Source organism: Lutjanus erythropterus, chromosome 7 (assembly GCF_056507025.1).
Source record: "Lutjanus erythropterus isolate fLutEry1 chromosome 7, fLutEry1.hap2, whole genome shotgun sequence".
NCBI lineage: Eukaryota > Metazoa > Chordata > Actinopteri > Lutjaniformes > Lutjanidae > Lutjanus > Lutjanus erythropterus.
Window position 1 is genome coordinate 10,860,897 of NC_139323.1, and position 119,690 is coordinate 10,980,586.

At 38.3% G+C, this 119,690-nt stretch overlaps 6 protein-coding genes and 1 long non-coding RNA gene across 10 annotated transcripts; 4 read left to right on the plus strand and 3 right to left on the minus strand.

Annotated features, from left to right (window-relative positions):
- Window positions 1-12,898: 12,898 nt before the first annotated feature.
- On the plus strand, window positions 12,899-44,510 carry LOC146323613 (uncharacterized). The gene is made up of 5 exons (XR_014771202.1): window positions 12,899-13,013; window positions 33,795-33,878; window positions 34,922-35,084; window positions 35,857-35,938; window positions 43,951-44,510. It is a non-coding gene; the product is annotated as an uncharacterized LOC146323613 (long non-coding RNA).
- On the minus strand, window positions 16,597-22,814 carry dpt (dermatopontin). Its single transcript, XM_084722153.1, has 4 exons — window positions 22,464-22,814; window positions 18,876-19,001; window positions 17,559-17,666; window positions 16,597-17,301 (listed from the first exon to the last, which is right to left on the minus strand). The coding sequence occupies exons 1-4, from the start codon at window positions 22,736-22,738 to the stop codon at window positions 17,235-17,237; spliced, it is 576 nt and encodes a 191-aa protein (XP_084578279.1). The 5' UTR covers window positions 22,739-22,814; the 3' UTR covers window positions 16,597-17,234.
- A 2,662-nt stretch (window positions 44,511-47,172) lies between the features above and the next one.
- On the plus strand, window positions 47,173-59,141 carry atp1b1a (ATPase Na+/K+ transporting subunit beta 1a). Its single transcript, XM_084722655.1, has 6 exons — window positions 47,173-47,427; window positions 52,356-52,484; window positions 53,971-54,126; window positions 55,041-55,225; window positions 56,890-56,973; window positions 57,782-59,141. Exons 1-6 carry the CDS (start codon window positions 47,334-47,336, stop codon window positions 58,037-58,039), a joined length of 906 nt encoding a protein of 301 aa, XP_084578781.1. The 5' UTR covers window positions 47,173-47,333; the 3' UTR covers window positions 58,040-59,141.
- Window positions 59,079-84,618, minus strand: nme7 (NME/NM23 family member 7; the record flags this gene model as incomplete). The annotated part of the gene is made up of 11 exons (XM_084722654.1): window positions 59,079-59,225; window positions 60,929-61,036; window positions 72,209-72,310; window positions 73,562-73,630; window positions 74,188-74,252; window positions 78,822-78,927; window positions 79,047-79,254; window positions 79,458-79,508; window positions 81,451-81,561; window positions 83,235-83,401; window positions 84,511-84,618. Coding segments are annotated over 11 exons (1,128 nt in total), but the record flags the coding sequence as incomplete, so codon positions are not given.
- Window positions 84,619-87,749: 3,131 nt separating this feature from the next.
- On the plus strand, window positions 87,750-92,730 carry LOC146323617 (betaine-homocysteine S-methyltransferase). Its single transcript, XM_084722653.1, has 8 exons — window positions 87,750-87,976; window positions 89,231-89,298; window positions 89,479-89,651; window positions 89,756-89,859; window positions 91,248-91,409; window positions 91,494-91,699; window positions 92,384-92,463; window positions 92,545-92,730. The coding sequence occupies exons 1-8, from the start codon at window positions 87,872-87,874 to the stop codon at window positions 92,631-92,633; spliced, it is 987 nt and encodes a 328-aa protein (XP_084578779.1). The 5' UTR covers window positions 87,750-87,871; the 3' UTR covers window positions 92,634-92,730.
- A 2,720-nt stretch (window positions 92,731-95,450) lies between these two features.
- LOC146323618 (basic immunoglobulin-like variable motif-containing protein) lies at window positions 95,451-103,031 on the minus strand. 4 transcript variants are annotated; one of them, XM_084722656.1, is made up of 10 exons: window positions 102,769-103,031; window positions 100,182-100,745; window positions 98,313-98,442; window positions 98,115-98,210; window positions 97,918-98,022; window positions 97,733-97,827; window positions 97,526-97,658; window positions 96,169-96,252; window positions 95,989-96,085; window positions 95,451-95,894 (listed from the first exon to the last, which is right to left on the minus strand). In XM_084722656.1, the coding sequence occupies exons 2-10, from the start codon at window positions 100,669-100,671 to the stop codon at window positions 95,592-95,594; spliced, it is 1,533 nt and encodes a 510-aa protein (XP_084578782.1). In that variant the 5' UTR covers window positions 100,672-100,745; window positions 102,769-103,031; the 3' UTR covers window positions 95,451-95,591. The 4 variants fall into 4 exon arrangements, with proteins under 4 accessions (XP_084578782.1, XP_084578783.1, XP_084578784.1 ...); XM_084722657.1 differs by having other exon boundaries at window positions 102,669-103,031; XM_084722658.1 differs by lacking the exon at window positions 102,769-103,031 and adding an exon at window positions 102,577-102,684.
- Window positions 103,032-103,135: 104 nt separating this feature from the next.
- Window positions 103,136-108,363, plus strand: LOC146323619 (inosine-uridine preferring nucleoside hydrolase). Its single transcript, XM_084722661.1, has 6 exons — window positions 103,136-103,236; window positions 104,514-104,702; window positions 105,244-105,426; window positions 105,510-105,621; window positions 107,308-107,444; window positions 107,524-108,363. The coding sequence occupies exons 2-6, from the start codon at window positions 104,520-104,522 to the stop codon at window positions 107,887-107,889; spliced, it is 981 nt and encodes a 326-aa protein (XP_084578787.1). The 5' UTR covers window positions 103,136-103,236; window positions 104,514-104,519; the 3' UTR covers window positions 107,890-108,363.
- Window positions 108,364-119,690: the final 11,327 nt, after the last annotated feature.

Here is a 119,690-nt window from a genome sequence, read left to right on the forward strand (position 1 = left end):
TTCACAACTGAATTTCAAGGCACAAACGTTTAATTTTCTTTGCTGCAGTTTCATGCTGCAGAAAGTCACGTTTTATATCAGCCAATGACGAGATACTGACCAACTCCCATCTCTCTGCTTCAACAGGCAGCTCCTTAAATGAAGCCTTTTATAATGTGACAACCTGCAAGCCCATCCTTGCCTTACTTCATGACATCATGTGAGAATCCTTCTTGACAGGCTTCAAGTTATCTGTTTGTGTCTGCACCAAAAGTGTTGCCTGAGACTACTGACAGTTATGGGTGTGGTTTTAGGTGGGACAACGGCGAGAAGTGTCCATGGAAGCAACTTATCTTGAACAAACAACGGTGGCTCCTGAAGAGAATAGCGTAGATACTATGATAGCACCAGTTACATCAGAACTGGAGAGTATGTCTTCATTGAAAGAAGAGCAAAGAACAACACTGAAAGCTTTATTCAATTGAAAAGATGTTTTTACTCTTCTCTTTCCCAGCTTCGGCAAAAATTTGATTTGAATTAGATTTGGAATATTAAATCATCTATCCGTGTTCACCTTTCTTAGCCTCAGGTGTGCATACACTGCAGCATTTATTCCCAACCTGTGGTCTTTTGATAATCGGCCTTCAGAAGCAGGTAATTATTAATTATCGGTAACAGCTGAAAAAAAAATCCATATTGCCATATTCCTCTCTAAGAGGACACAACCTTTTGTTTTCTTGTGATAAAGGGTTGATTATCTCATCATTTGGAGATAATAAAATCATTAACTTGTGATCTCAAGATAACAGCATTTAAAAAAATAGCTGCAAGGCTTCTGTAGAAGCATAAATGTCTGTATCAAATTTCATGGCAGTCTATTCAACATGTAAAATACCTAAGTCTGGACCACAGTTGTGGCTCGACATTCCCATCTTTGGAGCAACTAGCATGGCCACTAGCATGGGTAGCAAGGTCTCAGAGCCCAAGGTGACCTCTTCAGTTTGCTCGTTTTGTCTGTCCACTGGACTAAAAACCCAAACATACTTGGGTTATGATGATAAAGAACAGGAAAAATCAGATCAGTGAGTCTGGCTTGGTCCCCTAAATAAGCCATGAGAAAACAGGCCTTTCAGGCTTCGAGCAAACCTCCACTGCATGTTTCAAATTGCTTTTTTACCAACGAAATTAAGGAAATAAGTGTGAATCATCCACAGCATATCCATCTCTTAATCACACCCAGATGTCACAGATGGACTGAAAGAAACACTGCATTTTATATCATCTGTTCTAGCACCCTCAGAATTGCACTGACTGGCCTGAGTGTGGTGCTACAATCCCTGTGTAACTGTCTGTGCATCACACACATCAGTTTAAATACCACTGCTCTGTTTTTTCTGAATTACTCGGACCTGGAGGGGAGGGGCAACACATCATTTGTTGCTCATCCATGTGTCACATACCAAACCTGACATCAAACACTGGTCAGTAATGTGTCCTATCACCACTGCATTCCTGATTCACACTGACTGGACCAATGGCAAACTGCAGCTACAGCTCAAAATTAAGTTATGAATTTGTTACTGCTACTTCACTGTCACCCGGTAAAATTCACAGAGCTTTGAAATATGTGGAAATACACTGCCTGGTGTATCAGAAACATTTCCACTTGTCGTCTCTCACGTCTTTTCAGCCAGAGTCCCCTCCTGCTCTTTTCAGCTGCTTCAGAATCTGCCTTTGTGTACCACAAATCCCTGACTCACTGAGTAAACTGGTGGCTGCCGCAGGGGTGAAGCTTTAACTCACGTTTTGCTCTCAGCTGCTGCACAACCGAGTCTAAGCCTCTTCATCCCACATACAAAGACAAAAAACATGTTGGACTATTAGATTATTTCAGGTCTTTTGTCTTGTTTAACTTCCCATACAGAGTCAATTTGATGTTTTTGGTTCCCCCTCCTATGAGGCAGAGATTTAATATGTTTATTCTCAGTTGCTGTTGGCACGCTCCTCAACACGTGTCACTGTGTGTTTGTATGAACGCTGGGAAAGAGTTTATTTACATCTTGTCAGTGTGTCTCTGTGTCAGAGGACATTTATTTGCACCGTCCAGTCACCAGCCACTTTAATAGCACATCACAGGTTACTTGAATGTTAAATGTAATCAAAGCCACCTCTGTTAAGTGTCTCGGTTTAATCCTCCTCCCAGTTCCCACTCGGCCTGATAGCTGCTCTGCACATCTTGTCACTTCCTCCTCACGAGGTATTTGCTCCACTGTTCATTTCCTCTTCTCTTGGGGTATTGTTTGGTTTGATGTGGGTTTTCTGTTACAAAGACGAGGACATTCGTGACTCAAAACAGGAAGGCCACACGGTGTATGTTTCAGGCAGGTAAAAAACGACACGCTCTTGGCACAGAAAGGCGCGCTTCTGAGTCACAGGTTTCATGTGTATGCAAAGTGGAGGGAAATCCAAGGTGCTCAGAGTTCAGCTGTAATTAAAGCTGAATGCTTAAAGGGATAGTTAGGATTTTTTGTAAGCGGGTTTGTAGGAGGTACTTATCCAAATGTTCCTACATCTTTCACAAAGTCAAACTCAAGCAGATTTAAAGCATTCTAAGGTGCATTTTCAGGCTTTTCCAGCACCTTGCAGCTGTGGTTTTTATATGCTTTATATATGCTCAAAATGATTAGGCCCTATTTCATTTTTTCTTTATATTAAATCATATGTTATTATGCTGTAAACAGCCACAATTGTGTTTTTTGATAGAATTCTACGAAACGATGACAAATTAAAGGAAAGCACAGTAAAGTTTCAAGTTTCAAAATCTGTCAAAAAAAATCTTTTTTTTTTATTTAAGCAATTTCCCGGCATGTTCTCTGTTAGCCTCCCACTTACTGTTCCATCAGAGGACACATCAACACAGACTGACAGATCACACTAAGCGTAGCCACACATGCACAGTAGCAAGCAAAGCTCAACCGGAATTGTTTTCATCTTGTGTGAAAGGTGAAAGCAGTTAGGCTGTCCCTGATTTATTTTATTTCTTTATCAAAGAAGTAACACACATTGATTATGGAAAAATACCTCTAAAAACCCACTTTAAATTAATCCAAACTATAACTATTCCCTTAAAGGGATAATTTGCTGTTTTTGGAAACATATTGTGTATTTTCTTTCTTGCTGGTTTTAGATTAAAAAAAAAAAGTGGGTTACTTATAAGTTACTTGTAGGCTCCACAGATTTAACATTTTTCTCTGGGTGCACCTTACACACCAAAGCCTGTTCTCCTTACTTCTCTTTATCTGTGTTTGTGTTTTATCTTCCTGCGGTTCTGTGATAAAGCTGGAATTAGCTTTCTGTCAGTGTTTTGTCTGAAAGCTTCCTCTTGACAAGATAAATGTTTCTTGATTTGCACATGTTTGATTTCCCATCCATCCCTGGAAAGTTCATATTTTTATACATTTCTTTTTTATCCTGGATGCATTTGTATTCATAGCTGCCACATAATCTTTAAATGGCGTTATGGGCTGCCCTCTCTCTCAATTCAGTACACACTTAGTAATAGTGAATGACTGAGAGGAAATTCTCCCAAAGAAGCCTTCATATGCTCTCAGCACAAGCTGTATAACCACAGTCACTGCCACGATCACTTGTTTCATGATTTGATCAAAGATGCACTTGGCCACAGATACAGAGATACATTTGAATGCATGCTTGTGTAGTTTGTTCCTCTATAATCCACCTCACGTGACATACGCCAGCCCAAATGGCTCACATTAATGTTTTCCTCGTTCTCTAACCTTGAAATGAGAGAGTAAACATAGCCTCTGGCATTGTAGAGAAGAGAAATAGTACTGATCAGTGCCCCTATTACCCGCATGGTTGGCCATTTGACGTTTGGTTTTATATTTGCTGTTGAATCTTTTTCCACTCTCAGTTGAAGCAGGCCAGTATTGACAGTGAACACAAAAGTTTCCAAGAATTAAGACATTAAATGATCTTCTTTTCATCCTAAAGCCATTTTGACCTTGATATAAAATGATCCGAGGCATTGCAAATTTGACATTATCTTACTCTTTTGGAATAAAAGGCCTCTAAGTGTAGTACTTTTATATTTGCCCTTGACTAGGAATATCAGGCCTGGAATAATTAGTTATTTTTAGGGCAAGGCCACTTTGGTCTTTGACAAATACAAATTTATTAGGGCACCAGGGCCAAAAGAAATGGTGCAGTAACAATACAAGATAATTACATTGTATGAAGACAAATCATTATTACTACAATTAGCTGATAATTAACCTTATCAGCCCCTATCACTAATCAATACAAACACACATTATTAGACTATAAACTATGAATCAAACCAATAAATAACCACAGTCATTGTCAGACCAAACTTACTTTAGCAGCTACTGAATGTTTCTACAGTGGTGACAAAACATTAACAGTATTAGCAGTTTGAATTATTACTTTATAATTTATCAAAATAGTGACTGAGATAAGTAAGTTATTACTTGAAAAAAAAAATCATTATAATGACTATTAGGATCTTATTTTTTAAAATCACATTGGTGGCAATAGGCTTTCATAAAGTTTGACTAAATCTCTCTGTGCTTTCTGGGGAAAATATTACAACAAACTCCCTTTAAGAACTATGACATTAACAATTCCTTGTGTGAAACTCTAGAAACACTAAATACTGCCTTTCATCTGATTTTTTTTTCATATCTGTGACATATTCTACAGATATAGACATTGAAGCTGTACTGGAAGATGTCATGTTGCTGGTTTGATCTCGACATGATTACAAAGAGATCATTTTCACTGTGTAAGAATCACACACGTCATGCAGAAAAATTGAAAGGACACATAATCTCTAGATGAAGCTATGCTGCAGCCGCACCTCAGAAGATCCTGACAGTGCTTCTCATTAGATTTAGTGATAGTTTAATAGATTCATGTGCTGATCTCAACAAAATTTGTGGTGATGACGGTAAAGAGCTCCACCGACGCGGTTATCATCACAGCCCTAATGGAAACACAAAATCATATGTTTCTGGTAGACTGGTAGACACTCGAGGTTGTTGTTGCAGATGGCTTAAAATCAAACTCCCAGACAGTTGATAAAGATATTGTGCAAGGATCAATTCTCACTGCTGTTCACTCATATTGATTTTCCAGTACTAAAATGTCCATGCTGATGATGCCATCTTATGCTGTCAGCTCTACAGCAAAGCCAGGTTTTCTCCGGGTTACAGCCTACTTTTGACAAACTCTGGACCCTTTTTAACAAATCTGAAGATTTTTTTAATGGAATTTGGTTAACCACAAGATTGTTCTTTGTTTCAAAATAAGAAATTAAAATTGGACTTACATACCTTGTTAACAGGGCTTGTTTTTCCATTTAAATATGAAAAATATGATACAATCCTATACTGTTTATCTATAATAATATCATGTATGCATGCTGCTCAAACTACACTTAAACCACAACTCAAAGGCATTTACCACCATGCCATTCATCACTCAAGCCTTTAGGTGGTAAATGGAATCACAATAAGCAACTTCCTGTTTCAGCTGGTCCCACATTAACATATGATGCACATTATGTATGGAAGAGTTGAGCAAACCATTTAAAGGGTATTATGGGTCTGAGGTCTACAGTGGATTTGTAATCTTGATTTGAGGTCTATGAGGTCTAGATTTGTAACCTACTATCTGCCCCGTTACACTAATGGTTCTGAACTGGAGCTTAAAGGCAGTCAGTTAGATCTTGTGCCTGACCCAGACTCCTGGGCAAGATAAAGGTGTCTGACTGTCAAAGGACAAACACAGCTGGGGAACTGAGCAAGTGGAGACATCCTTATCTTTCATTGTCTTGCTCTTGCTGTGTCCAAGGCCAGACATAGTAATAGAGGGTTTGCTATGGCTCTCTTGGCACTGGAGTATTTTTCCATTACACACTGCCTGAGGAGAATCTCTGTGCCAGCTGTAAATATGCCAGAGACAGGCAGGGAAGATGCAGGTGCACCTGTGAGTAGGAAACTCAGTTTCTTCCACAAACTAACCAAAGTGAGAGAAACCTTTGCATCATAATTGTGTGTGTTTTCTTAAACCCTTTCTCAGTGGTGTGATTCAAGTACTGAGGGGGAAAGTCCAACATGGAGGACACTGGCAATCAGCACAGTTTGTCAAGGAAACTGAGCTTTGCCATGAATGGAGGATGATGATGTAAGAGCTCTCAGTGACGGCTCTGCTTATGTCACCGCTTTTGCTTATCCTTCAGTGCTTTGTTGTCTGGCTGGCTTAGAGCGAATGACATTTTATGGGTATTTACAGCAAATTGGCTGCAATAGAGCCGGTGAGCTTGTTCTCGTCAATCCTTAAAACATCCTGTGCTCTTTGGGTGCTGGGAGAACACAACAAAGACTGTTTTGAGCAGACAGTAAGAAGGTAGTTTAGTTTATACAATGAATTATATCTTTCAAAATTCATGATTTGTGCAATAGAATTGACATATAACACAATTACTTGTTAAAGGCAGCATGCTCATCAAACAAACCAATAATAGTAGATGCACATACACACATACCCACACAAACAAACAAAGCATTCAATCCTTGTAAAGTTTGCTTAACAGTGACAACTCTGGCAAACCCAAGTGACAATTACTGACGTCAGTAAACTGACTTTAACAGCAGCATCTGAACTTTTCTAGCATTAGTCACCATAAACTTCTGGCCAGACCAGACCAAGTAAGCCACCAAAATGTACTGAATTGAGCAAGAGCGTGTGCATTAAATATGGAACAAGAGCCAGTAGATGATTCACTTAGCTTAGCATATTTATTAGCATGTAATGTGTTAATTAATGAACATTGAGGTGCTGGCAGGCAGATTTCTGAACTGCAGACAGGTTCCCCCTGCTTCCAGTTTTTATGTTATGCTAAGCTAATCGCCTCCTGACTGTTGCTCTGTACTTAATACACAATGATAAGACTGGTATTGATCCTCTAATCTAATTCTTGGCTCTCCTTTAAATAGGACTGGACAATTAATCAAAATTTTATCAAAATCACAATATGGTTCTCTGCAATTTTCAGTGTACAGTGTGTCATAAAATGTACCATTTAAGCAGTTGTTGTACTTTAAGTATTACACAAAAGAATTGATGAAGCAGAAGGCAAAATATCTGTAATTTTGCGATAGAATTATGCTTTTTTTTGGCTGCATGTGAGCCAATTTGCATGGGGCCAGTCCAATAAATTTTCTTTTGTCTTTTTCTTTTTGACTTGAATGCAGTAGATTGGTTTTGTTTTTGGCTCCATACTGGACCAGCCTCCTGTCAGGAATTGAATCAACCGCTCAGCTGTTTGATGTGCAGACCACAGAGAACTTAATCTGTCTATCTTCGGAGAAATGTAATTGCAGCTTTTATTAATATGCTCAAAAAATATATATATCTTACACTTCCCATAACGCAATTCAGTGGCACCTTTCCTTAGGTGTTTCGTGTTTGGTAAATGCTCATGTATTCGCATCCCACGACTTTGGTCTGTTTTGCTTTCCATAAAATTTGTAGTCTCCAGGCTTAAGCCAAGATATCCCTGATGGGATACATCTTTTTTGTTATTTCCCAGACATTACACAACTGTTTTCACAGGCTGAACAGCAGGCCTATGTCATTTTGATTTGCAGATTTGACTCTATTAGCATTCACAGAATAAGAATGTGCAGTTATTGGGGAAACATGAGAAAAATTGCCACATCAGGCATGTCACCATGTCATGTCAGTGAACACTGTTCTGTACTTTGTGATGTATTTTCTATACCCTGAGAAACCCCGGGAGTGTACCTACACTCTGAGTCACTGTTGGGCTCCACACAGCTAAGACACGAGCATGTGCTTGATGGTGTGAGAAGAGCCTGTTTTGTGTAACACAATGCTGTCCGAGTCCTGCTCTTCTCTCTGCCTGGGCCTCTTGCCAACAGACCGATTAACACGCTGACAAGCCTCAGTACATCTTTTACACTCACCACCTTGACCTTTCACCTGCAGGGAGATCAAGTACAATCACAGAAGAAGGTCTGACACCTTTTAAAAACAAAGACGTTGCTCTCTGTGGGACCTTTTGTTTTATTGTTAGGCTTCCAAGAAATGCAGCCACAAGCTCATCATGGCTAATGAGAGGGACAAAACCGCCATTGGAAATATTGTCATGAAACATTTCCCGCAAAGAGTCTGAATGACTGGAAACACCCGATGCTGGCTTAACCATCATGGATCCATTCAACTCTCTCCATCACAGGCCATAAACTGTCTAATTTATTCTGTGCTGTTTCACTACCAAGAATTCACCAGTGAAGAATCCAAGTGCAATAATGATGCTTTTGTCTGGAGGTGCGCTGCAAGCAAAGAAAGTGAGAAAACCAAAGGGAAGGCTGGGAACCAGTAGGTCACTGAGCTCACCTTACACCTCTTGTTCCCACAGTGCCTTGGCTGCCTTCCCAAATCAAATCCCGAACTTTTTGCTCCACAGACCCAGAGGGGAAAAAGTGAGTAAGCTGTTGTTCTTAACTTTAAATCTCAACCAGCTTCTAATATCTGACACCATCATTCTGTGATCACAGGATGAACACGAGTTGACTGTGTAAACACAAGTGCGGAGCTCCCTCCTGAGTCCTCAATGCAAAGAATCTTTCCCAAGAGCCAACGACTGGGAACTGTAACACTAGGGGAAAAAGAGCGTTTGGTTCAAGTTTTTTCCCACAAAATTATTATTTACAGATGCATCAAGGAATCCACTGTTGTGGAATAATCAGTCTGTTGTTATTCAGAGTGCACCAGCTGAAGAGTTTCCTCTGAATGGTGCAGAGCATGAATAGATGTGAATAGATTGAGCTCTTATTAGATATCCCAGAGTGCTGCCTGAGACTCCGGCAGCACCATGAAAGCGAGGATCTCAGATGAACACTCAAAAAATCATGTCCTCATTTGTGAGTAAATACGCCTTCATCTACAGGAGTAGAGCAACATCGTGTAAGAGCACACACCCCACACTATTAACCTTTGTCGTGCCCAACAAGCCACAGGTTGCCACATGTTTCTCTCTTTTGTCTTCAACCCTCTCTTGGTCAACAACCTTTGTTTCATAGAGATCTATATTGTACTGCACATGCAGCCACATGTGTGTCAGGTCAGACTGAGGTTAGGGAAATGAAATCCATGTTGGAGGTTATCCTACAGCAGACATTCAAGTGACATTATGTATGTTTTGAAAGAAGAAATAACACAATCATCCTTTTAAAAAAATGAAAAGCTGAATTCACAATCATGAGCAATACAAAGTTCTCTTGCTCAGTTCAGTACACTCAGGGGTTTTGCTGCTACAGCCTGACTTGGTCTTGTATGAGTTATGGTATGAGTTTATTGTGGCTCATGTTAGCAAAGTGTGTAACTGACATTACTGAGGTAGTTTTTTTGACCTTACTCAACACTACATTTATAATACTACAGAAAAAAATTAACCAGAAGACATGTTTGTTTTCTCCTTCTTGTGGTCCCGATCCACTGGGTCACATTCCTAAATGATGAGTTAAAGGAACCAACACAGAGGAATCTTGCAAAATGGAGAGAAGTCACTTTGCCGTTATCCTGTGACATTATAGTTTTTCAGCAAAACTTTCAAGGTCTTAATTTAATGTGAACCAAACCAATTAAATCTTGAGAAAAGCCCAAAACCAGTCTGTAAGGGATTGGTTAACCAAAAAATGCAATGCAAATGTTCTTATGTAGCCATAATGGTAACTAGTCATGCAGACGTGATAGTTGTGGTCAAAAGTTTTAACTTAAATTCCAGAAGAAATAGTCTCTATTAAAATCCCTGAAAAAGAGGTCTGTACATTATCCAGAGTAACAAGGACATTATTTTTGGAAAACAGATGTTGCTTTTGAATTTTTGCAAATGAATATATTTTTTTTTTATTCTATAACCACTGCACAAAAAAATCCATTCATCTCACTTGTGGAAAAGGAACAGATAGTTGGACTGAATGAAACCTTTCAATTGCTTCCACCAGTTTCATGTTCTCTGTTGTGCACATACTCACCATTTTAATCTGCCAGGTTCTTAGAAAACTGGTATGCTACAGTTCTGTGGTAAAGAGCTGGTCAAACTGAGTTGTGGTGGGTCTTCCCTGCACTGTGCCTCTTGTTGTCTGACATGAAACGAGGCAGCTGTTTTTGTCCTCAAGTGAGAGCAGTGAGAGCGGCCAGAGGCTCCCTAAAATAAACAGGCTATCTGTGCAGCCCCAGGGCTGGGTCAGGGTCACACTCCATGGTGCTCACTCGCTTGGGCTCTCCCTGCCCACATCCAAACACGGTGCCTCACTTCTCCACTGGCTGAGAACAGAGCATTTCGCTTGAATTAAAACAGTATGTTAGGAAAATAACCAGCTGCAAGGTTTGAAAAATTGTCATTGAATAGCGTGCTGAAAATAACCTCACATGAGCTGCATTTCCTCCTGATCAGATACTTTATATGCGGGGTAAATACTTTGATATATTAATATGATTTAATATAACCACTGAACTGGATGTAACTGTCAAGAATAGTTAGAAAACACATATAATATTGAATGTTAAGCCACTAATGCTGGCTTTCCAGTCAGTGTAAGTACTGTATTATTCTCTTGCTCCAGGATATCTCTACTGTAGCATCACCCAGTGGGTCAGTCAGTGTCATAAGGTTAGTTAATCCTAAAATGTATGAAAATACACATTAACATGAATCCAATGCATAATTAGCAAAGATAAATCGGTCTACCTGTAAAATAAAAAGGTGTACTGTTTAACATGTTAACCATCTTAGTTTAGCATGTTAGCGTACTAACCTTTCCTGATTAGCACAAAACTCGAAGAACAGGTGGGGCTGATGGGAATCAGTTTGTTTGCTCGTAGAAGTCGAAAGTGTAATTTTTATAAAGTTAAACATTGTGAGTATATAACAGACTACTACTACTCCCACAAAACGGCAGGAGCATGGAAACTTACCTCGTAAATTATAGGCTGCATCCAAAATTTAATACTAACATGCTATTAAGCACGCTAAAACATCACATGAGATTTTTTTAGTATGTCTGAAACCTTAATATGAAACCAATAGTTGCAAGGTGCATACTACCTCTGGAGAAATATTACACTATGCAAAAACTGGACAATACAGAAACATAATATATCCCACAATGCAATGCAGTAGTGATGACAACAACAACATAACAAAGACAGACAGAAACCAAGGCTGCTCTGGTGTGATGTCAGTAACAGTTCCATTTAAATGTAATTAAGTTTTCACTTTGACAAGTATAATGTTTTTTAAATGTATGTTTTTGGTCTTTTATGCCTTTAATTTATAGGAGAGATGAAGCTATGACAGGAAAGGGGAAGAGACACACAGCAAGGCGAGAGTCAAACCCACAACCGCTGCAGGAGGAAGCCGCACCCTCAGTACACTCTACCAACTGAGCTAGCAGGCCACCTCCATAATATATATTTTAATTTAGTTAGTAGCATCATTTTCAATTGTTAACACGTTATCGTGTCTCCAGCTGGCGAGTAGGCTCTTGGGAAATGACGTGATATGCTCTGAGCACTGCATCTGAAAAGATACATACTACTATTTATAGTATATTAAATAATAGTACACATTTTGGGTATATAGTGCATTTGAGTTATTTCAGATGCAGCAATACTCATAAATTTGTTTTATTTATATCTAATATTCACAGACACCCTACTCTGAAATCATTTTCTCCACTTTGTAATTTCTCTTGTGTAGAAAAGTCTTCTCTGTCCTGCTGTTTTTACAGACATGTCTGACCTAACCACGGCCTTTCAACTCAGCATGTGGATTTGATCTTGGCCTTATGGGAAATAGTATGTATGAAAGTCGGCGAAACATAAACATTCAACAAAACGCCATCTTTATTAAAGAATTACTTTCCTTATCTAAACATATTGAGTAAACCATTTGGCAGACTACTAAGAAAGGCTCTGTTCCCAGGCTGGATTTGTAGTTATTTTTGTTATTTCAAAATGTCAATGGGACTTTGAATAATGTTTTCTTACTTCTGGAGCAGAACCTGGAAGTTGTCAACCCAGCCAATATTTACCGAGATATTTCAGTCCGGTCCAAGGTTGTGGACTGCAAATTATATTACCACTGCATTCCATTGTGGGATACAATAATAACATTAAAACTGGATTGTCAGTAGACAGGAAAAGTACAGGTGTAACTAATAACACATATAATGGCTCTGTTTTCAGCTTTTAATTCATGTTATTAATTATACCTGTCCTTAACCTGTCAACTGTCTGCAGCTATACATGTTGGATGTAAAGAAGTTTAATGTCTAGTTTGGCTTGTTTTGGTGAATTTAAAAAAAACATTTTAAGTATAATATGTTGATATTCAGTTATATAAAGTAGTGATATAGAAACAGAGGTATCGGTCTGGTATTAAGAGGCTAGATTTGAGTAAATGTTGGCCAAGCTCTGCACTCTGAGCGGTAAACAAACTTGTTTTGGAGCAGTAAAATTAATTTTAGAAAGGATTTTCAGCATGAGTCCAGTAGCCTCTTATTGTGAGAAGCTGTTATTTGTCTCATTCTTAGCTCTGGCAGCACAGAAGCCTCAATGCTTGCAGCTAATGAACTGAAGCATTAACTGCACCAGCTTGCTTTGGCTTCTGAGTGGAGAGAAAGACGTGCTTGAGGATTGGCTATGACCACAAAAACATCACATGCTCTATTTTTTATTATTGGTACTTGATCAAAAAGGCATTATGGTTTGTGTTCTTGTTAATTATTTTCAAGTTCTACAATTGATTATAAGTGCTTTTCGTTATTTTATCTCTTACAGAGTCCTGTGACAACCACCATGTACCAAATAATAATTTGGTACAGACATTCGTCTTCCCCTCAAGATGTAACGTAACAACCTTGGTGATACCTTCAGTTTTCATCGTGTACCATCATCAGGTAAGTCAGTTTAGACCAATAACCTTCAGAAGTGATGTAGTTAATAGTATTGGGGGCTGCCCATTGTTCCAATAGCCCAGCAGTACAAAAAATGTCCCACTGGACCAAAAGTCCATTTGTCCAACAGCCTGTTATCCTGCAAAACAAAAGCCCACTGCTCAGAAGGCTCATTGCTCTGAAAATACACAGAAATGTCAAGTACTTGGTTAAGTTTAGGCAACAAAAATACTTGGTTAGGTTTGGGAAGTATGGATTAAAATAAGTACTTTAGTTACATCATTTAATTTAGGTGTGTATGTTTGAAACGTGGGAAAACGGGCTGTCAAACAAATGGACTTTCATCCAATAGGACATTTTCCAGGCTGTTGGGGTTTTGAAATAATGACCTGTCGAACGGAATAGCATGGCACCATAATAATAACAGCATCAGCTGTGTTTCGTGTTTAATGCTAATTAGCAAATGTTTGCCGGCTAACATTCTAAACCAAGATGGTGAACATGGTAAACATTATACCTGCTAAACATCAACATGTTAGCTTTGACATTGTGAGAATTTTAGCAAGTTGACATGATTTCAGTATTTGGCTCAAAGCAGTGCAAATTCTAAGCACAGACTCTCAGGCAGACTTGTGAACCCTGTGTGAAAAAAACTGTAGCCCCATTCATTTTACTGAAGCCAGTCTGATGGCTACAGCAAAACAAGACAGGGTTGTCCTGCTCAAAAATGTTTATTACTTTCTAATGTAACACCATACTCCTACTGTTAACTTGACAAAAGATAAAATAGTTATAAAAGTTATGAAATAATGTTTGTGAGTATTGCAAACTGTTGCACAGTGTTTTGGCCTCTGACAAGTCTTTAAATGCATCATTCTGTGAAACTGGACATTCTTGATTGTATTTCATTTTCTCACTTAAACAACACACCCATACCAACCCAGCCATTTGTGTTTGTCATTTTAGAGATTTTTTTTCAACCTGTAGAAACTATGAGGCTAGTTTATTCCTTTATATGTGCTGTACTGTTTTCATTTATATTCATTTTTCATTTGTTTGCATTTTCATCATATTCAACATTGGAAATTTTGTGAAATGTCTCTGTGGTGTTACTGAGTCATCCATCAGATGATTGCTTATAAGTTTAATGCAACATCCTGGAGTAATCTGGTGCATGCCCACAGTGAAACTTGATTCACAACCAATAGTGTTTCTTTTATAACACAAGCATGTTATAGGATCAGTACAAGTAATCCAGGCATATATCTCATACATTCTGCTCAAAGCAGAAGCAGGATTTTATCAGAAGTTAAATCTTTCTTTTTCTCTGGAGCTTTGTTGTCATAAATGTATTCTTAGCTCTTGATTATATGGTGGCTAACAACGGATTCCAAAAGTGATTGCAGTAAGGAGACTTTAATAGCTTTGTGGCTCCTCCTAAAAACTCTAATTAAAGTCGGTGTGAATATTGTTTTGAAAGGATAGTTTTTCATCCAGCTGTAATGAAACGTGTTGGAGAGAGGTGGGGATAGAGCAGGACAATAAATCCCCCCCCCGTCTTTCCCCACTCAGGAAGGAGGCTTCCACCACAGGGACAGCGGGTCTCTGAGGGCAGGAGGCCTCAGCAGGCGTGTGGCTCGCCACCGTCCACAGGCTCAGGGGACAGCTGTGTCGCACTGCCGTGTCTGGCCCTGTGCCCCAAGACAGCAGTTGCCATAAACAAACATTGCTGAAAGCTACTGGCCCGGTCCCCAGCTCTTTTCAAGACGGTGCAGTGAGCCTGCTGACCTTCATCCAACTCACTCCATTAAGTTCGAATAGATTTTAAACGCACCGTGGAGCGTTGAGCTGGTAAAGAAATGCTGCCTGACCCGTCCAAAACTAGTGGAATGGGAATGAGGACAAAGTGACTGCTGGGCACTTGCTCTGTTACTGCCACCTTGAATTCACATGTTATTAGATGTATTGGGAAAAAAACACATTACATACTTGGAAGGTTCACAGGAACATTAATGTGGTGATGAGATGGGAAAGATTTTTGAATTTTTTTGTTACAAAATCTCTTAACTGTACAGGATAAAGCTTTTATATGAGTCAGTGGTCAGAAAACATTTAAATGAAAACCTGTTTGAAAAACAATCCCAACTTAAGGTCTACTCAAGCCCTCAACTATGTTACTTGATCAGCAAAAGTAGTTTGCTCAGTTGTCATGCATGAAAGTTTGTACTATATGATATTGCTGAAAGATGTAGAAAAACCAACATGGCTTCTTCAATCTGTGTACAAATAACTTTACACTTTCAAATTGTGTGAATTCTGTGTGCAGTTGATACACCAGTCCCTCCCATTAACTTCTGCGGAGAGCAGAGCCATAGTCAGGTGACCATAGTTGTCATCTATAGTTGGGTGACGTTCATCATCATGGTAACAAAAACAAACATGTGGTTGGCATGAAATGGTCGCACTTTGGTTAGGTTTTGGCTACAAAACTACTTGGTCAAGTTTAGGAAAAGATCATGGTTCGGGTAAAAATAAGCATGTTTAGTTACGCCACGAATGTGATGTAAATTAAATACATTACATCTGTTAACTTACAGACGTGTTAAAACAACCAGCTTTGACTTTTTGTTTCAGATGTGACAAGAATAGCAGTTTCCTGGGTGAAAGTCTTGTGCTTTTTTTCCACCCATCCATCAACCCCAAACTCAACCCAACACTGAATTGCTCTTTATACTACGCCACCTGACAGTTTTCATGCCTGCTATTTGGACATATCTGGTCTCCATATATGTTAATAGGAAGTATCACCTGCATTCAAAGTTGGACTTTGGAGCATTACGTGCTATTTGAAAGTTAAAAGTTGTTTTGTTTGTACAGAGATTAGAGACTGGGTTGGATTAGCCATCCTAACTTTAAATTCCTCAATAATAGTTTTAGGAAATATGCTTATTCTCTTTCTTGTCAAAAGGCAGATTTACTTTGTTACTTTTGGACAGAGCCTTTTGGACTGTTTCCACCCGTTTTTAGTCTGTTTTCTGAGATAAACTATCCAGCTGGTGTCTGTAGGCGCATACTGAACAAACAAATATAAGACTGGTATCAAGCTCTTCTAACTCAGTAAGAAAGAGGATAAGTAGATTTCCCAAAATGTCAATTTCTTTGATTTTTTTTTTTTTAGTAATTACTTTAGGTCTCATGACATAAATTTATTTACAATTTTCTCTCCTCTCTTTTTAACCAACAAACTATCACATGAATACAAAGCCGATTAGCTGTTGTTATGGTAATCCCTGATGTCAGACCCACCCAGCAGCATGTTATGGCAGTAGAAAGCAGCGTTGAGTGTACTGTCAGCCAAGTTAAGCCCAAGGGAGCTGTTGATATAGTCATAGCTGAGTTCATCCTCCGCTCTGTGCTTTTGGAAGGCTTCTGCACTCACATAGCTAGATTAAATATATATATTTTAAACATTTTATACTCTGTTATTTGATGTTTTTCAACATGCACAACAGATTTTTTCTTTTATGAAGTCAAGTGAATGAACACACCATACCTTTACATTAAATAAATGAACTTACAAAGTAAATAAAGGGGATAGTTTTAATCCCATTTTCACACAGAATAGTTACATGATTTCCAGAACAGTATACTCTAGGGCTGTAATAGCCAAACTGAACAAGACACTTTAATAAAGGAGGGATATGAAGTCAATTGAAAGCAGGCGCATGGGGCATTTTTCATTGCATGCAAAGCTCATATGAGCCTGAAGGAGCTTTTCATTACTTCCAACATGTACATGAATGTTCCAAGCGTTACTTCCAAGACAATATCCCGATCATCCACAGCCTGCAGCTCACTTATGACCATGAAAATGGTGTGAACCATTTTGTTTGGCCATCACCGTCACGTGACCTCATCTAAGAGATCTTGGAGCCGAGCCTGACGTGGTGTTTTAACACTTGAGCTGTCCAAGTGTCTGGTGGAGCCTAAATCTACTGTCGACCTTTATATGAGTAGTCATTTTCCAGGCTAGACTTAAAAACAGTGATTATACAGACATATGGCACATGCCTGTGGTTGATCCATTCATCAAAAGTAAATATGAAAACGTGAATCAAATCATTTAGATATAATGTCAGTATTGTGTTTTTGTTTACATGTCAGAGTAAATATGTGTTTTTAGTTAGAATTGTATATGGATAGAAAAAAAATGCTGCTTACAATCTATAAATTTTCAAAATCACAGTCAAAGTCTGTCATTCTGCACAGGATGTACTTCCACTGCCGATCTCTGAAAGAATGTACAAGACAAAGAAATCAGTCAGTTCCACAATCATAAATTACCAAACTTTATTGTTTCGTCTGGTTTTTGTTTGTTCTGCCAATAAATTCTGATCCCATAGGCCTTACATTTGGAGATGTTTTCTTCCAAATCAGCCATGAGAGGATTTCATCACTTTTTGGATGGATTTTAGATCCAAACTGCTGCTTCATGGGATCAGAAGGAGGAAACACAGGACTAGTGGTAAAAAACAGATGTGAACAAACCTTAGCACTCCAGTGAAGGTGGTCTGGGCACCTCGGATGAAGTAGCCATAAGTAGGCACCACCAGCTCTCCCTCCTCTCTGTAGTGTTCAGGAATGTCAGTGGTCTTCCTGTGGGAGGCAACAGAAGTAATGTTTGTGTAATGTTTTGGCAAGCTGTGTATTCATGTAGAAACCTCTAAAACCTTTGACATTTTGGGAAATCTGTTTATTTGCTTTCTCGAGTAAATCAATACCCTTCTCATTTCTGTGCACTAAATAGGAGACTGTTAGCCTAGCTTAAATTGAACTCAGGGGCAAACAGTTAGCCTGGCTTTGTCCAGAGGTAAGAAAAATCTGCCAACCAGCTCAGTTACCTTGTTATATCTTGTTTGTTTAATCCATTCAAAACTGAAGTGCTTCTGGATAGATGCTTATATTATATATTTTTAATCACCATCTCCACGGGCCACCAGGCCCTTAAATTTGGTAGCACAGTACATTTTTGGTGGCCCAAATGTTATTTTATGTAAGAGCAACACAGAAAAGGCAACGCAACACAGTGTGTTTCCTGAAGACATCATTTCAAATGAAAAACAAACTACACTTCTTGGCTTGTTGAGGAAACTGAGGACACACATTGCAGTACATTAAGTCCTAAAGTCATAAACTCCCACTTCCTTTCTGTCCTGAAGTTTCATTGCCATTTCTTTTTTCATTCATGTCTGGTTCTTCTGTAAGGATTGCATTAGCAGTTTGAGTAGGTTAAGTAAACCCATACTTCAGTAGCTCTGACATATCGGTAGCTAGTTGGCGACAAGCACTGTTTTTGTGTGCTGGGATACACTGGCCACCTACATGGAATATTTGGTGGCCACAGAGAAACTTTTTGTTGCCATGGTCCATACATCCATGCTAAATGGTGAACCATGTGTTTTATGTATGGTTATATGCTGGACTGTTTCTTGGCTAGGAGCAGTGACTTCCTGGGAGTCTCTGCTGGCAACCTTACGGCATAGTCTGACACATAACCTCTGTAAAAACGGGTTGTGACTTTTACATTTCCTATTGTGCACAGACTAAACAAAAGAGATAAAATTAGTGAGCGTTTAATGTGCTGGTAGGCAGATTTTGATAACTCTGGACAGAGCTAGGCTAGCTGCTTTCCTCTGCTTCCACTCTTTGTGCAAAGCTAAGCTGACCATGTATTGGCTTCGGTTCAGCCTCATGTTTAACACAGTTATGAGGGTGGTATTGATTTTCTTATCTAACTCACAGCAAGAAAGAGAACAAGTTTGCTTCCCAAAATGGTCAAATGTCAACATGTCTGTGAGAACGTACATGCAGGAGTAGGGACAGCGGCGCTTGTAGTAGCAGCAGTAGAACTGCCATTCCCGGTCAAGAAGAGTTTCAAAGTACTTGCTTTGTACACCTGCGACCAGGCCGTTGCGAGTGCACGTTGAGGTCCTGCAAAGACACAAAATCATTCAGTTAAAAAAAAATCACTTTTAATGTATGAAAGTGAAGGAGACTGAAAAAAATCAAAAATGACACCCCATACTTCAAGTCATTCTTTTCTTTGCTTTCAAATATAAAGTTTAGATTGTAATTTTATACCATATTGTTTTAAGTAAATGCTGGTTTGTTGATGGTGCAGTTTGTTTACGGCCCATACACATTGCTGTCGCCACAACACATCCAAGAATACCAGATCCAAGCAACAGAAGCTGCACAATGAGTAGAAGTTTGTCATGGCAACATGGGCACAGCCATCAGCCATTCAACCAATGGGGGTGTTTCCCTGCAGGGTCATGTCCTGGCCGGTGTAATTCAAACAGACAGCTATGTTAAAGGGAGGCAGGCGTGGCAGCGATAGCGCATACACAGTGTTCGTCTTTGAATCAGTGAGCTGGGTGCAGTTGAGCTTGACTCGAAAGAAATCTGAAGAGCACAAATGCTTTCTGCTCACCTACATAGGAAAAGTAATCTGAAGCTGATATAGTTGAGGCGGCCATCTGTTTAGCTGTAGGATTCAAGCTGCTGTTTACACAGAGATGACAGGCTACAATTCTTCCTCTCCAAGTCCTTTAATTACATTAACCTTTCTGTGCTGTTCATGTCTAGTCGAACATGTTTATGTTTATTAGCTGAAGCTTTTGTGGATGATTACATAGTCTGTTTTTATGATCTAGTTTTTGCGAAAAGTATGTTGCAAAAATTCAGGAAAATGCTGTAATGAGGGCTATGGAATACAGTGTGATTTTTCTGAAGGGCCATTGACACAGGCTTTTGGATGAATCTTGTTAAAACCCACTAGAGGAAGTCATGTTCCCAGGATCTGTCAGCTGAAGACACATATGGCTGTTCTGGAGTGAGACGGTGATTCATTCAGGCCCAGGAGGACCTGGCTTCATTCCTCTGAATGAGAAAACAGCGGGCAGAATACTTTTTTTTATTTTTTTATGAGAGTAACAAAAAGATGCACAAGTGGAAAATCTGAGTTAAAATCTTGTGTTGTAGCAGAGGCCAGTTATTTGTAAGGCCTTCACTAAGTTTGTGGGTGCATTCCTTCGAAAGTTCTTAGTAACATGTAGTTTCAACAGGCCAGTTTGAACTTCAATTAAAATTTAAAAACTATGTAAAACAGGAAATTACTGTAGGAGTGCATGGATTCAGTTTTGCAAACTCGCCCCTACCCACATCAGCAAAGCTGAGAACCAGAACCAACGCGTTACCCACAATGATTACCAAGTCAATTCACATTCACAATACAACCCTGCTGGCTAATTAGGCCTAATATTAGTGTGTTAGTAAATATAAATGTTAAAAATACCACATAATCATTTTAATTTTTTATTTTATCAAGCGAAAACAAATTATTGTTAGGGGTGGGTGTCATTTAAAAAATTACAATATTTGCACCAATACCAGTACCCTTAAAGTGATACTGATACGAGTCGGGTACTTCATGCAATACCTTTTTTGAAAGGTTATTTTTTATGAACAACACTTGTGGAGACTGGATGTGAGCAAAACAATGACTTTTGGGACACAAACCACCATCTCCTGAATGACATATGTGGAATTTCTTGTACTTTATACAGCTACTTGCATAATTACTTAAGCCACTACAGCCACATGTAATAATAAACAAGAATACAGATCGTAATTAGCTGCTTGAGCACATGACCTATATGCTGATGTAACAGCATTTTATCATGTCAATGTATGGACCATTTTCCATATTACTTTTCCTTACTCTAACTTGATAATATGTTAAGGAAGGTGGTTCAGTTTGCTATGCATCTCTTACTTCTGGCACTTACCTACTGTAAAATTTTTGTAACAACTAATCTCTACATATAAATAGTTTGTGTGGTGCAACCTGGTGTTTATATGACCAAAGACTTCCTCTGGTTGCAGCTGTATCTTAGTCTAGATGAGGTCTGGAGGTCTTCCATCTTTGTGTATATCACCCACGCACCAGCAACACGGGTGGTTTTGTTCATACAACAGTTTCAGCAGCCAACTCCACACGGGCCTCGTATGGGTCTTTGTCATCTGCCAATTTTGACCTTTAACAACCAATAAAGGCTTTTTAACTATATCCCTGGCACAGTGCCTGAAGTGTGCCTGAAGTAAGCCCAGAGGCCTCTCTTTTTCTAAAGTGACCTTTAACAACCAGTGCTGTTGGTCAAAGTCTGTCCTGCAGTGGAGGGACATATCGTTGTGGTTAATGCATTTTTATCTTTGATCTGTACTTCCTCCTCTTGATTGGAACAATAAGCAACAACTGGACCAAAGATGTGCCTGTTACATGGCTTTCACATGGATTTGTCTGTAATAAATGCACTGAAATGCCTCTGTGGGCCCTAGATGAGAAAATGAACAAAATGACCAAATCCAAACATATTCACAGCTGCTGTGCAGAAATATTCTTTGCAACAAAATTTCCTGTACACGTGTAATCTGACTCAAATGTTCCCAAATGACTGAATTACTCATCTCCTTTCAGTGCATTTCTGAATTACTGAAGTCGTACATCATTCTGCATCATTTATTCATATCACTCCTGGTTAAATCCCACTTGACTGAGACAGTTAGCATAATGTTGTTTGCAGTAAGATTATAGGAGGAGAAAAACCAACAGCAGCAGTTCTTCAGAGTGAATTCTGTGCATCTCTGTACCACAGGCTACACATCCTACTGAGAAGAGCACTGAAATTAAACTTGTTTGGATTCCTAATAATTAAATCAGTCCAACTAATGTGATAATTAAACGTTTAACACAAACTCTCTAAATGCAAGCAACACACACACACAGTCTTAGATTAATTCTAATCAGAGTTCAACAAAATTGAAATTAAGCAGAGCTCTATGGCACAGTTAAAAATCCAAGTGTAGTGATGTAAACTGGAATTAAATGGAGTTTAATCAATACGGAAATGCTTGAAAATAAACAACAAAACAAAACATAAATTTAAGTCCTGTCAGGGCCTAGTAAGCACAGAAAGGGGAGGTTAACTTTCAGGCTCTCTGTATTCCAAAATGTTTTCTGGCTGGTTGTAAGTTTAAGTTAAGTTTATTTTTTTTTATCACATTTTAAATTGGAATCAAAAGTTTTGGTACAACAGCATTAAATTTAATCTTAGTTTAGAATATAAAAACTAAATTGAGGTTTAAAAAAAGGATTAAATTTAATATTTCTTCATTTTAAGCTAGTTTAAAAGTTTGCCGCAACATATTTTAAATTTAAACCATGATTTAATCAGGTATAAACATTTATCCTTGTTGGTGCAACCCAGCCATACTGATTTTACTGAAATCCTTGAACAGATGTGACAGCCTTCCTGTGTGTCTCAGCCAAAGAAAGTAGAAAGCAGGTGGTCAGCAGGTAAATAAAACACTGATATTTGACTGAGGACCCACCACTCCATCCCAGCACGACTGATGTCGTCCCACCAGCAGTCACTGGGCTCCCCCAGTCCCTCAGGTGTGGGCTGGCACTCAAACGACCACAACCGGTCCGAGCCGTCCTGCTCGCTGTAGTAGCTCCTGATGGCCACGACCACCTCTCCGTGGGGACACTGGAAGTTGAAGCTCTGGCGGTAGCCATTCACCCAGCCCATGTCATGATGGTCGTGAGACTGAGCTGACGCTGTTGCCAGCAAAGACAGCGCCAACGCCACCAGAGAAGGATTCATGTTGAAGAAATCAGTGCGTCTGCTGAGCTTCCTCACAGCTGCCTCAGTTTAAACTCCTCCACGTCTTTTGTTGCCCAGATGTTTTGTATCCAGGAGGGATGTGTAATTTGCTGCTCTGGGGACAAATCCAAACTGCACCTCACTTGATGTTTTAAGGTGGACTCTGAGATGGAGGGTTGACAAAGTCTCACCATAAATAAGGGTTTACCTTAAAAGACAGCACTTTCAGATTACATGCAATTCAAATATTTATGTGACGTTTTATTTGAATCTGGAGAATGTGTTGATGTGTTAACTCTGCAGTGAGATCATCTTTTTTTTCTGGCTCTTTCAATATACATCATCATTTTGAACGATTAAATTAGTTGATTTTTATCATTGACCATCACCTTATATTTCATGTAGCAGACTTTAAAAAAACACATATTTTTGTGCAGTCTACTGAAATGCTGGATGATTTTGACAATGTTGTGATTTTACTGAACAATGACACAATATCAGTTATGTGGAAGGAGGATTTCTTCATTCAGGTGATATTTACAAACATTAAAATTAAGAAGCTGTCATAAGCTACAGCCTAGAACATTTATCAAGTATGTAAAGATTGTCTCTTAAATAATTAGACTGGTTCACTAGATGCCTCTGAATCCTACACATTGGTCCTTTGATATAAGAAGTCTTTGGGTGTTGTTTTTATTTTTTTACCCTCTCCTAAACCAAAAACATGGAGCAAAGGTGTAAGGAACTAATTTAAGAATGTGTTTGTCTGCTGCAATCATCTGCTAGTAAGCCAGACATGCTGATGGAGGTGGTGCTCATGGAGCTAATGTTTAAAAATGTTTTTCTGGTAGTAAATTGGGCATCACTGTAAACTACACATGTACTGAGTGAAACAGGAAAGCTTGACAGGAAGTCCAATTAGTACAAACATTGCAACATTGCACTGGATGACATGTTCCTTTATCACCATGAACACACGCTGAAGTTTGTTTCAGTCTCACATACATTGTGCTGTGCTGTAAATAGGAGCAAGTCAAAATTATAATTGCTAAAAGACCGCAGTGGCCAGCTGTTTTAATAAACCACTACACCATCGGAAAGTATTCACAGACTGACTGGATTAGTTGACAATGAGAAAAACATAAAATATCACCAACTATATGCCTCAGCATTAATTTATCTTACAGGGAGAATTCAGATTATTTGAAGTGGGGTTGTATGAGGTTATATAGGATGCTTATTAATAGTCATCGCTGCCTTGATCTGTGTGTTTGTTTGTGTTGTTATTGTGTGACCAGCACTTCCCATGTTCTGTGAGGTAAAGTGACTAGTTCTGCCTAGGGAGTTTAGTTGGTTTGGAGAGAGTGATATCTGACCTATATAACAGGGGTTTCCTGTTAGAAAAGCCTGTCTGATGTCAAAGTAAAGCAGTCAACATATTCTAAATGTATGTATATACAGTTCAACAGATATTGAGTTTTTGCAGGTGGACCTTTTTCTAGCTGGCTAAAATACCTTTTGTTGCTGACCCTGTCCACAGCAGTACATTGCTGAGCTTCTGTGCTGATACTCCTCTCTGCTTCTCCAAAGTAAAGCCTTGCCAACCAGCATTTACTGTAGATAATACAATGACTATCAATAAGCCTCATACATCATACAATCACACTTCAAATAATCAGAATTATCCCTTTAAATCCATTACAATAATGGAAATCTAAGACAATATTTAGTGTTCTATCATGGATAATAATGCTTCTACAGGGAACTTTCATATTGTATTGATTTATGGAGGCCTCTGTGGACAAAAGCAGTAGTCTTTCCACCCTTTCCACTGCCATACCCACAAAATATTATGTTAAAGATAAAAAATTATCTAAAGAATAAGCATCTCCTGCTTCTTTTTTACTGGCTGACATATTTTTCACTCTAACTTTGCGGGTTAGGGTTAGGGTTAATGGGAAAATGTACAGTAAACACAGGCTCTTCTGGTCTGCATGCCGTTAATCATTCATCTGATTTCAAGGAAAATCTGACATAGTTGCAGGCATTAAGAGTAAATATATAGAAATAGCCAATCATCTGATGGTCTCATTTACTCATGTAGGTCATAATGTGGCATTAATAATAAAATGAGACTGTTTCATAACCAGTTATAAACTCTTTGTGGTACATTTATGGTAATTTTTTTAAAAGAGTCCGGAAGGTCATCCTACTTTGCTTTTACTAATGCCAGCAGAGGTCCATCCATTAAAAATAATAATTCACGTTAATAGTTCACATGGATTGTAAAAAAAAAGCTTTTCCACAAAGATACAGATCACTGCATTAAGTGCAAACATTCAGTAGAAACCACACACAAATGGATGAGTGCAGAATCACTGATCCATTTTCCTCACTGTACCACAAGAAAACAGCTATTAGATTTTCCACAGCTTCTCCTGTTCCTGTGAAACAGAGTTCTTGTAAACGCTGACAAATTAGCCTCTGTTAATGGAGTGTGGCGGCAGAGTAGTTTGTGCAAGTGGTGCTTTTGGTCATGCTTGCATTAATTATGTCCTAATAAAATATTTAGTTTGACCACATTATGTGCTAGGACAAGATGTCAGAAGGGTTCAATAATAACAGATTTGAAATTGTTTGCACCCACTGAGATGCACTCTCACATAAACAGCAGTGATGACTTGATGTATATTTCTGTGGAAAGTGACTAAAACCTTGTGGTTTATGGCCAACACATCTGTTTACAATGCATTTCAAAACTGATTGCTTCATGATTTGGGGATGGTGAAGATTATTATTCAAATATGATTCAAGACTCTGAGGTTTTATTTATCACATGCTTATTCAACACGTGCAGTGAAATGCAGGGCTGTACACTCTTGAGCCTGCGCTATTCTGGCTAGAATCACAGAAATGGATCCTAACTTTACATCATAAACTAAACTTTGATGAAGGCAAATTATGAACGTGAACATTTAAGCAGTGGTATTCTGCATTATAGAGTGCTGCAGTGATGATGTATTTTTATAGGCCAGCTTGTAAGTAAGAATCACCCTGCTTACGTTCACAAAAAGCCAAGTTTTGTGGCGGACAAAAGTTTATGATACTGACTGACTGATACATTTTGTTAAGCAAAATAATCTTCACAAACAAACACCACTTTTATGATTTTTGAAGCGTAACTGCAATCCCCAGAAGTAAAAAGCTAACTTTAGGCCATAAATGAGCTACACCAAAATAGCAGGACTCAGCGACAGTACCACTGAGTGACTTATGTTCAGATGGCGTTTAATGTCTGCAACAACCACTGTAATCTCATATAGCCACTTGTTAGCAACTTTCTTTTTTAAGACACATGAGAGCTTCAAAATTCACCAGTGAGCTGTTTACGGACATATTTTATGTCTTAGAACAAAGTGTGAAAATCACTTCAGCTTGCTCTAACCACAGACCTCATTTAGGGCAAAGAAAACAAAACAAAAAACCCATTCCATAAAACCCTTGACTTTGAGACAAGGGAACTGGAAGAGCTTATGAGCTAACTCATTTCTGGGTTATAGGATTCTAGGACTGTAATACTCTATACAGAGCTTAGCGAAACAAAACCTGCATTTCCACCCAAGAACTTTCAGTCCCACTCACTATTTTTCAGGCAACCAAAAGATTCCTTCTTCCCGTTGTTGTCTGTGTTTTACTGCAGTCTAAAAACCTGGGGAAATTAGGCAAAAAGCAACAGCATGATCAGCTCATCTGTCTTATGCTTTCTTCTGTAACTCCATGTTGACGTGTTGAATGAAATGAAAAAGAAAAATGGTTTGCGACTGGAAATTTTTTAAAATGATGGTATTATTCGACCAATCACAAATGTTCAGCGCAGTAAGCTCCACCCCCAAAGTTCCTGTCCTTTTGGAAAGTACTGCCTCTTGAGCAGGGACTATTTTGGGGGTGAAATAATGTCCCTGCAGCTTAATTGGTCCCTGAGGTGGTAACATCCAAAGGTTCCTAGTCCCTGGGGAACATTCCTGAGGTGTTAACACAACTTTGAATGCCCAGTGTGTAAGATTTAGGGAAATTTATCTGCAGAATATAGCAAAATTGCATATAATACTCAGAAGTATGTTTTCATTAGTGTATAATCAACTGAAAATTACAATCATTGTGTTTTTGTTACCTTAGAATGAGCTGTTTACATCTACAGAGGCTGCCGTGTGTTATACAGTAACCCAGAACAGACCAACAGTAAGACCAAGCAAACACTGGCTCTAAAAAGGGTGGAGCAGTAATCAGAGGTGGGCAGTAGTCAGTTGGCTGCAATCTACAACCTCACTACTAGATGCAAGTAAATAATACACACTTGCTCTTTGTTTAAGTGTGATTTAACAACAGAGACATATTGATTATACTGTGTAACATATACAATACAATGACCACCTATTGTGCATTTAAATTGTTTAAAATGTTTTGTTGCCAACCTAATAGATAGTCTTTGCTGGCTTAGGTGAGGAAAGAAATCCATTTAATCACTGTGTGCCTGAGAATGTGATCCCATGTGAGAGATCATCCTCAAAGCACCTAAAAATAAACAACAGCACATATTCAGGAATAGTGTGTGAGTCACTGCATGAGGAGTTCCACAAAAGTCAAAATGGGGCAGAACTGGGAGGTTATTTATAGACACTATTGTCTATTTAAAAAACTCTATTTAGAGCAGTGCTGTTGGCACTTAGAGAATGTAGGGCCTCATTCACAATACTTTGATCTGGTTGTGACATACAGACTGCACTGTGCCAAAGATCACACAGTGGAGGCAGCTCTGATGGAAGGTCGGTCCACGCGATCGAATCGACCCACCAACATCTGAACTGCTTATATGTCACTTGCATTCACATGCTGTGAAAAGACACATCCTTTGAATCACTGAGCCCTAATAAAGATGTTCTTAATAATTCAGGAAACAGTGTGAACTTGTATGAATGCAAGTACTGAGTAAACAGAAAAGTACAGTTTATTTGAACATACTAGTGATGAACACATCTCTAAAATTGCCACAATAACAACATCTTTGGGTCAGATGTGTACAAATTAATGCCAGTCTTTTCTAAGGTAAATATTTGGGAACTACAGTGCACATCTGTTTTTCATTGAATCCAATGTTTGCACAGTCCTGGCTCTGTATGGCAACAGAAAAGGACAAGAGAGCAGCAAGCATCCCACTTGCCAAAACACTGACAGTGGACTGAACAATGATATCGGACAGTTCAGCAAAACTCCAGACTGATTATTCCTTGCATGGCTAAAACTGCTTGGTTAAGGTTAAAGAAAAATTGTGGTCGGGCATAACAGCCTGTTTATACCTAGCTTTAATATGCATCTTTGGTGGTGCGATCACAAGTGGATAACTCTAAGTACAACTGTTCACACCTGGCATTACCTTGCATCTCCACATTTCTGGAGTGACCACTAGTGATCGGATCTCACTTCCTGGACCTTTATCATTTCTCTTTGCAAAGACTAAATATGTTGTTGTTGTGGCCCAACAGTAGTAAACATGTTGGGACTAACAGAGATATTGGTTTTCACACAAAGAAAGAAATAACTTAATGTATAACATGTGCCGAACTTACAAGAAGGCCAAATTAATTAAAAAAAATGTTGTAGACAGCATTTCACAAAGTTTATAAAGTTTCTCCTCACTCAACAACTCAAAAAAAAAAAAGATTTTTAAAGGAAGTTTAAAGGATTTTCTCCATGGGCAGTAAAGTAGACTACACTGGTTACAGTTTACTGGTTGTGTTCTTTCATAAATTATGTGTCAGTGGTCAAATCAGAAACAGTGTGGTTAACACCTCTGCTAAATGTTGGTGGTTAAGACACTTTGGGTACAGACAGGTAACCACCATCACAGCAATGTGACTGTGACAAACTGACACAATGTTTTTTAGAAGCAAAGAAACAACTTATTTATAAGAGAAAGAAAAGAAAGCCTGAATATTAAATCATTTGCTGTAGCCATTTTACAAAAAGTGACTTTATCCTCAGCAGCACCTTAGCCTCAGCAATTCTCAAAATTATTTTTTAAGGGAGTTTGGGGATATTCCAAGTACTAGTTGAATGGTGAATCAGATGAAACACAAACATCTGCTGCTTATCTTGGCAGGTAAGAAAGCTCAAACACATAATTTGAATTACACTGAACCAAATGGAAATCAGACCGCTGAGTAGGTGGTCCTTCAACGTGGCACAGGACACATTGCATACATACTGCTGAAAGAATGTGGCCATATGCGGCCCAGGCCACTGCTGAACGTGGTCGGAATGATTGGATCTCAATGTGTGCTCACTGCATCTATGTCTTATAATCTTTTATTTCTCTGACTCACCTGCTTTCTTGGTACTAGCACTCCCTCTCTTTATTCAGTCTCTACCTTGCGTAACACAGCTGCACGCTCGCTCTCAAACAGATGGCCACAAACCAAATGAAGCCTCTTGGTTTTGCTATTTTGCAGAATAACAGCAAGTCGGACCCAGATGTTGAAGCTGGGTACATGAAGTAAACCAGTCGAGGACACAACTGGGAGATCATCTTTTGCAACCCCAATTCAAAAACAAGTTGGGACGTTGTGTAAAAGGTAAATAAAACAGAATGCAATAATTTGCAAATAGATTTTGACCTATATTCAACAGAATACTGTGCAAAGACAAGATATTTAATGTTCAAACTGATTATCTTTATTGTTTGTTTGTTTGTCTTGTAAATATCCACTCATTCTGAATTTGATGCCTGCAACATGTTCCATAAAAGTTTGGACAGGAGCATGTTTACCACTGTGATACATCACCTCTTCTTTTAACACTCAAAAAACATTTGGGAGCTGAGGACACTAATTGTTGAAGTTTTGAAAGTGATTTTTTTTCTCATTCTTGCTTGATATACGACTTTAGGTGCTCAACAGTCTGTTGTTGTATTTTGTGCTTCCTAAAGCTCCACACATCCCACATCCGTTAGTCCAGACAGGTCAGTGTAGTACCTGAACTCTTTTTTTCTTTTCTTTTTCTTTTTTACTGCGTTGCTAAGATAAGCAGGAATGTCCCTGAAAAAGACATTGTCTGGATGGCAGCATATGTTGCTCCAAAAGCTGTATGTACCTTGCAGCATTAATGGGGCCTTAGCCATGATGCCATGGGCCCCAACACATCCCCTGGTAACAATCTGGATGGTCCTTTTCCTCTTTAGCCTGGAGGACACAAAATCTGTGATTTCCAAAAAAAAATTTAAATGTGAACTCTTTAGACTACAGAACACTTGTTCATTTTCCGTCAGTCCATCTTACATGAGCTTGGGCCCAGAGAAGTCTGCAGTGTTTCTGGATGCTGTTCATACACGGCTTTCTCTTTGCATGGTAGAGTCTTAGCTTACATTTGTAGGCAAACTGTGTTTACCCACAACGGTTTTTCAAAGATTTCCCAAGCTCAAGAATCATACAGTCATGTGGGTTTTCAATGCAATTTTAAATGTATTATTGCATAAAGGGCCAAAGGTCACAGGCATTCAGTGTTGGTTACACTGTTAGACCATTTGCCCATGCAGTTTATCACAACCTCACCACATCCTCGCTTGTGGACAACTGAGCTTTTTGAGGCTGCCCCTTTCATTTCCAATCATGACACTGTCACCTGCTACTGATTCATCTGTTTAGGATTCCACAGCTTTTCCAGTCTTTTGTTGGCCCTGTCCCAACTTTTTTGAAATGTGTTGCAGACATCAAACTCAAGGTGAGTGTACATTTACCAAAAACAATTAATTTTATCAGTTTGAATAGGATATATATTTTCTTTATACTATTTTCAACTTAATTCAAATCAAAAATGATTTTCAAATCATTGCATTGCTGTTTTTATTTCCATTTTATACAACGCCCCAACTTTTTCAGAATCAGTGGCGTAATTTAGCATGTTAACGTTTACTAATTAGCACTAAACAGAAAGTACAGCTGAGGCTGATGGGAGTGACATTGATGTGTCAGGGCAACTCTGCTCTCTCAGCGCCAAGACAGACTTTCATTGTCCCAGTGGCCAGAATGAGGCTTGTATACAAATCAGTGTACATTAGCAGCTGCCAAGAAGATAGTGTCCCATTCACAAATGTTTCTACAAAGATGACATCTTGGGACTGTGTGACAGGAGCAGAACAACCTGTGATTCTTCCTGCTGTGTACACTGTGTCCGGCCAAAAAAAAAAAAAAAAAAAGAAAGAAAGAAATATGTTGGAAAATGATACCACTGTTTCCCAACTGAGAAAAACACAAAACAAAACTCTCCCTGGCATTCGTTCACAGTTTGATGCGCTTCATTATTCAGCATGAAACTGTCATCTCTTGTTAATTATCACCACAGAGAAGGCTTTGTTTAAAATAGAGTGGAAAGTTTCCCTGTAACAAATACAGATATGTGAGAATTTGAACAGTATCAAAGGGCCATCAGAGGACAGAGCTTTGAAGAACTTCTCTGGTCAAATCAGATCATCAACACCTGCTGACAAAATCTACTAGGAAAAGGGTTCTCTGTGCATCTTTCTGCACAAATATAGCTGAAATCAGGTGCTTCTCAGCTTGAGCATATCAAACCCATCAGCACAGAAAGGGCTGGAGCACAACTGATCAATCCACTGCTTCAACGGTGCAATGTTGAGAATTATACCATCAATATGGAATGCTACCAGTTTTACATGAGAGGGTAAGTTTCTGCTCTGTCGTTAAAACAGAACGTTGTCTGTCATTGTAGTTGTAAACACTTGCACCTTAGACCTGCTAAAACCTGGTTGAAGTGTCAGTAGGTCCATCTACACAAGATAGAAAATTGTGTGTTTGGCTCAGGTGCACACATTTCCACAATCACAAAACACATTTAATTTATGTTAAGGTTTTTTCCCCACACCCAAGTGTGGATTAATAAAGTCCATGACACAGTCCTACCCATTTGTCTGGGTTTGTGACCAGCAGTTTGCACTGACTTGTGCATCCCCAGTCAATCCCTGTGATCAGTACACAATCCACTCCTCCTGATCCATAGCTGCCCCCTTCACCAAATCAGTGTCAAATCTTATTTTTGTAATAGTGATTTGTGATGGTTTTGGAAGGAACAGACAAATGCTTTTGTCCTGGGCATATGGGACATCAGGTCAGAAAACATATTTTATTGTTTAATTTGGAGGATTTGTTGCAACTGGGTTATCACTGCTTGGGTATAAAGAGTACATGTTTATGACTGTGTTAGAAACTAGGGGTGTGCAGTTTGAAAGATGTGGGCAATTACCAGACAGGAAGGGCCTCATAAAAGATAGGATCAGGTGCCTTGGTTGCCAAACCATGACGTCCCTGTTTTACATCCAGCTAGGGATATTTCTTGCATGTCATTACCCAACTCTGGCTTTCCTCATTTCCTGTCATGTCTCCACTATTGATATCTAAAAAAAAAGCCATAGTTGGTAGATTGAAAGTAGTTATGGCCTTAAGCCACACCAAGGACCAAAAGTCTGAATATCTTGGCTTCTGCTGCTTCATTTTTTTCTTTTTCTTTTTCCTCAAACATAATCCAGGTATCTCCAAACACCATGATCGTAATATGCAAAGTGGGAATGAATTGGCATTGCATCTATGACAATTTAATATAAACAACTAGAAATCCACCTTTACTAATTCTTTCAAACCACAAGGTAATGTGTCACAAGACTCTTTCGCTGAATTCTGCTCTTATTTAATTGCACACAAACATTCTTTTGTGTGACTTAGAAAAAACATGCTTTTAAAAAGATATGCCATATTCAGAGTCAGTATATTTAATAATAGTCGTGTGTTTGGGGATAATTTCGTGTGTGTGTGTGTGTTCGTGTGTGTGTGTGTGTGTGTGTGTGTGTACATATATATGTATAATTATGAATACAAGCAACTATAACTTATCTTAAAGTGTGTTTGAGACAAAGAGCAAATCCTCATCAAATATTCTCTTCAAACTATAAAAAAAGAAGAGTCCCAGGAGAGTTTTGACTCTTAAACAATGCATGCTGGGAAGTCTGCTAATATGCTGATCATGTTTTTTTAGAAACATAACAAGTTGATTGAACTCTGTACATTTATTCAAATTACCAGTTTCAAGTTAAATTCAAGTTAGAAGAACCAATGTTTATAGCTTCAGAGAGTGTTCTGAAAATAAATCTAATTTTTTATTTTATTTATTTATATTTTTTTTTTACTGAGCATGTAATTATAAATAAGAATTTATCATTTGGCTTCTTGCTGTCAGTGTGAAGTGTGAAGAATCGTATCACATACTTATCTTAGAAGATATGAATGAAGAACGCCTTTTTATCAAAACATCATCAAAACTAATTCAATCTCGACATTAGGCTCTAATTATGAATGAATAGCGTTATACTTCACTTCTTAAAAACACAACTATCTCTGGTATGCAGGGTTACGCAACTGCCACTGTGAGGATGTCAAAAGGTCCCTCAGCATGGTCCATTTTCCCATAAGACATTTACTGTTTAATAGTGCTTCACTGATGAAATTAAGGGGCCAGCCAAAAGGCCACCATAATAACGTCTACAAAACAAATCACATTGCTTCAGGCTCTAACCTCATTAGAACAATGCATCGTGGTTGCTTGGAGGATGTGTCTGAACCGTGGTTGGCGAGGCAGGCAGGCAGAGATAAGCCTCACTGACAGTAGTGATAATGGGAGAACAGGAATGATTGCCTGGAAAATAATCACGCCCAAAGTATTTCAGGCGCATGATACCATGTTCTCATTTATTTGGATGTACTGATGCCACAACATCCCCCTCAGGCTTCAAGGTTATCTGGGAGATGATAAGCGAGGGTCAAGATGTTTGACTGATTATTCACCGGGACAAGGCTGTAATCATTTTGTTATGATGTATAACTGCACAGATCTGTGTTTTATATTTTGACATTGGCGCTCACAAATTGAGTGAATGTATTAGTTCTGCTTGGAAAACCAGAACAGTTCAATAACTGTGTCTCATCTCCTTTGACAGATCCTGGAAAGTCAGACGACCAGACAGAGAACAAACTCATTTCCAGTGGCTCAACGCTACTATAGTGATCTCAGTAGTTATTATGTAAGTCACACTAGAATTTGAATTCCACTTACTTTTTTGTGTAAGCAAACATGAACTAGATCAGCCATTACCAAACTTAAGAATGCCACGGCCCATATTAGAAATCTGAAAATCTTCTGCAGTCCACCCAAGCCTTTAATCACAACTCTAATCAACACGAGACCAATCATACTAATGACAACATGTAATGATAGGTTTCAGTTTTAATGTGACACCTGTTAAAGTAGGTCAGAAAAATGAAGAGTAACTTGTACTTATTAGTTCTGATGATACTGTTAAGATTTAATCATTAATATTTTATAGTAATTTCAAACTTATAAAATTGAAACTTAAAAGTGTTTTTTAAATTTGTTTTTCATGACTTCTCAAGGCCAACCTGCAGGCCTTCACAGCCCACACTTTGGGGATCACTGCTGTGGACTATGAACATTGATAAAAGAGGCAGTTGGTTACGTAGTGACTTGTGACGTCTGTACCTAACTGACACATGCTGCTTACTCGGAAAGTGCAATATAGTTGCTCTGGTTCAGTGGTTCTAAACCTGGGGGTTGTGACCCCTAAGGGAGCTGCAGGATGATTTGTGGGGTTTGCCAGGTGGTTGTGGAGAGTAAAATAAAATACTATTGCAAGCAGCATGTGATGAGAGTCTGAAAGCAACACTCAGTGATCTCAGCCCTTTAATGAAAGCTCTCAAACTGCAAAATACAGGTGGCCCCAAGAAATGTAACAGCCGTCTCACTAATGATTAGAGCTATAAACCAGCTACAAAATGACAGGTACTGGCATAAACCACTAGGGCTGCATGAGGTGGTAAAAAAGTCTTACTAGGAGTATTTTGACTGAAATTGTAATTGCAATATGATTACCTCATATGGTGTGTTTTATTTTGTAGTTCTGGTCCTTCCTCATGTGTCTTGTCTTTACTTCCTGTCTTTGTCCTTTTCCCACTCTTTTTGATTGCAATTGGTTTCACCTGTCTGTCCACCTGTGTCTGATTAGTTCCTTGTCTGTTTAGTCCCTGTGTTTCTCTGTTTCTTTGTCAGTTCGTTGTTGTCCACTGTGTGTCATCCTGCCTTCTCCTGGTTATGTCTTCTTGGATTGGACCTGGACCTGGACCTGACTCATTTTATTGGACTGTTTTTGTGTTTTGCCCGTTGTGGATTCTTTTGTTTTTCTGGACCCTGGTTGAGGCCTTACTGCACTTACGTAAGCTTGTGTTCCTTCGTTTGCTTCATTAAATACACTTCAACTGTTTTATGTCGCTGTCTGTATTTTTGGGTCCACCGTCTTGTTTCATTTTGACATATTTCTGGTTCTGCGATTTGGATATTACACTTGGCCATATTGTGATTTTATTGCAGTTGAGATTAATTGTGCAGCCCTATAAACCACTGTACTCTCAACATACACAAACACTAACAAAAACTAACAATTACAATTTGTAACATAAATAGCAAACTTAAAGCTATAATATGTTATATATTTTGTTGACTTGTGTACTGACATTATACCAAATGTACAAATGCAGAGAAATCTATGATTTGTTCAAGGTAACGGTGCGTTTAGAGAGAGGAAGAAAGTTGGGACAGGTGACTAAATGTACCATAAATAAATAAAACTTAAATATTACCTCATCCATGAACGTGATTTCTGCCTGAGTTGCATTAGATAGTTTTTCATCAGTTATGGTGGTTGTTTAACAGTGAAGATAAATGACCTGACTCACAGTAGCAACAGGTAGTCCTGTGCTGAGGGCTCTATTTTAGTGTGTGTGGACCACAGCTTTGAACTGGTGAACTGGCATTTTCCTGACGCGCACTGACATAACTCTAATTTTATTTTCACTTTGCTGCCACAGGCCTCATTCTCTAAAAGAATGATTTCTAATGAACTTTTGTTGAGTATTCTGTTCCCTGTATAGTACAATTAACTGCTCTCTCAATGTCTTTTAATGGAATATCAATATCTCAACCAACAGGCATGGCATCTGTAATCTAATCCACAGCAGAGAGAAGTGGGCTGGTAGTGATCATAAATCACACAGTGGAGTGGAAAATGTGGTAAGTGACACTGATTGTGCTAATGCTGTATTGTTTTTCAGCCTCTGATGTTATTCAAATGACTCTGACTGAAATCAGGGGCCAGAAGCTATTTCACTAACCAGTGTATCTATTTTCTTCCTAGGGCTCAGTAGTTTCATAGCATGTTTGAAATTCAAATCTTAACTCTGATGTTAGCTTCAAAAGTGAACTATGATTTCCATGGTCAGTGGTCATGCATGTTACTTTTTTATCAGTTCATTTGAACCCTATCATGTCAACAGTAGGTAATAAAAAGCAACATATATTTCTTCACCACTACAAATTGAGTATCTGTGCTCCAAATGATCCACAATTTAATTTAAACTTGCGTGATATGGAACCATTATTAAACCCTGCTGGTTCTAGTTCCATTACACAACATATTGGGTTGATTCATACACTTTTTTTCAATTTCCAAATTGCATGCCCACACCGCATGTTAATTTCTTCACTGTGTTTGAAGAACTGGGTCAGTGAATGTGAACAGACGCTGGGTTATGGAGCTGCATGTCAACACAGCTACTACACTCTACTGCTGAGAGTGATTCTGAAGAATATACAAGATACAACATGTGAGATGACTTTGGAATAAAAAGATACCTAAAAAATACCATCAATTTGTCTCTATTTATGGATGAAACGACTAAGTTCTGTATAGTCTCATCGGTCCTGGTACTTAGGACACAGTTAGTGGCTAATTTTTGCTTTATTTCAGCAACATCTCTTGTGAATTATTTGTTCCAGTGATTTTTAAACAGAACTGTAAATATTATGACAGAATAACTGAAAGCTGCCAGAAGAGTACATGATCAGCCAGAAACATGATTGCTTTCAATTGATCAAACCCATGTACAATCAATAATTGTTTAGATTCTAGCTTACTGGTCAAAAATAGCCTCCAGTGTGAAAGACAAAATTGGGTAACTGTTGGTTTTATAATTCCCATAAACATGGATCTTCAACAGGGGGTCCGCAACCCCGTGGGGGTTCTTGGAGTACTTAACATGTCTGGAAATACACACTAACATGAATCCAGCATATTAGCAAAGATAAATCAGCCTATTCATCAAAAAAAAAAACAAGCAAACAATTAAGATAATGAAAAAAGGCTACCCATGAATCTTGGTGCAGTCACGTTAGCTAGTTAATCTATTGAATCATTATATGGCAAGTATTCAGAACCGCAAAATAGTTAGCTATGTATTATTGAAAAATATTGGCAAATTAGCTTTATTATCCAGAGTGTGCAGACACACTTGTGACATACTGTCCACCTCAGAAGCCAGTGAAGAAAGTGCAGAATGTGAGGCTAAGGTTCCTAACATTAACCATGTTACAACTGCTGTTGATGCAGCAGCTATGGGTTAACACAAACCAGAGAGGAACTTCAAATATTTATTGCAATATATGCAGTAGGGGGTCGCTGTTCTGTTTCTCTATCAGTTAAGGGGCAGTCATCTAAAGTGTGGTAGTATTTTAGACAGAGATGGAACAGTTTGGCTCTCTTTAGGTTCCCCAAACAGGGAATGTCACAGCAGGATAGCTGCTCCATGTGAGTCATCGAAGTGAAGCACAGAGTGACCTGTCCTCCTGCAGCTGCAGCAGTGAGACAGCAGCGTCGCCCTGTGTGCTTTCTGTCAGCACCCAAGCACGACATATCAGGATTATCAACATGTGGAACATGTTTCTGTTGGTAGAAGTTCTTACATCACCCCCATATTAAAGGTGAGGTTTGCACCGCTGCTGTTACCATACGTCATCTAACAGTGTTATTTGTCCATTTTTATATTTTCTCTTCACTTTATCAGCCACATATAAATCAAAAATGGTTAGAACTAACTTTACAGACCAGAATTCATTTCAGTTATTTTCTTTGGCCCACGCTGATACAAAAATAGACAGCCAGTGATCATCTTGCCTACATATGACTCCAGCGCTGAAATAACTCCATGTCATAATCATTTGTCTTAAGTCAAAATACTGATCAGTAAAGTGTTGACAGTGATCAGCAATTAAATCAATATGCATCATAGCTCCTTTTGAATTTGAGATGGAGTCTATGAAAGAAGGCGGAAACTTTAAAATATGCCACTATTATCATTAGTCTAATGTGCTTTCTGTGTCTATTTTTCAGGATTATCATCGAATAACGTATTGAAATATTAATGCGAAGTTTCAATATTTCTTTTTAGGTAAAGTATTTGCTATGTTAATTGAAAATTTATAAAAATGATAGATTAATTGATAAATTAATCAATTGATGGAAAAAAAATCGTTTAAAAGATGATCATCAGGGGGATGGTCCTGTAGCTCGGTTGGTAGAGCATCCACGCCATTCACAGCGGCTGTCAGTCCACTGCAGCAGCCGATGGTTAGACTCCCACCTGTGGTCCTTTGTTGCATGTCACCCCCCATTCTCTACCTGCTTTCCTGTTTGCTCTTCAGCTGTTCTGTCCAATAAGGACAAAAAGGCTAACATAACTTAAAAAAAAAAAGAATAAATAAAATAAGTGTTAGGTGCAGCCCTATTGTATATTTTCATTAAGTTAATGAGAAAAGAGTAGTTCATTCCACTTAAGTATTTTTATTTATTTATTTTTTTTACAGTGTATACAACATCCTTCTTCACTGGTTTTATGTTTTCTTGCTAATGCCAACTTGACCTTGTGTGTTCTGCAAAAGACCTCAATGAAATAAGATCACATATATACAGTAATTAAAATTGCAATCATTTTTCATCTAATACCTTACTAAATTCTGACCATTTCAAGTATGACTAATAACAGAAAGCACTAGCTAATTCCATGAACCAGAAGGGATATTGTCATTTTTTACAATTGCAATAATAACAGAATTATTGCCCTTAATCGATAATAAAGATTGCAGAAAATAAATATAGTGGAGCTGGACTATGAAGTGTTTTTTTAGGTTTACAATTTAACCCTACTGCTAATACCTATGCTTTATCAGCAACCTCAGAAAAATAGTTTTTTGAATCTTTACAAAGGATGAGCCCTTGCTGTGGTCATTGTATGGAAAATAATGTGACGTGCAGTTTATTGATTTTGCCATGTAACTCAGACAACCACTCCCCCAATTATCCTGCAGGGCATACTCTCCATCGGCACGCTCCGTAGCAAATATCCCTTACTTCCTACTCTGCCTCTGTCTGTCTGTAATTGAATAGTGAGAGTCTCTGTTGCAAATGCTCAGAACCCTACTGATCAAATGGCAGTTTAGTCTTTTGTCCATTATGTTGACACCTGGTGTGCTGGAAAGTACCACCAAGTCATAGACAAAAGTTTCATGGACAACATGTCAAAACTTTTCCCATGACTTTTAAAGTCTGTAATAAAATTTTCATGACCATTTACAACATTTAAGTACATATCTGTTCTTGTACAACACAGTAGCCTAGAGAACTAGTTCTGCACCCTTCAAACCTGCCAGGTTCAAACTCTGTCATTTCGGCTATCTGGCATACGTGTCAGGAGAGAGAGAATGCAGAGAGAAAATAAAAGTTGTCATGAATGCTTTAACAATTAATATATGTTCACACAACAAACTTCCATGTTTTTTTTTCCAAATCTTACAGGGATTTTATTAATTCCATAACTTTTCCCAGGCTGGAAAATGGGATTTTAAAATTCCAGGTTTTCCATGACCGTATGAACCTTGAAAACATGTAAACAGTCACAAAGAATGAAACTGAAACACATCGAAACTACTCCTGTGAAGCCAGACGATCAGAAATTGCACTACCTACTGATCGTCTGGGGAATTATAAATGCAAAATAGTTGCTTGAACAGAGGTGAGAACGGCCGCTAACAAACCCACAACCTTTACATTCTCTCAAGAACACGCTTTACTGGAAATAATACTCTCCCCTCATTTTCTTCTTTTTTCTGCATCTCACTGCCCGATACTAAGCACCATCCTAAAGACTTTGGATTCATTCAGCAATGAAGTTTCTTCTTCTTCTTTTTTTTTTTTTTTAAACTTTGCTTCCACCCAGTTTTACCGACAAAGGTTTGGGAGGAGATTGTCCTCGGTCTCAATTGAGCAAAGAGACTAACTTCTGAGACTACCTCAAGTCATACATTTATAATGTCACATATGGTCTTTTTTTAAATACTGGATGAGCACACATGGTTTAGAGTTGTAGTGTGTTAAACAATAGTATCTTTTACTCACTATATATATGTGTGTGTATACATATATATATATACACACACACACACATACAGATGAAAATGAATGTATGAAAATCTATCTGACATGACTTGTTTGCATATCGTTTATTCACAATACATTTAGTCATGCTGACTTCCTCATTCTCTGATGTGTGTGTGATGTATTCTGTCTTTTCCCAGAAATTACCCAACTAGTGGCTGATAGGAAATAGGGAACATACCATAACTCTGAAAACATTACAGATTCCTGTGTTTGAACATTGTTGGAAACGTTTTGGACAATTTAAGTACACAGCTCAGACATTTTTAAAGCGGAAATGATACATATTATAATCTGGTTAAAGGATAAATGGAAAAAAAAATATGAATAAAATAAGCAACTTGGCCTCTGACATTACATTGTGGTATTCTTTGATCTCCCATATAAAATGGAACAAATATCTTATATGGGCAATCAAACGACCATTTTCACTGAGGTTATGTTGATATGAAATAGTGAAATGAAATATACTGATAGGGTCCTGTTCCATTTAGTGTAGAAGAGCCTTTCCAGTGAACCAACATGCCCAATAGCAGCACCGTGACTGTTTGATCTAAATGGAACTAAACCTTAATTATTAACACTGATAACACCTTTGTTTATCTACTATTTCATGTTAAAATGACTGCTGTGAAAAGGGTCTATTTCTGTGCTGTGTTCAGTTGTCTGGGATATTATTGGATCTCCAGTGTCTTGTTTATCATTTGGTGCACACTGTGATCGCGTGGTAAGTCCTGCTTATTCACCTGTGACACAGCAGAACAGGGAGGGCTGCACACAGGGAGAGGGCTGCCCCACAAATGTAAAGGTCATGGCCTCAGAGGGTCCACATGTTGTTCAGAAAGAAGGAAAGGATGGGAATAATCCTTAAAATGAAAAGTTCATGTCAACCTTTCCGGGCAGTACCACAACCACAAGGTGTATAATTTGACGGTAGTAACAAAGACACGCTTGTATGTGAAAACAGCACAGGAAAAGTATACAGTCAACTTAGGTTAATGAGTGCAAAAAGAGTTTTCTTCCACTAAATGCTGCTAGGGGACATTCATGTAGGATAATCTGACTTGGAATTTCTCTCCCTTTACAAGTCAATTAATGTAATCATTACAGGGATCATGAAAGAATCAGTGTTTGTCATTTTAAGAAGTTGTAATAACTTTGTGGCTTAAACCATCATGAGCTGTACTTGGTAAATCTTCTGTTACTGTGAACTGTTTCAGTTGTGGACAGTCTGAAAACACCAAAGTATCAGTGTGAGGTACAGCTTCTACAGAGGGACGTACACTCAGTGAAAGGCTGAGACTCCTGCACACTGCACCAACAATATTCAAAAACTTTTTATGGTGGTAATCTTCTGCATCTGCCATATTTGAATACTGCTTTTCACAGAAAACTATCATTTTCAGTCATATTTCTTTCAAAGTGCAGAGAATGTGGTGAATAGCACCGACACAGATCAAATTTAGCTCTAAGAACTACCTCTTTTTCACACCTTACATTCCAGGGAACTGAAGTCCTGTCTGTCTTTTCTCTTTAGAGTAATATGGCAAACTCAAGAAATCATAGAGGAGAGCGGAGTAGGAAGGGATGATGTAAATCTGCTTGTCAGTGGCTGACGGATTTACCTTCCTGCAAATGTGCTTTAATGAAGTCATCATAAATGTGATATATGTTTTGTCTTGATGGCCTCCTGTCAGAAAAAGAATTGCATATGAATTAATACATTAATAGAGGTCCTTGTGTATTATAATGAGTCCATCCCATAAAAGTTGACACATGTAAGATTATTCCTTGCTTTAAAGCTCTAATATGTAAAAAATTCTTAGTTAAAATGTATAAAAATGCTGTTACATATTTTGTTTTGTACTTAACATTATCTCAAATGTTTCCAACAAACTGAGAGAAATCCAGATTTGATTCAAGGTAATCGTGTGTTTCCTTGCCAGTTGCTGTAACATCTGGACAAACACGGGATACAGACACATTACAGAGTAAGCAAGGAAGTGGGCAAACATGACTAAATGTAAGGTATATAAAACTTTAGTATTACCTTGTCAATGAACACGATTTCTTCCTGAGTCATGTCAGAGATTTTCATTGGCAATGGTGTTTTTTTTTTAAGTGAAGATAACAACTCCTATAATTTCACAATACTTGGTTAGGGTTATGAAACCTTGGTCTTAATTTAATACTGATGCCTCTCTATGCCCTACATATATTAGCGAGATCATCTGTGAGAAGATCAGCTATTTCCATGTTTGTTTTTATCCCCCGCCACCGAGCTGGATTCTCTGATATCAGATGAAACAAGAGTTTACTTTTCCCCAGACAAAGTTACAGCAAGCAGCACGTTAGGGCGTACTTGCCAACCATCGCGATTGTCCCAGGAGACTCCTGTTTTTCATTTCCCCTCTCCCTGTTTCCTCCTGGGATCACAATTCTCCTGTAGTTCTCCCTATTTTATGACAGTTTTACACCTTTATTTCTTTTCATTATTGCAACCTGTTTCTGGCACTGCACAGTGTGTGTAAGCCCTGCGACTCCAAAAGTGTAGTTTCCACCTGCACAACAATGCAGCTTCACCAAACCAGACTCTCTGCAAAGAAGAATTCTCCTTTCTTTAGGAAAGTTTTAAAGAAAAGGGTTATGCATTTTGTAAAATCCGCTGTGTCAATTTTCTTCTAGGGGCAGGGCAAAAATAAATTAATTAAAGAAAAATGAATGAATTAAATTAATTAAAAGAATATTAGTTTATAACAGAAATTTATGCAAGTTCATGCCAGAGAGGCAACTTATTTTGAATTCTTTCTTGAGAAAAAAAAGTATTTTATTTTCACCAAAACTTTCACCAAACTTCAGATTTCTCCCTATTTTTGAGGTCTCAAGGTTGGCAAGTATATCAGATGGAGATTTTTATTTAGATAATTTTATGTTTGACATTATATTTTGTAATTATGATGGTGGAAACACTACCGCTTTTGTCCACAGAGGCCTCCAAAATCAACACAATATGGAAGTTTCTTGTGGTAGCTTTAAAGCACACTTTATTTAGATTTTTACAGAAAATATGTAGACTGTGACCTTTGATTCGCACAAGGGTGAGGAAACTTTAAAGGTGCTTTGATCAATATTCTTATATTTACAATGGATCAAATAACTATGCGTAATATAAAACGTGTCTATTAAAAATGACAAACCCACACATAACTATCACCCAACTCTGGATGTTGCCTTAGTTTTACGAAGCATTTTAGTTTTGATTGTCAGACCAGTAACTTTAGTGCTCTGGCCCGCTCTCAGTGTTCTCATTAGCGTTGCTTATGGATGCAGCCGCTGCTATTTTTAGCAAAAGGCTTGGATAAGCCCACTGTATGATGCCTGTCCAGTACCAAAGAGCAAACAAAGTTAGCAACCAGCTGCAGGGTAAGCTTAGTGGAGCATTTAGCATCTTAAGAGCCAGATATTTCCCTCAGGAGTTAGCAACGATCAAAACAAAACAAAAAGAGTGAATATTGACTTCATCATGTGGCTAGAAAAACACCTCCAAATGAATGCTAGTGTTGCTCAGTATATCTGATGCAGGCATTGGTTTACAAGATCGTCATACTAACTTTATATGGTGAAAATACAGTTGTGGCCATGGGTGGCTGCCAGAGTTTTGCTTCCTCCTCTGCCAGATGAAAACAATCAACACTACTACTACAACTTGAACAAGAAGAGTCTTTCTCTGCTTCTCTTTCCCGTCTGTCCATAACAGATTGTTTTGAGCCGAGGTGTTTTGCTCTGCCTCAGTGTGTATCCACTGCGCTGTCAAAGAGCCAGTCCAGGAGGCCATCATCCGTCCGGCCCGCTGCATAGACGCACTATTGTCGGTGAGCTGAAGTCCAGCTCACACGCTGCATACCAGATCCATCCACAACCTATCTCAGAATGCTGCACCTCCTGGTAATCTTGGCAAACCCTTGATCTATGCAAACAGTGGGCTGCTATGTTATCACTGCAGAATCAATAGTCTTACAAAGGAGTGTATTACATTGTTTACTTATAATGGCGTGAACACAGACCAGCACATAACACTGGCTGTTTACTCTGGACCCAGCAGACTTACTGATCACTCGGATGCAGGAAACAAGTTGTAATTTACACACATCCTATTTGAGAATAAAAGAGGAATTTCGACCAAAGAAGGGGTGTCCTGATATACCTGTATTGATGATAACTGTGATATTTTTTTTAAATAAAATATTGATATCGTGTTAAAAATAGTCTTGTGGTAGTATTGTGTAAAGAATCCACTACCTATTAAACATACTGTAGCACTTAAATCATTTGTTTCTTTACTTAATGTCAAAAGAGACTAAACTCACAATAAATAATGTTAAAGATAAATTTAACTGAGCTTTTTTTCTGTAAATATCATAATAATATCATGATCATGCATTCTTGTTGACATGATGATCATATATAGAAAATCTGATATTGAGTGGTGTTTTTAATGTAATATAAGGAAATGTGGTTTATATCATTTGATTTAAATCTTCTAAACATATTTACTGAAACCTTGTGTCTATTATAATTTTTAAAAAAGGCTATAACAGTTATCTGTCTGGTGTTTTGCACAACGTGGCAATTTAACAGAGTTATCAGTACTCACACCTTTTTGATGATGTTCTACCTCTGGGATTGATATTTTTGTGAGTGTTGTTTTTGTCTCACAGCAGCGCTGGTGTTGATGGTGACAGCTGGTACATTTATATACTTTAGCAGTATACTGTAGCATACAGAAATTTAAAACACTTTCTGTGAGCCACAGTCTTTGGAGGTACTTATTATATTTACACGCAGTAGCAGATGTTAAACCTTGTACAAAGTATATGTTCTATTTTAACAGCTGACACTACAGAAAAACCAAACTTAAATGTATTTGTGTAGAAATTGACAGATTTGTACTTGTAAGCCACTTGTGAATGTGCTTGACTTAGAGTAATGCTTATAGTGATTCGGTAAACCAAATACATCTGTAATATACATCTGTAAAAACTCATTTTATATGATGCGTTTTTCAATTTCATAACTTATAACAGTGAGCTCATAACTAAACTATGAGCTGACAAATCACTTGTTGACATTTACAGGGCATTAATTCAACTGATCATACAACAGTTAAATGAAAAACTTATCGTAGCAGCATACTTCTTCTTGAAACTGCTATTTGTAAACCTTCCCTTTTACTCTTCTAACATACAGACTAGTTGTGTACCATTTGTGTCACTACAATTGACTCGTGAGTTTGTTTATGATGATATGAATTGAATAGCTATAATGGAAACTGGCCTATTATGCAGTTCAGTTCAGCCCTGTGAGTGATGCTTGATGCAGTCACCCTCTGACTTCTCAGCAGTGTCATCATTTTGTGACTCATGACCAAGTGACACTGACCTGGTGTCAGTACATTAATAAAATGTTAGCTTTGACTACATATGGACAACTAATTACAACAAATCGAATCTTTCCTGCTTATTTAAAATAAAAAGTAATTTCAGGATTCTGTGGGCCTATGTATTGAAAGGCAGATTGCAAACCATTACACTGTATTTGTCAACCTCATTGAATCTTCACCTCCCTTCCTGTTTAGCTTCTCCACCAACTTTCGGTTCTCCCTATTTTGCCATACAAGAGTTTATTTCATCAGTCATCATGCAGTTGACCTATTATACTAGATTTATCTGTGTGTACATAGTGTAAATATTTATAAATTCATAAATACTGTAAGCAGTCTCATAACAAAATCATTTTATCACTGAAAATAACGAGTTTCTACTATCTATCATATAGTGTGTTAGCCAAAATATAATGTTTAAGCTTTATAGAAAGATAGAGGCTAAGGCTAAATATGTTATCTTTGCTGAAGATAATGGAACAGAGGCTGGTGTAAAAGTGTGGCATTTGCTAGTTTTCAACTTGTGAATGTTTCTCCTCTTCCTCAAATTATTTGTGCCTGGAATTATTAACGTATATTAAATACACTTTGTTTGTTTGTTTGTTTGTTTTTTTCATCTATTTGGCTTCACTATTTGTATCACCAAAATTTCAAGCTAACTGACATTCAAGCTAACAGTAGCCATCATTTGTAGCAATATTTAAAATAAGTATTTTTTGGTGCAATGATATTGGTAGGTCTGAATACTGTACGCAATAACTAACGGGATTAAGCCAGTTTATTTCAGTCGTTTTCAAACTGGGGTCCAGGGACCAACAGGGGTCCTTGAGTGGGTTGTAGGGGGTCCCCAGCAAAAGTAAGAATTGAATATTTTAACTTTTTTGGAAGCTGGAACAAGGGCAGAGTTGTCTGTTTTGACTGATTGTAATTAGTGGGGATTCTAGTTTGATCATTAAGTGACTGACTTTAATATATTCAAACCTTAAAAAAAAAATAATACAAAATAAAAAATTCTGTCAAATTAATGGTCCATGGTCTAATGTACATCGATTGTGGGGTTCCTTGACATAAAAAAAAGTTTGGAAACCCCTAGCTTACTTGTTGGTATGTGGTGAAAGCTAATCATAGCTAAAATCAGACTATGCTTCTTTTAGTAGAAAATGGTTTATCCACCTTTAATAGTACACCACATAATTACCAATACTAAAAGATTTCCATAAAGTGTTGCTAATTTTGCTTATCTTTGTCTTATAATTATATCTGACAACACATTTTTAGCTTTATTTAAATTTTTTATTAAATTTTGTTGACCTGAGGGATGTTGACCGTTGGTTACCATAGCACCTGGAACGGTGGCAGCAACGGCTGGACATTTTCTGTTGGTCCCACAGCCCCTGAGCGTTTAATAGTGTGCTAGCCTCTAAAAAGCCCCCCTTCGTTTGCCTCTTACGCAAAACGCACCGTAAGGTTGTGATTGGCTGGACCCAGCCCTCCCTCTTCGCGGGGTAACTTATTACGAGAGTTTGCAGGCGGAGTCGGTTTCCCTGAGAGATAAATTGTGTGTGGTACAATTGGCGGAGTCGGGTACGGAACTGTCCTTTCGCTTTTCCTGTGAGGGACAGTCAACAGTCTAAGCTAAAACTCGCCAAACCGTTGATACAAATTTAACCGAAAAGAGGGGGATATCACCGGGAGTTAATATGTCGGGAAATAAAGACAGTGACGGCGGATGGAGGACATTTCTGTGGAATTCAGAGAAGAGGGAGTTTCTAGGACGAACAGGGTGCAGTTGGTGTAAGTACTCATTTTCCGTAATTTACTGAACTAACAAGCTTTCTGCTGTTTAGAGTCGACGGTACAATGTCAAATAAACCGTGATGTAGCACGTCTGGCTTAGAGAGTGGAAACTGACGCTGCTTAGTGGGTATTTTTTCTCTTTTTTTTCACCATTTCCTGGCTGTACAGACAGCACCTGTTAGATCTCACTGCCTGTGACATGCTGCTGCGTCGTGACTTCGGTTTTTCAATGGAGCCTGTGTGTGTGTGAAGAAGTTGGTCTGTCAAAGCCGAATAAACTCATCTGTGAAGAAAGAACCGGGCCTGTCTCACAAAGCTGGTCCACTAGACAAGCTACAGGTCAAATATACTGTGAAAATAAGGACCGTTATTAAGAAAAATCAATTAACTCGGGCTATAAATTAATTATTTGCACCGTATCACACATTTTCTTTGACCATTGGCTCATATGAGTGTTGGAAGATTCAAATTAGAGAACTGGCTTCTTGTTTAATATACTGCAATAGGACATGATTACCAAAGGAAGGCGTAGCCCATGACGGGCCATTGATTAATAAACGTCCTTTATGAAAAGGTCATCTTGAAGGACAGTGTGGTGGGCCAGGACTTTTCACCAAACCGAATGCTAAAAAGTTGGCTCACTTGTTCACCTCTTGTATTTTATCCTACTAATGAAAGTAAAAGAGAAACATTTTATTCCTCTCACTAATAAACCGAATAGCTAATCTCTGGCTCCTGTGTACAGGCCCGGCTATGCTTTCACTCAAACCCAAAGATTAATGGGTCCAGCAGCTCTAATCGTTTTACCTCTGTTTTCAATACTTTAAGACGGGGGAATGTTCGTCTAATACGGTCAGCAGTGGTTGTTGATTTGATGGGATAACTACGCGCCATTATATAGTACCAATTAAGCTCACTAAAGCGTTTTAACAAGTATAAATGGCTTTTTTTCCCCCCTCCTGCCGGGTTCAGGCAGGCGGGCAGACACTGCTTGGCAACATGGTGCTGCTGTGGAACAGATCACGACTCACATGTCTCAAGGGCCGCCCCTCTCCATCTTTTTCCTGAAAGAAACGAGACGTCGGTCGGCACGTCTTTGCCAGTTTTTTAAAAGCGCTCATTCCTCTTTGAGTGCTCCAATTAACAGTTTATTTCAGCGAAAGGGTAATTTTCTGACCATAAATCACAGCAATGTCGCCGTCAGGGCTGGCCAATCGCAAGTTTATAGCGAAGTTAGAGGAGCTACTTTTGGGTGAATATTTCATATCACTCCGCGCTATTAGTGTTGTGCTGTCACCTTTCCCGTAGTTATTCTGTTAGTATGCATCTATTCCGCTGTGTTATGAGGGAGAGTGATAACGCACTCACTAAAAACGAGCGATGTAGCTCTTAAAGCAACAGGTATGTCTGTCTGTGCCCTTGAGTTTTTGAAGGCATCGAGGGCCCTCACCAAACCCCATTCAAGAAACGTTCATTTTAACGCCAGACGGTGTTTGAAATGAACTATTTTATTTCTGCTGCACTCAACATGTGCAATATGGGAAATGACGAGTTTCAGTCTCAGACATGTGGCTCACTTCTTCCCTGCCAGTGTTACTGTGTGTTCATTTTGACATCAAACCTGTCAGAAAGCTGATGAAGCATTGACTAAGCTACTACACAAATGTTAGTAAAAAAAAGTGTGGAGACGTCAGTGAGGTGTGAATGTGGTGACTGAAGGCCCCTTCACAACATGCTGCAGCAGTAGTCTGGTGGGGGAGGTGCTCTCCATTCAAACTCTTCCTCTCACCACCACTAGGCCAGTTTCTGTGCCATTTACATTTCTGGGCAACAGAATGTCTGGGATATCTAGACTTGACTACAAAATGGTGCTGTATGTATTTATCACCCATGTGCACTCACACAAAAGTGATGTCCTGTCCTTGTCACTCTCAGGTAATTGGCTAGTAATATAATCATGCCCACGTAGACCTTTTTGTGCTTTTTACCAGCTAACAAATGTTACTGAACAGTCAGTGTCCTTGAAGGGCTTAGCTTCACGCTGTCTGATATGCCTGTTTGCCTGAATCTCACCCGCATCCATGAGAGAAAAAGTCATTTGTTTTGCAAATACCACGCACTCATACAGCCGGTACAAACTGTAACATATTTTAACGTCTTAGATGGGCTGGTCCAAAGACATGACGTGATTGTAATCCTACACAACTCATCAGCACGAGTGTCCATCTATAGTTTCCTGCTCAACAGGTGCATCTCACAGCACACCAGCTATGGTTGCAGACATGCTCATTACAAAATAACTCACCATACATTCGCATTGGAAGCCGGGCATGCTGTGACAACCTGTGGCCATATTGGAACACAAAATCAAAGCTGTCTCTAAAGTATGGAGTTTTAACTTGGGCTACACCTGATAATTATCTTCCTTACTGACAAATCTGCATATTATTTTCATGATCACTTTACTTTGTGTGGTCTATTAAGTGTCTAAAAAAATGAGAAAAATGCTCATCACAGTCTCCCATAACCTAAAGTGATGTTTTAAGATTGCTTCTTTTGTCCAGCCAACAGTCTGAAACACAAAGACTTTCACTGACGAAGAAAAGCAGCAAATTCTTACATTAATGAACTTAAACCAGCAGATGTCTGACAAAATTGGCAACGAATTTTCATTAATTCATTCATTTTATTTACCCAGAAAAAGTACCATGTGTCTGCTCAAGCCAAACTGCTCCATGTACACAGTGCTGTCTACAATGCATGCATCCGCCACTGAGCATCAATAAAGAGATGTTGTTCTTGATCACATGTGCTGGAAACACTGCTTGTGTGTTCTCGGTGTGTTTTTAGATGCACAAAAGTCACAGTATCAGGGTAACACGACGAGGCGTGGAGAGGGCAGGCCCAGCGAGCCGACTCCTGCAGACACCTCAGTCTGTGTAGTCTGTTGGTTGTGATAAGGCTGTGGAGTTGAACCTGTTATCAACCCGCCAAACTGGTTTTCGCAGTGGCTGATTCGGACACGCTGTTGGCAGCTGGAAGACATTTTGGGAAGGTGCCACAACAACAGCAAACACATCAGGAATGGGAACGTTGACGACGATCCTGTTGCCTGTCTGTGTTCAGTAACAGACAGTGTGGATGATTAAGATGGCTGTTATTGTTTCTCAGTGATGGAAAGAAACCAAAGTCCAAATGATCTGATATTGTAGAAGTTTTTGACATTTTTCTGATATTTCAGGGCCTAAACATAATAAACATAAATATGCAGATTTATTAATGTTTTTCATTCAATTCAAATGATAATTTAATACAGTAAATACTCAAGTTATTCCCAGAGGTGTATGGGAAATAAAATAAACCCAGTATTGCAAAAAAAGAAGGCAGTTAAGTTATTCTTGGGCTGCTTTTAAGGTCTCCAGTGGGATTGGACTATAAACTGTAAGTTTTTGGTTGTTTTGTTTTGTATGTGTTGTTAGATACAAATCCCATAGGAGGTGCTTTTTGTGTTTGAGCCACATGCTGTTTCTGGAGTGTTTTTTTGTTTTGTTTTGTTTTTTTTGTTAAAGATCACCACAAACATGTTTTACAGATAGGCTATTGTAAAGATGGATACAAACCAAAAAATGGGCTAATTAAAGGTGATAAAACTTGAGAGGAGACATTTAAGTATATCGTCCCAGCTGAAGTTGACGGGAAGTAGGCAAACAAGACATGCTAATTACAAGTTTCTGTCTACAACGGCAGTGTGAATAAAACCAGACAGGAAAACCGGAGCCTTTTTTCACTTAAGGGAGGACAGTGTTTTTTTGCCAAACCTGTTGTAAGCGGCGACACTGTAGGGGGAAGGGGTCTGCGTGAGAGGTGGCTGTGGCGCTGACGGGAATGACTAGTGACTCATCCTGCTGAATGTGAACCGCAGCCCTCCTGCTGTTGCATAATTGGAGTATATTTTAAATGAGGTGAAAAAAGCCTCACTATTGTTCTAAAATGGCCTCCACGACAAGCAGAGAAAGGGATCATACTGTGTGGAAGTGGTTTGTGGAGGATCTATTAAATGTAATTCCCAAGGCTTTTCTTGACTCCTGGAGGTTTTGTCCACTTTTTTTTTTTTTATCCTGAATGCTCACAGGTCAGAGACAGAAGTCAGCAAACCAAGTTACTTTTTAGGGAAGAATAAGTTCCACTTTTCAGTTCTGACCTCATGGTGATTGATCAAAAGATGTCATGATAATAACTTTTTGTTATGTTAAGTATGTTGGTCGATGAGTTTAGAGCTGTAACAATTAGTTGTCAACTATTAAATTAATTGGCAACTATTTTGTTAAGATTTTTTTTTCTTAGTTTAATATTTTAAGAAAAAATATGTAGATTCTGGGATTTCAGATTCTCAGTGAATATGTTCTGTTTTCTGTAGTCCTCTGTTGACAGTAAACTGAACATCTTTGGGTTTTGGACAAAACAAGACATTTGAGGAAGTCACCTTTGGTTTTTGGGAACTGTGATCAACATTTTTCACCGTTTCTTGGCATTGTATTGACCAAACAATCAGTTTATTAATTGAGAAAATGTTTGACAGTTTAATCACAAATGAAAATAATTGTCATTTGCAGCCCTAATTGAATTAAAACTTGTTTTTCTGTTGTGACATTCAAATCAGTCAGTGTTTCTTAGACTTATCCATTTATGGTGTGGTCTATGAAATGCTAAAACATTTTTTTGACATCTCTAAATGTCTGACCAAAAGTGCTAAAACCTTATATATTCCTTAGATATTCCTTGTAAAATTATGTAAAACTGAGAAAAGCAGCAAATACTCACATTTTAGGCACTAAAATAAGAGAAGAAGATCAGTTAATATACTTCTTGTTGCAGCTCTAATCAGTGTACATTATTAATGAAATGTATGTTTTTCCCCTCTGCAGTTAAAATCATCTTGTTCTACGTGATCTTCTACGTATGCTTGGCTGGAATTTTCGTCGGGACCATCCAGGCACTGCTGCTCACATTAAGTAGCTACAAACCCACCTATCAGGACAGAGTTGCACCTCCAGGTAAATATACTCCTCACATTTTTACTACTTTGAGCTTTTTTTTAGTGATCTGCTGCAGTAAGATTGGTGTTTGAGCAGCTCACAAGTTAGAACAAACAGCTGTTATGGACCGAGTAGCTTTGGTAAGGGTTCAGAAATGTTTTTGGCAAAGTCTCTGTGATGATGTGGCTGTGTGTGGTTCGCATAGTTAAAAATGACTGTTGGGATATGCCTTTAAGCAGCTAGTCTATCACAAGTCTTTGTGACCTTAGATAGGTTCAGCCATTTTGTCCTTCACTCCTCTCAGCCAGTCAATGTTTCCCCCCTCAGGCTACAGGGGAACTGTTGTAGCTTACACCCATTGTGACTAAAACGATTCATGTGTGCTATGACTGTGTCACAGCCAACATGTTTGAATAACTATACGCATGGCTGCCAGAGTTTATAGTTCGTTCTTTGTAAAATATAATTAAGTTTAGTCACAGCTAAGAGGCTTTTAAGCTTGTTTGTTTTTTGGGAGGGAGAGAAAAAACTTGAATCTGTAATCTTGTGGAAACATCAAATGCTGCTTCAGTCACATTACAAGCGTTTCGAAATTTCCTGCAAGCTCGGTTCAGATTTTAAGTGCCCAGCCTCGTCTTGTTGTGCCAGTACTTGTTTGCACAGCACATGCTCTAGCCTTGGCGGTATTTTTAGCAGTCATTGTAAATGACTGGCTTCATGCACACGGGTTAGTTTGCCTGCCGTTTTGTCTGTCAGCCGTCCATGACTGTTGAGAGTCAAAGAGTAGGCTGGCGCAGAGACAAGTGTGGAGCACTCTGAGCTGAAGCGAGTTTCCAGTAGTGGCAAGATAAAGGAAGCAGGGAGTAGTTAGTTTTCTCTTTTTTTTTCTTCTTTTTTTTTTTTTTTCAGAGCTCAAGCCCGCCTCTCACTCTGGGGCTAAAAGTTTCCATTGTGAGAGAGACACACGTGAGAGTGGATGGGTGGGGGCAGGGGATTGGTGAACTTTCACAAGCCACCACTGAAATTCAAATGACTAAGCGTTAGTTCTCTGTCTCTGTTGCACAAATGCTGCAAAATTTGCTCACAACTATGACAATAAATGATCAGAAGAGTGAGGAAGTAAGGCTGGGAAAAGGTTCATAAATGTCATGTTTCCTTTCACTCCTCTTACCCATCTCATTCTCCTCGTGCCACGCCTTGCTGAGGCCTTGTGCACAAGGTCTGTGGAAAATTACTGCTATAAAGGGCTGACAGAGACCATCTGAGGAAATCCCCAAGACCCTACATTGTGTGCTGTCCTAAGATAATAGAGCAGAGAGACTCTCTAGGTTCTACAAAGAACAGCTCATATGACATACAGCCTGTCAGGAATCTCACTTAATAATTAAATAACAGTTTTAGATTGTTTTTCTCAAGTTGTTTCATTTAACTCTATTATAATCAATATTTGTTCTTTCTCCTTTTGATTTGTAGTTTCTAATGAAGACAATTTTGTGTTTTTCAGGTCTATCACACACCCCACGCTCAGACAAATCTGAAATTGTTTTCAGTGTGACTAATGAGGAATCAATTAAGAAGTACACAGATAGCATGGGCAAATTACTTGAAAAGTATGATGAAGACCGTCAGACTGATGAGATGAAATTTGAAGACTGTGGAGGCAAGTATAATTCAACCATACTTTCTTTCTTACACCTGATGTGCATGTCACTCATAGACTGGCTGCACCAGCATCAGAGTTTAGCAAAACTGGCTTTAAAATGAGTAAATCCAGATTTCAAATTAAACAGATCTCTGTTGCATAATTTAAAACTAATCTCAGTTTAGTAAATCCAAGTTCAGTAATGTAAACAGAAATGAAATAGAGGTTAATCAACATGGAGATGCTTGGTTACCCAATTGTATGCTAGCTAAAATGTTTGGTTTAAACACTTAATTTTTTTTTTTAACAACTTATGTTGTTTGCTGGCTGGCTAAAAGGTTATCCACATGGTATATTGTTAGCTAGCTATGTCAAAGTAGTGATGACTCAGCAGAGAAGCTTTAATTTCTCCTCTTTCAAGAAAAACCTCTGTCAGTGAAAGAAAGAAGAGATGCATCATACAACTCAATTAGGTTGAGTTTGTCCTTTTAACTTTCTTTGAGGTACTTGATTATTTTGCTGAATCTACCCGAAAACGGCAGCTTTGTTAAGTTAAACCTCCTCAAGTGTAAGTTTGAAGTTAAGTGTAAGAGTTAAAACTAACTTGAGGTTTAAAGACAGGTTTAAATTGAATCTTTCTTGATTTTAAGCCAGTTTAAAAGTTTGGTGCAGTGTAATTGAAATCTGGTTTAAAAATGAACCCAGCAATAATATTTTTTTTTTGTAACTGTTAATAAATTCTTCTTAGAATATAAAAATTATGATAGAATTATAGACAGTGTTTCTATATGAATAATTCTATAATATTTGAAGTTTTTCTTATTTAATATAAATATTTGTCTGGCAGTGCTTGAAAAAAGACCTTTGCTTTGTGTGAATGGTATTCACTTGTGTTTATATGTCTAATATGTCTCTTTTTGTACCTTTTGCAGGAATTCCTCAGACATACAAGGACCGTGGATCTCTGGAAAGCAACGCAGGACAGAGGAAAGCTTGCCGTTTCTCCAGGACGTTGCTCGGTAGCTGCTCAGGGCTGAGTGATCCCTTTTATGGCTTCAAGGAAGGAAGACCATGCCTCATTGTCAAGCTCAACAGGATTGTCAACTTCAGACCAAAGGTAGGTTTACTGCACACTTACAACAGTATAACTTTAGGTGTTATAGGTGTATTCACACTGATAAAGGCACAATAAACAAACAATAAAACACAGCTGTAAACGCAGTAAAGTTGAAATGTGCAGGAAAGATGTGCATGATTTGATATTTATTAAAAGGCTTTAACCTAATTGTTTCTGTTTACTGACATGAAATGTCAGAGCCATGTGACTCACCAATCTGATTACAGATCAGGATTAATGTAATGTAATTAATGCCACTTTACTAATTTATGCACTTAAACGTGTCATAAAAATGGAGAATCTTCCACCTTGTAGAAACAAACAGCACAGAAACATTACTGGGAACATAAATCAGTCTTACCCAGTAGTGAAACATCAGGCATTGCTAATGAATGTAGCCTGCAGTCTACACGTATGATGTTGCATTGTGGGTAATGCAGGCACCGGATTTTGAAGAGAAAGAACAAAGTGTGGAATAACGTGATAATGACATGTTATACAAGTGCAATGCCAAATCAGTGCAGTACTGCTACTCTTAGTAATCAGTTGATATACAAAGAGTGGCATTTTTACGCACAATACAATCATTAATGTCCAAAATTGTAACTGAAATAACTAATCAGAAGTTGCCATAGAAAAAAAATTGCTGATTTACAGTGGTAGAAGAAAAAAAAAATACTAACACTTGGTGAAAATACTTCACTGCAAGTAAAAATCCTGCATTCAAAACCTCACCTAACTACAAGTATACAAGTGTTATCAGCAAAATGTAATTTAAGTATGAAAATTTCTCAGCATGCAGCAAAGTGGTCCCTGTCAGCGTTTTACTATTAAATATGATGTTTTTGCATTAATAATACTGCTGCATTAATGTGCATGTTGCATTTTGTTGCTGTAGATGTTTAAGGTTGAGCTCATTTTCACTACTTTATAAACTGTTGGGTAGTTAAAGCTGCAGCAGTGCATCCTGTGACAAATGCGTATCTCTAAAAAGTCAATTTTCATAGTGTCAGAAATATTGTATAACCCTGCTTTCAGCTGTGCGACGAAATATTTTGTAGCTGATCCAAGAGGGTTTTAAAATAGTTTATTTAGCTGAAGAAGAATGAGAATCTTCTCAGCCCCTTAAAGAAACATCCTTCAGTTTTACCACATTTTTTTTGTACAGGAAAAAAGGGGGAAAAAATAATCAGAAGAGTCTGAAGAGAATAGAAGTATAAAGTTGCATAAAAAGGAAATAACTGTGTTGAGTTTAACAGCATACGGCTCAGTGTAACTGTCTGGGGAAAGTGAAAACTGGTTCAGTTCTTCTGATTTCAAGAGAACTATAGAAATAACAAATCTTCTTGCTGATGGTCTCGTTAATTTATGTAGGTCATATAGAGGGATCAGTAGTAAATTGAGACTGTTTCATAACCTGTTAAAAACTTGTTGTAGTGGGTTTATTTACAGTACTTGAGTAAATGTACTTGGTCACATACCACTACTGCTGATTTATATGGAACTTTACAAGACTTCTTAATAACTCACATCACACTAAAATGCATGCAAGTTGCACCACGTAAAACCACGTGGTCCTAGCCACAATTAAATATAATGTAACCACCTGCTCAGGATGTCGTTAACCAACCAGTTTTTTGTTTTTTTTCTCCCCCTTTTTTTAGGCTCCCTCTAGCAACGAGTCACTCCCAGACTCTCTGCAAGCCAAACTACAGCCCAACGTGATCCCCATCTTCTGCAAAAACAAGGTATGTTTGATATGACAGCATCTGGCCATGATGTATTAGAACATATACAGGGTTTCTGCAACAAGCCTTTAAGAACATCATGAGTTTAATTTAAGATTAATTTCATGTCTATACTGGGAAAAAAAATACATACACCATTTGCATAAGCGATTATCGGTTCACTGTTGGTTGGTTTTTATCCCCAAAACACATAAAAAAAAATCCAACTTAATAAAAATAACTTTAACTTGATAATTCTTTTTTTTTTAAGGAGAAATCTGTAATAAATTTACCATAATTTATCGTGCACTGACATGCCTAATTGATAAATTGGCTTCTCTGGCAACAACATTGCGGCCATGGTTTGAAATTTGTAGTCAAGACCAGAATAAATATTTTGCTTTGCCTGTTTCACATAAATTAAAGTTCAAATTAATATTAACTGTAAGCAATCATTAATAATTTTGTAGAAGGAGTGGATGTTTATAGCTCTTAAATTGAGCAATATGTTAATGCAGTCTGGCAGGCAGTGTGTATTTTCAGAGCAGTGGGCTTTTGTTTTCAGGATAACAGGCTTAGCTTTACATTGAGAGACAACAGTTATAAACAGCTGATCGAGTTGTCAATTTACAATGTTGATAGATGGCATGTTGAATAGGATTGTTCGAAATGGTATTTTAAAGACATTCTGTAAAGATCCAGAAGGGATTTTAGACTTTTTAGACTATTTAAGGAGCTGCAGATAGCCTGTATATACTAGTGTATATTTGTCTGTATTATTAATGCTGTTTAAAAGTCCAGACTTTAAAATGAACTGTTGTGTCTGCAGAGAGACGAGGACGCAGACAAGGTCACAGAGATCAAGTACTTTGGCATGGGCGAAGGCTTCCCTCTTCAGTACTACCCGTACTACGGCAAACAGCTGCACCCACAGTACCTGCAGCCTCTGGTGGCCATCCAGTTCTCCAACATCACCTGGAACCAGGAGGTGCGCATCGAGTGCAAAGCATACGGAGCAAACATCCAGTACAGCGAGAAAGACCGCTACCAGGGACGTTTTGACGTTAAGCTCACAATCAACTCGTGACCTCAGCCATGATGAGCACTCTCATTTTGAAACCAATAAAATGTAGAGAGAATAAAAAGAGTTCAGATAAAACACCACTAGTCTTTGAACATTCATAATATACAGGACCTACACTTAATCTGTGTGCTTTACACTAGCTTTTCTGTGTGTTTGTCGAGGGTTAGAATGTAAAATACAAGAGTAGCAATAGCAAATATTTATTCTACTGTACATGAAAATATTCCTTGAGCCATGGGATGTGTTCATCTATTACTGTAAAACTGCAATTCCACTACTGACGTGTAGCGAGCTGTGTGTTCTGTCCCCAAAGTATCTCATCCTAACGTGGTTTCTATATATTTTTGGAGTGTCCAGTGCTGTAGTCGAGTCCTGTTGTAATATCTCTCTGTCTTACGTCAGCTTTAGTGGTCCAAGGTGTGTGTGCGTGCGCTCGTGTCTGTGTGCAGGTGTGTTAGTTCATGTGAGTGCGTGGAGTGTGTGTTAATGTGCTCTGACTAACTGAAATACTAGCATGGTACTCTGAACCTTTAAGGCCCATGTATGAGTAAATGACTGCGCTCCATGGAATCGGTTTTTTTCGTGCGTGTTTCTTTATCCAAGTTGACTGTGGAAGGATACATTTGTACACCTTTTTCTTTGTTGTTCACCTTTAGCTGTAGGATGTGGTTTGATGACATTTCTGTTTGATACTCTTACATCTGTTCATTCTTAATTCGTAGTGTAGAGCTTTGTGGGTCCAGCCTAGAAGACTGTCACCTCCATGGAAACAGTGGCAACTCAGTGCTTTGAAATCTGTTTTGCTGGAGACATCACATGTCGTGATGCTACTTACTATTGAATGTTTTAGCCATTTTCATGGTGGAAGAATTTTATATTTATGCAGTTGTACATTTTTTTCAAAGTTTAATGTATGAATCCAATACCAAAGTCGCTGGTCAAAAACGTTTAGAAAATATCAGAGGCAATGCAGTAACCCGTGTAATAAGATGTTTAGTTGGTGTGAAAATACTTAATTCAATGTTGAAGATCAAAACAAATGTCAGGAGTCTGCTCTTGTCACTTTATTTAATCTGCATAAGGCTGAAATAAACAGAAAAATGAGGCAACTGTCAAGTCTTTGAATATGTAGTCACACCTGGTGTCTCCTCTGCATTCACCCGTCCAGAATCTTGAAGAAATACTGCACCTATAAAAAAAGAACCGAAACCTAATTATAGCACCTCCTGAATTCAAGGAACAGTTCACCCCAAAACCAAGAATACAGTTTTCACTTTTACCTGTAGTGTTATTTGACCATCTAGTTTTGGTGTGAGTTGCTGAGTTTTGGAGGTTTCTGCCTTCTTGATGGAATGACTATGAAACTGGAACTCAGCTTGTGGTGCTGATTTGAAAAACTTGACAGATCAAGATAATCCGCAGACCTTGTTGTGAGCAGTTTCATATAGGAACTATTTTCTTTCTAAAACCCTTTTTACACCAACATTTGGACATGTATGCAGTATTTTTTTAAACATGGCTGATCAATCAATTATTAAATTAATCTATCCAATAAACTGTTTGGCTAATCAATGACTTTGAGTAACTTTTAAGAAAGAAGTCTAAATTCTCTGATTCCAGCTTCTTAAATGTAAATATTTTCTTGCTTGTATGGTCATTTACAACAGTAAACTGAATATATTTGGGTGGAGGGTTTTGGGAAACACTGAACAACATTTTTCAACATTTTCTGACATTTTTAGACCAAACAACAAATCCACAAAATAACTGACAATGAAAGCAATCGTAAGTTGCAGCCCTGTAGACAACTGAACATTTTGCCATTGCAAGTTGAGAACTTTGCCTTTGTTTTTTTTTTCTTATGGGTCGCCATGAAAGCAGAGACTCAGCTCTGTCTGCAGAAGAGCAGAGAAAAAGGCGATTTTAAAAGTCTCTGTGTTCAGCTCTCAGTACTTTTGTAGCCTCTGACTGAATCGCTGGTTTGAAATTTAGTTTCTCACCTGTGTCACTGTTTGTACTTTTTATTTTTTATCATTTCATGTTCACTTTCAAGTGATAGGAGTCTTGTGAAGTTACTGCTGATGAAAAGCCAGCATTTCCTGATTTTGCTGCTTCATAATAAAAGCTTTTAGATAACAAAATAACGGGACTTTTATTGTGAAGAACTTAATAGGAAATGAAATGTGCCACAGTCTCACAGATTATTCTCCCATGAAACTATTTCAAATTGATTTTTATTTTATTTTATTTTCAATTTTGAGCACCACAAATGCCACAGTGTTCCATTATACTCTTGACAGATAAATAACACTACAGGTAAGAGGAAAAATATGTATTTTTAATTTTGGTGTGAACTATTCCTTTAAACCTTAACATCAAAGTATGAGCCATTCCTTCCTCTCTGCTACCAGAATAGTGATATTGTGAAAGTTCACAGACTAAACTCTCCTCTGCACAAGCCCCTTTCTTGGCCACTGTGTCCCAGTCTTGGGAAAATGGCAGCTCAGTCAGTCACAGGCTAATGTTTAACAAGGAGGCATTTGTCCAAGCCACAGATCAGGAGTTTTCCTGAACAATGACGCTCGATGGGTCAGACCCACTCGCTGCAAAACAATGGTTTTGTTTCAAATTCCTCTGCCATTCTTGTTCTCCTCAAACCCAGTGTGAGCTAAGGTTGCCCCAGCCCACAGAGAGGAGTCATGAGACTCGTCTAAAGAGCCGGCCGGCCGGCCGGGGGTTTTGTTCTTGGCCAAATGCAAGGTGGTTATTTATGCATAGGCTGGAAGACAATGTGGAAACCTATTGGTGGGATCAGAGGGACTGTGGGTGTATTTTATGATACATGGAGGGTACAGTGTGCGTATGTCTGTCTGTGTGTATAGCAGCACCCACCTCCAGGACACCGTCCTCAGGGAGGTCTGTACAGTGGACTGCGTTTTTCACTTTGTCTTTGCCGTAAAGAGCACGAAGCGTGTTTGGTCGAAGATGTCGTGAAATTTCCTGTTGAATAAAAACATCTTGGTTGTGAATTCCTGCCTGATGAAACAAGCACGACTCATCTTATTAGCATGCAGCTCAGTTTCACAAACAGTGACAATGACACACTCTCTGTGCCAAATATCAAGTCCTGTGTGGAGAAACTGAACATCCTGTACTGTTACTTTGATACTAAGACAAAGTGATTACTCAGCGACTGGACATGTGATCCTGTAGAGGAAGTGACAACAACACTCAGCAACTTTTTTACACATTGAAGGGAGGGATAGATTACAATTGCTTCCTATTTACATATCAGAATGTAAGAAATGTAATCAAAGCATAAACTCAGTCTGTTGCTATGATTGTGCAACAGGTATCCATACTACTAGGTTCAATGCATGATTCTTTAAAGGGACAGTTCCCTCAAAAATCAAAAATTACACATTTTTCCTCATACCTGTAGTGCTATTTGTCATCTCAATAGTTTTGGTGTGAGTTGCAGAGTTCTGCAGATATCTGCCTTCTCTCAAATATAATGGAACTAGATGACATTCAGCAACTTGTGGTGCTAAAGCACCAAAAATATATTTAAAAAAACTTAAGAACAGTGTCTCTTTCCAGAAAATCATGACCCGGTTACTCAAGATAATCCACAGACCTTGTTGTTAGTTTCATGTAGAAACTGTTTTGTTTAAACTGAACCACACCCGTTAACTGTAACACTGTGCTAGTTAGCTCAGTGGTGCAGCTCAGCTGAGGAGGATGCAATTAAAGGTATAGTTCAGATTATTTTATGCAGGGTTGTATGAGGTACTAGTCGGTGTATTACCTACAGCAGATGGCATTTTGAGTTTTGTTGGTTCAGAGAGAGCAATGTTTGGCTGACAGATTGCTGAGAGAACAGGTTGTCTGGAAGTAAGTAAAGCAGTGAAAATATTCTAAATATAGCATACACTTTAATTGCTATTTTTTTCAGGTGGACTTTTTCAGTGGTTAAAATAAAAATGTTTTGCTGCTGATCTGTCCACAGCAGTTCAATGCTTAGCTTCAGTGTAAGTGGTCTCCACTGAGGATGTGCCGACCACCATTTACTGTAGCTAATATGCTGACAACCCCACTTCAAATAATCCAAACTACCCCTTTACGTTTACATCCCAAACTGTTGTGAGCATGAGCCTCTTGTCCATGAGTAGATGCACCCTTCCCTCTGCGTGGTGATACAGTTGGTAGGTATTGTTCTGTTAAAAGAAAGTAGTTCCTACATCTAGTCTCAATATATTTGAGAGAAGGCAGACATCTCTACGGGCAATATCACCAAAACTATCTAGAGAGATAAATAGCACTACAGGTAAAATATGTTTTGTTTTGTTTTTTTTTAATTTTGGGGTTAACTGTCCCTCAAGGTGAGCGGTTTCCACACATTTACATATTACTCCTTTCTATTTTGTGCAGTTCAAACAATAAAGGTTTAACATTTTCCCATCAGTGTACACAACAAATACATCATGGAGACACTAAGTTCTCTTCTCAGTGCTTTCCTTCAGGCAGCAGTGACTGTCTACTTCCTCTCAACATCAGACACTCCCAAGGTCAGAGACGGGCTCTGTTGCCCTTTGCTACTTGGTGCCTCCAGGAAATGCAACCCTCCCACAGGGTCTGCCATCAAGGGAGGGACAATATGAGAATAATTACTTCACCAAGACGACTATTAACTCTAAAGGAATGCAAACATTATATAACATGTAGTTCTCATGTAATATTTGACACACTGGAAAAAGTACTGCATGTTATTTTTTTACATTTTCAAAGGTGCATTTGATCTTATTTGAGCAGCGGGGTCAACATCAAAGTGAAAACACTAAAAACTGATCAAAATGGACCACTAACTGAAAAAGTGTCCTCTTTCTTTTGAGCAGAGAATAGAACAATAAGACCATTTAGAAGTACATTCACATTAACACTACTTAACGTTTGTTTTGTCTCAGATTGTGTCAAGAAATGAATCTGAGTGTGTTTTGCGTCAGGGAAACCTTTCCTATGACAAGCTCTTTATCCTCCTGTGGTTTATGAGAGCACACACAAAAGGCAGGAACAAGCCTCAAGGTCATTAATCAACCGAGCCTTCGCCTTCGAGCCATTCACCATCTCTTAAAACAAAAACCCAGTGGAAACAAGGCTCCTGCTTCAAATTATCCTGCCACACAACACTGACTTGAATATGAAAGAAAAAAAAATGTTGTAAGGTTCAAGGATCATGGGAACTGTAGATCAGATGGGCACTGTTGAGTCATATGAGCTCTATTTTAGCTCTTTTTCAAGGACTGTTAAATTTTGAAGTTACACTTTGGCTAGGAAAATAATTCATTTTTAATTAATTAATCATTTTTATCACATATTTGATCAGAATATTTTTTTCAGAAGGGCAGGAAAAAAATCACAAAAGAGTTAGACAAGAATTTCAAAATTTAATTAATTTAAAATGTAAAGATTCAAAATCTATATAGTGGCATCTAGCGGTAAGCTTGGGAGATGGCAAACACCTCGTCTCACTCTCCCCTTTCTAGTGTGTAGGAGAACCAACGGTGGCAGAAAAAGTAAAGAAAAATGTAAAAGGCCACATCTAGATCCAGTGTTTGCTTTGTCTGTTCTGGACTACTGTAGAAACATGGCAGTGCAACATGACAGTCTCTGTGGAAGGGGACCTGCGCCTAGAGTGCTAAGAAATGAGCATTTCTCAAAGTCAATGGGTTTTTACAATGGGTTTTTAGTTATATGCCCGAAATAAGGTTTGTGGTTAACAGCATATTTAAAAGAAAATTGCATTCTGTTCTGTGAGTCATTTAAATATATCAGAAAATACACCACTTGTGAATTTTAAAGCTTTTATGTGTCTCAAAAAAGGCGGTTACGAACAAGCGGCTAAATGACACTACAGAGGTAGTCAGGGACAGGCGTCATCATGCCGAGCACTACTTACTTAGTGGTGGCAATGCTTATCGCCCAATAATAACTTTTTACTTCTGCCGATTGCATTTACGCTTCAAAAATCATAAAAGTGGTGTTGATTTGTGAAAATTATCTTGCTGAACAAAACATGCCAATGTCATAAACTTGTTTTGCACAGAGCAGAATTTCTGCACTAATCCAAACGCTAATGGAAAAATCCAATGGGCTTTTGTTGAGGAAACTTATGCTAACTTCCAGGCTAACCAACGAAAATACACCATCCCTGCAGCACTTTATAGTAGTTATAGTAATGACATTATGCTAACATGCTAAAGGAAGATGTGATCATGCTATAAATAATACCTGCTCAGCATCAGCATGTTAGTATTGTCAATGTGAGTATGTTAGTATGATGACATTAGCATTTAGCGTAAAGCATAGTCTTGTTCTACTGTCTCCTTTTTCAGGCCAATCCAGCGTCATTATCAGTGATGAGAGGTGAGGTGATATCTGCTAAACTGTTTAGTCTACCAAATGTCTTGTGACAAAAGTAATGACTGTAGTCCAGTGATGCAGCTTGGAAAATTTAATTATCACTACAGGAAGACTCAAGACTAGTTATTTTTGACTAAACTGTAACAGTGGTTTTGAGTGTCATCGTCTGGCTTCTGACTGTCAGCACCAATCAGATTGTGTCTGTTGGAAGGTGAACAAGGGCAGGACTCCAAATATGGCTGCTCAGTAGTGAAATAATCATTGGTGGCATAATGATGTGTGTCTGAGTGTTGTGGGTCTGTGTCTTAGGAAACTTCAAGCAGCAGTCTGTGCACGACCATCTGTAAACTGGCTCTGACCAGGCAGCAGCCTGTTGTTCATGTGTCCCAGGCAACATGAGACTAGAGCCAAAGATGGCAAAGGGGAACTTAAGGGGAGATTTACTCAGTGATAAAAGAATTCTTTGCAAAGCAGTGCTCTCCGTAATTGCATTAGTTACTCATGAGTGACCTGCAGTCAAGAGTTTAATTTGATTTTAATGAGTCGCCTAGTTTGCTGGACTGAAGTTCTTGTAACGACTGCAGCCTTTTGTGGGCAGTAATGGCCGGGGCAGGGTGACCTGGCGGTCACATGACCGCCCAGCAATCAAAAAGTCTCACGTCTGATCCTTCATGCACTGCTGACTCTCAAACCTTGCAGAAGTGCAGGCAGACAAAAGTTCACTTCATTTCAGTCAGACGTTTTTCGAATGATTCTGCTAGTTCTGCTCCAACCCAGAAGTTTTCAAAGTGGGAGGTGGACCTGCTCAGGGGGGCTTCAAAGAGTTTTACGTGAGGCTCAGTGAATGGAAGAGAAAAAAAAAAGTTATCAAAAGATCACACTGAATACCCTACATGTGTGATTTGGTTAAAGAGATACAGTAGTTTTGGGGAATTTTATTGTTTTCCTACTTTCCCAGAATTCGAAACTAATATATGCCTTTTTATGAATTTGCTGTAGTCTGAAGTTCAGTAAAATCATAACTACCATGGACATCCAGGAGTTGAGCCAAACTAAGGAAGTAAACTAAGGTGAGGGCACCTTTTTCTAAGCTTTGTATGAGGGGAGGCCCATAGTCTTAGACTTAGCACATACAAACTAGTGATGATGATGATTCATCAATGATTGGTAGTGAAGAATTTGATCGATTGCATACAACTTAATCAAACTACAACCAAATAAAGATCTAAAATATAGCAGAGATAATTTTTATGAGCTTGCTTCCCATGTTATCAGATACTCAACAATATACGTTTAAGATGTAAGCCATATTAGTCTTCATGTTTCATAGGCTTTGTAATACTGTCAGAGAACAGACAATATTTTGCTGTGGAAATACAGCTTTGATTGAGGGGGGAAAATACATATGCAAAGTCTTCAAGTTTTTGTAATTACAATTAATCTATTAATTGATAGTTAACATTAGCAAGAATATTTATTATTATATTGATTTTTATGATAGTGTATTTAATATTACAATTTGCAACTCTATTATAAAGCCCTAAATACAACTCATAACTTTTTAACTATATAGCTTGGTGAATAAAAACAAATAAACAAGCATGAAAAAAACTGACTTTAATATTTGGTCAGAATCCCCCACTTCACTGCAATTCACAGAGGATTGCTGCATGTCATTTTAAGCAGCAGAATAAAAGTGCTATCTACACCTTGGACAAATATCTTACCAATAAAAACACACTTTAACATAATACTTTGTGAGGGTGACTTTCAGCCTGTTTAAATGTTGGAATTATAACCTGTTTTTAAATATATCAAACAGATGCTATGTCTAGTCATCACGTTAATTTTGAAAATGTATAGATGTTATTTTTACATTTTTCCTTTCTGATTGTGATTCCTGAACTTTGTGTATTGGCTGTTACCAAGTAACAATCTGATTGCAACACGTTTAAAAATATATATACATAAATTCTGATTATTTTATTAAAAAATTTGAAGTAGACCTACGAGATGCTGCTGGGAAGTAGAGGGCCCCATTTCCCATTAAATTACATGATATCAGTGTCCTAGACCTCAACAACTGGGTTTTGAACTCTTGTATCTTGCATCCTATTTAATCTTATCAGAAATGGATAGGTTTGTTTGCTTCTTCTTGTCTTTTATGACTTCACGCTGCCTTTTATTCCTTTATTACTGCCTTTACTACAACTACTGCTACTTTCTTTTGGCACCTTGCCTCTTATTTGCATTGCACATGAAGATTGACCACATACAGAAATAAAGAACATATTGGCAAACAAATAGGCAAATATTAAAGGGAAAATCTGGCACTTTTCATGTCCAATCAGACTTGAGAGGAAAGGTAGCAATAAATTCCTCTGTGTGCTATACTGACAGAGAAAGCTGAGTTCAAAGTCTTAAAAAAAGTTCAAAGCATCATTCTTCCCTCACCAGTGAAAGCAATGCAAAATAGAGGCAAAATGCTTTTACTTAGTTTTTCTTAGCATTTAGTTAGATGTGCTGAGGAACGTCCTTGACAGAACTCCAGTTAAAATGAAATATGCAGAAAATACATTTGTGAATAGGTGAATAAATTAAATATAAAACCACTAAAACCCTAACCTTGAGCTCTGTATTTCAAAAATCCTGCCTATAGTCCACAATTCAGCCTTTCAATTCTTTCTAATATTTTTTTAATACTCATCAGATCCTTTAATTCACTGCAATGTACAAATACTTTTACAAGTAAAAGTCTAGCATTCAAACTTTTATTTAAAGGAAAAATTCACCACTTTTCATGTGGATGTCCAGGTAATGGTTAATGTAATCTATTGAAGCAATAAATTCCTTGTTGTGTGCTATTTTAACAGAGAAAGTTCTCCTGCTGCAAAATCTGTGGTTCTTCCTCCACCAGTGATGTCACAGTAATGTCATTGATGATAAGGAATAACTACAAGTTATTTCATCTTGGATTTCTAGTTTCCCCCTCAGGGTAGCCAGGCGGTAGGCTAGATGAGTATTTTTGTGAATCAATGCTATGTTGTGGTCAACAAAGTCGTAGCTTTAGGCTAGGGTGGTGAAACATGGCAACATGGTTGTAGCTTGTGTCCAATGCATCCTGGAACATGTAGGCACTGCTGGAATGACTACACAAGCCGGAGAACTAAGTTTTCTTGGTCATTACAGCATGCCGTGAGAAATTTACTGTCTCAGTTAACTATATTTACCATCAACACTGACTGGACATCCACATTAAAAGTGCCATTTTTTCCCTTTAAAGCTCTGTGAAAAGCATTCATAGTTCTCTGTGATCTCTCTTAATGCTACAGAACTTGAAAGGAGCAATGCCATCATCTTGATAAAATTTCCACCATTAGGTTTCATATTACTGAGAAAAAAAAACAAACTTGTGTAATCAGGGTGAATCCAGCTCCGTTTCTGTTCTACTCAGATGGATCTTTCGAAGGTACTACACTATGCTGCACTGCACTAAATTTAGTATTGTGACCACCAGGGACAGCTGATATCTTTCTCCACAAAAGCATCACATAGATGGGTCAAAAATCAATAGTAAAATCCTATTTTTAAACAACATGATGCAGGGATAGCATCTTTGTCTTCCAGTATAGGTCTGAACTTCCCGTCACACTAGACTAAATGCGACAACACAACATGTTGTGTAGACCATAAGAAAATAAAACACTATGGGCGAGGGCAGGGTGCACAGGTTGGGGTCAGGACTGGCTAACAGAGGACCGTTGTGTCTGTCCACTCTGATATCAGGACACATCACAAGACAGAGCACAATCTCATGACTGCGGGAGTGCAATGCAGGGCAGCTGAGGGTGTGGAGGTGTGAAAACATGAGTATCATCTAAGGCAAGATACATGAAGCCTAGTTAAATGTGTCATACGTCTCATGTCATATATTTGATGTTTCTGATCTCTTCTCCGAGGGAATATTATATCTACCATTAAGTCTAATATGACTAAGTGTATTTGAGGTCATTTAATCCAGCCATTCAGCTGTACAGTCATGTGTCTATTCACATAAGACCTGTGTTGTTAATAGATTAGTCTTTAGTCAACTGGTATTAATCAATAGCCTTTAACTATTACTGTAATAAACATTCTGACCTCTTCATACAGTCTGGCCTAACAGCATTTGTCCAGTCCAATCTGTCAGCCTGATAATGACGTCTGGAATGTCTTTACACGCTGCTTTTGACAAGAAAACATACTGTACTTTGGTACTTAATGGAACACACGCGCGCCCTCTTGGTGACCTCATCAGCTGGCCGAGAACGAACACGCTGATCTGGTCTACAAAGTTCCTTCTCTGAGATTTCAGTGCTGCTGTGACTTTCCATTTATCTTGTGTATCAAATGACTGAACCGCACTGAAGAGTGGGAGTGCTAATGTTTAGTTTATTTGTCAGACAATACTGAGGAGAGTCTGAGGTCAGGAGTGATGAAATAGCTTGACCTCCCAGTTAGTCAGTAAAGTCTGAAGTGTCAGAGAGGTTACAGACGCTTTAACGGAGAAAAAAGGCTGTAAACAAATGGCCACAGCTGAAGGAGAGCAGTCTGAACTACATCAACTATATTGGACACAGTAAATACTAGGGATTAGGGATGTTAATGATTAACCATTAATCGCTGTTAAGAATTTAAAAGATTAAAAATGTATTAATCTAGAATGTATGTTTCTTTTAGTATGTATGTTTCAGAGCTCACAGGTTTTCTCACAATTTGGTTTAGTCTGCATTGTTATTCTAAAAATGTCATTGCACCTGATTTGACTAGTTAAATAAGGACAGGCAGACGTTTGAGTGGAAGCCTTATTGTTATTCTTATAATTATTCTATTCATTCAAATAGTTTGTGCTTCATAAATTTCATGTTACTAACGTGCTGCTAGAATTGATTAAATAAAACTTGTGTTTTGTATCTTATGAAAATCGGTCAATCAAACGTTAACGTTTTCAACTATTAATTAAGGAAAATGCACAAAACTTGCAATTCTCCTAGAGATGATGTAATGAAAAAAAATCCAAAAAAATCAAGGTATGATAAATTCCAAATATGAGTCAAATGAGTCCATAGAGCAATATTTATCATGAAATTAAAAAACAAGGAAAAATAACTCCTTGAAAAAAATATCCTTTATAAATAATAAATCTGATGTGTTCGTCACTTTTTGTTCTTCCTTTAAACTCAAAGCATCATTGCATTCCTTCTTTAATAACATAAAATAAAAGTAGCCAGCCATGACCTATTTATGTGCAAAAAATTATTGTGAATTGCATTTCGCAATGAAAGTTTGAAAATTATGTTTTATGTCACGGGATGTGAAAGTTTTTAATTATGAATGTACATTTACAAAATTAAAAAAAACAATGCAGGACTCAGCAGCATCCCTTTTGTAATTAAATAAAATGATTAACCACGTAATATTATGATATAGATCATCACAGTCCAATATGGTATCAGGACATTTTTAATTTTAACAATCACATATTGTTAAATACTATACATTTTCCCTCATATACACTGATCCTACTTTTCACTTTTGATATGATACTCAAACCCTCTGGCATTATAACCTGGAATAAATTTTAACATAGAAATATAGTTATTTATAACAATGATAAGTGCAACTCAAAATTATTTATTTACAATTTGTTTTCTTTGAATGTAATTTGTGGGCTCTTATCTGTGCTTTTAATATTTCTTCACAGTAAATGCATGCCAGTAAGATAATTTGAAAAACAAATACAATCAAATAAACATTCTGCACAAAAGATCTGTAAGTTTTCAAAGCTAAAAAAGATGGACATTACATGATTACAGAATAGGGATTTTCAAAGTATGAGACTGACAAAGCTTGGTATAAGATGCCCCCTTTAGTTTAATTTCTTCTTTTGTTCAATTTCTGGATGTCTATTGTATCTTGATTATGTAATCTGATCTCACAGACTCTCAACAATTGATCCATAATTTCAGACTACACCAAATACATAAAAAGGTCTGTCCAAAGGATTTTATTAGTTTCTAAAGTGGGAAAAATAGTAAAATTCCCCCAAACTAATGCATTTATAAATCTCTTTAATCAAATCACACAAATTTAGGCTATTCTCCATAACTGCATTTTGATAACTAATGTAATAACAAATATTTTTTCACTTCCATTTACTGACTCCCTCCCTGAGACTCCCTTGAAACTGTTCGAAGCCCCCCTTGGGAGAGGCGCCTCCCACTTTGAAAACCACAGCTACAGAACATTCTGTGCTCCAGTTTTTAGCTTGTGGGAGACGCAATGTCAATCATGCTATCTGGAAACCAACAACAAATAAACGAATGTTGCTATTATCTGAAGTGTGTGGTTTTTCATTTTTTTAAAGGCATTTCCTCATCAGAGGTCTTTCTCATCAGGGGTTTTAGCATGCTTCTCCATGCATCTCCCATAAGCTTTAATATAATCAAACTCTGGGCTTCCTTCTTTTTTAGCTTCCTTGAATAAACTAAACCAGAGGCAGAACTAGGGAGGGTAACTAATAAAATAAAAGAGAACAGTAGCAAAGGCTTAATTATTTTGGCATCAATGAGCAGTGGTGTAGTGTCATGTGACCTGGAAATCATTAGCCAATTAACTGACCCTTTCCCTTCTCTGTGGCTGCAATGTCAGCAACATTGTAACAGTGGCCTGGCCAGGAGGACTTTTTAAAAAGGTCTTGTCAAATTGAGGAAAGTGCATAAAATATGACATAAAAAGATTTTTGACAAGATTGACAGCAGAGTATGGACACCTGCTGAATTTGGAGGGGAATTGTGCAGGTGTGTAGTCCCTCATTTTTATGGTAAGTAAACAGTGATTGAGGCAGAGCCTCTCATCATTAGATTTCACATCACGCACTGGCACAGCCCTGCAGCAGTGCTTCCACAGCACCCACGAACACACATAAGCACACACGGCACGTGTCCACACACTCGCTCACACATTTGTTTACACAGGTTTTTTTTTTTCATGGGCCAGCTCTTTTATCCAATCACATAAGCCACAAAATCTTTACAATGTACACTGAAGCCAGGGCTAAAACAACATGCTCAAATTCATTAGGAGTTTATTTGGTCTGATTCAGGATTTTTCAAAACCAACAGGTGTGTATTACTCTGTACATAATCAGCTTTGAACCAATCAGAGCTTAAAACCGAATATTGAGCTGGTTCATATAAAAAAAAGAGTCATCTGGCTTCCAGCTGCCTGGTTTATTACTTTGCAGCATATGTGTCCCAGACTGAGATCACATTCTACGACAGAGAGAGAGTGACACGTAACATAACAGGAGACTGAGGAAGGACAATAAACCTTAACACTGCTGTTGCTTTTTTCAGGCTAAACAACAAAACTGGTTTCTTTTTTAAAGTATAAGGAAAAGTTTTATCTGAGGGTAGAAGAAATATTAGAGACATCTTTCAGTATAATGTAATGAGGGCAGGACTGTTGTATTACACTGCATTAGTTAAGCTACATGCATGAAACTGTATGAAACTGGCGATTTCTGTGAACATGTTTTTGTTGCTTGTCTTGGCCAAAAACGGCATTTGAATAACTCGGTCTGAAAGGAGGATGATGGACGGATGGATAATCATCAATCCAACTTTTGACATTCTGCTTGCCTGGCAGGCTTCTGCTGTAGAACATGAAGAGGAAAAAGCAAAAACAAAAATTTAAAATTATTTAACTCACTGGATCAGCAGGCCCACAGAATTCCCTGAATGACTGTGGTGCGTCTGTGCCATGGATCTCCAGGACCATGCAGGGTCCAGAACAAAGCTCAGTCACCATACTCTGCAGAGAGAGAGTAGAAATACACCGAAGTTAATACTTTGACTTCTATTTACTCAAATTATACTGATAATTTAAATATGTAACAAACATTTGGTTTTAAATTAGAAAGAATTTTGAAAAAATTATGATACCAGTACCAATAGCAGTATTGTTAAAGTGATACCGATACCAATGGAGTGCTTCATTTGACACCTTCATTATCCACTTTATTCAATACCCATCATGTGAATTTTAGCATTCCTGAAATAATCCTTCCACATTTTATGCACGTTTTTTTTTTTATCAAATGCAACAGGTGTGTAGTACTACATCAAAGACACTGCGATCGACTTCACTACACAACAGACTGTATGGGTTGTAGATGCCGCGGTAGTGGACCAATCACATGTCTAATAAAATGAACACTTGTGGTGACTGGCTGCAAGCAAAATCATACAAATGGTCATTTCTTTCCCGATGTGAATGCAAAAAGGATCAAATGCAGGTATCATTTGACTTGAGTAGTTTCAATACTACCTGGCACTGGATTATTGGGGTCAATAATAGGCCAACAGACACTTAATCAATAGCAATAAATCATTTAATTTAAATTCATTAAAGGCAAACTGTCATGAAAGCACATAATGAATATTGGATAATATTGATAATGGAGTGTAATACAAGTGACACACCAACAGCCAATCATTTTACAGGTGTGTTGTTCAGCTGCACAACTGCATATGACACAACCACAGACACACTGTGCTGTGAGAGAATGAGTGCAGATGGTGAGGAAATTGGGGAACTTTATTTTGATAGGACAGCTGAAGTTGGAACAAGAAAGGGGGAAAAAGCGCAGGGAGCTAAACCTGTTGTCATTCATTCACTCACTCAATGAATGACTATTACACGTGTGTCCTGATAAATAAAGAGGTTAAATTAAAAGTAAGGTGGTTAAATTTAGAATAAAGTGGTTAAATTCAACCTGTTTTCCCCTGGTATTTATTAAAAATATGCCATTAAAAATTATCAATAAATACTGATACACTGAAATGAAAGTTATATTGGCCAGCCCTTGTCAAAACCAAAATTATCGAGTGTCGATACCCAGCCCTATAGGTTGTGAACAAACTATGTGAGATTTTGTCACTCTTCTCGATCTTTACAAAGGATTAGGCAGTGTTTGTGTTATCATGGTCAAAAGTAACAACTTACAGAGCTATAATGCGGGTACTTGCTGTGATGGCATAACAATGTAGTGTTTATACTCACGGGATACTCTGTTACAACCCCTTTGTACACTTCATAGAATTCTTCTGCATTTGCCCGGTCCACGTTGAACTGTGAAAAGGAAATATCATGAAAAACAAGTCCAGCAATGGAATATAGAGAATGCACTTCAGGAAATGAAACATGAAAACAACAGCAAAAGAAACAAAGAAGGAATTTTCCTTAATCAAATGGAAATATTTCACTTAGTGTATGTCTCCAAAAGCTGCTATTACAAAAGACCTTTTTATAAAATATGACCACTTATTTTACTCTCATTAATACACAGCCCGCTCTACATGTGGCTCCAGTGATAAAACCCTGATTGATTTATTTTTGTCCTACAGCCCAGTGTGCATCACATCTGTGGCAAAATGAATGCACTGTGAGAGGTCACTGTGTGCAGCAGTGACGCAAACTGCAATTATGAGGTCAGGCTGTATCAGAGAAACTCAATACAGTGCATATATTGATTACACAAGTATAGCTAGGATAAATGGGCACATGAGCTGAAAACTAATATCTGTGTAAAACTAGTTTACATGAGTGTAGTGAAAGGACAGCATGTACAGCAAATCTATGTATAAGACCAGAGCATAAGGATGGGAGAATTTTATTACAACATTTACCATCTGAAGGGCTGAGATTTCAAATCCAGCAGCAGATATGGAGTTCAGGATCTTCCCTGTCAGACCTGCAAAAACATCAAAGCTGATCTTATCTATGAGCTTTTATGATGCCTGAGTTTACACAGATTGACAAATAAGTAGTTTAGTGCTACAATAAACTCTTCAATGTGATCCTTAACAAAGAATTTCCGTAGCTTTAACAGTTTACATCATATCATCACACTAACAACATTCTTATTTATATTAAATGACTAATTTTACACTGAATGTGCTATAAAGCCATTGTATAGTCCCATTTAGGCTGGACATAAATGTTATCTTATGTTGCAACCTCAGATTGTGGTGTTGCCTTTGGACAAAGGACAGTGAGATTGTCTTACAGATGTCCTCTCTGTTAGAGGAGAGGAGCCATTATTATTGTCCACACAGCCAACTCTTTTGAGAAGGAGATACAGAGCTGTACCTCTTGTCATTGTGACCATATATTATAGTAAAAATGGGAGAACCACAGAGACGAAGGTGAAACTGTGACAGTGAAGGTCAGACTGCTGCAGACACATAATTGAAAGACGGCGCCAGTCTGATAATCTCATTCTGACATCCTGATAAAAAGTAGCCTGCGTACTCGTCCGGCAGGCGGGATACTTGGCATCCATATTTTCCATTAATTCTAAATGCTGCTGTGTGCAATCATGACGTTCAGTTTGCACCAGATGCTACAGTGAGCACTGATGAGTTTCCCACTTACTTGGGTTTAATCATTCGGTCACAGTCCAGTTATGTTAGTATTAGGTAAGAAACCACCTCCTGAGTCCTCTGTGCCCTCCCCAGGCAGCAGCCAGCAGCCTGTCTAGGATAGGCACACACTCAGCACAGCTCCCAAAAGCAGCTGGTGCTGTTGCTAGGAGATCCTATTCTGGGTGCCTGGCAACCAAAGCTTCTCTATTCCAGTCATGTCTGAGTGCATGTTTCAGTCACAACGTCCTTTGTCACTACAGTGATTGGCTGCGACCCGCACACGTAGCTGTAACGTAATTTGGCCATTTACTGTAAGTGATCTCCAACGAAATCAAAGCTTTTTCAACCACTTGACTTTGAAGTGACCGACAATCCCAGTCCAGGCTCAGCTGGCCAAACCACCTCATACTGGGTTACTATTTTTGGCTCAGACCAAAGGTGTCACCTGACAAGTGAAGTTAAACATCGTGTTGCAACATTAAACAGTGACAGGACTGTAATTTGAGCAATTTAGGACATTTTTAATTATGCAACTCCACATCCTTGTAAAAAAATTTAAATACCACACCTGAATTATTCTGCTCAGCTTTTCCTTTTTACCACAATATCTGTAGACCTTACATGAGACTATTCTGATTAAAAAAAAAAAAAAGATCAAAAATGAAATGAGTCTGGTAGACTGACACCAGTCAACTAATTATTAAGAGTGACTGGGATGATGATGATACTTGCTGCCTCTGAAATCTCCTGCAACTTGTGACCAACTGTTTCATAGTGATGAGCGAACATATCAGCTAAACATCAGTATTGGCCAATATTCACCTTGTTTTCTACTGTTGGCAAACACAATGATTCACCAATGGCAGTAGCCAGTGATTATCAGTGGTCTCACATCAATTTGGTGCTGGTTAAATGCTGTGTTGGTTATTTCTAATCAGACTCAAAATTTGCTAGCATACCCACTGGCTGGACATGACTACGACATGATGTATGATGTGCTCATTCAAATATGGTGTAATGAAGGGCTAACTGATTTTGGTAAAGTTATTTTTTATAATGGAGGTTTCTTAGTTTCCCTGGCACAAGAGGGGGAATAAAAACAAAATAAACAACAACACCAAAACATTGCTCATCCACCAAATTGTTATTTTATTATTGTTTTCTCACCTAATATGTGCTCAGAAATTAATTTTTACCATGTGGGTTGCTTGCTCGAGGTTGTTATTGTTTCTCAGGGACTTTGAAAATGTAGATAACAAATGCCGCACTGTCAACACAAATAAATGGCTAATAATATGCTTATACCCACCAGTGAATCAGACTAGGAGGACTATGAATATATTTTGCTGCCATCTCTTGTGTATCAGAAGACTTTTGGCAGTCCAATAAGTGTGTTAACTGCCATGATCATGTCTTAGTGGGCAAAAGAACTGTCAGTTATACTGTAGACAGCACAGCCTGCTTGAAATGCTGTCTGCCGCAAGCAAATACTTAATACATTAATCTGCCAGACCACAATGAGAACAGAGATATTTGTGGGCTGACAATGTAAGATTACATTTACTCCTCCTCAGAGGCTCTCAGTAGAAAAGTTTAAATAAATTGTTTATTTACCATCAGGAAGACAGCATACATTATTAACAGCCTTTTAAAGCTGTAGTAGGCAATATTTATTGTTTTCTGTTAACAAAACTAAGAGACAAAAGTAGAGGAGACATGAGAAAGAATTTGACAAACATAAACTTACACAGCCTAAAACACCTAGTGTGTACTGTCGAAAATAAATGATAACCATCATGAATAACCGCTAGTATTAATCTATCCATCATAACATCCATCCAAGGAATTGGGAGGAGTTTAATTTTACAACTGACTGCAAGTTCAACAGTTGCTCAATTCTGCCCTGCAGCAAAACGTAGCATGCCCATACCTCCTTGGTTTTTAATGGATTCTCTGAATAGACCTTTCTCACGCCAAACATTTCAACTTGTCCAAACAGAGAAAGCACAGGTGTAGCTATAGTGATAACATTATTGATGGCGTCATTCCAGTTAGGTGTGGCAGAAAATCATACCAGCAAGCAGCATGCAGAGCACCAGGGTCCTGGCACAGCTAGGTATCATACAGACAATATTAATCTTATTTTGAAAGGTCAAAATGTCCCACCAAGAGAAAGGTCCGTACACTGGGAATAAAATAACCTTGAAAACGATTAAAGGGGTACTTTGGATTATTTGAAGTAGAGTTATATGAGGTACTTATCTAAAGTCAGTGTATTACCTGCAGTAGATGTCTGTTGGCACACCCCCAGTTTGGAGAAGCAGCACGGAAGTTAAGCAATGCACTGCTGTGGAGAGGGTCAGCAACAATAGGTATTGTGGTATAGCCATTTAAGAAAAGGTCCATCCAAAAAAATCTGTATCAGTTTAGGTGTATGCTATATTTGTTATATTTTTTGTGCTTTACTTTGCCATCAGACAGGAAACCGCTGTTATATAAGCTAAATATCACTCTCTACAAATCAACCAAACTCCAAAGGTGAAATTAGTAACTAACACTAGAACACTGGAGTTGCTGGTGTAGCACTGCTTCGAACTGTTCGTTTGTGTCATTGCTGACTTTGGTGAATCCAAACATTACAACACCATTTAAGACACATAAGTCACACAATAACACAAGCAAACTAACAGAATGAGGCAACTCCAGTGTTCCAGTATTCATTACTAATTTCACCTTTGGGATTTTGTTTTGGAGAGAGCAACATCTGTCTTACACAATAGCAATTTCCTGTCAGAAAAGGCTGTGTGATGGCAAAGTAAAGCGGTGAAAACATTCTAAATATAGTGTACACCTGAAATGATGTTGACTTTTTTTTTAGATGACCCTTTTTTTGAAGTGGCTAAAATAAAAAAAATATATGTTTTGCCGTTTCACTGAGCTTCCATGCTGGTACTCTTCTCTGCTTCTCCAAAGTGAGCACATGTCAACTGGCATCTACTGTAGCTAATACACTGATGAATGTACCTCATATGAACCCACATCAAATAATCCAATCTATCCCTTTAAGGAATCATTTCTGCTGGGTCATTTTAATAATACTGCTTCCTTATAATGTTCCTTTTGAATAAACATTGCAAGCAAGGGTGTGTATCGCCCTATCAAAACAACATCTCAGCTCGCAATGTGCCCAAGTTTGTCTCAGCTTTAATTTGTGAATAAAAAATGATGGTTTGCTGATGTTATCTACACAAGACTAATAGTCTTCTTCAAGGCTATCTGATGCAAAGCAAGTAGAATGTTTATCATGATCACCATCTTAGTTTAGCATTTTACCATGCATAAACAAAAGACAAAAAAAGAAAAAGAGAACATAGTATTTATGCTCTTTTTCTTTTTCTTCATAGAAACTAAATATAAACCAGGTCCAAATGAGACACCAAACAAATTACGACTGAGGATAAGCAATCAAATCAGAAATAAAGATTAGATTAATTTATATGGCACTTTGCTGAGCTTGTTTATTTGAAAGAACTGCGTTTGGGCTTATAAGTCCAGAGCAACCAGCTCAGGTCTCTCCTCAGTCAACAACTTTTTGTGTGCATACTTGAGCCCTGTCCCGAGAATTTCACATTTCACAGGTCAGAGCTCTAGTGGCATGCTCCATGAACAGGGATCAGGGCAGGGATTTGGAAAAATCCAAAGCCAAATTTGGTGACCATGTAGTGCCTCTGTGTGACACACATTAACAGCTATAGGTGGAAGGGGAGAAATAATTATAGAAGAGTGGACTTCGATCTGCATAATTTATAGATGTATAAACAGACAGACCTAGGACTGAGACAGACATATTGATATCAGCTGTCTGTAAACACATTAGATAGATTTATGTTTCCTACCTTCTGATACGGCATGAGGTTTGATGATGCAGCATGTGCAGTCTGTGTAGATCGCTGTATTAGAGGGACCGTGGCCAATTGTGGATGGGAAAAAAAATTCAAGCTCCTATAAAACAAACAGAACAAAAACAATTTATTTAGTGTGCATAATAATTTCTGGGAATATGGGGTTCAAGGGAACATATAAACATGATTAGAGTGAACAGGCTTGCTTCACATCCTTACTCTTGCTGCTGCAGCAAGTGAGTCAGAGCCATGTCCAACATTTTTGATGCCATCTGTTCCAAACTGGGCACGGACACTCTGTGGCGCCTCCTTCCGCGCCACAGCAGAGTCTGTAGGTCCCAAGAGCCTCCTCCAGATAGACATGGCCTCATCACCCATCAGCTCCATGGCAACCACAGGGCCCGAGGACACAAACTGCACCAGGTTACTGCAAAATGGAGCAGCGACGGTATAACTAGGAATTCCTACCAGCAGTAGGTCAGCCATGTTAACTATATTTAAATGTCACTCCAATGTCATTATTGGAGGACTGCTGTCACAGGTTCTGTTAATGATAGTCGCCGGAAACCAGAAATGTTCTCTGCTGGCTCACACCTGCTCAAAACTGGCAAATCATTTACAGGCACTCACTTGAAGAAAGGCTTTGACTGATGCTCTGCATAAAAGTCCACCGCCTGGCTCCTGTAATGTAAGAAAACCATAAACCATGGAGTTAATGAGTGGCCAGATTATCTCAGGTATTCTATATGAACTCAATGTACCAAACTACTGACAAAGACATTTACAGAGAAGAGGTCAATCATACTTGTTATTTCTCTCCAGAGTAAAAAGCAACTATGCAGAATTGATCCTTTTTGGTGTGAATGATTTTACCTTCTTAATTGTCTAGGAGACAAAATAGCTCCCATAGGTGATACCGTTAAAATAAAATAACATTTGTTCACAGCCAATGAGGACACTGAAGTCATGACCTCAGAACTCTGAGAGAAATTATTTTTATTGTTTCACTGAGCTTTCATTCAGCAACAGTTTATAATGTACACATTTTATTGCATATTCTAATATTTCAGATCCACTATTTTTATTCCTGGCAGTGTGGAGGTTTTGAAACAGCAGTTTGACCTTCATACTGGCTAATAAATATGGTAACACTGTTGTAACTTCCTAATAACCCCCCTTTAGGATTTCATTAACTGTGCTGAGAAGCATCCTTGAAAAAACTACTCGACTGAAATAAAATATGCATAACATAAATTTGAACAGTTAACTGAATAAATTGAATATTAAAGAAACCAACACTAAAATGCTACCCCTGACCTCAATATTTCAAAAGTCCTACAGTCTGAAAATTCTGAAATTCAAAAGCTTTCAAATATTTCTTAAAGGGACAATTAATCCTAAAATCAAATATTCATATTTTTCCTCTTACCCTTGGTGCTATTTATCTATCTAGATTGTTTTGAGCAAGATGCCATAATGTTTACATCCTGTGCTATTACAAGCAGGAAGCTTTCATCCATGGGTAGAAGTACGCTTCCTTTTGGTGATTTGGTTGGCAGGTGTTGTTCAGACTGCTCACAACAAGGTGTGTGGATTATCTTCAGTAACAGGGTCAAGCCAAGTGCTGTCTAGTTCCATTGTAATTGAAAGAAAGCAGACATCTCCACAGACAATATTTCAAAAAATCTGCAACTTACACCAAACAGTCTACATGATCAATAGCACTCCAGTTAAGAGGAAAAGTATGCATTTTCATTTTGAGTCAACTGTCCCTTTAATAGTCCTCAGATCCTTTGCAGAGTCTTCAATGTTTTTCAGGCCATGGACCCCTTAGCTGATAGACAGACAGAGCGTGCATTTAACTTGCAGCATGGCTAATGTTGGCTGTATTAGCCTCATCATTGCACTTTCATTGCTAGTTTCTGAGATAGAGGGTGCATCAGAGTCTCTTGGTTGTGAAATTACAAAACAATCCATTGTGGCTCACAGGTGTCTGGTGGGTTAATAATACAGCTAACTGCCAAGTATGTTTCAATAATATATAGATAACTAGTTCGCTATTATGGATAGGTGCTGCACAGTATTTTTGTAGGTTAGCTAACATTTGCTAATAAAATGTTGGATTCAACAAACAAACAAAAAATTATCAAATAATTTCATGACCCCCCTTTAATAACCCGCGGTTGAAAAACCATGCTTAATAGGCCACAATGTACAAACACTATTACAAATAAGAGTCTGACATTCAAAATTTTACTACAGTAAGTATAATTTCATAAGCATTATCAGCAAAATATGCCTAAGCATCAAACACAAAAGTACAATTATCTCATTACTCATTGTTGCTTTATCTGAGACTGAGAGGGGTTTGAGAATATAATTGCACCATGAGCAGGCACCTGATAAAACCGTTAATTAAATGCCAACCTCGTCTGCCACTTTGCTACTTGGCAGGCCATATGTTCCTAATGTGTGAGAGAAAGCAGAGCCATCCATCTGTTTCTGTGATGACACAGGCACCAACCAGCCTGTGTCTCCCTCTTTGACAAGGGTTTGTCTGATATATTACCACACAATGACACAGTATTATTAGACACTCTCATCAGTGAGGCTTTGACCTTACCACGTAAGCTTTGTCATTTTAGCTTTGGTCACAATCAGGTTGGAGGAGTAGATCAGTTCAAGGACATCTCCAATCTTGGTAACGACATCCGGCTTTATCAGTGCAAGAGTTCTGGAAAAATGGAGAGAAGCAACTTATCATGATCGGACACAATAAAAGAAACACTTTCCTGCTTGTAATAATGAACACTTTTAGATGTGTTTAAAATGTGTAGGTTTAGGTATTGTAGCTCAGTCGAGGCTGCAACTAATGATTATTTTCAGCTAAAGATTAATCAGCTCATTTATTTCATATTTGTTTAGTCTGTAAAATTTCAAAGAAATGCTTCTTTAGTCCAACCAACAGTACAAAACCCAAAAATTCTTCACTTTCTATCACAAATGACAGATAAAAGCAGAAATAATTTTCTTTCGATTGACTGCAGCTTATCTATTATCAATAAATGATTACATTAATCACCAAACATTTTGATAATCGCTTAATCAATTTGAGTAATTTTGTAAGGAAAAAAAGAGGCAAAATTCTCTGATTCCAGCTTCTTATAGGTGAATATTTTCTTGGTTCTTTAGTCTTCTGTGACAGTAAACTACATAACTTTGGGTTGGAGACAAAACAATATATTTGGGCATTTCATGTTGGGCAATTTCTTCAATTTTCTGACATTTTAGAGACCAAACAACTAACTTATTGATAGAACAAAAAAAAAAAAAAAACAATGATTAATTGACAACGAAAAAAAATCAGGCCCATCGATTTAAATCACTGTTTTGTCATAACACATTTGGGCATAGTTGTTGAGCATGTGGCTTATTTTGTGAACCAGGAAAAACTTTGGGAAGAAAACAAATAAATAAAAAATATTTTTGTGTGTACTGTTTTGGTATCTTTTTCAAAAACAAACATCACAAATAAAATGTGATTCATCAAGTTAGTCACTGTGAAGTTAGTCAAACATAAGGGCTGTATATGAGCAAGAATCTGACGATACAATACCTATCAAGATACAGGGGTTACAATTCAATATGTTGCGGCATATTGCTATACTGTAAGCAAGGTGATATATATTGCTATTTTTTAAGTCTAATTTTTGGAAAACTGTTGTGGTATAAAGAGCACACCAGCATAAGTATAAAATCTGAGTGAAAAAGTTTAAAGTTTACTTTTCTTATTAAATCAGAACAGTGAAGATAGATAACAAGACTGTCATCTAGTGGTCAGGGGTTTAAACACATCACAAAATGAACCACTGCCTAAAATCTGTCCATGTATCACAATATCACACAAAACATAATATTGTGATACTCAAATGTATTTATATTTACACTCCAATCATACACACACAATAAAAGTCACATTGCTCACTTTTATGATAGAAATCTGATCGTCTGTTTCACGGCAGATTTGACATGATAAGCATAAAAAAATCAACACTACATAAAAATCTAAAATGATCTCCATTTAAATTATGACAATATATGAAGATAACAGCTGTATTTAACATAGAAGTTTCCACAACATGCAATAGAAAATGTAGCATATCAACATATAACACCTGCAATTTTTTTTAACCATCATTTTTACCTTACTGAGGATTAAGTACAGTGTGCAGGTATAATGTCTATGAGCAATCCTACACAAAAAAGATTACATTTAAGTAAAAAATAATGTTAAAATGGAGGTTATGAATGACAGTTACAGGGATTAATTGCACATTTATTTAAAGGTGTGAGGCATGTAACTGGAGGCGATCATGCAGACTTATCACACAAGCTACACAATCATACCTTTCCTTTTTGCTGCCAAGTTTGTTTGCTGTGTACTGATCTCCATAGTCAATCAGATTAAGCTGCCGTGAGAAAACATTCACGCGATTCCCGACGAACAGGTCCTCTGGATGGAGGTCGTCGTATCTGGTCCTTCTCAAAAATATTCGCTGGTTTTTTACATCAAACTGCAAATCAAAACAAACACGTTGGTCGTTTGTTAAAATCAACTAGTTGCCAATTTAAGCAATAAACCTTTTTCACAGCAGCCATATTGATATGAAATAGTTGGGTAAACACAGGTGTTACCAATGATATTAATTTAGGTCAGTGTAGCAGAGCCTTTTACAGTAAGCCATCATGCACAATAGCAGCACTGTAACCTGAATGGTACGGACCCTTAATTAGTATCATTCATAACACCTGTGTTTACCTACTATTTTATCTCAAAGTGGCTGCTGTGACAAGGTCTATTTATGATTACTATGAAAAATATCCTAGTATATACAACGTGTTTTTTTCCAGATGTTCTTACTATAGCACTTGAGAAGTACTTGTCAGCAGCATCAGCAGTGAATGAATCAGTTTTTGGATCAATATTCCATTCCTATTTGATTGTTATTCACAATTTTTGACAAAAATACATAAACAGAATAAACATCTTACATCTAACAATAAACATCTAGTCTTGCCTTTGTAAGTAGCCTAAGAAAGTTGCAGCAGCCAATTTCACAACAAATTTAATAGACCAAGATGTAGGATTTAGTGGCATCTAGTGGTGAGCTTGCAGACTGGATCCAACTGAATTCCACTTATTTCATCATTCCTTTACAAGAATGTAAGAGCATCTACAGTGGTTGCGAAACTTGCAAAAAAAACAAAACAACACTCTCTGACTACAGCCAGTGTTTGGCTTGTCCATTCTGGGACACTGTACAAACCTGGAAGAGGACCTGCACCCTCTGTAAAGATAAAGGACTCATTCTACAGTAACTAAAACACAACAATCCTTATTTTCAGGTGAAATAAACACATGAAAATATACTTAAATATACATGCATTCTATTACATTCCTCTTCTGCCATATTCTGCCAATAAATCCCTGTAAATCTTTAACACTGGACCTTTCAGCAGTTTGTGATTACTATGAAAACATATCCCAGAGAGTGTGCAACCTGTGTTGCAAACATAATCAAATGCTCTGAGAGCACTTGAGAAGTACTTAAAATATCAGCAGTGAGAGAGCCATCTGCTCTTGCACCAAAACTCTATCCACATTTGATTAGTAAATGTTTACCATTTCCACAGAGCCATCTTTGGGGTAGTAGAACAGTTGGTAGCGCCGCAGGAGAGCTGCAGTAGGGTCATACCACTCAGTAAGAAAGGCGTAACGATCCTCCTGAAAAAGTCAAGGAATAGATCAAATCATCATCATAATACAGAGGCACCAAACAACCTGTACTGAGCTTTAAAAAGGTCACATGGATATCATAATCTTGAAACTATGAGAACATGATGTAACAATTTCATTTTTTGTCTAATCTATTTTTGTAGGCCAGGGATGTTAATGATTAATCATTAATTGATTAATCACTGTTAAGAATTTAACTGATTCAAACTGTTTTAACAAATAATGTATGTTTTGTGTACCATTTCTCTAGAGCTCTCAGGGTTTGGTCTGTCTTGATAGTCTACAAATGGCATTAAAAACGGAGAAGTGGACAAGAGCCTTGTTTGTTTAAGTTGTGAATTAATGTATCACATAACTAATGTGGCGCTAGCATTGTTCGAATAAAACTTGAGAGATTGTTCTGAATGTTATTAATCAATAATTAATCATTGTTAACATTTTCAACATTAGTTAAGAAAGATGTGCTAAATTTGCAACCCAGGTCTTAGTCTTGGAAATGATGCAAGTTGTTTTACAATAAATTTAACTGAGACTTACTTAAGTGCAAATGGCATATCTCTCTGTATCAACAACTCTATATTTATTGCAGTAGAGTAAAACTAGCACCTTTTCAGTTTGTAAAAGGTCCATATCAGAGGTATTGCTTGTTTTAGTCAATTCACTACAAATTACATGTACACTGTTGATTATTTTTGAATGCATGCTTTAGCGTTTCAGATTATTTTTTTTCCTTTTTTTTTTTTCCTTCTTTCTGGTCTTTTTTTTTTTAAATTTTGGTAATAAACGTCAAGAGACTTGAAACATGCTTGAGTTAGATTTTGCAATACAGTGAACATCAAGTCAACATTTATTTTTGTCAAAGTAATGCTACTGTTGCAAAGTAATGCAGTGCAGACCTTGAACTCCACAACCACACAACAATGTCTTTCCTCTGTTGGATTACCAAAGAATGTTTCAAATAGAGCTGCAATGATTAGTTATCAACTAATAAATTAATCACAAACTATTTTGATAATCAATTAATTGCCAAATGGCTGTCAAATTATCTGATTGTAGCTTCTCAAATGTGAATATTTTCTAGTTTCCTTAGTCCTCTATGGCAACACAGTGAGTATCTTCATTAAATTAATTCAGTAAATCAATTAATTTACATATCTATAAATGACACTGACTTATAATTAAGAGTGACTCAGAATAATTGAATATTTGATCATTGAAATTGACAGATCTGATTCTATTCATCCTACTCACCAAAAAGAATCAGGAGTTCAAAAGGCAGTGGACAATAAGAAAGACCAAACGACTGCCTTTATTTAATTTAGTTGGCTAAAAACGTAGTTAAGCTGACTGAAGTGGCAGCTCATTTGTTAGCACTGCAGGGCCCTATGTTTTGCTTCCAGCTCTGTCTGTGCAGACAGTCCAGTTTCCTCCCAAAGTTTAAAGTTAAACAAGGCAGGTGAATGAAAGAGTTTATCTTGACCCTAGTGTGTGTGTTTGTCTCTGTGAAGGACAACATGTCCAAGGTGTTTCCTTGTCTTCTGCCCATTGTTAACATGACAAAGCTCCAGCCCCTGACTGAGAAGGCAAAGAAAATAAACTACCTCTATCTTCTGATCAGTAGAGTACAATGTAAACTCTCAGAGCAGATAGATATCAGTGGGTGATTTTTTCCCCCAAAGAAATTATCTAAGACTTAACTGAACATTCACAACACTGATCCTGGAGACACTTTTGATTATCTTACCCACAACAAGAGGAAAGTCAGAGACAAAACACGCGAGAGCTTCGCAAATCAAGCGCTCTCTCCTCGGCAAACATACAAATATACGCTGTCACTTCATCGCCTCTTTTTACCACAGGAACAGCTTTTATGCATAAACCGATCAAACTAACGTTTAATGTTATTCAACAAGCTTGCGCCCAGACCGAGACATTTGGTTTACTTTACGCTGACACTTAAACTGTTCTGACCATTCATCTCCAATTTGTGCCTCCCGTGCATTTTACTACCACTGACCGCTCAACTTACTAGCTATAATAAACAAATGTTATAACGTTATGAACTCCTTACACTCACATTAACGCTAGGCTTATTACGTGTGAACGTAGAAATCAACGTTATGGGCACTGTGATGTTGAACTGGTAACTAACGCACCAGCTTTAGCTAGTCAATGCTCACGTAGTTACAAGACGTAAGCTAGTTAGTTACCACCACTTATTGATGCTGTAAAGCTTAACTTGTACATTACTTCATTTGGCTACTCCAAAATGCAGCAATAAAATCATTTTACTCGGCCTAACATTAGCGGTTAACTATAACGCTTGTAGGTAAGAGTATGCTAATTGTTAGCCGGCGCTTGCTATGCTTACTTTAGCAAACAATTATCCATGTTCGCTATGTTCAAGCAATTTAGTTCACTTAAGCTGAATTTCCAACTAACATAATTAGTCCACAACACTGTTATCGGACAGGGGCATTTTAACTTACCATTTCTGACAAATGAACGATGTCTACATGTTTCAATACTGTTTTCAGCTAGAAAACGTTAGCTTTCCCGGGCTATGTTTCGTTTCTATAGTTACTGTGTGGCAAGCCATGTGTTGCCTTCAAGTGCCATTCGCCTGTATGGAACTGGCAGTTGTTCTTGCTAAGGAAATTGAACGTCTACACACTACAGCCTTTACCAGTGAAGCAAATAATTATGAAAATACAGATTTTAAAAGTAAAGTGAAGAATACAACATATATACGAGACACTGCGCAAGTAGCTAAATTTACAAAAGTAAGTGAATATGATTAAGGGTTGTGAGCGAGGAAAATGTTGGTCGTAAAAAACTGCAAAAGTACATGATGTTGTTACATGATGCTGCAGAAAATCATAAGAACCAACTGACTAATTCATGAGCTGGGCTACATTTATCTACAACCTTTTACATTCTCTGGCTCTATCTTACTGCACTGTCATTGTTTAATGCACCATCTAGTGGTGGTCGGGTGGTATTGTGGAGATCAAAATTCCCTGATTTATCAAAATTCCGAGTGTGTTTAAACGCAACTTTTGACCCTTTTCCGTTACCCGGAACAACAATACAACAGTCTGAAAAGTACTGTGAAGTAGTATTTTATGTCCATTAACTACTGTATTTTAATGCAGTAGGCGTTTTATTTTGTTATATGTTAAGATATTATCCCCTCGACTACAAGCGTTTAGAGTGAACAAGTAGCTCTTAATTAAAGTGTTTCTCTATGGGTGTCCCTGCTCGCCTAAGTCATTACATGACTGATAATGGACCTTTAATCTTGGATGGTGGACTAGCATCTGAACTGGAAGCGCAAGGAGCCAATTTACAGGTTAATTTAGGTTATTTATTCTGTATTTTGGTTTCTTAGTGACATTCTCATTTCCCAGCACGTAAGCTACACTGCTTGATGTATAGGAGCAGTCATTTTTAATCTTGTAATTAGAGCCAATAAAGATACGTTTATGCATCTCGTTGGTTAAGACCTGAGGTGATTTAAGCTTCATATATTTTATATTCAAGTTTGGACTTTATCTGTATGTAACTTAGTTTTACAGTTAAATATACAATAGGAGCGCAGTCAGCTCTATTTTATATTAAATTATTGTCCAAAATTTATTTAATTTTGATTGTGTAGATATATATATATAGCCAACCTACAGGCTGTGCTTAAGCTGTGTTTGCGTGGTAATAGTCAAGGATAGCAATTAACAGCTGTTGGTGGGGAAAAAAAAGGAATACATGTCATGACTTATAATTTGTGGTTCGATAATAATTATGTTACATGAACAATGATAGTGGCAGTGGTGGAAGATGTAAAAAAAAAAAAAAAAAGTAAAAGTATCATTACTCTATTACAAGTAAAATCTTACTTCTTGTTTCTTCTAACTTAATTATTAGAGATGCTGTAATACATTAGCTGCATGTTAATGTTGTAACTGGCTGCAGTAAAGCTAATTTTACTCTTTATATATGCAGTTGGATTGTTGGTTTAATTTACTGTATGACAATGCATTTTATTCTATATGCACATAAGTTTTTAAAATCCTCTGCAAAGTAACAAGCAATTGCAGCTGCCAGATAAATGTCGTTCAGTAAAAGTATTAATTGGAGTAAATAAAAATAAAAAATAACGTGCACTATAAGTGGCTCAGAACTGTACTTAAGCACCTTGCTTTAGTAAATTTAGTTTACTTTCCACCACTGGAGGAGGGAAAGAACTTACTGCTGAGTAATGGAGTGAAATATCTAAATAAATCCACTAGGTGGCGCCATTGCCTTTTATTCCTCTTTCTGCTGAGACATCTCAGTCATCATGAATATTTTGGAACCAGGCAAAATAGTATGAATAAATAGTAATTAATTTTTTTAACATATAAGAAATAAATAATCACCATGCTGTGGGGGCTTGTCAACTAGTACTTTAAATGAGATAAGGGAGGCATGACATCAGTTATGATGTCATGTATTGGTTTCAAATGCAAGTAGACATCTTAGGAGTTATTGGGAAAACTGGGATCAGTATTTCTTTCTGTCAAAGATATCCAGATTTTGAAAGGTCTGTGTCTGTGTTTCACATACTTAGGGAGATCCTTTGTGGAGTGCCAGGCTTTTACACACTAATCCCCAGGCCATAAGAGATGCTCATCACAGGTAGGTCCATCCAAAATATTAGACCTAATCTGTAACTATTTAGGTAATTGGTTAAGTCATTTTTTTCAGCGACAATTCAAAATATTCTCTCTGGTTCTCTGGTTACAGAGATATGAGAAACAACAGTAGAAATTAGTTTTTAAAATGTGACCACAGTTCATACATGTGATCTATCACCAGGTTTCTCCTCAGTGGTGCTGATGTTATCTCAACGGCCACGTATCAGGCAAGTATCACAGGATTCGTCAGTCACCTGGACGTGAGCACTGAACGTGCCAGAGAGCTAGTGATGTCTGGAGTTCAACTGGCCAAAGAGATGATAGATAGATTTGTCTCTGACTGTCATCCAGCAGGTACAAACGTATATACACTCTTTGATCTGTTTGCAGCTCTGAAACATGGTGTCTCTGTAAACTATGATGCTATTTCATCATGTTTTGTTCATTTATCTGGTAAGGGCAGAGATGTCCCTTGGTGGCAGGCTCTGTTGGACCGTATGGGGCCTTTCTGCATGACGGCTCAGAGTACACTGGGGCCTATGCACAGATGATGAGTGTTGAGGTGAGTGGCTCTCAGCTGCTCATACGGTTACAGTAGATGTAATGATGCGTGTGAAGGTGACAAACAGAAAACAGAAACATGATAACAAACACTTGACTTACATTGTGACTTATTTTCTTTACTTACTTACTTAGCAGCCATTTTGACATGAAATTGAGGGGGGAATATTAACTGACCCTCCTGAAGTCCTGCACCTTTTGGAACCTCAAGCAACTTTCTATTTTCCTGTTTTCTGTACTCAGATTCACTGTATTAGGCTTGTCTACATAGAAAAGAAAACAAAAATTTTGAAGATAGTTGAAAGATGTCGCTGAGGACCTGTAAAAGTGACATATATTCACATATTGAGTTAGGTAATGTTAGCAAAATACTAGCTAACTAGATAGCTTTTCTACATCAATTCTTACATAACTAGCTAGTTAATTTATATCAATCAGTAGCTAGCAAGTTACACCTAATAACTAATGTTAGCAAAACGCTAACATACCAGCTAGATAATCTACACCAATCATTGGCAAGCTAGTTTGCTAATGTTTTGCTAATATTAGCATTGCTAACTAATGTGATTATATATACAGTATCATTTAAAACAAGGTTGCTAAAGAGATTTTGTTGTAGTGCCCTCTTTGATTGATTAATTGGAAGGCAACAAGTACTAGCCAATCAGAGTCAGATTAGGGGAGGTCACGAATTCACCATCCTGAAATAGGAAAGGAAAAAGTTGACCTGAGAATCAACCGGGTACCAAGCCTGCTCAACTGTGAATGGAGCACAGAACAATTAAAGGGTAGGTCACGTAAAAATGAAAATTCAGTCATTATTCAGTCATTATGTACTCACATTCATGCCGATTGAAGGTCAGGTTTGGTTTTTTTAGCTCACAAAACACTGCTGGAGTTTCACAAGGAAATAATGTTGCAGAATCTCCCAAACAATGTCAGTGAATGATGACCAGATTTCAAGTGTAAAAAAAAACAACCAAAAAGAAAATAACATAAAATGCCTCCATACTGGTTGTGTTCTCCACTTGAAAACTGGTCATCATTCACTTCAATTGTTTGGGAGATTCTGCAGCGTTTGTTTCCTGTGAAACTCCAGCAGTGTTTTCTGGATTAAAAACCAACCCAACCTTCAATCAGCATGATGGTGAGTAGATAATGACAGAATTTACATTTTTGGGTGAACTATCCCTTAATGGTCCCATTTCATTTAGTGTAGCAGAGCGTCTCCCATGAACCAACATGCACAATAGCAACAGTCTCTGTCTGACCTGAATGGAACACAACTTTAATTAGTACCATTGAATACTTGTGTTTACTATATTATTTCTATGAAAAAATGGCTGCTGTGAAAAAGGTCTATCAAGTGGTCTCCACTGTCTTTTTAAGGAGCTTAAACTTTGGCATCGGCCGCAGATCGACTGCTTAGCAGCAGCAGGAGCTGATCTTATTGCTTTTGAGACAATCCCAAGTATCAAAGAGGCAGAAGCTCTGGTTGAGCTGCTCAGGGAGTTCCCGAACTGTAAAGCCTGGCTCTCCTTCTCTTGTAAGGTAACCACTGCTGATGAACATGTTGATTCATTGTTAAAAGTTCTGCATCAAAATGACTCATGTTTTGTACAAAAACACTCTCAGGATGGGAGGTGTATATCAGATGGCAGCCTCTTCACAGATGCAGTGCAGACTGCAAATAGATCCACGCAGCTGGTTGCTGTAGGAGTCAACTGCTGCTCACCAGAGCTGGTGGAGCCGCTGCTGGACTCTGCCGGGTCACTGCGGAGCCCAGACATGGGCTGGGTGGTGTACCCCAACAGTGGAGAGGAGTGGGACACTGAGCAGGGGTGAGTCTTTTGCTCATTTGTTCTCAGTCACCATGTAAAGGACAGCCAAAAAAAAAAAACTGATCCCAGTCATAAAGTCCATCTCCTTAGAGTTCTTAATCTTTCTGTATTTTCCAAATGTTTGTGGTAACACTTTATATTTAGATGGAAGAGAAGTTTCACTTGTAGTAGCCACATTTAAAATGTGTACACATGAACAAACTATGACTGCTGTGGCACAGCAGATTCACACTAACACTTAATACAATAAATAATGCTTGGAAGGGGAGAGTGAGACAAGCAGTATTCAGCTGTTTCTTATGTGCAACCTCACTGCTAGATCCCACTAACTCCTACACACTAGTCTAGAGCTGCAACCATTAATCAAATAATCAGTTATTAATCGACTACTAAATGAATCGCCAACTGTTTTGATAATTGAGTAATTAATTAATACTCCTCTGTGACACTAAACTGAATGTCTTTGGGTTGTAGATAAAACAAGACATTGGAGGACGTCATCTTAGGTGTTGGGAAACACTCACTGACATTTACCATTGTCTAACATTTTACAGACTAACCAATAATCAATTAATTGAGAAAATAATTGACAGATTAATCGATTAAGTTGCAGCCCTACACTGGTCCTTTAATTTAAGATTCTGTACTTTTACCACCACTTCTGTTTCCTTTTTCTTTACAAAGGTGGCTCACATCAGAGAAAGCATCCACATCAATACTTGAACTCAGCCACACGTGGATGAAGCAAGGTGCCGCTTTGATAGGTAAGTTCAACTGTTTCCTTTTCCATGAACTTTTCTCCTGTTTTTCTGTATTTCTCTGATGTTTCTCTCTTTGTTTGTTAGGAGGTTGCTGCCGTATCGGTCCCGCTCACATAGCTGAGTTACGACAACAGTTAAAAGGAAGCTGCACATCTCTAGCCTCTGCAGAATGACGGGACCAAAGATGTAATGTGATTCTGAAGAAAAGATATCTTTTCCAAGAGTTTATAAAAACCTTAATTTATTGGAAAATAAATAAATAAACCACTACATCGAATGACACGGTGACATTTGTGTTGGGTCAAAGACAAAATGGCAAAGGTGCAAACAGAGTGAAAAAATGAACCATGCAGTCTTCACTTTCTGTAGTTTCACATTTTGAATGATTCGGAGGGACTGAGGGATTCCACTATCACTTCTGTACAGCTCGCGTCTTTTTAAAAACTGGGATCATCTACGCGAAGGTCTTTACTGTAGGTTTCACGAAGCACAACAAAATGTCAGCTGCTTTCACAACACTTGAACTGGACAGAATTTCCACTGAACTAACCACTGTACGTCAGGCGCAAAACAAGACCACTTACCTGTACAATGAATTATGGGAAGCGTCTTTTTAACAGAATTTACAGCAAATGTGTCAGTGTCGTATGTTTCTAAGACAGCACGAGTTGATTATAATGTGCACTCTTACAGCATCACTGCAGTGAGTTTAAGATGATGTGATATAATTAAATTAAGGAATGTGTATATGAGTAGTAGTGTGAACACCTAATCTCTCCTTTTAGTATAACACAAGGATGGACAAAATAACAGAAACACCTTACAGTACAGTCACCATGAAGTCAATAAGGCTCAGTTTTTAAAAAGATCATTTTTGAGGCCATATTTTGATGTGCTGTTAAGAAAATGCCCTGTGAGGTCCACTGTTCATCTGTGTCAGTGTACTTTTTTGTGTTTGTTACTGATGCATTAGCAGCTCAACAAGCAGTCTGTGCCTATATGTTTCTGCCTTAATATGCTCTATTGAAAGCATAAAAATAGCAATAGTAAGATCTCTACTGACTGATGCACAAGACTAAATGGTCATTTAATGTGGCTCATTTGTGTAGCTAGCTGCCATTGTTATTGATTTAAAGTAGTAGTCTGCATATCATTCATAGACACAGCTAAAGGACAGAAGAGTGGAAGGAAATTGTGTCCGTAGGTAGGCAGACACTCACCAACGCTGACTGCTGCAACAATATGGCCCCAAAAATGATGGTTGAGTTCAATCTACATCTGAAAATCTTAAGCCCCTTTCACACATGCACTGCAACTCTGTACTTATCTGGACTTCACCCAGAGGAGCTCTCTTTCTCTGTGTGTGTGTGTGTGAACACAAATGTCTGCATTAGTTACCTCAGACTAACCCTGCCAGCTCCCTGGTCTAAGTCTAAAGTCCAGAGTGAGTGAGTGGCATGTAGCACCTTGCCTGTATATTGCTTTCCACTCCTTCATTGATTATTTTCTTTTCATACAGACTTTCTGCCAAGCGATAACAGCCTACATGAGTCTCCATTTAAAGGCCTTTATTTGTCTGTCTGTGATGTGCTACCATCAGATTCCCACACACACAGGGGAAGTGGAAGTGTGCATCCAGTCACAGTTGCTTCGCCTGGCGTGCAGGCGGACTGGAGTCACACTGCCTAATAATCTTTCTCTGCTTCCATCACAGTTAGTTAATTTTAAGACTCGGCCTGCATTGATATAAGTGCAAAAACAGCCATCATTACAGTTAGACGTCCTGCATGCTCTGCAGCTGCCACCCCTCACCTGAACCATCCAGGTGTGGAGGTGTCTGCTGTGGACAATCTCCTGCTGTGTGCTACATGTGCGAAGGGAAATTCAGACCATGTCCCTCCCTGATTCTTAGGACACTGTTTTGGAGCGCATATGTGAAAATGGCTATAAAGACATTCATTCACCAATATTTAAGTATAAGTCTGGTGGTATTTATAATTTTCTTTTTGTCAACAAATCTCATGATGAAACAAAGATCGTATTGACAAGTGTCTGTGTATCCACAGCCTGATAGATCTCATTCCTCTGTGCCAGAGAGCTGTTTTTGTTCCAAAAACTATTAAAAACACACCAATAAGACACACTATTGTACTGGGTTCCTTCTGAACAATAAGCGTGGGCGTCATAGTTTATCTTCGGTTAATCCCACATACACAACTCTGCTGCTGTTTATACTCGCTGGTGCACCAAATTTGTATTAACGCACCACTTGAATAGTACCCAATGAATGTACTATTTACTGTTTGGATATAATTTGCTAAAAACTACAAGTCCCAGCTGTTTTGGGGATATTACTTAGCCATTTTGTAAAGTTGCTACAATTAATATTTCTTTTATAATAATAATATAATAGTAACAATCACACTGTATTAAATGACAATGAAAGCAATGTGACATTATGAAACGAGTCACTTGTATTGATGAAACTATAGAAACTATAACACTCCTAACAGCAGCCCCTCTTGGCTTTGTGCATCGTTTTGCTGCCTGGCCCACAACTTAACTGTTTTAGTTCACTCTCACTGCTCTCGTGCTGTTGTTTTTTGGATGTAGCAGGCAGCTGTTTTCAGAGAAAACAGATTGTAGACTGTCTACACAGCAGCAAACAGCAGGCAGACACAGTTAGCAACTAACTGGTGAACATAGTTGAGCATTTAGCAGCTACAGAAACAGATTTTTTTTCCCTGAAGAGACCAAAAACAGAGGTAAAAGAGAGTGACTATAGGGCGGCTCCAAAATGAGTGCTAATATTGCTCTTCAACTGCTGAATTTGTGAATAAGCACCGGTTTTAAGCTTAAAAAATATATCTTCTGTTCACAGATTTTTGCCCACTGCTCCAAAGTGGCCAAACAAATCAGTTATTGCAAGTATTATGTTTTTAAATTAAAGATTTACATCAGAAAGTACTGAGAGATTAACACATTGTTGGTTTTGATCTTCTTATGGGATTTGTTGGCAGTAAATTATAAAATAACACCAGACTTACCCATTTAAAATGTATATAAGGGCTCTGTACTGTATTGTGATGTCTGTTATTTAATGCCCCTCTCGTATGTCCCAGTAAAACTTTTCAGTCTGTAATATCTTCCTCGAGGTCGCTGTCAGGGGAGCTCCTCTGTCTGTACTCTGTAGTGTTGGACAGCCGTTTCCAGTTGGTGTCTTTCTGACTTCCCATACTGTGTGAGCGTCCCAGGTACGCCAGGCGCTTGGATGACGTTCTCTCCTCCGCTTCATCCGAGACGCTTCCGTGGGCCCGCTCCGTGCCGGAGTGGTGGAAGTCATGGCGCAGGTTCTCCAAGTTTAGAGCCCAGGGGCCGAGCTTCTGCCAGTTCACCCTCTGGAAGGCCATGATGCAGTGCAGGTTGCCGCCCACCTGTGAGCCAGGGAACAATCTTTATGAGTTAGGCTCTGACCCAGAAATGTTAACATAATCAGTGACATTTCAAATAATGTGTGAGATGGAGGACCTTTTTGGTTTTGCGGCGCTGAATCCCCCTCTCTGTGTGACGGATGTCCAGGTATTCTGGATTTTGTGTGTTGAGGTCAGTCACAATGTCCAGCCATCTGAAAAGAAAGGCTCCGTGTTCAGCAGCTCAGCCGCAGTACATGATCAAACATGGCGGAGACTGAACAGAGACAGAGCTTACTTTTTACAGTGGATAGCTGGGTGTTTCCTACTGGGCTCACCAATAAGGATCCAGTACTCCATTTCATTTGTGGGTAGAGGGCCCCTTCGCACAAAAAAGAACAATCATCACTTTAGTGCATAAACTCTTTAGGGCTGAAACAAACAATCAATTAAAGGGAAATCTGGCACTTTTAATGTGGATGCGCAGTCAGTTGTAAATGGTAAATGCAGTCAATTGAAGCAGTAAATCCCTGTGTGTTAAATTGACCAAGAAAGTTGACTTTTCTTGATCGTGGAGCCATGCCGGCAGTGCCTACATGTACCAGGATGCATCACCCAGGACCTTCTGATGTCCAGTTTCAGTTCAGTGTGCCACACTAAATTCCTTTATCAGCCTTCATGAGCATGTTTTACCACTTGAAACTTTAAAATGCCTCTCTTTGTCATCTGTGATGTAAAGAAATCAGATTTTCACGCAGTCATCCTCCAGGTTCAGGTCTAAAATCCAAGTGCACTGCAAAACGTCTCTCCTGTTGGGCTGCTGCAGCACTCTCAGCCACCATAGACAGCAAAACAATTATAATAAGCATATATAATTACAATTACATAATAATTATTAAATATATTATTCTGCTGTCTATGTCAGCCACTGCAGCATGTCAACTGCCTTGTAAGCTCCAAGGTGCCCTGGAGTGGTTGACAGCACATCACCTGCTCTCCATTCTTTACCCTCCTTTATACTTCCAGTTACTTTTGTGGTAATTTTATGACTCAGTTTGTAAGGTTTACAGTTATCCACTCTGTTGCATTGCTCTGTGTACAATGACAAATCTACAAAATGAGAGCTGAAACTTGTTTGCCAACCTCGTTTCATCTTCTCTTATCAGCGCATATTGTCACATGGATTTTTTTTAGCATACCAGCTAACAGAGCCTAAAATTATATTCATGATTCCCCTCACTTGTACTTCCTGATTAAAATGTTATCCCTGTCCAACTATATGCTGTTATTGTAATGCACAACACCTGTGTTGCTATTTATCACCACCCGATCTTATAGCTCTAGCTTTGTTGGCCAGAACACAGTGCTAGGTGACAAAAATACTCCTCTAGCTCTCCCCTGGCTGCCCAGAAGCAGAGCCTAGAAATCCCTGCTGAAATAGCCTGCAGTACTTCCTTAACACCAGCTACATCACTGTGACATCACTAGATGCAGGAAGAACAATGGGTATTGCAGCAGGAGAATTCAGCTTTCTTGGTCAATATTGCACACACAGAGGAATTTATTCCTTCAAATTGACTACATTTACCATCAACATGGTGAGTAATAGAATAAACAACAAATTGATTAACTTAAACTGCTGTGATGTGACCTACCTATATGCTTTTGCTGCTTTGAGTGGTGTGGCCTCAAAGCCCACTGGGCAGAAGTAGTGGTTCTGGCAGTGGTAGATGTAGGCCATAGACTCATCTTTCAGCCCTTGTGTCAGCTTCATTAACGCCCCTTCAGCTAAAAAGATTTGAGTGGTTACTTTCTGTGTGATCTCTTTATGAGCAGACATGCATCGGTGTTCGACAGCTCACCTGTCTCTCCTGCTGTCTTGTGTTTGCCGTGCGGTTTGTACAGAATGTAGGAGCAGCCCCGCACTCGGAAATTGTCGTTGATTTGCCTGAACCACCTGTAGGGAAAATGCACGCATTACTGAGGCACGCGCATTTCCAAAACTGAAAGTGATTATTTAAATGACTATAAGAACTGTTTTGTGTACCGCATTAGTGTAGCGTTGCCAGTGAAAGGACCAAACTTGATTTCTTCAAATGGTGGCTGGAAACCCAGAATGTGCAGAGCCTCCTCCTGAGAGATGGGTGGAAGACTAGAAAGGAAAATAAACATACACTTCAGTGACACCAGAGCTGTATGTATGCATTACATTAAGTCTGATAGACAGCACTGCATACTGCTCACCTCCCTGCACCCAGAGTGCTGTACAAGAAATTCCAGCAGGACACCAACGAAGAGATTCCACATGAAGTCTTGTACTGTGGCCGGCTAATGCAGTACCTGAAGCAGAAAATATAAATGTTTTGAAACCATCAGCCTGACATGACGCTCACTTCACCAGGTCTCTCTTTAAAACTATTGAGGCACTAAATATAACATTACCATCGTCTGAGGTCTAGCACTTTTCTCTGTTTGATCTCTTCCAGTGAGGCGTGAGGAGAGACGTCCTGCAGATTTCGACTGGGTCTGTCTGATGACTTCATCTTCTTGGTGCTGCATTTCTTCACATTGCCTGAAATACACCATGAGTCAAAGAAGGATGAACCAGGACTGAAACTGTTCAACAATCAGCAGCAGATAGATTACCACAACATTTCACGGTATTTAAAACAGGAACAGTAGCTTTGGGGGAAATTATAGTTCATGAGTGTACAACCAAACAGCCAATTTAAAGGGTAACTTTGGTGTTCTTCAACCTGAATCCTTTCCCCCATGTTTTTGTGTCTAAGTGACTAATGAAGACAACAATTTGTGAAACTGATCCAGCCAGCTGAAGCTAAACTAAGCTAAAGTGTAATCCTTCAGGCAACCGTGCTCTGTCAAAGTGCTTGTTTTGCCACCGACAGGCTCAAACTCTTATTCTAAGTGCCTGACAACATTATGTAAAGGATCACAACAGAGAGAGACCTTTTTAAAGAGTGAGATGTTTTGTTTAACCAGAAACACACTAATCAAACTCTGTTCGCAGAAAGGAAAATTTTTAATGTTATGTTCATTTGAAATAAACAAAATCAAAATAAAACTCACCAAAATAGTCTTGGTTCCAACAATCACCAGCTCTGGTTTAGTCGAAACAAGCCCTTTATTCAGGGCATTAGATTTTTTCATTTCATTTCCATTATTATACAGGAAAAGATTTAAAGATGACAGTAAAATCGGTTACAATTAAAAGGGCCTTACTCAGTTAAAACTGGTTAACAACAGGTTCCTGTTCTGCAGAAACACAAAAACACAAACAGCAACACAGACATTCAGAGAGGACTTTAATGAGGTGCGGAAAAGGAGGAGGAGGAAAAAATTATCTCCGACCATAGCTATTTTTCTAAGCAGGTACTGGGTTAAGTGCATGGGAGACTGATCTGGGGATGTGTTCCTGTCTTATGTTGTGTCTTGGAACTAAATCAGTGAGTGAGTGTTGGAGATAAAATTAATAGCTTGATTATTTGTATAGTTGTGAAATGTCATGGCATTAGAATGTTAAAGTGCAGTGCAGCGGTGAGCCAGAGGGGCAAAGTTGCCGTGGCTCTTATAAACTAGATGACGTCTGAGCTTGCTCTCGTATCGTGGATTAAGGGTTTATTTTGACCAAACCAGAGGTGGTTGATTGTTGGAACACTAAAGGATGATCCCAGACATTTTGGGTTTTGTTTCTGTTGAGTTTGAATGATGATGATGATGACGATGTCAAACTGGAGTCTGATTAGTTTGGTGAGAGCAATTAGTGCCCTTTTCCACTAAATTACCTCTGGAACCTTAGTGCCATCTATTGAACCAGCCCACATTTCCACCAGTTTTGGAGCGAAACCATTGTAATCAAGGATGTCATCAACAGAGGGCGCTACACAACGCACCAGTAGAATATGACACTCCCACTTTGATTGTCAAAGAAAACCTGCCATTTTTTGGGTCCATTTTGGAACCAACTTTTCACTTTTCACCCTATTTGCTTTTGGAGGAAATGCTCAGAATGGTTCACAATTGAAGCAGAACTAGAACTGCTCTTTCTGTTTAATGATCTTACTCTTTAAAAAATGTCTCTCTTTGTAGGGATTCTTTCCATAATGCTGACAGACACTTCGATGGTGTGCAGATTCCACTGTGGTTTAGCACTGATTCTCCCGGCTGCAGCGCTCTCCCTCAATATTGGACCAATTTCAAAACTTCTCTCCTTGGTCACTTAGACACAGAAGTTACCCTTTAACTTTCTGACAAATTGTATGCATTTATACTACAAGAATTTATTTTTCTTACTTGTTCTTGTTTTCCTAGTAAGCACGGCATTGAAGTCTGTGGTATCAATCTCCCAGGCCAAAATAGGTTTAGTGTGAGCAGAGGACACTTCCACCATGTCACAGTCCACATCTGATCCTACGTGGGCCCCTCCAGACTGGCCAGCACTCAAGTCAGCTGAGGGTTTGGGCTTCATGTGTGATGGCCCATCATCCTGCTTGTTCTGCACCACGTCCCTGGCTGCGTTCGGGGGACGGTACACAGAGGCAGCCTGGTTGAGAAGAGCATAGTCGGAGCAGACCGTGTAGAACTTCTCACGGGAGTGCGTGACCGGGCAGGTCCACGGCAGGTGGAGCTCAGCGCTCGAAGCCCTCCTCACTCTGGCAGCGTCCCGGGCGAGGGAGCTGAGCAGACCACGTTCCTCCTCCCCATCGGTGGGCCTTTGCAGCCCTGCAGACGGTTCTGCTGGCCCAGATAGGTTTGCTCCTTGACCTTCTGATGTATTAGGCATTGAACAGCCACTTAGATGATGAATGGCAGAATTAGCTGAAGCTGACTGTGCTGCTGAGGTGATGGCTATCTTTTCTGGAGATGAAAGGACAGGCATTTTTAGAAACAGTACAGAGATATACAATCAAGGGCAGCACTTTGGATGAAAAAACCTTTTCAACAATTTTCAACATATGTGATTCCAGGCAATGTGATGTGTGGACTGGTATGAGGTCAAAGTAGATAATTATAGAAAGTTGGAAAAAAAAATCCTAAGAGTGCATCAAAAGGACAAAGGCTAGACTACTACAGAGTTGACAATATGAAAGTCTTCAACATAAAATGCAAAAAAAAAATCAATTAGTCAAACAAAAGAAAATTAGTTGCCAATAGGGCACGGTATCATTTAAAAACGTATGATACCAGTATCAACACCAGTACCCTTAAAGTGATACCAGTATCAATGGAGGACTTCATTCAATACCTTTTTTCAAAGATTCTTCTTTATGAAGAACGTTTGCAGTGATTGGCAGTAATTTTTTTCCAAATCTGTGTACCAAAGGAAACAGCTGGAGGTGTTGTTTGTCCGGAGAAGTTTCAATACTACTTGGCACTGGGTTAGTTCAAACTAAACCAATAAGGTGTTGAGTCACGATAGCCAAACCTAGTTGCTAACTATTTGGAGCACCGATTCATAGTGTCAAATATTTGTCAAGCAAAAACCTCATACACTTGCTGGTTCTAGCTTCTTAAATCCATCAGATCCACAGCTGTAACAATGAATGAACAATGCAAATATCACATCTACTGTAGTAAGCATCACTGCATGTCAGCTAAACTCAGTGAAAATCTAATATCCAATATCATTTAGGGATTAGCCAATCTGATTTTCAGTATCAGAATCGGCCCTATATTGGTCAAAATCACTGGTTTGGATATCAGGAGTAAAACAAAAAAAAAGCATAATCTGATATAATCCATTGGCATTAGCCAGTAGTTCTCAAACTTTTTCAGGCATGACCCCCTTCAGAAACTGAAAAAAGTTTTACCCCCGTCACTCCGACCAACAATTATTATCAGACATCAATACCAAAAAGATTCAAGTTAAATTAGAGTGAAATAAAGGTCAGCATTCATTCAACAGTCACTTAACTTTATTTCACTTCAGTATTTCTCCCCTGGTCATCCTCAACCCCCTGCAGTGGCTCTACCACTGGCTTAAACTATCACCTAAATGCTTAACTAGACTTTGAGGGACATTCTTTAAAGTGTAATGAGTAACACAGATGACCAGCAGGTATTATGTAACTGAGACATGTTCTAAGTATTTCTTCTTTCACGGGAGTCGAATATTTGTTTCACAGTTTGAGCCTGATGTTTTTAGATGGCTACGTTAAGCAAAGTGCATCCATACATACATGTAACATTAACAGCTTAGTTATTTAAGAGAGGGAAAGAAAAACAATATCAACAAATGCTCACAGTAGCAGTATCTGTATGGCATCGTACATGAAAAAGTAGTATCAAGCTAGTCCTAAAGATATGAAAAAATAAAACAGCCAATCACTATGTTTTCTTGTTGTGCAAATAAAAAAATGCCAAAGTGTTCTTATTTGTTAATTTACATATCTTGTTGCAAACTATTTTTCACAACATTTTTTAAAACGAATTATGCTTTTTAAAAAGTGATGGGGACAAAATCGGCCATTTCAAAAAAGTGGTGGGGACATGTCCCCGCCGTCCTCACTGTACATGACACCAAAGTATAAAAGAGATGCGGAGGTGCAGTGAGACCCAACACTGTGGACTCCGAGACGATCTGACCGCACAAACAGTCTTTCTACGTTTTCCAAAGTCGAAACCCTTGAATGTCATTGTTTTAACTCACAGCGACATTAGACACCACACAACCTTACATTTCACCTACAATAAGTCAGCTATTAGGGGAACTGCAGCAGCGGCTCGCATCATCCATCTGTAGTTAACTTGTCTGCGGGGGGTTACTGAATTTTAACTAACCTTTCACCTGTGCAGCCGTCACACAGCTCAAGCTATCAGTGCTGTGTTTAGTTAGCAGATGTAAACACGCCCAGCTGATCCGTTATCTTTTTCATCATACCTTGTGAAATGTCTGAGGACCAAACGGTGCTTCGAAAACGTCAGAGAAAACGTCAAGCTAATCACATATGTCTAAAGCTTAGCACATATCACACTGAGACTATATAAAAAATGAACGATAACAATTCCGTAGCGTCGTCCTCCCAACACGTATCCTCTTCCTGTGCAGGTTTAACGGACTGTACCATTCTAATCAGCCACCGGTGTGTCCAAAAATAATTAAACCTAGATAGTAATATTTTAAAAACACGACTTAACGAGTACGTCATGTATAAACGTAATTCTGCTTATTAAAAATCGCATTATATTTTATCGTATGTATATGAAATTTCCTTAAATATGCACGTCAATTTGTTCCTTCTCACAACCCGTACTAGTAAACCAATGGAATAATCCTACAGTTCCAATCCAATGACAGGGGCGCTTGCAGTTTCTCTTTAAACTTTACCTCACAGTCCGACGACAAGTGGTAAGTCTGACACTTTTTACTCGCAACCGAACTTTAACCATTCAAAAAGCTTACACAAATAATTGCACCATAATCTAAAAACTTAATAACAAATAGCAAATTTTTAAATATCGATTCAGACGTTGCTACTGTAACGTTTAACCACAAAATGGCCGAGTGAGACGATTTCTTACTTGTCAGTGCATAACGGTGCAACCTTATGAGAAAACTGATTCGACTTGAAAAAAACAAGAAAATAAAGTTTATCTTCATGGTTCAGTGAGGGTGAGAGAGAGATGTACGCAGCAAAACAGCTGTTTCTATGTGCCTATGATACTTGATGAAGTCCTCCCATGTAAAAACAAATGTGAATTAAATCTGATTGAAAAACTCTCAGTTTACATTCACAAACAAGATCATCATGTTGATATGATTGTAGAAGGTATGTGTATAAAAAGCACAAAAACGTTGCCTGTGTCCCCCTGCTGATTTCTTTTTCCTTTTTTTTTTCTTGTTTTTTTGGCTCTGATTAATAAATGTATTCTTCGATTTTGAAACTGTAGCCTTATATTCTTGTTATTTAACCTCTATGAAATGTTATTGACAGTATTAACTATCTGCAATCCTGAATTTGGCCCCATTGATGCGCACTTCCAAGTAGGGCTGGATATTATATCATATTGTGATATGAGACTAGATTTTTTGATAAATTTTGCCTATCATTATATTGTCATATTTAAAGGCTGCATTACAGTAAGAAATAAGAAAGCTGCTTTTATTTACTTCTCAAAGGCCTAGTTTTTTTTTAATCAAAATTACAGGGAATTTCAATGTTAAATCTGCCACTGTTATTGCTGTGAACTGCATATGTGCATACACTTGACAGATGCACACACAAGCTTCTGTTTCCAACACCTGTGATGCCTGATATCACCACTCAACTTATAGCTATTATTTTGTTGGCCAGCACATAGCGTGAGGTGACAAAAATAATTCTCTAGTGCTCCCTTGGCTACCCAGAAGCAGAGCCTAGAAATTCAAGCTGTAATAGCCTGTAATTTGTCCTTAACACAAACACCATTCCTGTGACAGCACTGGATGCAGGAAGAGCAACAGATTTTGCAGCAGGAGAACTCAGCTTTCTCTCTCAATGTAACACACACTGAGCAATTTATTGCTTTCGCTTCAACACTGACTGGCCATCAAAATAAAAGTGGTGGATTTGTCCTTTAACCAAACCAAACCAAACAGCCTTTGATGATTTTAGAACTGTGGATTTTAAAACATTGATTTTACAGAACAACATGGCACAGAAGCTGGTGATCATCGACACAGATTGCGGCATAGACGACGCTCAGGCTATAATGATGGCCTTGGCAGCACCCAACATTGAGGTCTTGGGTATTACCTGTGTGTTTGGGAACGCAGGCGTTGAGAATGTGTGCCAGAATGTCCTGAAGGTGCTGTCTGTCTGTAAGCGTAAGGAGGTAAGTTTACTGAAGCCTTACTTAAATGACCAGATTTTATGTCACAAATGATTCGTATGACTGTTTTCTGATCTGCCATGGTGAAAGCATCTGTACTTGACAATCTGGGAATGTCACTTAATCAACTGTCCTTCTTCAGAATCACCTGTCAGATCTTTAATATAATAACACAATGTTTCAGGGAAAATCTGTTAAAGATGATGTGTTTCTTATTATATTTATATTAGGAAAAATAAATTGTAGTAGAAAGTAAGGCAGACTACTAATAAAAAAAATGGTATGATAGAAAATAACAAAATATTCTCCTTAAATATTTTCTTTAAAAAGTACATTTATAGTAGTTTTTAGGGGAATTATTAGCTATGTTTAGGGTAAAATGTAGCATTAAATGGGTTAATTAAAAAACAGGAAAGCCTGTAATGGTGAAAAATGAACAGTAGGGATTATACTTGAAAAGTCAGTAAGCAGTATCTTATGCTTGCCTGCATGTATGTCAGCAAATCCTACTGAAAACTGCATTGAGTATAACTTTGTTCCGCAGATTCCAGTGTTTCGAGGTTCTGGTGGTCCTCTGGTTGGAGCCATTAACTTATGTGATGATCACTTTGGAACTGATGGACTTGGGGACGTGATTGAAGACAGAGACCCACGGTGGGAGGAGAAAATCCAGAGAGAGCACGCGGTCGATGCAATGATCAGGCTGGTGACAGAAAACCAGAAGCAGGTGAGAAACCTCCCTGTGCTCTGCCTGTAATGCGTGGCTTGCTGCTCTTCAGGTGTTGTACAACTGGACTGTGCTTTCCGCAGGTCTCACTGGTGGCCCTCGGCCCGCTCACTAATCTGGCACTGGCTATCAGACTGGATCCATGTTTTCCCAAAAAGCTCAAAGAGCTCTACATCATGGGTGGCAACATGGAAGGTAATACCACCACGTAATTATAGTAATAGCGATTATATGGACTCTAATGTTCCACTAACAATCAGAATAATAGCCCAATCAGAATATAAAGGCCTCATGTAACCACTTCAATCAGAAGAGACTGATCCGGCCTGATTGGAAGCACTTTTCAATGGGGTTGGTGGGGCGGTGTAAACCTTTGAAAATTTGGTGAATAGGAAAATATTGACACCTAATAACCATATAAACTTTTCCAATGGTTCCTCTCTGGTTGGAATAAATATATTCTGTCTGCACAGGTTTGCCCCACGAGGGGGTAACCTGGCAATAGCTAGTTACGTAATTCCAAATGATCACAGATCGCGCTGCCTTCTGGTTGCCTAAAGATTTTCTAAATGCACAGTAGTTCCTTGAACAGCCGCTAACAAACCTACATCCCTTACATTTTTCGAGAGTACACCTCACCAGACACACTGCTCTCCCTCCTTTCTCCTCGGTGGTTAAGCACATGACCTCTGCATGTCACCGTCATAATATGAAGGGCCGCCCAACAGACTTAAGATCGGTTCAGGTTTAGCAACCAAAGCTGGGAGATTGTCCTCAGTCTCTGTTGAGCTATTTAGCTCTATTAAGCATTCGTGGTACGTTTAACTTTGTTTTTGGAGACTAGGGATGATAATGATTAATTATCAAAATAAAGATTAATTTATCAAATAAAGATCTGAAATATAACAAATTTCTTGAATGAATGTGCTCCATGTTATCTGATGTTGAATCATATTTGGTTAATATGTAGGTCTTTACGTCTTTATATTAGAGCCCGACTGATGTATCAGCCCGATACTGACTTATCATTTATCTGTATCTGTATCATTACATTGTTTTTATTTGTTAGCTTTAAAGGCAGCATTCTGGGTATATTTGATCATTTTTCTTCATTTTGTTTCAATATTTACATATACAGCGCTATTTGGATTCTTTTTCATTTATGTTTATTCAGAATTATTAAAAAATACCAGTTAAAGTTTCAGAGCTCTGATATCATTTTGGACAATCAATGTTATTTCATTCATTAAACTGTAAAAAAAAAAATGTGTTTATGTATGTATTCTATATATTCTATAGTTGTTATGCGAAAACTTTGTATAAAGAATATTGGCCAACATATCAATATCAGAATTTTTGAAAATCTCTTATATCAGTATCGGTCGGGCCCTAATTTATACATTTCATAGGCTATGTAATGCTGTCAGAGAGTATATATATATAAAAATAAAACTTTGAATGAGGAGGAAAAAATACATTTGGTTTTGTTTGGTGTAAGCAAAATTTTAACGCATTTCTAACAATGATTAATTGATTGATTGATCATTAATGTTACCAATGATCAATTAAGGAAAATGCTTAAAATTTGCAACCCTATTGGAGACTTTAAAAGACGTAGTGTGAAAGTGACAAGATGTCGTAACAACCTTCAACCAAATCACAACCTACTGGGAAAGTTTGTTTTAACAAGCACAATCACTTTTTTTCCCCTACTTCTTCTACTATAATTCTGGTAGATTAGACAGTTCACAGTGGGCAGAAACACTTTGCACATGTCCAAAAAGTTCTATTCTGATTAAATACTTTGGGGCGGGGGTTTTCAAAGTCCAGGACTGTTGGCCTTTTGAAACATGTTGGTTTAACTTGATTTTGTCTTTGCAGGAAAAGGAAATATAACGCTCTGCGGAGAGTTTAACTTTACAATGGATCCAGAGTCTGCCTACGTTGTTCTTGAAGAATTCATCTGTCCTACATACCTGTCATCGTGGGAATATTCATGCAGAAATGCACTGTCATGGGTAAGATGTGTGCTTATGAGGAACTATACTGTATAACCCTGCATGTCTGCTCCATTTCAATCTGATTTCACTCGTGCAGGAGTTCTTCGAAGAGTTGATCAACCAGGACGCACCTGCTGCAAGATTCATGAAGTTGATAACATCTAAATGCCGGGCCTACTCCAAAGAGGCTTTGAAGAGTATAAGGGACGTGTACTTTGGACCTGGCTTTGTCTCCTACGATGCCTATGCGATGGCAGCCTGTATTGACGACAGTGTGGTCACAGAGAGAATCAAGTGTCCTGTCCGTGTGGAGCTGCAGGGTTCCTTCTCCCGCGGCATGATGGCACTAGATCGCACAAACAAGCTGAAGAAGAGCCACAGTGTGTTTGTTTTAACCAAATGTGATGTTGTGAAGTTCAGGCAGTTACTCATGGAGTCTCTGAGACAACCTTTGAGGAGGTAATCTTTGGTGACATATATCTCGGGAAGGAGAGATGCTGTGCTGCACTAAATCTAATTACCTTGTAATACACAGAATAAAACAAGCATGTTTTGCTGAAATAATTCACATGTACAATGTAAATGTACAAAATTTGCTGACAAACAGATGTAGTAAGCTCTTTGAATCATTTATTCTCTCTCTATTTAATTTCTAAAATGGATAGAAAACACCCTTGTCCCAGACAAGCATTTACAACTGCAACAATTAAAAAAATCAGCCTTCACTGTACCCTTTACAGATGATCCCAGTGTTTATATCCAACAAGGTACATAAACTACTTAATGGTTGGTTAAGTGATTTCATATGGAACAAAAGAAAGCCTAGATTAAAATATCAAAGTTACAGCTTTCTAGCTCAAAAGGAGGTTTGGATGTCCCCAATATCAGATGGTACCAACTAGCATCTCAGCTAAGATTCATAGCAGAATGGGTTAAGGAGGTATTACTTGATATTAATATTTGACAATGATTGGTCTGTCCGACTTTGTCGTGTTTACGGTTGGGCAGGTAGCCTGACTTCAGTGGCCGTGTATGGAGAGAGATGAATGAACAGATTAACATTGTCACCATAATGTAATTATTATTATGGTACTACTGCCAGCAGCACCAAAGTGAAACAACAACTGAGGCATTTTTTTTTCCAGTTGACTCTTTATAAAGTCATCAGACCAGATGTCAGTTTAACATCTTCTTGATCTGGACCGAGACCATTTCTGTGCCGGACTTCAGTCCAGTTTTTTGGTCTCGGGGAGGTTTCACACCTGTAATTTTGGTCAGGATCAAACTGAAAAGTCTGAAATTCCAGACCAAACAACATAGGTGTGAAAATGCCCTAAAGTCTCATGGTTGTTCCTCAAGTAAGTAATCTTTTTAAGGGACTTTTTGTAACATGATTAAGTAAATTCTTCAGCTAAGGAGAAATTAAGCCTCACGTGTCACACTTGAAGAGAAAACTAATGGCATTTTGAGCAACCGGCACCCGGGCTTTTGCCATAACCAGCAACTACAGCAGCAAAGGTGGGGGTTCCCATTTTTGCCTGGGAGTGGAGTGGCTGCCGACTATTTTCTCAACTTCACTGATCATTGAAAAAGTCTAAAGGAACAATTTTGTTTACCACATGAGAGTAGCATTGTCAGTCCAATGTGGAAGATCTGAAATGCTAAAAGTTTAACAAATCATGTGAAGAAATAAAGGGAAATACAATACACTTTGGCATTAGTATTTCTTTTTATGTTCGTACTTACTGTGCCATAATTAAATGAAAAATGTGTTCAAAGGACAATTATTGAACTTTTTGCCTTTAAGGGCACAGCTCACCCCAAAATTAAAAATACCTATTTTTCTTCTTACCTAAAGTAACTAGCAAAAGTACAAAATCATCCCCATAATGTGGACTTAATATATTTATTATTAATAATAATAATTATTATTAATAATAATTTAATTAGTATTATTTTAGGAAGAGACATTAAAATGGCAACAAAATTTCACTTGTGATAAAAACACCACACCTGATGAGGCAGGATAAGGCACATACTAAAAACCAGTGACTTAAAAATTTACGCAACAGAGATGCAACACTGCGTTAACGTGACCCTTAACACATTTTGGTTTAGTGGTTCGACCTGAACCATAACGCCGCCCCTGTTGGATGGATGGATAGATGCATAAATAAATAAATGAATGAATAAATGAATAAAAACAGTGTTCCATTGCTAAAATAAAAGAAATTTGAACACAAATAAGTGTTAACTGTTTATTCAGGTCCAAATGCTCTGTAGTCATGGTAATGGGGTCCTTTGGCGAGAGGGTTCTGCAAGGACCCCATCGACGGACCACGCTCATTCCAGCCCAGGCACCCCCCCTCCCAAAGCAAAAAAGCTAGGGGAAACCCTGGCCATTTATATTTACGTGGGTCCTCGTTCACGGAGGCCGCCATCTTGCGCCGCCATTTTTTCCATGGCTGCGCAGAGCAGATGCGCTACGAAACACCGCAGCGTAAATACGGAAGACGAAGAGGAGGACAGATGAGGGTGTTTGCTGGCTAACTATCTTGTTTTCTGAATTATTTGTTACCACGACTGTAATCTTACTTGTATGCTTGGAAGTACCTGGTGGCGTTACCGACATCAGCTCACGACTGCTTGAAGTCATTGCTTATAAAAGTGTTACTGTTATATCTCCATATGTGCCATGTATAGAACATGCTGTGATTATTTTTATATTACATTGTTATTGTTTCCCTATGCATTCATCATAATGATGAAAGATATAGTTATAAAGTGACAGTATCTTACATCAGGGTAAGTTAGCCTGCACAGTTGTTGACGTAGAGTATGTTTGTTTTCATTACAATAAAATAATGCAAAAAATCAAAAAATTATCTCACTAATTAACTTATCTGTGGATGAAGGTTGCTAATCAATTCAATCACCAGGTGTAGTTTTTGTTTGTGATCAAATCTGCATACTCAACATCTCCATGGGATTTGGTTGAATACTCATGTATTTCATTACTATGTTCATTTTGTTTCTCTGCTAAAGGCAGCAAAGGTAAAATGAGAGTCTATTCTCCATAATTAACTGAAAGACACCGTAAACCATTTGTGATTCTATGAAGGAGGAGCCTTGGACCAGACGACCCCAGAGGGCTCGGTTTGGTGCCCCATCAGAACTGGTGCAGACACAATTCAGGAGACGTCTCAGTGAGTGACACACATTTATTTGCCTTCACTGTGGCATATTAACCAGGGGGAAGGAGGGGCTTCCCACCTCTTCAGCTGCATGAAACGCACCCACAAGCAAGACCCAGCGCTCGCTCTTCTCCTGTCAGGAAAACCGTGGACTCGATGTCCTGACAGGCAAAGTTTGTGCACCCACAGTATAGACAATGATTCAATGGTTACAGGAAGTGAAATGCACTGCAAAACTAGCTAAAAAATGAAAATTTACTTACAGACGGCCACTCAGACTACTTCTGCACTAAAGTCAAGGCAGGTTCAGGCACAGTGAGTTCCTTTTCATATGTAATATGACATTGAAAAAAAGTGTTTTTAAGGTTCCACTACTTGTTAAAGTAAAAACTTACAGTGTATTGAAGAATCAACCCCTGTAGTGTTTTTTTTTATGTTTTCTGTGGCTGAAATCCAATCATTCAATCTCAAATATCCAAACAATGATGACACATGAGGTTCAAACTACAGCTTTTTGTCTCCAGGTCCTGGAACAGGAGTCTCCTCCCACTGGCACGGCCCTGGTTACTCTGAGGTCATTTACAGAAGACAGGTGAACAGACAACTCACTTTTCTTTCTGTTCTTCATGTCATGTTGAGATATTTCATGTCTGAATCATTTGATTGGTCATGTGACACATGAAACATCCAGCTGTCATTGTTGATTGACCGTTGGATGATTTGGTTATGATCACCTCTACCCGCCCAATCAGGAGCCTCATTTCCACCAGAACCGCACCACCCTGTCCTGGGTGACAGAAACCTACCCCCACCCCCACCTGTCTGAAGACGAGGCTCTGCTGGAGTGAACCATCAGACCTGGAGAGGTACCGACATCTTTAGACCTGAACCTTTAATCTTCTTCTCACCTGAAACATTTCATCCATTTATCTTTCATTTCATTCTATAATAAATAAATTGTCATATCATTATGTGAATGAATTTTGGATTTAAATTTGAAGGAGCTGCTAAATGATGATGTTACAGAAAAAGGCAAGAACATAAACACATATTTGATGAATATTTGTGTCATGTAGTAGTTTTTATCCATCTAGATAATTTTTTTGTGTGAGCTGCAGAGTTTTAGAGATAATCCATAGATTCTGTTGTGACCAGCTTCAGAACTTTGGAGCTTCAGAACTCTATAAAGAGTTCATCATGAAAAAGGCCAATATAACCACAGTTAACAAAATGAAAGAAATATTTGGGGGAAAAAATGCAGACAAAGTGAATCTGAAAATAAGGTGATCCTCCAGTGCATCGCCCTCAGTGGTGGAGAGAGTACTGTTCTCAAGTACAAATACTTTTACATTACTAAAAAAAGACTCAGTTGCAAGTAAAGGTACTGTTAGAAAAATACTTGAGTAAAAGTACAAAGTACTCACCTCAAAAAATACTTTGACTATTAGTTACTACTGTCCAATAATTTCATGATAAATAGGTGGTAATTACCAAATATTATATTTGAAATTTGTCAGAATTTACTCCCAAAATTAACCCCAGATTTCATGGTTAATTATGTGACAGTTAGCGAGTACTGTTTGCATGTTGTGGGTGATAATCACCAAGTAACATTTTCAATTTTCAGTTAAAGAAAGTTCAAATATGTGAAATAGTAATTGCCACCTAGTTGCATAAAAACAACATGCAAATGATCACAGACTTGTGACTTTGTGGGTAATTTCTAAGAAATTTCAAATATGTCACTTGGAAATTACCATTATGGACGTCAAAATTAATGGCTTCTAAGATGCATCGTGATGCAGACGAGGACGATTCTGCACTGATGCAGTGACAGAACATAATCGATTACAGCATAGACATGTTCTGTTTTGATTTTCCGGCCACAGCTGGACCATTAAGTTTTAAAATTCAAAATAACTTCCTAGTAGCAACCAGCACCATAGCAACCAGCGCTATAGCAACCAGCGCCATAGCAACCAGTAAACTGAATGTCATGTTGAATTGTGGGAGAATGGGGCAAGAGCTGTCAGGAGCTGCTGACACTGTCAACTTGTTGCTCAGCTCTGAGAAAGGGAAGAGAATCACCAAGTCTTTCCCTTATTGATTAAACACAAATTTTAATTTATTCTAGTCGATCAGTAAGAAAATACTCAGAAAGCAGTTAAAATTGAACACAGCTTACTAACTGACAATGTTAAACACTGTCTGAAAAAATACTTTGTGTATTAAGAGCCATTTGAAGCATTTAATCACAGTCTACAGTCACCGAATCATTTTTAATGCACCGTGAAATACGAACACTGCACATTAACCTACAAAACATGACAATATCTCACTAAATGCTTCACCTTTTCAGACTGAAAAGGATTACAGTGTCTGGGGGTAAACAACATAGTTTACCTGGAGCAGTGCTGGCGTCAGTAGCTGCTCTGTCTGTAGGTTAATGTCAGTGTCTGTGCTTAATGTGGTCACACATCACTCCAGACGAGTGGTTATGGATCAGATTATTCTGTCACAGCCTACATTCAACTTTATTTCCATTTTCTATATCAAAACACTTTTTCCCTCCTAGTGAAAATAATACTTCTGCAGTGCAGCTGCAGCTTCTAGCAACTGTCTTCTGCTCAAGAAAGTGCAAATAAAGCTGCGATTAATCGATTATTAATCCATTGTTAAAGTAATCACCAACTATTTTGATATAAAGTGTCATAAAGTGTCCAGATTTTCAGATTTTTAGCTTCTCAAATGTAAATATTGTCTGATTTATTGAGTCCTATTATGACAGTAAACTGAATGTCTTTGTGTTTTGGACATAAGACATTTGAGGACGTCAACTTGGGCTTTTGAAAACAATGCTCAACATTTTTCACCATTTTACAGACCAAATCTGTGATGAAAATAATGAAATGAAATGATGATGTGATGAAAATAATTGTTAAATGCAGCCTTACCACCAACTAGAGATGTACAAGATTAAACGTCGCCACCCTCGCTAAACGACACCAGGAATACTCGTCTGTGTAACTATTTATCAATATCTTATTCATGTGCAATGCAGCTTAACTGTTACCTCTAAGGTGTCATGCAGCTGCCGGCCACTAGTTAGAGCTGCAGCTGCATCAGATGGCAGCCCCTCTCGTCCTGAAGTCCCACCCACCTCCGGATGATTTTAATCAGCAATCAGTCATAAAGAAAATTGAGGATGCAGTCGAACTGTGAGACCAATGAAGATGCACAGCTCTAATTACCATCTACTACATGAAAACAGTACTTTCTAATTATCACATAACTAACCATGAAATTTGGGGGTAATTTGCAGTTAATTTCTATGAAATTTTAAACATATTATTTGGTCATTAAAACCTATTTACTATGAAATGATGGGACCTGGAAATGAAAGAATCATTTTACTTTTTAACTGCTGATGTTTAATACATTATCAATAGAAGACATTCTTTTGTCATTTTTATCTCGTTGTAGGTTTAAGTGTCTCTATTCATCAAATGAGTATTTTTTTTATTTCAAAAAGTCCAAATTCTTTGATTTCAGCTTCTTAAATGGGAATATTTTCTGGTTTCTTTGCTCCTCTCTTACACTAAACTGAATATTTTTGAGTTGTGAATAAAACAAGACATTTGCGGACATCTTGGATTTTGATCGATTAATTGACAAAATAGTCGGCTGATTGATTGGTCATAAAAATAATTCTTAGTTATAGCACAAAACAACACTTTTAAGATAAAGAATTTCACTATATTATATAATGAGGTAATCAAAACATAACAGAAAGTAATCAGACGACATTATTGTGATACTTAGATTATATTACTGATTACACTTTTTAACAGGTAATAACTGTATCAGAACACATTTTTAAGTAACCCTCTCAACCCTGAAGTGGTGTTAGTGGAACAGTTTAAGCTTTGAGTGGAAGTTGAAGTGATTTAAAACCAGGCTTTTTCACTTAAGCACTGACTTATTGATCAGCCTTGATGGAATATCCCCTGGTTCAAGATTTCTGTGAAGAGACACCGATGTTGAGTTTTTCAAATGTTTGTTTTGGCTTTTTGAGCTCCACAAACTGAGTGACTTCTGGTTCTGTTATATTGGAGAGAAGACAGACATCTCTACAGCCGGCGTCTCCAAAACTCCACAGCTCACACCAAAACTCTCTCCATGAATACACAGCATGACAGGTATGAGGTAAAATATACACAATATCTCTTTTACCTCATTTTCCATCAGGTGCTGTATTTCCCAGACCGCTGATGGCACGCCACCCTCAACCTGGACACCAGCGTTTTCATCTCCACCTTCCTCGACCGAGCTTATACTGTATATTTATTTACTAGACCATTTCTTTACATGCAAGCTTAGGGAGTAATGGATTACATCAGTCAATAATTAAATCAATAAAACAAACTAATAAACCTGAACCTGACAATGAATATAAAACATTGAATTAAGGTAATGTAAAACATATTAAATATAGGGTAGGCAACATTGTTTTGTCATCATTGAGTAATAATTGCATCATAACCATTCAGCATATTGTAAATAAAGTGGTCTGAGACAGAACTACACTTCTGCCCCTCCTCTTGGCTCCGTTTTCAGCCTTTAGAGAATCTGGCCTGTGACGGGAGATTTAAACCAATCACAGGTCTTCTCAAACGGGTGTTCCTACTGGCTGTTCTACTAGTGTACTAGTGCAGCTGCACGTGCATGTTCTGTCAGTGAGACCCTGACTCAGTGTCAGAAACTCCTGTGGGAAAAAGTTGCCATAAAATGTAATTATCAGACAAAGAATCTTAAAAAGAGTTCAGCTAATGAGCAGCGTGCTCAGCCCAGGGGTTTGTCAGCTTTAATGCACACATTTCTTTTTAGAGTCAACTTGAGCTTAGTATTTATCACTATGTGCGCGCGCACGTACACTGGCATGTGCACACGCACGCATGCGCACGTGGATGTATGCATGCATGCACACACCAGGGGATTTAAAAGTCTCGGACTGATTAAAAAATGAAAATGACTAAATTGGTGACAAACCAAACCTGGATGTCCACACAAATAAAGTCTTTGTGTGAAACACTGCAGAGTTTAACATCGTGCTGTTTACAGACAGTCTGCTGTCTGTAGTTTGACAGAGAGACAGAGGGTCGTGTCTAGAAGGGAACCCTAGACCCGCAAAGATCGCGCGAGTTCGATATTTTAGTAGAAATAACGAACACAGAGTTGTGCAAATATAGAGTTACCTTCTAGACACGACCGAAAAAGGTGCGCAGCTCCAAAAATAGAAAATCATGTCGTGGTGTTGATGTTTTTAATGTGGCGGGCCGCCATAAATAAAACTATTCACTGATCCACAGAGAGTCACTGAAACACTGATCACTGACCTGCTGTGATGGAAAAAATACTCACATTCTTTACTCAGGTAAAACACTAATACCACAATGTAAAAAATACCTAATTACAATTTAAAAATCTTGTATGTTATTGTTTCCTTTTTTGAAAAATCTACTTTTTTTATTGCTGTTGTTGTACTTTAATGGTGTTCTTATTGGTATTTTTTGATGACTAAATACAGACCTGCAAACTCATAAGAGGAGAAAAAGGTGTCATGTTGGTAAACCAGTCTCCTGTCCTCTGGGGGTCTGGGAGCGTCTGTCCTGCTCCAGAAGAAAAATGTTGTGATTTTAACATGTGAACAAAACATTCTGGTGACTGTTTTAGTTAAAAGAGTTAGTTTCATCTTCTGTTTGTGGTTTCTGCAGACATTACTACCTTTACTTTTACCTTTGTACTTGGAAAAAAGTAGAAAGTAAAGTAAAAACAGTAAAATTAAATCTACAGTAAAAGTAAAATTACTTTATTGAATATTTTTTACTTTAGTAATGTATAGTTGTTCATTTAATAGACCTGTCTTATCTTCTCTTTTGTATATTACCGTTGTTCTTAAATAAAGCAAAAGTAATGTAATAGGAAAAAAATGCAGAACATGCAATATTTCTTATCTGATTACTCGATTAATTGGCAGAATAATTGATAGATTATGCTTTAATTTTACTGGTCCGGCCCACTTGAGATCAAATTGGTCTGTATGTGACCCCTGAACTAAAATGAGTTTGACACCCCCTGATATAGACGTTGATACAACTACTACACTACTTCAGTATATATCACTCTCATAACACAAGTTAGACATTATGATGTTCCAGACCTTTGCTTTAGGAAATTTTCTCTAACTGGACCTCTTTGAATTTTAGTTGAATACCCCTGTTCTAGAATGTAGATCCTTTTTTTTAATCTCTATCTTTATGTCTGCCAACAGTCACACAGACAGAGTCCCAAGAGACACAGTCAAACCGTAGCATCCAGAAACATTTCCAAGATGGAAACAAGGGCAAAGAAACAAAGTAAGAAAGGCAAGAACAAATGTTACACAAACAACATCCAGAGAGGCACTGCCTTTCTTACAAAAACTGTTAAACATCAACAAATTAACAAGGCAGACAAGGTCAACCATTCCCAGCAGCTTGACATGGTTGAGCATCCTCAGCTTGTGCTGCCTGCAGATTTGAATTCTAACATGGAGCAGACTATGGAGTCTGTAGAACCAACAAGAGAGGAGGAGAAAAAGCCCCAGCAGCCAGTAAACCCTTGGCTGAAGAGAGCCAAGCTCCTAAAGGTAAATGAGGTCACCTGTGAGCTTGATGGGGCCGAGTCTCCTCAACTCAGGAAAGAGACACCAAAGTCCTTTGCAGTGCTCCCAACTCTTCTTAACTAAAGTAACTAGCAAAAGTACAAAATCACCCCCCCAAGCAACTGCAGATGAAACATCGCAGCCTGATATGTCACTAGAGGAACCAGAGGCAGCTATGACACCAGAGGAACAACAGACTGTGGCTTTGTTGACTAACTTACATGAAAGAATGTTCCAATCTCAGACTGTGGAACCCGAGGAGTTTGAGTTAGACAGAGAATTTTTAGATATGATATGTGGTGCAGAAACCATCGAGTGTAGTTCAATTACAAATCAGTTCTCTCTCCCTGGATGGAAATTTGCGTTGCTTGAGGAAGATGTTCATGTGACTGCAGATGAAACGCTGCAGCTGGATATGTCACCTGAAGATGCACAAATAGTCTTTTCCCCTGAGGACCCTGAAGAACCACAATCTGAAATCATAACTGAAGAACAGCTGTCAGCTGTGGCCCCTGAGGAACTATTGCCTGAATTATCAACTGAGGAACTACAGGTACTTGTGGGAACAGAGGAACAAGAAGCTGACATAACATCTGAGGGACCACAGGTAGATGTGGCAACAATGACGGAAGTCTGTGAGCTCGACTTCATCGGAGGCAACGATGAGGAGACCATCAGACTCAAAAATGAGCAGGAGGCTTTGTTTGCAGAGAGTGAGCTTCTGGAACAAATACTTCACACAGAGACTGCTCTGAATGCTGGACCAGACAGTAGACACGATACAATGATGAAAATCCTCCAGCTGGAAATAATTGAAAGGGAGTGCACTGAAAAAGAGGCTGTCCGCAAAGTTGGAAAGCTGGAGGAAATTCTTGTAAAAGAAAACGATCATTAGAAAGGAGTGGAGACATCAGAGGGAAGACAAACTAAAGTCACAGCTGCACTGGCCCAGACACAGGACAACATAAATGAGTAACATCCAGTAAAGTCGAGTCTCCTAGTCTTCACATGAATGAATGTCATCATGTCTTCTTCCAGGAGGAAACCACTGGACATGACTTGAGGGAAAGAGCTGTTGATCTGCAGCAAAAGATGGCTGAACAACAGAAACCTTGAAAACATTCACCGTGAAAAAGATTCATCAAGTGAACTGAAGGGACCTCGCCACTTTGCTCTGACAGATTTAGTCAGAAGGGCGTATGATACCACCTGACCCCAGTCTCAACACCCCTGACTACCCACCACTCTTTTCACAGGCTTTCTATGCTGAGTTTGCATGTTCTACTCGTGTCGTGTCAATTTTGGGCTGTGGGGGTTTACTCTGTGATACCGAAGTAAACCCCCACAGCCCAAAATTATCAAATCATGCCCATACACTAATTAATTAAAAAACAAATCAATTGTATTTAAGTGGTCTTGATTATTTTTTCACTGTCTTGTATTAATGTTAATTGTACATTTTTTTCTCTGAATAGATTAAATATAACAATAATAAATTAACTTAAAGGTAGAATCAGTAAGATTTGTCCAAGGTGTCTGTAAACCAGAAAGATAGTTAATTTGTTAGTCTCATTCCCAGGATGTCAAATACCGGTGATTTTGGGTTGATGTCCTGAGCACAAATAATGATAAAATAAGGAAATACAGGCAGAGGGCAGGGTCTCTGCAAATACAGCCACCACCACACACTTCTAGTGGGCTGTAAGTGATAACAATTCATCAAATGACAATGTAAAAACAGTGTGAAAGGGTGAATATAGTGATAAACCTACAGAGAATTATCTCCCAAAACTATAGTTACCTTATCTTTAAGAAGATTTATTGCAGGTTTCAACTTTTTGTTTCGCTGTCATAGTGTTAGTTTTGGCTGCAGCAGGCAGCTGTTTTCAAAGATGTTGTCTAAAATCTCACTAAACACTGACTGCTCAATGCCAAAGATTAGACAAACAGTTAGTGACTAGCTAGAGAACATAAAGGAGCATTTAGGAGGTCAAGTGTCAGATATTTTCTTTACGAGTTTGTATCAACCAAAAACAGAACTAAAAAGTGGTTGAATATTGGACTTACGTTCATCATCTCCAAATGAACAATAAAGTTTTGCCAAGGTTAACATACCAACTTAAAATGATATGTCAATGTTGTGTTCACAGTGGTGCAGTGGTTAGCACTGCTGCCTCACAGCAAGAAGGTCCTGAGTTCAAATCCCTCAGCTGGTTGGGTCAGGGCCTTTCTGTGCAGAGTTTACATGTTCTCCCTGTGTCCGTGTGGGTTCTCTCTGGGTTCTCCAGCTTCCTCCCACAGTCCAAAGACACGCATGCAGGGTTAATTGGAGACTCTAAATTGCCCGTAGGTGTGAATGTGAGTGGT

Coding starts and splice junctions, on each gene's coding strand:
- dpt (XM_084722153.1), bottom strand. CDS start 22,738: ATGAATCCTTCTCTGGTGGCGTTGGCGCTGTCTTTGCTGGCAACAGCG. Junction 19,002..22,463: donor AGTCGTGCTGGGATGGAGTG/GTGGGTCCTCAG, acceptor GTGTCTTTGCAG/GACCTCAACGTGCACTCGCA. Junction 17,667..18,875: donor CGCTGTCCCTACTCCTGCAT/GTACGTTCTCAC, acceptor TGCCTCCCACAG/GAAGACCACTGACATTCCTG.
- atp1b1a (XM_084722655.1), top strand. CDS start 47,334: ATGTCGGGAAATAAAGACAGTGACGGCGGATGGAGGACATTTCTGTGG. Junction 52,485..53,970: donor GGACAGAGTTGCACCTCCAG/GTAAATATACTC, acceptor TGTGTTTTTCAG/GTCTATCACACACCCCACGC. Junction 55,226..56,889: donor TTGTCAACTTCAGACCAAAG/GTAGGTTTACTG, acceptor CCCTTTTTTTAG/GCTCCCTCTAGCAACGAGTC.
- LOC146323617 (XM_084722653.1), top strand. CDS start 87,872: ATGGGTGTCCCTGCTCGCCTAAGTCATTACATGACTGATAATGGACCT. Junction 89,652..89,755: donor CTCTGACTGTCATCCAGCAG/GTACAAACGTAT, acceptor TTATCTGGTAAG/GGCAGAGATGTCCCTTGGTG. Junction 92,464..92,544: donor GCAAGGTGCCGCTTTGATAG/GTAAGTTCAACT, acceptor TTTGTTTGTTAG/GAGGTTGCTGCCGTATCGGT.
- LOC146323618 (XM_084722656.1), bottom strand. CDS start 100,671: ATGCCTAATACATCAGAAGGTCAAGGAGCAAACCTATCTGGGCCAGCA. Junction 96,253..97,525: donor AAAGCAGCAAAAGCATATAG/GTAGGTCACATC, acceptor TTTTGTGCGAAG/GGGCCCTCTACCCACAAATG. Junction 95,895..95,988: donor AGCGCCGCAAAACCAAAAAG/GTCCTCCATCTC, acceptor CCTGGCTCACAG/GTGGGCGGCAACCTGCACTG.
- LOC146323619 (XM_084722661.1), top strand. CDS start 104,520: ATGGCACAGAAGCTGGTGATCATCGACACAGATTGCGGCATAGACGAC. Junction 104,703..105,243: donor CTGTCTGTAAGCGTAAGGAG/GTAAGTTTACTG, acceptor TTTGTTCCGCAG/ATTCCAGTGTTTCGAGGTTC. Junction 105,427..105,509: donor TGACAGAAAACCAGAAGCAG/GTGAGAAACCTC, acceptor TGCTTTCCGCAG/GTCTCACTGGTGGCCCTCGG.